Here is a 141,413-nt window from a genome sequence, read left to right as displayed (position 1 = left end):
ACAGAAATCTGAGTCCAGGACTAACTCTTCCCGGCAAGAGGCCCCATGCCCCTTCAATGACTTTTGAGCAGTAACTAGCCCATGCCACTGAAGCCCAACTGTGACTCTCATCACCTTGATGATGGGTCAAGGAAGGATGTAGATTAACTGAGGATCACCTTTCTGTGGTTGGATTTACCTCTACAATGTGGGAGGAGAGAAGCAGAGGAAACTACCATTTTTGTGTACTAAGTGTCAAGCCATGCTCTAAGACAGCTAAAGACACTGATACTTACATCTATTTAGCAAACACACTTAGAAATACCCAGAGAACAGCTTTTTCCAAGCTTCCTCAGGGGTCTTTCTGGGGCATTCCCAAACCCTTTCAGCTTTGCCCTTGATGGGTCAATTATATTTCACCGTCGCCAAATGTCCAAGTCCCATCCCCGGCCCCACCCCTCCTGGCAAAGTACTTAGAAAGATCACCTGGGAGGGAAGGGCTGAATGGGGCAGAAAGAGGTGTCTCTCTCTTGCATATTGCATTTCTAGTGATTAGTCTTTCTTGGTAATTTCCACCTTAAGGGAAAAGGACTTTATTTACCCATCACAGAATAAACAGAACTGTAACTGGGGTTTCACAATATTTACTGCTGAGTCTTGCCTAAATGCTATCTTCTCAACGAAGCCTTTCTTGACCACCTTATCTAGCCATTTCTGACATTTGCATATTTCCTTCATGTCACTTTTTTATTTTTTTTTATTTTTTTTTTTTTAGATTTTATTTATTTCTTTTGACAGAGAGAGACATAGTGAGAGAGGGAACACAAGCAGGGGGAGTGGGAGAGGGAGAGAGAGAAGCAGGCGTCCTGCAGAGCAGGGAGCCCGACGCGGGGCTCGATCCCAGGACCCCGGGACCATGACCTGAGCTGAAGGCAGACGACTTAACGACTGAGCCACCCAGGCGCCCCTCATGTCACTTTTTTAAAGCGTGAAATTATTTCATCTACTTATTTGTTGTTTTTTTTCTTTGTTTTGCCCATCTTGTTTACCATTACATTCTCTCCACCTAAAATAGTACCTGGTGCATAATAGGTGTTCAGTAACTCTTTGTTGAATGAAAAAAAAAAAAAATGGATTTCACCTACTGACTGGCATTGCTAACGTTGCAGCTGAATTCCTAACAACTTTCTCTCCTTCTGGGGTGAGGGGAATATCGGGAGTTGAGGTGTGTTAATGATGGGAGGCGTATGGTGGCCCAGGGGTCACAGGTCCCCTTGTCACTGCCCTTCATCTGATGGTCTTGTTTCTCTCTCCATTGTCCCATCCCCACATCCCTCTCTTCCTCCAGCCCTGGGATCCCACCTGTTATCTCTAGCATCTGCTATCTTCAGCACTCCTTGGGGCCACTCCCAAAGCCTGCCCCATCTCCATCTGAGACTTGGCTGCTGAATCAAAAGACAAATATGGGCAGTCAGCTATGGGCTAGGCTGAGGTTCTAGGACGCCTGTTCCCTAGTCCAGCCTGAAAGGGCCCTGATCCATCTGAGATGGCTCCATGCCCCTGACATTCCACTATATAACCTTAGCAAAGACCTCAGATTCCTCTTCTACTCTGCAATGTTTCCTCCCAACAGGAAAACAAAGATGTGTGGGGCCTCTGGAACATGTCACTCTGCCATCAGGCCCCGTGTTCTCACTTCACTTATAAACGAAAATGTGCCTTTTAACATCATTCCTCCCCACTAGTTAGTGGGCAAAGCTGGACTCCCCAAGCCTTTGGCAGCATGGGCAAATGCCAGGGCTCCTAGGGCAGATACCTGACACCCACCTTCTCCCTACTGCAGGGCATCCCTGGTTGGACCTGCTCCGCCCCAGTTTCTGGGCACTAGGCACAGGGAGCACCACCCTAACTCACTCTCACCTTTTTTTTTTTTTTTTTTTGCCTCTCAGTCTGTAAAACCTCATATAACCTTCCTGGGGTTCTTCCTACTGAGCATCCAGTGGCCCTTCATCGGCAACCCCCTCAACCACTGTCTCTGGCTCCGGACCTGTGCCTACATGTCCTACAGATTTCACTGAGCCTGCCAGGGAAGAGGGAGGTTTTCACACTGACTGAGTCACAAACACTCCTCCGAAAATCCACGGTGAGGGGGTCTTCAATATATATCATATTCAATACATACCTATATTATCAGGATGCTGCATAGCCCTGCTGGTCCAGGGGAGCAGCTAGCAGCCTCCTTTGGCCTAGCAGGACTCTGAGAACATATACTGGATGGGATTTTTCAGCTTAGCCTCTTTTTTCCCCACACAGCACTGGTTCCCTTCACAGCACCCCGGGTGCTATCCAGAAGAGTGATTTGTGGCACTTTTTCACTACTGTTTCCTAATTCTCTTTTCTACCCTAAGGGGTCTTAGGTAGCATTATAGGAGCCTTCCCCTGCCCTCCCTGCTCCCCAACCTCCCCATCATGCCCTCCCCATGCCCCTGCCCATCTCCCCTGGCCCACCTTCACAGGGACTAGACAAGCAGCGTGTCTGCACAAGCAGGCAGTTCTGTTGAAGTTCAAGTTCTGAGCAGGAGCTAAGAGGTGGAGTTTGGGAACCGAGGCTGTGGCTATGTTGGCCATTCTGGTGTCCGTCACAGGGCACAAGGCAACTCTTCTCAGGGGACCCACACTCAGCCCAGCAAGGCTGGCCTTGCTTCTCTGCTCACTTGAGGCGGCCATTTCTGCTTCTCCAGAGTCCCTCCCAGCTTTCTGGCCTGGGCTGAGAAAGTGCTTGTCCATACTTGGTCCTGAGCGCCCCCTGGAGGCCACAGGGTTCAGTGCACACCCACCCTTCAACCAGAGGCCAGAGGCTCAGAAACTGGCTCTCCATAGCCTTCTTGCCTCACTCCTCTCAGCCTGGCTACGGGGCCTTAGCGGTACCCCTTCCTCTGCAAACCTCTGCTGCCCAGAACAGGTTTGCGGGAACCTCAGTCTCTTGCTTGATTTCCTGGGGAATTCAAACCCAGAAAAAGCCAACCATCCCTTTTCCTTGTGGTCTTCCCAATCCTATCCAGCAACTCCCTGAAGGGAGTCTGAATGTGGGCCTGCAAATGTCTTCATGGGCAGAGCTTCCTCTTGCATTGCACGGGCTACATTTAAACTGGACACTGACCCACTGTCCCTTGGAATGACTGTGTCCAGCCTGCCCCACCCCTGGTCTGAGTTTCTGATCTCAGTCATTTCTCCTGGGGCCCACTGAGGGCTGCATGTGCTGGGCCTGCAGCCTGTGGCTGTATTCTCCCAGGAGCAGAGCCTGGATTCCTTTTCTGTGACTTAGAGGGCTTGGGATAAAGCTCCAGGCACCAAAAAGAGCTAGCTGCTCCCACTGACTCCTCCAACCATGCACGTCTGCTCTTGTTCTGGCTATAATGGGCCTCCCTGCATAGTCCATTCTTGCTTCTCTATGAATAAATATACTCATAATTTGCCTATATTTCTTGGGCACATGTATGTGCCTGGCACTGTGCTTCATATGGATTATTTCATTAAATCATAAATATGAGATATATATATAAAATCTCATATATATATATATGATACTATCTGTCCCATTTTACAAATGAGGGAACTGATATGAGGTATCATAGCCAAATCCCATTGTTAGCAAGTGGTAGAGCTACGTGAAGTTCTGGCTGCCGGACTTCTCAGGCTGTGCTCGTTACTCTATCAAAGGAGGTGCTGATACATGTGTAACAGCCAGCTCTCCAGCAGGGAGAAAGCCCTGATTTGTAGCATGTGCTAATTTCTGTGGGTAAATCTCCTATTATGGCCATCGTCAAGCTACAAATAAGACATTACCAAAGTGGAATTAAGAAGAAGTGCACAGTAATGTACTACTTACTATATGGTGTTTCCACCGGGCAGATAAAATAGGTGTAAATAACCTGGAGAACACAGGTAAGAGTAAAATGCAGTAAAATAATTAGGAAGTGATGAGTTTTGAGTATTATATTGGACTTCAAATTTACATAACTTAATTTTTAATAATGGCTGGGTTTCAACAACCAGCTGTCAAAATTCCTGAAAATTGAACCATGAGTCCTGTGAGCCGGTATGAACCAGCTCCAGCACCCCACTGCCCACCAGACTGCCTTAGTGGACAGGACAAAGATGTCATCTGCTTTATTCGCCACTATTTCTTCAGTTCTTAGAGCAGGGCCTGAAATGCTGTATGTGTTAGTATTGAATTCTATTGTTCCTACTTTCTGGTCAGACCTAAAATTTATCCACTTCTCTCTGCCTCCCTCAAAATGCAAACACCATCATCTCTTGTTTGACCACTGAAATAGCCCCTTCCTCCCTGCTTCTCCTGCCCCTCTAGGGTATATTCTTCATAGCAAGCACAGTCTTCAAAAACATGCCTAAAAACACCTTAATGCTCCTGCTTAAAAGTTTTGTTCTTCCTTGAAGACAAAAATCAACTTTAATTCTACTAATCAGAGAACACCACTATGAACATTTTATCTAGTCTAGCCTTTCTCTATTCTTCCAACATCCCTTCTGAAACAAAGATGTAATTTTATAAAAGCTTTTTCTTCCTTAGTGTACCTCAGACATTGGCATTTTTAAAAGGATGCGTATAATTCCACTATATATTTAAGCAAAACTTTATATAGCTATTCCCAGCTGAGGGACACTTCAGTATTTCTAGGATTATTTTTTTCCTATTATAAGTAAAGCTGTGATAAACATTGGTGCTCACACCTCTTTGTGCCTTTCCCAATTTTTTCTTAGAAAACATCTGCAGAACTGGAAGACTCTAGATGATTGTAAGGTATCTATGGTCTTCAAGGGGAGCAGCTTAGAGAGGTTGAATTTTGTTCTGTTTTTTATTCTCACTTTTCTTTCCACCTCACGGAATCGCTGTCCAGCTACCTGTTCATCCCATAAGGCATCCTCTCATCTCTGGCACTTAAACCTTTCTGTGCTTTACTAGGATACTCCAGATCAAATCCCAACTCTATCTGACTTAAATAATCCAACACAGGCCTGACTCTCCAAACTTGTTCCTTTCCTCTCTTCCTCCACTTCACCCAGGCCTCCTTTCAGGTCCTTCAATACACCGAGATCTTGACCCCTCGGGACATTTGTACCTGCTCTTCCTTTGTCTGGAAATCTCTACCTTCTCTTCTTAACACAGGTGGTTCCTTACCCAACCCCCACCCCAGCCTGCAGGTCACTGCAGGCCTTCCTTGCCCACCCGATTTAGCATCGTATTCTTCTAGGTATTGCATTCTATTCATTTCCATCACAGCTTTAACAGGCTGCCATTACACATTCACACCCTTGTGTTTACTTGTTTGCCTGCCTTCCCCAATTAACTATAAGCTCTGTAAGGGCAAAGAACATTTCTGTCTGTATTCCCAGGGCCCACCATTCTGACCAATAGCAAGTGCACAGAAGTGCTTGTTGAATGAATAAATGAACCCGCTGGCCATATATGGCCAGAGGGCTGTTCTGATGACCTGATTGCCCTATATAAGACAGGTGTGATACCTCGTGGGACCACAAAATAACTTTCTGACCTGGCCCAGCGGGGGCTCTGCTGCAATCCCCAAGTCTGTAAAGATTATTTAAGATTTATGCCAACTAAGTCAAGGCTTTGCCTCTACTGCCAGGCACTACTTCCAGCTACTTCTGGGCCCAAGGCCTAAATTGGGAGGGGGGGGGAATGCCCACTGTGATCAGGTCAAGAGGAAGTGAGTAACCCCACCTTGAGATACTGTCTGCATGACTTAGGCAGACAACCCACATTGGTATCTATGGAAATCAGCCCCAGCAGCCTGTTCTCCGTCTGGTAGGAAAGCCATCTGGGGCTTCCCACCCAAGGAAGTTCATTTTTATTGCCATTTTATCCCCCTGCTTTTAGATGTCAAGAATGTGAGTGTGTGAGAAGTTTGGGAACTTTGAGCTTGCATCCTCAGTGCCACCGTTGGTGCTTTGTCACAAAAGGGGTACATACACCTGAAACTAGTGTAACATTCTGTGTCAGCCATACTTCAGAAGGGAGTGCAGGGGAGGAATAGACTATCCACCTGTGAACTCCCAGGGAAGACCCCACCGGCGCTGAGTGACCTATAATTGAGCACACCCATCACTGCTGGCCAGGGCATGGGTTCAGGCAATCCTACTCATAACTGGAGCCAGAAATGCAGGCCTTATAAGACCACCTGCCCCAGGACTTCAGGGAGTTCACCTGTCCCTATACCTGCCTACCAGGTCCCAACCAGTGGAGACAAAGAGGATCAGGAAGGTGAAGATAACCAGGACTTCCATGTGGTTCACGTGGTGCCCCCTTGATCTTGGCAAAGTCCCCATGGTCTGCCACAGGTCCCTGGACAGGCCCTCCCATCCTAGCTCCAGGAATCAAGCCACAGAAGGACAATGTCTTGAGCTTTCCTAGGACCTCTCATAACTAACCTATCCAGATCCATCATTCCCCAAATCTTGTTGAGTGCCTTCTCTGGCAGTTATCATGCCAGATGCAAGGGGCATAATGAGTAAGGTGCTGCTTTCAGGTTAGGAGTATGACAGCTGTAGATTTAAGTCCAGGCTCTGCTCTTCATCAGTCATATGCCGTACTCCTCTGAGCCTCAGCCTTTTGTAGAGGGAGAAGTCATAGTCCCTCATAGTCCCTGCCTCCCGAATCGTTGAGTGCTGGTTATAATTATCTCTGGAACTGGCAGCCAAACCCTGGCCCACGAGAGCTCAGGATGCTAGGATGCCCACTCCACCGGGGAGAAGGGGCAACAACCATAGGATGGAGAACAAGCAGGACTCCAGGCCTTCAGCACTGAGCTCTAAGATTGGCTCTGGAGTCTCTCACCTGCTGCTTCCACATGGGCTCAGCCCCAAGGTCCAGGTGGGCCCGGGCTTCCAGGATTACTAGCATGGCCTCAAACCCTTCTCCCTGCAGCTGCTGGCTGTATTCTGGTCAAGGGTCATTTTTTCCCAGGCTCCTTCTCAGCTGTAGGGCAGACAGCCAAAGGACTTACTATTTCTGCAGGAGATGCGGGCCTAGGGACAGGGACTTGGCAGGTGGCTAAGAGCCCCACGGGCTCACCCTCTCTTGTGCTCCACTCCCGAAACTTTAAAATATCAGGGTTCTTTGGGAATCTGGATCCTCTGCCTAACCTGCTTGCCCATCCTTTAGTTCAGAACGAGTCCCAACCTCCTGTACCCTCACAGCCCCACCCCACAAGAAAGCAACAAAACCATCTTGGTGAACACATTTACTTAATATGGGGGGTGGGGTATTGCTGTCTCTGTCAGTGTGTACAGGGTGGTAGGGAGACAACCAGAGGGGCTTCTGCCCTGGAGTAAGAGGCTGTTTTGGCCCCAGGCTGGGGGGTGGGGAGCAGACTGAGGGGACAGGGCAGGTGTGTAAGGGGTGGAAGGTAGGGTGAAGCTCTGCACACATCCTTGGGACCACGGTCCAGGCCCACCCAGTCACCAAAGCAAGAACCGAATAAATAAAGTGCAACCGTGGGGTTGGGAGACGGGGAGAGGGAGGGCACCGGGCGCACCCACGCCCACAGCCCACATTCAGTGCTGCCAGGTCCGGCCCACCTCCTGGCCAGACCCTCTTGTCCAATTCCCCCCATGACTGTCCCTCCACGAGCCAGGCAGGGCCCCTCTGCAGCTACTGGAGGTAGCGATAAGCTTTAAAGCAGTGGTTGCCAGCATCAGCCACCACCACGTGTCCATCTGAGGTCAGTGCCAGGCCCTGTGGGCCATACAGTGGCTCTGCAGACGTGTTGATGTAGGACAGGAAGGAGCCAGAGCTGTCGAATACCTGGGGAATGAGTGGACAACGGAGGGAGAGGTGAGAGCAGGCAGGTGGGAGGCATTTGCAGGGGGATGGGGAGGGGTGCATGGAGCACAGCAGGAAGCCTCACCCCCATGCCATCCCCAGGCCTCACCTGGATGCGGCTGTTGCCCCAGTCAGCCACAATGATGTTTCCGTTGGAGTCCACCGCTACTCCTGTGGGAGCGTTGAACTGCCCATTGCCCTCGCCGTGGGAGCCAAACTTGAAGAGGAACTCGCCGTCGGCACTGTACACCTGGCAGGGGAAAGGGCTGGGGGCTGGGGACCTGGCCTCAGGCAGAGGGCAGAGCCTTAGAGGAGGTGGGGTGAAGCCCCAGGGCTGAGGACCCCCAGGTCTGCAGCTCCAGCCCAGTTCTTCTTCCCACATTTCACAGCCATGCTTCCCACTGCCTACTGACTATCTCCAGCTAGTGTCCCTCGGGCATATCAAATCCAACAGCTCAACTTCCCCGTGCTCTCTTTCTCAGGGAATGGCAACACCCCTTTGGCCAGCAGTCATTCTCAACTCCACCTTCTCCTCTGCTTGACAACCAGGGAATTCACACAATGGGCTGATTCTATCTCAAATATGCACCCTAGTGTATATATTGCTACTATGGTGGTCCTCAACATTTCTCATCTAGATTACTACAAAAGACTGATCTTCCTGACACTTGTCTCACCCCAGCCAGAGTGATCTTTCTAAGATCACTTGCCCTGTGGCCCGCAAGCCTTCCGTGACTCCCCACAGCTCTTGGGAACAGAGCACGCGAGACTCGTCGGTACTTGAACCACTCCCCTCTTCACACTCAGCCTGAACTACTTGTGGTGCTCTGAGCACACTGAAGGGTTCCTGCCTCCAGTTCTTGGCTCCTCCTGTCCCCTTTGCCTCAAATCGTCTCCTCCTTCTCTCCCTCCTGGTTAATTCCCCTGCTGCTTTAGGTGGTTCTCTGTCTCACCTGAATCAAATGCTTCTGCTATGCCCTCACACAGTTCCCTGCACTTCCCTACCACATAACTGTAACATAATAATACACGGTCATATGCTGCTTTACCTCTTCCCTACTAGACCATTACCAAGAAGACAGAGCGCATTTCCCTTGCTCATCACTGTATCCCCAGCTTCTCGCATAGTGCCCGGGACAAAGTAGCCATGCCATAAATGTTTATTGTTCAAAGAAATGATCTCAAGGTGGTGGTGGCGGGGGTGGGGAGGTGAGGGAGAGAGTGGTCTTGTGAAAGAGGAAAGGATGTTGGGACAGCGGTCATAGAGGGCGGGAGGACACTGACCTTCACTGAATGGTTATGGAAATCCGTCACTACAATCTCATTCTTGTTGTTCACAGCCACAAAATGGGGCCCTGAAAATACAAAGTGGTTTCTAGGGCAGGGAGCCGGGATCCTGAGTGGGATGAATAAGGGCATCTGGGATGGCAAAGCTGGGCTGCGGGAAAAGGGCGGTGCCTCAGAGGCCGACAGGCGCTTTGGGATGGTGGTACTAGGGTACAGTCAAGGGAGGGGGAGTCCTCTAAGGCCAAGGTATAGGAGGAGGGGTGGTTAAATCTGGGGTAACCAGGGTGGTTCTCTGGTGCTGGGGTATCAGAATTGTTCTCCAATACCTGCAAAGTGGCGATCAGTGGCCCCACGGCCCCCAAAACGGCCAACCAGCTTGCCATTGGGCTGGAAGGTAAAGACGCAGCAAGACTTGTTGTCAACCACAATGATATGTCCGTTCCGGTCTACGGCCACTCCTTTGGGGCCCATGAGACGGCCAGCTCCAATCTTGGTCTGGAGGAAGGGGATACCATTAGGGGCTTTATCCTGCCTTATGGGGAGAGTAGTCCCAGCCCAACACTAAAGGAAAACCTTGGGCTGGGGATGGACCATTCCAGGCCCTGACCACCAGGAGGCACTAGAATGGTCACCTCAGCCGGCCATCAGAAGTGCAGAACACCGTGACAGTAGGCCTCTTACCTTGAATTTGCCCTCAGGGGAGAAGATGCTGACCCAACGGTTGTCATAGTCTGCCACAATAATGTCTCCATTGGTGTCCACTGCCACACCTGTGGGGCGCTGCAGCTGCCCAGGGGAGCGCCCTCGGACCCCAAAGCGGAATTTGAACTGGCCTTCGTTGGAGAAAACCTGGAGCAGAGGAGCAAGGGAAGGAGCGGGGAGGAGGGGAGAGACTGTGGGCACAGAGGGAAGGGAGCGAGATCCTGAGGGAGGAGACCCCCCCATTCATTCAGCCATTCAACAAGCACTTACACCATGCTGGGGGGCACAGAGAAGAATCAGACATAGCTGCAGACCTGAGGTGACACACAGCACAGGGATGAATGAGAGAAACTGTAGGAATATGGGGGGGGGAGGGGAGGGATGGCCAGGAAAGGCTCTGAGAGAGAGCTATCTGAATTAATAGCCTAATAAGGATGCCAAGAGACAAACCACGCTGGCCAGTAAAGGAGGAGGAAAGGCATTTAAGCAGAGTGAACAGTGTGTAAAAGGCATAGGGTCCAGTATGGGCACTGCTCGCCCAGGGGAGCTGGATTGCAGGGAGCACTCCCATGAACAGCAAAAAGAGTAAGGTTTGATCCTGGGTGTAATGAGGATTCACTGAAAATTTCTGGGCAGGGGAGTGACAAGATGAGATTTGCTTTTGTGGTATAATAAGAAATATCCTTGGTCTTTGTCCCCAGTGCCTGGTGCAGAGCTCCTCAAACCCTTGGAATTTCCTGATTAATAGGGGTGTCTTTTGTCATTCACAAGGAGCCCCTTTTGAGCGTATACTGATGAGGTGACTTAGGATGGGGCTGGACACCAGAAAGACCAAATCATTAAAGGGCTGGAACTTTCAGTCCTACCCACCAACCTCTGGGAAGAAGAGGGGAAGGTACAGATTTGATGTGCTCCCAAGTTGGTGCTGGGAGGGTGGCGTGCCCCAGTTCTACAGGGACCAAAGTTCCCACACTAGAAACTCTTCTTGACCTTGCCCTATGAACTTCTCCATCTGGCTGTTCATCTGTATCCTTTACAGTAAACTGGTAGACCTAATTAAATGTTCCTCTGAATTCTATGAGTGACTGTAGCAAATTCATTGAACCTGAAAAGGGGGTTGTATGACCCTCCAATTTATAGCTGGTCAGTCAGAAGCATAAGTAACAACCGGGACATGTGACTGGCACCTGACATGGGGACAGTCTTAATAGGAAGTGATGGTATCTCTGGGTAAATAGTGTCAAAATTCAGTTACATTTGCAGGACACCTGGTCAGGGTCCACTGAGAGTTGCTTGCTGGTGTTGGAAAAAACACATGGGAGCTTTGAAGAAAGAGTACTCTGGCTGCAGGCAGGAGTCCAAAGTGGGTGCTCGCTGGGCAGTCAGAGAGGTGCTACACTAGTCCAGGGGAGGAGGGATGATGGCTTGTTCCAGGGTATTTGCTAGAGCAAAGATGGACTCAGGACACATGGGAGAGAAGACAGTAAGACTTGGTAGCGACAAGAAAGGGTGGGGTGGTGAACAAGGATGAGCATGTCCAAGCAAAGAGGCTGGCAAAGTAACCTTCCTCCTGGACAGAGTGACCCTTCCAACCTTTTCCCCTCTCCTACCTCCTCCCTTAGCTGCCCAACATGCTTAGGTCTCCCCATCCTAAAAACACCTCCTTTAATGCTCTTTCCCTTTACAGCCAAGCCTTCTTGTTTCTCCTTCACAGCAAAAACATCACTCACTACACAAGTCCCACATGCTCTGCTTTGTTACGGGTTCTAGGGACACAAGATGAGTCAGAGCCAGAAGCAGCCTCAGGGAACTCAAGTTCTAGGTCTTGGCCTTGCTCTTCCATCCAGACATGCTCCCTCCTTAGTGGACTAGGCCCCTGCCCCTGCCCCATCCCCATCTCTTGGGCCTGCAGGGCTGTTTGAACTGGTCCCACCAGCAGACATCCATCCCTTCTGATGTGGACTTCCAGCATGCCCTCAGCTGGCTGGCCAACCCAGCGGCTGGGATCTGCCCTGGTCCCCTGTGGCAGGCCAGCACAAGCCAGCATGAGAAGGAGGCACCCTGAGCAGAAGAGCTGATGTCAGAGGGACTAAAACTTCCTGCCAGATCAGCAGTGAGGCTGTGTGGCTGCCCCCCACCCACCCACCCCTAGTCTGAGCAGCTCAGTTTCCAGCTCCATACTGAGACTTTGGGGCAGGGGGTGTCTCGCTCTTCCCTTCCTATCCTATCCCACCTCCGACACCTGGCAACTCCATCTTGTGATTCTCAGAAAAGTCCAGGTCACTTTTTCAAAGAAGTTTTTCAGGACCAACTCCAGCCCCTGAATCAATACACACACATAAAGGCAGGCCTCCATGACCTATGCTTTACAGTTCTCCCGCTAACAACTGTCACTCCTGTAACTAACTGCTAAACACCCTCATCTCCTAAGAAAGGTAAGCGTCAGGTGGCAAAGAGTCTGCCTGCCTGGTTTGCCGCTGCATTTGCACTGCTGGCACGGCAATGGGCACATGGCAGGCAGTCAACAAATGCATGAATTCCTCCGCTCAAGCTCACACAGAACGGGTCACCTCCACTCGGCTGCCGCACAGCCGTCGCATGCTCAACATGTGCAGAAGGGAATTCATCAACTGATACCCAGGCCTGTTCCTGAACAGTAGCACCAGCGACCCAATGCCCCAAGTCCTGCCATTCTTGATCCCTCCTTCTCCCTTGACCTCTGAAGGCTCAGCAAAACCTACCATATTTGCTTTCTTAACATCTCTAGAATCTGCTGGTGCCTTTCTTTGGTCCTTAACACCTCTCTCCCATACCATGGTAGCACTAAGTAACTTCAGGATCTGAGTCCACTGGGGGGTGGGGGGAGCAGAGAGACTAAAAAAAAAATAATACAATAAACCAGTGATTCTGATAAAGAATGAAGAGTGCTATAGCAAAGGCTGAGGGAACTCAGAGAAGAATGTGATTAATATTCTGCCTGAAGGAAATAAGGAAGTTTTCACAGAACAGCTGATAAAATTTCTGGACTAAGACTATTATGCAAGATATAATATATACAAATCAAATTCTTCATTCAAAATCAAAATGTTTTTTCTCTTCTGTCAGCTGATGCTGATTCGGCACAACAAAGGGATTTGCCTCAGCTGTTATCATAGACAGTCCAAAGGAGGAAAAGTTCACAAGGTCAGCAAACCTCATGAACAGGGTGGGGAGGCAACATCTATCTGGGAGCCTGGCCCATATCAAACTGGAGGACCCCAAAATAAGAGAAGCAGAAACTCAGCTCTGGAATCCAAGAGCCCAGCTCCTAGCAGTTATGAAATTAGGATGCAGGTGGAGTAGGAGCAAGAAGGAGGGCTGCTGTAGGAGCAGCAGGTATCTGGAGAGGACAGGGGGCTGCCCCAGGCCCTCCCTCTCAATTCCCCAGTCCCTCATCTGGCAGACAAAGCAGCATACATCTTTGTGTGCATGTGAGCACCCGTGTGTGTGCACACCAGGGACAGTTTCCCAAATCTCAGCTTTTGGGCCAGAAGGCATCCCTGGCATAAGAAGAAGAAAAGGAGTTGGAAGGTGGAGGGTGGGACTGAGTAGGGCCTCGGCGCCACCCTCTCTCACCTGATCCCTCCCTCACTGTCTAGGCTGGACCCAAATGCTTCCATGTGCTGCCCTACGCCTCTCCATTTCTCTGCCCTTAGGAATAGGCTAGGAGTAAAAGCAGGCTGGACAGGACCAGGAATACGGCCATGGAAGAGTTCCTGGCACCTTCAGCCTGCTAACATGGAAAGCAGGGGGTGGGGGCAGCTGACATCGAGGGGACAGACCTGTGGCAGGGGTACTCAGGTAGGGTCAGGAAGAACTTTATAGGTGTTGTAAAGTAAGGATCTTCAAGAAAAGTTTTGTAACCTGATAAAATGTTTCCAAGAACTGAAGTGCATGGTAGTTAGAAACAATCCTGCACAGGATAAAATCAAAATTCCACAGCATCCTCTCCAAAACTGTTTACAATGTGCCCTCAGCTACTCGGTTCCTAATAGTAATCTACCTCCTCCAGCTGGCTGGGATCCTTCCAGTTCCCTGAACAACCCCCTCCAGCACTTTCCTACCTCCTGGCTTTTGTTTACAGTCTCCACCTGGACAATGATATTTTTAACAATACCTAACATTAGAAGGTTCACCAGGTGTCAGGCACAGTGCATTATGTCATTTTAATGCTCCCAGCAATTCCATGAGGTATTCTTTTCCTAATTTTACACATGAGTTAACTAAAGCTCAGAGAGGTCACATGACTTGTCAGTAAGTGGCAGAGCTAGGATTCAAGCCCAGGTGTCTGGTTTCAGAGCCTGAGCTTTTAACTGTGATACTTTTACTTTTAACTGCTGGTGCCTGTCACTAGGCTCTGGGCTCGCTACAAGAGAAACAGAAAGAAAAGCATGCTTCCTGGCTTTAAGGAGCTCAAAGTGCAGTGAGGCCACGTCCGTTTGTGTTACGTGCCAGATGCTTCCATCAGGTGTGTGAGAGGGGCACCTGGGTGGCTCAGCCCTTGTGCGTCTGCCTTCGGCTGGGGTCATGATCCCGGGATCCTGGGATCGGGCCCCGCATCGGGCTCCCTGCTCTGCGGGAAGCCTGCTTCTCTCTCTCCCACTCCCCCTGCTTGTGTTCCCTCTCTCGCTGCCTCTCTCTCTCTGTCAAATAAGTAAATAAAATCTTTAAAAAAAATCGGGTGTGTGAGGGACCGGGAGCACCAGAGCAGGACCACCTGTGAGGTTGCACTATATATAGTTTAGCCTCTGGAAGACACCTCTTTTCCCAAGCTACCCCCACTTGACTGTCTAGGCAGCCAGAGGTTTGCAGAGACCAGCACCAACAAGATAGTGAGAGCCAGATACTCTGGAGCCAGGCTGGTATGATGAGAGAAAGCAGGGGAGCCTGCATCCTAACCATGTGGCGACAGGGGAGAAAGGAAGCCAGTCAGGTGGAGGCTCAGAGAGAGAAAGGCATGAAGAGTGAACCAGATCTTTGGGGTCCAGGAGCTCGCGTGGCCTGAGGCCCAGCCTGGGAGGTAGAGGCTGCAAGCACAGTAAGACCCCAGTGCCTAACTGTGAAGGTGCAGGAGAGTGTCGCCGCCAGTGGGAGTGGATGGCAAGTAGGTGGATGAGGGATGGTGTTATGATTCATTGCTCTTTAAGGACTGGTACTATCTTCAAGGACTGGTTCATCTTTCAAGAGGTGACCTGTACACGCTTGTTTTTTCAGGAGGCTGTAGTTTGAGGACCTTTATCGGCGTCACGGGAGAACAGGAAAGGCGCTCACCTGGATACATTGGTTGTTACTGTCTGCTACCACTATGCGGCCGCTGCTAGCTGCCGACACTCCCTGTAAATTGGTGAATTCGCCCTTCTCCCTTCCTCGGCTGCCTGTGGGGAAGGCAGGGGAGGAAAACAAAACAATTCGCTGAGGTCTTTTGGAGCCGCCCTCCCGATCCGCCCTGCCCACGGCCTGAGCCCGTCCCCCTCTGGCTCGGCCCTCAGCCATCTGTACCGACGCGGAAGACAAGCTCATCCTCGATGGGGTTGTCCTTCCGTTTGCCGCCTGTGCTGTACATGGAGCTGGGCCTACGCACTGCCTTCTGGCGCACGTGGCTGCCCGGGCCGCCGGGGGACTTGACACGGCGCTTGACGTCATCTGGGGAAGGTGGCAGGTCCCCAGGACGCAGGGCACGCACGCGGAAGGGGCTGCCGCGCACCGGCTGTCCGTAGAGCAGCACTGAGAGGAGCAGCTCGCCTTCCGTGCGCGCCGTGTACACTAGCTCGTACGTGCCGTTCTTGTGGTCCACCACCGGCACAGGAAGGCGCGTGCCGTCGGGGCCGGTGATCTCGGCGCGCAGCTCGGCGCTGCCCGTGCGCACCAGCCTCCCATCCTTGTCTTTGGTAGTGACTGTGAGCGAGGCGGGCTGGCCCACAAGCGCCTGGCGCAGGCCCTCGCCTGTAGCCACGGTCTCATGTGCGGTGGCGCTCGTGGTGAGCAGCGCGCCGAGATTGAGCACCGATCGCCGCAGCCCGTCGACCTCGAGGACCAGTTCCAGCTGCGCGTTCTCGTGTGGCCGCTCCGGGAAGGCCTGAGCCGCCAACGCAGCCAGCCGCTCTCGCATGTGCTTGCGCACTAGCAACACCTCCGGGGCCGAGCCCAGGCGCAGCGCCTGCTCCGCGAAGCTGCAGCTGCTGCCGATGTGTTCCTGACCCTGGCGCAGTGTGTCTAACTGGGTCTGCAACACCTGAGGAGGAGGTGGGGGAGGGTTGGGGGCACACACTGGCACAGAAAGGGTCTCTGTGATTGCTTAGGACCTTACGGTACTATAGCATGAAAGAAATGCGAAAGGGTGAGAATGGACAAGGGACACAGATACCGCGGTACCTATGGGGCCAGGTCGGGAGGCAGAAAGTATAGTCTGGGGAAGGGGGTGCCCAGGTATGGGAAAGCAGGAAAAGCATAGTGGCGATAAGGCCATCCCACAATGGACGGTGGTAGGCAAGGGTGAACAGACGCACCTTCTGCTTGGCCCCACAAATGGCCTCCAGGTCGCTGACCAGAGCCTGCTTGCGCTGCTGCAGCGCTTGCTCCAGGTCCTCGAACGCCGCGCTGATCTGGGCCAGGGCCTCGGCTTTGCGCTCCTGCAGCTGCTGGCTGATGCCGCCCACTAAGGCGATAGCTGCGGACAGCTGTGGCAGGCTGGGGGGGGGGGGGAAGGGGGGACATTGCATACCGGGGTCGCCTGAGGATGCCTTCACCAAACCACTCCTTCTCAGGGGGGAATCTACTGTGCCCCCTAGGAGGTCCCCTACCTGAGACCTCCCTGCCCTCCCGAAGAATTTTATTTCTAGCCTCCCCAAGGTCCCTCCACTGCCCGTCACTCTCCCTGACGGCCCCACCAGCCCAGGTTCCCACTGGGCTCCTACCGGCCGCGCACCGCCTCGAGCTGGCGCTGCAGGGCCGCCTTGTGCTGCTCCACCACGTCCCGCAGCAGCACGGTGCCGTGCTCCCGGTGCTCCCCCGCGCGGCACTCGCCGCACATGGCCGTCTCGCAGGCCTCACAGTAGAACTCCATCGTCTGGCGGCATAAGCGCTCCAGTCAGCCAATGGCTAGACACCAAACTTCGTCTCCTCCCCTCCCGCTCTGCCCTCCTGGCCCCTCACCTTCCAGGTGCGCCCCTACCTGGCCCACTTATCCAGAGAAACACCCTCTCACCCGCAGCCACTTGGCCCCTCCCCCAACCGCTCCTCTCCCTCCACCCCCAAGTCCTGGCCTCACTGGGCCTGCTTGGGCCCACCTTGCCTTCATGGTTGGGGCAGGAGAGGGGGCGGCCAGCCACTGCGCTGAGGGGGTGGGGGTCCTCGGGGTCGTGGGCCCCATCCGGTGCCTGCTGCATCGCCTCCATGAGGCTGCTGATGAAGAAGTTGTTCTGCAGTGCTGAGACGCCCTGCTCAGGGAGAATGGACGTCTGCCGACACACCGGACATGACAGCGTCAGGCTCTGGGCAGGGATGTAGTTCTGGAGGCATCTGGCCAGGGAGGAGGGGGAGTCAAAGGAAGGAGGGGTGGGCAAAATCAGTGCACCCCTCCTCACGCCTTGCAGGGATGCCAATTCTTCTCACAGACGTACACTTCATTCTGAAATCTCTCTGGTTGGCACACACGTCTTGTCCTGCCAACAGGTGTAAAAGGCTTCACCTTTCACAACTGAGTAAAACACATCCCTGATCCCTCTCAGAAGAGCAGACAAATCTGCATTCCTCACACTGTGTACAAACACAGGCTCACCTTGCACAGGTGTTTACAAACCGTTCTCATAGAAAATGTGCAACTAGCCCCTCCCCCCATTAACTCATTAAACATTTACTGGCTGTCTACTCTTGCCAAATCTGTGCCAAGCTCTGGCAATAAAGAGATAAACCACAATGCCCATCTCTAAAGTATTTTCAAGTCAACAGAGAAAAAAAGTCACAGAAAGAGTTTATAGAAGTAAAATAATATAATGCTAAGGGCATGGGTCTGGAGTTTGGCTGCTGGGTTCAATTCTGAGGTCAGTCATCGATGTGACCCCTGATAAGTTACATAACTTTTATGAGCCAAGGATCCTTCCTTTGTAAAATGGAGACAGCACAGACTTCGCAGGGTGTTGGAGGGAGGCTTAAATGTGAAGTGCTCACATGCCAACTCACAGCACTATACACTGTAGGGTATTAGTATTATTTATTAAAAACATAAAGAATACTTTTCATGCAATGATAAGGAAATGTGTAGAAAGGGCATCTGGCCCCCTGGGGAGGGGTGCATGGGTGGTGGAGAGAAAAGCCAGAAAAGGCTTCAGAGGATGTAAACTAAATCTTCCTGGATAAATCATTGTTAGCCTAACCAAAGAAAAGTGCAGGGAGAAGAGGAAGGGTGTTCCAGACACAGCATCGTGTAAGTAGGAAGCAGGCTGAGGTGGCTGGAGATCAAGTCCAAGGAAAGAAAGGGTAAAAGAAGTCTGGAGAGAGAGACAGGGGCCAGTCATGGAAGGTCACATGGGCCACACTAGGAGCTTAGGAATTATCCCAGGCGCACCTGGGTGGTTCAGTCGGTTAAGCCATCTGCCTTCGGCTCAGGTCATGATCCCAGCATCTGGATCCTGGGATCGAGCCCTGCTTTGGGCTCCTCTTTGGGCCCTCTCCCTCTGCCTCTGCCCCTTCCCCCGCTCATGCACGTGCTCTCTCTAATAAATAAAATCTTTTAAAAAAAGAAAGAAAAGAAAAAGAAATGATCCCAATAGCAAGAGGGAACACCAGGAGCATGGTACAGCCAGGTTTACATTTTATCCTCTTCATTGCCTCTGTGTGAAGGATGAATTTGAATGTGATGAGGCGGCAGACAGCATCATCATCATCATCATCCAGTTACTGTTTATTAAGTACTATGTGCCAGGGGCTGTGCTTTGCGCTTTATGTTTATGTTAATGGACTCAAAAAGGGAAAGTCGTCCAAGGTAATAAAGCCGGTGAGCACTGGAGCCTGGACTCAAATCCAAGGCAAAACATGTGCTTAGCCAAGATATTCTCACAATAGTCTTGTAAAAGATCTTGCAGTAGATGAGAAAAACCCAGAATTAGGCAGTAGCAATGTAGACTATGAGCTGGAACAAATTTGAGAAGTATTTAAGAAGTACAGCAGTGGGCGGTGTTAGGTCTGGGTAGATATGGGGAGTGAGAGATGAGTCTTGGTTGACTCCCAGATTCCTAGCTTAGATGACTGAGTGGATGGTGGTGACAGTCACTAAGATGAGAAACACAGAAAGAGGAGTGGTTCATAAAGGCGTTCAACTTCGATCTGGCTGAGTTTACTGGAACAGTGGGACATCCGGGTAGTGGGGCACAGGAGACAGCTGGGGAAAAAGCAGAGAGAGATGGGATGCCATCGACATCGAGGTAGCCTCCATAGCCACGGAAGAGGATGAGATGAGCCCACAAGGTGTAGTCAGTGACGAGCAGAACAGCAAATACTGAATGAGAACAGAGAGGAACCAGCAGAGAGGTAGGAGGGGAGACACTGACAAGGCAGTGAGGTGGGTAGTGCATTTCCAGAAGCGAAGGAGCAGTGATCAGTGTCAAAAGTGGCTGAGGAGTCAGGGGAGGTAAGGACTGAAAAAGGCCCCCTGAATTTGGCCACTGTGAGGGTGCTTTCGTCTGTCAGAAAAATGAGGCGGGGGGGAGGTGGGGGGGTGGGGAGGGAGTGCCAGGAAAAGGAAACGAGGGGAGGGTGGGAGTTTGAGAAAGAAGGGGCTTGAGGGACTGCATGGCAGCTAGCTGGGGCATAAAGGGACAGAGAAGAGTTCTTACCTGTTTGGAGCACATTTATGAGTCGCAGAGCCAGGAGAGAAGGGGATGTAGAAGAGACAAGAGAAGCATGGACAGGTCTCTGGGAGGGGGTAATGGCTCCGGGTGGCCCGAGAAGGTGGGGGAGTGGGGGGGAAGGGGAAAGAGAGAGTGCAGGGGTGAAGTTAGAGAGGATGCCTCACTTGCCTCAGGCAAGATCAGCTGCTGAGAGCGAAGGAGGGGTTCAGGAGACTGGTGAGGGCTGGGATTAGTCACCGAAGGGAGGAGGGCAGGAAGCTTTCTAGAAACACAGCCTCGGGCTGTGCTTGGAGACCAGGCATCCGTGGAGGGAAGATCTGCATGGTGCACACTTTCCCATAGCCCCCCAGTCTCTTCTCTTAATGTTCTCTACACCTCTGGATCTGCATGAATTAATTTTTATTTACTTAATAAACACTATGTGCCAGGCACAATTCTAAAGTGCTCCACAAATATTAATTTGTGACCTAGTTTTCCCAGCAGTCGTCTGCAGTAGAGAGTGGTTTTGTCTCATACTCCACATTCCTTAGGGCCAGAAGGTGGGGTTGAGTCCTCCCCACCGGCCCTGCAGCTGGAACATTTCGATTCTTCTTCAGCTCCTTGGAAGCTCATGCCTTCTGTCTATACCACCTTCCCGTGATTATCTCCACTTGCCCCGATGGCTAAGTCTTTCTTCCAGCTCGCTCTCTTCTGTTACTGCTGCCCCCCCCCCATATACACACACTCCTGCCATCACTCTCAGGGGCTCTGACATCCACGAGGTGACCCATCCAGCATCAGGATCGCAATTCCTTGACCTCCTCACACCCAGTGATCTCTTCCTCCATTTCACCTCCGCTGTCCCCTCTCATACTTCCCCCACTTCCCATTTCTCATCGCCAGTCACTGCATCAACCCTGAAATCTGAATTTCAGCCATTAAAATCTGTCCCCCTGCAGTTCTCTGCCCTGCTCACTGAATCTGGGGTTTCCCCTGCAAAATTCCTGTGAACTCATCAAGACCTCATTCCTACGTGTTGAGCATACCTGGCTTACACTACCTTCCTAACTGATTACCTCTTTCCATTCTTGCTTCTCTGTAATCCATTCTCCACACAGCAGGCAGAGGGAACTTTAAAACCTAATTTATGTCACGTTAATTCCCAGCCTAAAACAAAAAAAGAAAAACAAAAAACCTCCTCCAATGGTTTCCCATTGCATTTAGAATAAAATCTAAACACTTTCCTAAAACCACCAAGTTCCTCCATGAACTGTCCCAGTGCTTTTGGACCTCACTTCATTCTCCTCATTCAGCCACACTCGCTTCTTTTGATCTCTGAACGTGCCCAGTCTACCGCTTTCTGAAGGCCTTGGCATGGGTTCTTCTCATTGCCTGGAACAATCTGCAAGTCGGCCTCCTCATCCTCGGGCCTCAGGTCAAATGTCACCTCCTCAGGGAAGCTTTCCCTGATGACTCTATGCAGCATAGGCCCTGACCCAACCACCCCCACTCAATCCTTGTTTATTTCCTGCAAAGCACTTTAGCACAGGCTGCGACGACTGTTCGACTGTTCGATTATTTGCTTGCTTACTGTCAGTCACCCCCTACTAGAGCATAAGCTCTTGGAGAGCAGGGACCAAGGGATAAATGAATGAGTAGTAGTTAACAGTGAAGGCCCTGCAGTCAAACCTGGATTCAGATCTCAGCTATTTACTTACTGTGGAGCCTCAGAAACAGTTCTTAATTACTCAGTGACTCTGAGCCCTAGTTCACTCCCCTCTAAAATGGGGATAATAAAGTATCTATTGTGAGGATTAAGTAATTCAACACATGTATATCACTTGGCCAGTCCCTGGCAAATAGTAAGCAATCGATACATTGTAGCTAATGGTATCATAATTTCTCGGGCACTGATTTTCTCCAGGACTGCTCAGTGATCTGGGCGGAGGAGGAGGTGCAGAGATGTCCAATTACAGCTGTGATCCAGGGTTGAGCATCTGCTGCACAGGTTTAGAAAAGAACCAAGACCTGAGGGAACCGTGGCACCCAGTCAGATGCTCAGCCATGGGGTCTGGCACAGGGAGCAAAGGATGGAGCTGGAGGCTGGACGTCTATACCTAGTCAAAGCTGGTAGAGTGGGAATGGGGTGATGGGAGCCAGGAACAGGATACCCGAGTTTACGACCACAGAAGTGATATTGGGTGATGGGTGATGGCAAGATCCAGGCATCTGGAGGTGGTATGGAGGACGTTCCTGGAGAAACAGTTGAGAACCAAGAGGCCTAAGTGAGTAGTGAAGTCACTCAGGTTGATGAAAGAGCTTGGGATAGGCCAGAAGGCTGAGACTGTTTCCAGCTGATGACAGGGTGAGAGAAGCAGAGCTGACCTCTTAAAGAGCGATGGGATTGGAAGGAAAGCATGTCCCCATAGCTGACGCAGCTTTCTGTGAAGGCAGGAGGCAGCGGGAAGGCTTGGGTGGACACAATGGTGAGAGGACCCAGGGACCAAAGGCTTCCTGGGGCGCTCAGGGTAAAGGCAACAGTCTCTAACAGGTCTACAAAGCCCCCTGTGGTGTGGGCCCCACCTGCCTCTCTAGCCTCACCCCCACCTCTGCTCCCGCCTCACCAGGCTTCCTCCAGGTCCCCTTACCCGACACACTCCCTCAGGCCACATGCCTTTCCCCATGTTCTTCCTTCTGCCTAGAATGCTCCTACCACTCCCTTCGCTAGTTAACTCACTAACTTCACTTAGTGCATCCTCCGAGTCGCCCCTCAGGGAAGCCATTCCCTCTCCAAACTGTTAACAGATCCTAGCTAAACTCTTGTCACTTAGCACTTTATTTGCAGCCTTATGAAGGGGGTAATATTTTTCTGTAGTCTGGCTATATGATCATTTGATTACTATCTTCCTCCTTTAACCACACTGAAAGCTCTTTAAGAGCAAGTATTAGATCTGTCTGCTTATCATACATACCCCATGCCTGGGATAGTCTGGCACATAGTAGATGCTCAATAAATGAGTATTTGTTGAATGAATAAATAATGGATAAAAGCCTAAAGGCTGGAAGTGGTTGCCTTTCACTCAGTGCCTCAGGACAACCATGAAGAAAAGCAGGGAAGGACAGATCTTCAACCATCCTCCCACTGGTGACAAACTCTTCTAGTACCACCGCTCGTGGAGAGTCTCAGTTCTGTCTGATGTCTCTGGCGGTGTTGAAAGCTGCCTTGAGGTTTGGGAAGGGGCAGGGACCATGACCCAGTGTTAGCAGCTTCTGGTCCTTTCACACATTCTTGCACCAAAATGTCATCGCCTGCAGGTTGGGGTACATCTGCTGCCCTCTGTGTGTCTACATTTCCCTCCCCTCCTACAGGTTTACACATGCCACCCCCGTCTCAGGGGGGCCTGCAAGCTCCTCATCCCTCCCTGGTACACACACACCCTCACCTCTCACAAAAGGTATGCAGGCAAGGCAGAACCTTGGGGCACCGGTACCGATCCAGGCAGATGCTGCACACCAGGAACTGCTTGTCCATCGGCTGGACCTCTGGGCCAGGGCTGTCCTCCCTCTTCGCCATAGTGCCCACGGATGGTTCCCGCCACTCACACCAGCCTGTGTACAGAGAGATGGTCAGCCCCAGGAAAGCCCACACTCCCTCTCCCTACCTGAGCCCCACCACTCAAATCCCCTGCAGAGAACTAACCCCATTTCTTCCCTGCCCGAGGCAGGACAGGCAGTGACTGGGGAGGGAGCACAGCGAAGTTAGGTGGGCTGAGGGACCTCTGAGCACGGTGCTCCAGTTAACCACAGACTTAGGGTTAGACTGGGTTTCAAACCCAGCTCAGCCTCTTACCAGGTACGTGACCTCAGACAATTCATATGACCTCTCTGAGCCTCAGTTTCCTAATTTGCAATTATGGGAATAATCCATACCTCGAATGGATGTTTTGAGAATTTGCGATAGTGCATGTTGAGTGCACAGTAGAGGGATGCTCACTTTCAGTGAAACACCCATCCTTCACTTCCTCTGCCGTCCCCAAATCCTCCTCCAGGCGACCCTCTTCATGGAGGGTCTCTCCTGACTATCTATGCTCTGATCCACCTCTCAGCACACCTGTCTGGGATCATACTCAGTCAGTATCCACATCTGGTCAGTATCAGGTCTGGTGGAACCTGCCTCCCAAATATCTTCTCCCCTCTTCTCCAAGCACACAGCTACGGCCCTCGGTTCAGGTTGCCACCATGTCTCTCCTGTGAAACAGCAGCAGCCTCCTAATTGGTATCCTTGTCTCCTCCCTTGTGCCTCTCATCCACCACCCTCCCAGCTAGACTGACGCTCCTAAAACACAGGTTCCATCTTGTCACCTACTCCCCATTAAAATCCTTCAATGGTTCTCCACTGTCCAGAGGACAAAGTCCAAACTCCTTAGCGTGGCCAACAAGGCTTAGCTTTGTCTGGCCCATACCTCCCTCTACTACCTCATGTCCCATGATTCTATGATCAGTCACATTGTTTTCTCTTCAGTTCCTGGAAAACTCCTTGTTCTCTTTCACTTCTGGGTAGTCACACATTCTGTTCTCTTTGCCTGAGATCCTCTCCCAAGTCCCCCTTTGCCTGGCTGGTTCCCACTTATCTTTCAGGTCTCCACACAAATGTCACTTCCTCCAGAAGGCCCTCCCTGATTTCCTGAAGTCTGGGTTAGGTATTCCACCCTTAGGTCCCTCCATGCCCTGTATTTCCTCCATTCTAGCCTGGATATGCTATACTGTAATTTTCTTGTACTTCTCTGCTTCCTCCACTGCATGCAGAGTTCTTAAAGGCAGGCATTATATCTTTTTTTTTATTATTATTCCTAACACTTAGCACAGAGCCTGACATAAGGACTGATCTATATTTATTGAATTAATTCAGTAATTCAACAAATATTTATTAAGTGCCTACTTTGCGCAGGCACTGGGGACAGAGTGATAAACAAAACAGATATGGTCACTGTCCTTGTGATGGGGAGTGGTGACATATATTTTATTTTATTGTTTATTTATTTATTTAAAGATTTAATTATCTTAGAGCATGTGCACCAGCAGGAGGGGCAGAGGGAGAGGAGAGAGAGAATTCCAAGCAGACTCCATTCTGAATGAGGAGCCAGATGTGGGGCTCGATCCCACGACCATGAGATCACAACCTGAGCTGAAACCAAGTATCAGATGCTTAACTGACTGTGCCACCCAGGTACCCTGACATATATTTTTAAAGTAAATAGACAAATATATACTTACAAATTGTGGGGGAGGAGAGTGCTATAAAGAAGAAAGGGTCCTATAAGAAAGAACACTTTTTTTTTTTTTTGAAAGAACACTTTTTTGTTTGGGTGATCAGAGAGGGCCTCTCCAAACAGGCAACTTTTAAGCTAAGCTCTGAAGAATGGAAGGAAAATGGTAGGGATGAGGGTGGGGGCATCAAAGAGTGAGGGATGGAAGGGCGCCTGCGTGGCTCAGTCGTTAAGCATCTGCCTTTGGCTCAAGTCATGATCCCAGGATTCTGGGATTGAGCCCCACATCGGGCTCCCTGCTCCATGGGAAGCCTGCTTCTCCCTCTCCCACTCCCCCTGCTTGTGTTCCCTCTCTCACTGTGTCTCTCTCTGTCAAATAAATAAAATCTTTAAAAAGAAAAAAAAGAGTGAGGGATGGAAATCATTCTGGGCTGACGGAACAGCAGGAATGAAAGTTCTTAGGCAGAAGGCTCACTGAGAACCTGAAAGGACCATGTGGTCAGTGCAAAGTGAACAAAAGGCAAGAAATGAGTCTGGGAAGGTAGGATGAAATGAGATCACCAAGAACCTTGATGTTAAGAATTGGGATTTTATCCTAATTGGGGGTGGGGAGAAAGGATGGTGTAATTTATAAAAAAATAAAAATAAATTAAAAAGCTCTTCTGGTAGTTATGGGGATTGAGGAAGAACCAGAGTGGAGGCAGGAAGACCAGTTAGGAAGCTACTTCAGTTCTTCCCGTCAGATGATGTTGGGTATTAGCACAGATATAGGCAAAAAGGTAGACTGATTCGAGAAATACTCATGAGGCTGAATCAAAAAGACATCACAATGGATTGGGTGTGAGAGGGAAAAGGGAATGCCGATAATGACTCCCAGGTTCCTCACCTGAGGACATGTGGGCCATGCCAGAGACCGTGAAAGCTGAGGAACCGATGTGGGGCATTCCGTTTTCGGCAAGCAAAGTTTGAGGCACTGTAGGATATCCAGGTAGAGATTCATGTAAGGAATAGAATATAAGCTGGGTAGAATAGAATCTGGCTGGTTACCGACTTGGAAGCACTGGCCTATTAATGGCACTTAAAGCACTGAGAATGGATGAGACCCCCTAGGGACAGAGAGTGCAGAGTGAAGGAGAACCCAAAGGGGTGGAAGAAAACCAAGAGACCGTGGAACCAAATAAACCCAAGGAAGACAGTGATTCAAGAAAGAAGGGCTGATGAAGGCAGATGAAGACTGGAACGCCCACCAGGTTTGGTGGTGGTGGTACAGCAGGGGCAGCAGCCGGGGCTAGAGTGGCTGAGTGATGAATGGAGGTGAAGACATTCACAATAGTGGCTGTAGACAGTTCGTGAGAGAAATGAGGCCATGAAGGGAGGCAGAAAGACAGCTGGACTACTTCAAAACAGGTAGTGGCTAGAATCAGGTAACCACTATCTGTGCCCAGCCAGATGCGTCACAGGTTCTATAGAGAATGAATGAGTGAATGAACGAATGAATGAAGGCATGCACGCACGCACGCCATGGGGGCCAGTCCAGAACCCTCTCCAGGTTTGGGCTGAACTGCATGTGTCTCATCTTTGTGTAAGAGTGGGCGTGAGTAGGGGCGCCTGGGTGGCTCAGATGGTTAAGCGTCTGCCTTCGGCTCAGGTCATGATCCCAGAGTCCTGGGATCGAGTCCTGCATCAGGCTCCCTGCTCTGCGGGGAGCCTGCTTCTCCCTCTGCCTCTCTCTCTCTCTCTCTCTCTCTCTCTCTGACTCTCAAGAGTGGGCGTGAGTAGGAATAGGATAGGAAGGGCATCCCTGAGAGCATCCTCTCCTGATGCGGGCACTGGGATCCTGAGGTTCTCTCTCCAGAGAGACCTAACACCAGGACACCATAGCAGGAGGAGGACAGACTGAGGGTTGGTGGAAGGAACAGGAGGCGGAAGCCAAGCTGAAGCTTCTATCTGGTGAAGGGGAGGGCTTGGAAGGAAGAGTAGGAGTGGTCTACTGGGCCCTGCAGGGGCCGCTGGACATCAGGCTCCGCCTCTCTCCAAGCCCAGGGGCGGGGACTGGGCTACATCCAAGGACGGACAGCTCCTCCCTCCCTTCCCCTTCCTGCTTCAGTTCCCCACCCAGACTTGCTGGGCATGCAACCGCTGAGTCCATCCCCCAGCCTGAATCACCAAGATTCCCTTCTTCTCTTGGGCTCCTACTGCCACCTCTCCCATCCCACCATGTCCTAGAGGTCTGCCTCCAAGGTCCTATAGGTGATAGTTTAGGTGGACTGATTTTCACAGCAGAAATTTGGAGGATCTTGAACTCAGAGCTGACAGTTCACCTCCTTCCTCAGGCTGCCCACTGCCTTCCCCACATCCCTTATCCCACCCATGTTTTATGGCTCAGTTCTAAAGGCAACTCATTTCCTCATGCAGCATTCACTCAACACCTCTGCTCGCACTGGGAATACAAAGATAAACGGTCATAGTGCGGTCCTCATGGTTCCACAATCTAATAAATAGATTACTGCAATGCACCATGGAAGGCTCTGTGGGGAAGCACGAGTTGCTACAGAGCACAGAGGTCATCTAACCTAGAGCTGGGGCAGGGGAAGGTACTGAAGATTGGTGGTCAAGAGAGTTCTCCTGGGGTGCCTGGGTGGCTCAGTTGGTTAAGCGCCTGCCTTCGGCTCAGGTCATGATCCCGAAGTCCCAGGATCGAGTCCCACATCGGGCTCCCTGCTCAACAGGAAACTGCTTCTCCCTCTGACCCTCCTCCCCCTCGTGCTCTCTATCTCTCATTCTCTCTCTCAAATAAATAAATGAAATCTTTAAAAAAAAAGAGTTCTCCTGAAGAAAGTGCCATTCACACTGAGAGTTACAGAGCATGGTACCTTCTGCACCAGGAGATTGGATCACACACTGTGCCAGGAGGGCTAAGAAATGAAATGGAGTGATGGGCAGGAGCTAGATCACACAATGCTTTGTTGGCCTTATTAAGGAGTTTAGACTTTACTCTTCCCTGCCTGGGGATTAAGGCTTTATCCAAAGAGCATGGGAAACCTTGGGGTGGGGGGTGGGAGGGTAGGGGAGTGGAGGCAGGTGGGTAGAGAGGGTTTAAGTATAATCTAATAGAGCCCCAAGAGTCACTTTTTGACAGCTGTGTGAAAAATAGAAGGGTCACCAGGGGGAAGGTGAGACTGCATGATATTCCACAGGAGGGGTGATGGTGGCCTTGACTAGGGGAGTAGCAAAGGGGAGGCAGAGAGAAGTAGATTTCATAGGGAAGAATCAACAGAACTTGATGACTGGTTGGTGGGATGTCAAGAGTAGACAGAGAAGAAAGAATTGGAGATGATCCCTTGTTTTCTGGCTTGGAAACTCCGGAAGAGGAGCAGCTGGATGAAACGATGGAAAGTTCAGTGTTTTCCTAAGACAAATCTGAGGTGCCTATGGGACATGTGAATGGAGAGGTCCGGCTGGCAGTGGGAAAGATAGGCCATAGGCCGGAGCCTTGGAAAGAGGTCGGCCTGGAGGCAGGGATTTGGGAGTCATTGGTGTAGAGATGGTGCCTGAAGCCATGGAATTGGCTGACATCACTCAGACAGAGTATAAGGAGAGAAAGGAGAGCCTGTGACTGTGCCCCGAGGAACCTCAACATTTAAGGGATAGGCCAGGAAACAAAGCTTGCTTGTAAAGAAATTGAAAAGGTGTGGCCTGAGAGGCAGGAGAAACCAGGAAGGAGAGACATTGTGAAGACCAAGGGAGAAGAAGCTTCATGAATAAGGGAACAACCTTCATTGTGAAATGGGACAGGGAGGCCCTAGGATCTAAAGCCAAAAAGAAGCTGTCATTAGCTTTAGGGAGTATGGTTTCCAGAGGCTGGAAGACAGGAAGCCAGATCCAGAGGGCTGAGAAGGAAGTTGATTGTGAGCAAATGAAGAAAGCCAGTGCTGACTCCATTAGATCCTTGGCATCTGCAAGGCTTTTCAGTTTCTCCAAATTCTCAAACAGCTTCCAATTTCCCCCACAACTTCCTTCTACAACCTCACGAGAGTCCCAGGACACATGATTTACACAGCTGTGGCTAGAGGTAGGTGACCAAGGCATTGTTAAAAAATGATGCAAGAGGTCAGCGAGGCTCACTTGCTTCTTAAAATGACTCACTCCTGTACAGTAACCCGCAAGTGCATTTGATCATTTGAGACCTCAGCAAAATGACAATGATTGCAGGTTACAGTTTTGGGGGGTTTCTCTGGAACAGAAAAATCCCTGGAGGAAGTAAAGTCCTGAAAGCCCAGGAATCCTTTCAGTAAGACTGACAGGGAAGAAAAGTGATGAAATTCACAGGGCCATCTCCCCCACCACTGCCAGACTGAGCAGGTAGATAAAGCATCCAATCAGCTGATCAACCTAGCAATCAGACTGCCCTGGGCACACTCTGGACCAGGCTCTTAACCTGAGAACTGGAGACACAAAGTTGAAACTGATGCACTCCCTGACCCTCACAAGTTCTCAGACTAGTGTGTGAAAGAGACATGGAAATACATAACTATAATGTGCTAAGTGTCGTGAAACTGACATATTCAAACTGTTGTGGCTGAAACAAGGAGGAAGTCTCTAACTCTGAAGGTGGTGGAGGAGAATAAAGAAGGCTTCCAGAGGAAGGGATATATAAGCTGAGTCTTGCAGGAGCTTGATAGGTACATTGGGAAAACAGTGCGTAAAGGAACAGAAGCATGAAAAATTAAGAAACATGGACCAGTTGGGGCAAGAGAGCAAGACTCAAAAGGGCAGAGGTTGCACTAGATGTTTTCATGATCCGCTTGATATGGATTCTCCACCTGCCTCTCTGGCTGTGCCTTCACTGCCCATTCCTTAAACGTCTAACTCCCCAGGGCTTTATACTCTGCAAGCTTTCATACTCTGCCTGGGAAATCTCATCATCTCCCATGGTTTCAGTTACCATCCACTTGACTCCCAAAGCCTTATTTCCTGTGCAGAAAACTTTCTTGAACACCAGGCCCCTATACCCAACCATATCTTGGACATCTCTACATGGATGATGTATAGATCTTGGACATTTCTACATGGATGATGTATAGAGATTAGTCTAAAACTGAATTCATTTTCCCTTAACCTACTCTTCCTGCTGGTGTTTCTCATCTCAATAAAAGGTACCACCATCCACCTGGCCACACGAGCCAGAACCCTGGGAATCTTCTCAATTCTTCCTGTTCTTTTACCTTTCAGATACTAGCTACGACTATATCCTTGATTCTGCCTCTAAAATGTAACCAAGTTAAAAGGAGCTAGTCTTGACTCTGTCACTAATCTCACTAAGGCAAGGTAAGACTCTGGGCAAGTTTCTACTCCATCCTCTTACTTGCAAATTGGGATTGGAAGGGGGTCTTTTTGTTCCCCAAATCTGTGATTCCCAAGGTTCTCTTTCCAGACAAAGGTCCCTACGGACTGTATTTGTGCCATGATTAAATCCCACCTTAAGGATTTGATTGCTGGTTTCCACAGTAAGGCTAGGTGTGTTAGAGGGTGTTTGCAGTTGCCCCCACCTCCCTTCCTAAATAAATGTTTGCTAAGTTTAGGGCACCCATGACACTCCCTCTGGGCACCCTTTACTCTAGCCATATGGTTTTGCTCTGTTTTTCTGAACACGGGCTGTACTATCACAACTATGGGCCTTTGCTCAAGCTCTTCTCTCAGCAAGAATGCCATTGTCCCCTAAGTGGCTGAGGCAGCACCTGGCACACAGAGGGTGCTCAGTATATGCTGGTGACAGGAGGGCCATGTTTAAATCACTGCAGTTCCCTCTCACCAGACAGAGAGGCAAAAGCACGGGCAATAACAAGACAAGTAAACAAAGTTCCAAGGAAAAAGACCTCTACTTAACATAAAAAAGCTCTTCCAAAGCAGAAAGTAGTAAGTGCTCTGTCACTGGAGGCATGCAAGCCAAGAGAGGCAGGGCTCCTGTCAGGCCTGCAGCTCTGATTCCAATTCTGCAGCAAATCAGAGCCCTACTTAGGGGATGAATGGGCATTGGTGAGCAGGACAGACAAACAGGGAAAGATCTGTGAAAAAGACCTCTGCACCCACTCCAACCTCCCAGATCTCATCTTCCTACTGGGGCTAGTCCTGGGTTTATGCTGTCCATATCAGAGACCCCCACACCAGGAAAAAGCCCAGGACCTGCCTTCAGTCAGACCGACCGCCCTGGGGTGCAGCCTGCCCCTCCAACCTGCAACCATCTGTCCCTGCAGGTTTGCAGCCCAGGATCTGAAGCCAAGTCCAGAAGGGAGGAGGCTAGAACCAGGGAGGGGCCTGGGGTCTTCCACGCGGGGCCGAGGCTGGAGGGGAATCGGAGGGGTCCTTTCCTACAACAAGCAGCCTCCGGATGAGGCTCCCTGTCCAGGGAGCAGGGCTTGAGGAGGAAAAGAGTGTCCCCCACCCTGGCTGGTGGGTTTCTGGGTGCCTGAGGAGGATGGAGGGGGGAGCCAGGGGTGGAAGTGTCTGCACCAGGGAGAAAGGAACCCTTCAGACAAGCTGGGCCACAAGATTCCAGAGTCCCATTCAGCAACCCCACCCGCCACACCACCACCACCCTCGGCCGCAGCGTTCGACACCCTCCGCCTACATACACAAGCTCCCAAACCCCGCGCTCCTCCAAGGAACCATCACCCATCCACCCGCGCCTCCCCCCTCAAACATGGACCTCACGTGAGCAGCCACAGCCCGAAGAATCCCCCCACAGCTCTCACGGACACGGACACGCCTCACGTGGACAGAGACAGACACAGCTTTTGAAAAGCATCTGTGCCCCCACCCACAGACACTCAGACAGACACACCGCCGTTCGGACTTGGACCCGGAGCCGGGCAGACAGGGACACAAATGCACCCATGGGGGCCGCCCGTCGCACTCACCGCGGCGGAGCAGGATGGGAGCACCAAGGCCCAGACTGCGGCCACTCGGAGCGGCCCGCGGCGCTGCCCCCGCTGCCAGCGCCCGTCCGCCCGGCCCTGCCCGCGGCGCCGCCCCACGTCCCGCGCCTCCGCCTGTCCCCGCGCCGGCGCCGCCGCCGGACCAGCCGCACAGGCCGGAGGGAGGGGCCGGGGCGGGGCTGCGGACCAGCCGCGGGAGGGGGTGGCTCGGGTGCTGGAGACCCACCCACGCCCCGCCCACCGCCGCGGAGGCCCCGCCCGCCTCTACCCCACCCGCCCGGCTCCCCCAACCCCCCTGGAGGCTCCTGCGGGAGTTGCCTCCGCCGGCCGGCCGGGCAACCGCGTAAACCGGATCCCGGGTCCCGATTCCTGCCAGGGGTTTCTGGCTCCCGACCGCTCTGGGGCGGGGCGGCGTAGTAGGTCTCAGGGACTGGGCTGAGGCTCCGTCAAGAAAACGCGGCTGGGCAGCAGAGATTTCGGACTCTGCGAGCCGGTCCGGGCCCTCCAGGAGGTGCACCTCCCGTCCTTCTTGGGGGGCACCTTCGGAATATGCTAGTGTGCTCTCTACTGCGCAGGGGGACACGGGTATAGTCTGTACCTCGGCACGGATCCCTGGGCGACGTAAGTCCCCCCAGGTGGAAAGGCAGTACCCAGAGCGCTAGCAGAAGGGGCGGACCGGGTGAAAGGTTGGGGGGACTGGATTTGGCTGTGTGTGCCTGACCCTCCCTCAGGCGTCCCCTCGCGAGGAGATTATGGTTCGGACCATCCAGTGATTCCCTTCCACACTCCAAAAACCAGAGCAATTCAGAATCATTGCATTGTGGAAAAGAAGCCCCAGTGGAAAATGATAAAAATTATACTAACAGTTAACAGGGACAGAATGCTTATTATGTGCCAGAAACATAACGAATCACTTTACATATATTGTCTCCTTTAATACTCATAATCGTAATAGGCATCTTCTCTTATTAGCTGTGTTTTACAGGGGAAGAAACTGAGGGCCCTCGGCTCAGTTTGAGCTCGCTTTAGAGCCTGCCTCCAGTCACCTGGAGATTCAGTACCGTGTTTCATGTTGGAAGTCCCCAGTGGCCCACAAAGTGGGGCTTTGTATGTGAAGCACCCAACCTAATAATCAAGCTCCAGTCAGATGGCTGCAGGCTGCCTGGGAGCTGCAGTATCTGTGGCAAAGAACAAAATCAGGCTGCATGGATCTCAGTGCTGTGAGAACCCGCTGACTGGGTTGTCTTCTTCCTTCAGTTCTCCAGAGAGGTAGTGGACAATGTCGAAAAACTCTGGAGCTCTCCTTGGTCAAGGAGCACAGAAGTGATAGTACCTGGGCGCTGACTGAATCAAAGTGCCATTGGGGAGATTTCTTGCCTCAAACAAAGTTGATATGGGCTCAACACCTGGGTGCACCCTCAACCTCTCATCCACATGTTGACTTCTGGCACCCAGCACAGGTGCTCCAATGCTTGTGAACGAGCCTCAGCATTCATGCTTGCTTTTGGGTTTGGGGCCAGGGTTACTAGACCACCCAGTGTGAGGGGGCTTGGGTCTGTATAACACTATTTCAAGCCTCATGAGGACTACTTCCCTCAACTTTAGATTTCTCCCATGTCATCAAACTCGTGCTTGAAAAAGCTTTACAGCTCCCTTTCTCCTAAGGGCAAAAGTCCTTATCATTAAGCCTGAACAGGCCCAGTGTGACCCCTCACTGCCTCACCTCTGTAGTCCTTCTCTAGCCACTCCCCTTCCACTTTTCATTCCAAACTGAATTCCTCCCAAGTCCTATCCGGGCCTTCACATATGCTGGCCTCTTTGCTGAGGTTGCTCTTCTATTCTTTGCCTGTGTCTACTTGCCCTTCAGGTTTTGTTTTTAAGGTGACAGCCCATCTCCACTCCAGTCTCGGCTAGATGCCCCTCCTCTGCACTCCCACAGCTCCCTGAACTTCTGTATCCTGGTACTCATCACTGCATTGTAGTTGCTTGGTTACATGTCTCTATCCCCCACTAGGCCTTAAGCAATGTGGGAAGGGACTGTGTTTTATTCACTGATGTATCCCCAGGGTCTAGAGCAGTGCCTGGCAAATAAAAGCACTCAGTAAATATTTGCTCTATGAATGAATGGCTGATGAAGGTCAGCGGGCCCAACCCCCTCTAGGCCCTGTGTCTTAAGACCATAGCTATCTCAGTGCTGGTCTGAAGAGCAAATAAAACTTTGGCTCCAGCTGGGGCTGGGGGAGGAGTAGGCTCTCAGACTGTTCCTGAAACCTGTGACTTCCAGCTATCTGGCCTCTGCTCTTCTGGCTTGACAGGATTTTGGTGTATGATTAGACTGAGCATTTCTCCACCCAGCCCACCCTCCTAGAGTCCCCCCACAAATTGACCTCACTGGGCCTGCTTTTATGAAAGGTTTATTCCTAGTGCTAGGTCCCAATCTTCCAGGGCTCTAAGCACAATTAAACTGGGTGGGTAGGTGAGGGGAAGCCCATTCAGATGCAGGGCCAGAAATGGGGCTCCCCATTATCCCCACCCCTTTGGTCCCAGTCCCCTTCTCTGCAATGGGGGACGCACAGAGGAGGGACAAAGGGTACTGGAGGCAACATCATGGCCCAGGGGAGCCCAAGAAGAGCTGCCATTGGCTGACAGGGCCTTTTGAGGCTCTGCCATTGGTCAGGGGGCACACCCCAGGATCTGGGGACAGGCCTGAGGAATAATGCGCCATTGGCCAGGGAGTGGTTCTGTCATAGCCTTTGGCTGTGGAGTGGAAGGAAAAGATCTGGGAATGAAGCCCAGTGGCCAGGAAGATAAAGGACAGGGCAGCAGCTGCTGGGCCTGCAAGCCCCCTCCCTACCCACAGCAGTGTGGGCAAAACTGGTGTCAGGCCCCAGCCAGGGAAAGGGAGCCCAAGCCAGAGGGCAGGTGGCAAGGGATGTCCCATGTCCAATCTCCCCCACCCTGGGACTGCCTCTCCCAATGTCCTTCTTGATAGCCAGGTTTGGTTAGGAGCAGCTCACTGCTCCTCTAGCCAGGAGGGCTTCTCAGCTCCTGGAGGCCGCAGCTTGATGTTGAACTGCTGCAGGGTCTGCTCCAGCTGTTTCTGGTTCCCAGCAAAGTAGGCTGACACGGCATTGTGGAAAAGCAGCAGCTGCTTGTGCATCACCTTGATCTGGGGGTCCAGCAGGGTCAGCTGAGACTGGACTCAGATGCCCTTCTTGAGCCTGAGCCCAGACCAGGGGTACATGGATTCTGCTCTGATGGTGCTTTTAGGGTGGGGGCTGACCTCCACTAAGGGAGTCAAAGGATAAGGGTCAGTCTGATGGGAGAAACCTGACTTGATTTGCTGGGATTGGGGGTTCTGGTACCCCAGCTCAGGGAATGATTTTTCCCAGTTATGTTCCTGGGATCAGCAGCCAAATCCTCCAATAAAAAAGGGCCAGGGATTGGAGGGCGGGTGACTAGGAAGGTCCAGGGGAAGATCCCACCCCTTAGCCAGGCTGTATTTCTCGCATCCAGTACTGGGGAGGGTCGTAGGGATAGAAGGTCAATGTTACAGATGGGAAGGTGGGCTGGGGTTAAAGGGGTGGGGTTGGCACCTTGTTTTCTTCCAGGAACTTGAGCTTGATGGCCACATCTCCCCGCAGCTTCTCATATTTGTCCCGATGGGCCTGGAAAGTGGCCTGGGCACTCTCGAGTCGACCACGCGTCCCTGCATCCCGGGGGCCTAGGCTCAGCTCCTCTAAGTCTGTTCGGTAGGCATCATATTCCAGCCTGGGGAAGGGGTGATACAGGCTGGTCTCCACCCCAGTGTCCTCCACACATACTCTCCTTTCTTTCCTCAGTTCTTATGACCCCAAAGCTCAAACTTCTACCCATGCCAGCCAACTCCCAGAACTCTAGGCCCTACTGGTGCCCACACCTGGCAGCCTCATACTGTTTGACAGTCATGAGCGTGTCTTCCATGGTCTTGGTGACCAATGTGTTGATGCTAGAGACAAAGAAGTTCACAGCCCCTAGCAGTGTCTCTCCATTCTTGCACAGCAGCTTCTGTGTTTCTGCATTGTAGCCAAATTCCTCCTGAGGGCGGAAGGGAGGACAGGCCTTGAGCAACAGTTCCTACCTGACTAAAGCTATAGGGCCCTCATTCCCCTCCTCCCCAGGGAGGAAACAGCCATGGAAACTGGCAAAGGCTCTCTTAGCCAGAAGTTAGTGGGGCCACCCCAGGGATGGCTGGGGTAGGAATGTGGGAGTGGGGTTCTCAGATAAGTTCACAGGACTAGAACAGGGAAAGCTAGTGCAGCAGGCAAGGGAGGGGCTCTGATTAGGCCGAGCACCAATGCAGAGAAGGGTTACTTGTGAGGCATCTAGTGTGCCACCTCCCCCACCCCTCCAACTTCTGAACCTCTGTACAAACCCTTAGGCTGCCTCCACGGGTGAGTGCTGCTGGGGGTAGGGCTGGGCCTACCCTGGAGGGGTTCTCCCTCTGGGCTGCAGGAGGGAGGGAGGGAGGGAGGCTGAGGGCTGACTGCCTGGGAGGGCCCGGGCCCAGTCCCCCCACCCTCTTTGGCCTGACCAAGGCACCTGAAGCTCTGGGGACTTCTGGCTGAGGTCAGCAAAGGCGTCACCTAGTGCATGCTGGGTCTGCAGCAGGCTGTAGAGGTGGGCTGTCAGTGCCCGGCCCAGCTGCAGGACACTCTCATACTTGCGCTTCGTCTCACGCAGCAACTCAATCTGCAGCTCTAGCTCCAGGTCCACAGTCCGGGAGCCTCGGCCAAATCGCTCTGATAACAGCTGCTTTGTGCACTGATTGGGAAGTGGGGGAATAGGTCAGAGACCCTAGCACCCTGCCCCCCCAACAGGTATCGACCCTAGCATCCCCACACTCCTAGTCTCAGCCATAGATGGGATAGTGGCATCTGGAAGATGGGAAAAGGTACCCAGGGGAAGTTTGGGGGAAGGGAAAAGTGCTTAAATCCCACCTTATATGTGTTGATGCCCCATTTCTTGACGATGTCAAACTTTTCTCCAGCGATGCCCCGAGCCACCTCATCTCCGGGGCCAGCAGGAGTGGTACTGTGAGATGGATGGCGGCCAGACCCTAAAGAACCAAGTTCTCTGACACCAGCCTCTCTCAGATAGAACCAGACATCTCTGTGGCTCCACCCATACCTCCCACCCAGCATATGAAAATGACTTCCCTGAAGTAGCAGAAACTAGAGACAATGAGATTCTCCTACTCACTAGGAAGAACTCATACGTTGTGCCCTGACACCCAAATCCCAATATACATCTGGCCTCCTTCTGAGGTGGTGATGGGGTCTGGAGTGGGGGGAGGGAGTTGCTGGTGTACAGGGGCAGAGAAAATGGAAGAAAATATGCTGAGAATGGGGTGGCAGGTCAAGGATGGTGGGTCCTGATAACAGGAAACCTCATTGACATTCTCATTTGGAATCCTAGTCAGTGTGAGATTCAAAGATATTTGCTTCTCTAAACTTTAGAGTCTAAAGCAAAACTCTGAGAAGTCTCAGAGTTCCAAATCAGTCTCAAGCTCCAGAGCAGGGAGAACTTCTTTGAAACAGAGTTCTTCATGTGATTCGAGTGGTAGCAGCAGAGAAAGGACAAATGGTTACATCTCAGGGGCTAAATGGCAAGTGGGAGCAGTTGGACAACCCTGCTCATACTAGCAGAAGTTCCCAAGATCTCCAGACATAATTCAAGCTATCTTAGACATATCCTATACTCCCCAGAACCATTCCCCTCCCTCTCTCCACTCAAGCTTTCTGTCCTGTTCTGATCATTCATACCTGTGGGGATGAGTCCATCACCAGAGCCCCCATAGCCACCAGACACAATGCTGGTTTCATTGAGGTTGGGTCCTGACACCATCACCTGCTGGAGGTCCTATAGGCCAGAGAAGAGGGGGGCTTCAGGAACATTGGGGCAGCTGAAGCATTTGGGGGGTGAGAACAAGCTTGGATTGAAGCATCACAGAGAGAGCACACAAGGGAAGTCTGCATAGAATCAGAATGAAGATTTGTAAAAAGATTGGAGGGAGTTAGACAAGTTAGGGGAAAACTAATGGAATGGGGTGAGAGCCCAGGGCTTATGATTTAGGATTCCTAAATTGAAACAATATGGAGAAGAATCAAACAGAAGCACCTGCTCCAGCCCATCATCCTCAGGAAGCTGCCCAGCTTCACCGTTCCCATGGATGGGGATCTCCATTGTGGCTGCCTTCCCTAGAATCCCGTCCGTCATGGCTAGGGAAGGGACTGGAGTCAAAGTCTCCACCCCAGCGCCCTGCAAAGCCCAACACAGACAGTTCTGGAAACTGGCCAGTACTCCAGAAAGAAAGGTCTCCCCCACCATTTCAGAGATTTTAGAGGTTGTCCCAAGACTTGAGTATTCTGGGGTTGGGACACCACTCCTCTTCTCATGGATATGTATTTCTCCCCTCCAAGGTGCATCTTTCCACATGCACACCCAGGCCCCAGATGTCTTCTCATGAACCCCCAACCCCACCAGGATTCAGGTGATCACTCATGCATTCAATCATTCATTTAATAAGTGCCTACTATGTGTCATGCATTATTTGAGGTCACAGTAGTGACCAAGACAGATAAGGTCTGTGCTGTCTTGGAACTTATCCCCATGCAGCTGTTTCCCCCCATCAGATTTAACCCCTTTCCAAGGCTCAGGAGCCTACTCCTCCAATTCAGGTATGTTCTCCATTGCTTGGCCTTTCCACACTCCCTTAGTGTTTCTTCCCCTTTCCTTCAGGTGGTCTCCCCCTCCTCCATCCCATGCACCTCCTCTTCCTCGGGCCCTCCCCCCCCAGGCCTTAGTTGAATCAGTTGGTGTATGTTATCGGCCTCTGGGAAAAGCCTCTTTTTCCCACAACATAGTGATCCCTTCCAAAGTCAGTTATGTCCCCCAGGTGTGTTAGTCCCCGCCCCCCCCATACACCTGGGCATCAGGTGTGTCCTCATCCTTCCCCAGGGCTCAGTGACATCTTTCCCTCAGGGCAGATTCGTGCGTTCAACTTCCCCTCACCCAAATATGTCCTTCTCACCTCGGGCCGGGCCGCTCTTCCCCTCAGGGCGCCAGGCCCGGGCCGCGCGGGGACCTCAGGCTCCAGTTCCCGTCGCGATCCTAGCAGCAGGTCAGGGACTCGGCGGAAGTGACGTCCCCTCCCGGGCAGAAGAAGCCGGCCACGTCGCAGATTATAAGGGCGGAAATGACGTTTTGCCGGGGGCCGGGCCATCCTTGAGCCAACCCCTCAGTCCCTGGGGAGCGAGGAGCGAGTACTTCCGGGGCGTTACCAAGACGCTGTAGGGAAGTGACGTACTGTGCGCGGTGTTGCGATGGAGCCCCAGGCGCAGCAGCCGCAGCAGCAGCAGCCGCAGCAGCAGCAGCAGCTGAGAAACGTGAGTGAGTGCTAAGTCGCTGCAGGGCCATAAGTTCAGCTAGCACCCTTGTCCATTTGGCTGGATATCCGAGGGCTGGGAACGTCGGGTTGTGGCGTGCGGTCCTGGGAAACCTCGAGCGACGCGGCCTCGAGGTGCCCCTGTATCGCTGAGTTCTTTGTCCCCTTTTCTCCTAGTTGCGGGACTTCCTGTTGGTCTACAATCGGATGACGGAACTCTGCTTCCAGCGCTGCGTGCCCAGCTTGCACCACCGAGCTCTGGATGCTGAGGAGGTTAGGTGGGGAACTCTGTAGGGAGGTTCACCGTAGACTGTTCCCCACCCCGACTTCCCCTGCCTCTGGCCCTGGCCTTTCCACCACCCTCGCCCCTAGGCTGGGGATGGGAAGGAAGGAGACGGACCCGACAGGACACCTTTGGCCTCTGCTTCACCCTGTCATCCTTCTAGGAAGCCTGTTTGCACAGCTGTGCTGGGAAGCTGATCCATTCCAACCACCGCCTCATGGCCGCTTATGTGCAGCTCATGCCTGCTCTGGTACAGCGCCGCATCGCAGACTACGAGGCTGCCTCAGCTGGGCCAGGTGTTGCTGCTGAACAGTCCGGAACCTCACCATCAGGCAGCTAGCCCTTCCCAGCCCCAGGAAGGGAGGCACTGGATGGACCCTCAAATTGAAGGAGCCAGTGGACCTTGGGCTGGATGCAGCCTGTATATAGAGCGAGGGGTTTCCTGAGAGCTGGGTACTATTGCTCCTTTTCCTGGAGCCAATAAACCCGCTTTTACTCTCTTTGGTTTATGTTCTGGGCGGGGAAGCTTTGCCCACTGTATTGGCACCATCCTTTATTCGGTCAGTTAGTGCCTATCTGTTGGCTTCAGCCCTGGCAGTGGAGAAATTGCCTTCTCTGTGTAGAAGGAAAACCTTAACATTCCCAGGCACCTGGTTAAAGCAAGGTCTGTGGGTACAATTTTAATGTTAGTAACGTCAACAGGAAGTTGATTCCTGCCCAAATGGCAGAGAAAAATGAGACCTTTTTCTAAATCTGTCCTTCACTTAAATCTGTCTGACTTAAATGGCTTATTTGTGAGTCAGGTGTACATTCATTCATAACTCTTTTTCTGGACTCTAAGGAATTCTGCTAGATGTAGGTAAAGGAGATAACCAAGGACAGCAGATCAAGAAATCAGACAAAAAAAAAAAAAATCATGGACAGGGTATTTAGGCAGTGCCTCCTGGGAAGTCAGTAGCCCCAGAACAGAGATGAAACCTCTAAGAATTTTGGGGTGTTCTGGGACTTCAATCATTTCCCAAGTTGTTACTTTCTTATTACTTTCTGCCTACCCCAGGATGAGTGGTAAAGCCTTTACACCAAGGTCTATGTGCTTGTCTTCAGGAGCAGTCAGAAAGGGGAAACTTGGGGGACCATATTCTGCAATATAGCCAGACCTAAGGGACAGAAGCCCAAGGGAGAAGTACACGATGGTGGTTATGGGGAAAAAAGGGGATAAAGCAAATCCTTGGGACCGCTTTATCATTGCCTGCATGTCTATAATTTCAGCTCTTCCATCCTCTACCCTACATTGTTCCCACTGTTCCTGTTATTTCCATATTGAGCCTCTCCATTTTTCTCTCATTTATTCCCCTCCTTGTGAAATTTACTTCTGTATTCAGCAGTCTGAATGGCCTATCGCTCCATCACCACATTTTCTTGCCTCCCTATGTCCTTTTTGTATCATTCCAGCTGTTTTATCTTTTCTGTTCCTCCATTCAGACTGCTAGAGAAAGACACAGCTGTGTAATGAACGGCACTAAATATTCAAGGTCTCCAATTTCAACCAAGCCCTCACTACCAACAAGCAACCCTTTGTGGCTTCCTGGTGTATTTCATCTCCTAATCACCATGGCAATTATTTTACACCTTCACTGTTCTCCTTATCCCCCACTTCACGTCCAACTTTCCCCATCAGGTGACCATGTTTCATTTTTTACAGAGGAAATGGAAGCTCTTAGACACTGGTTCCCACAATAATAAAAAAACTCTTTACAGCCACCCACAGAGCATTTTTCCCCCCTGTATGGATCAGGAAGTTGAAATTCTCTAGTAGCAGACCCTTATAGATACAGATCTGACTTTAAAATCCATGTACATTTTACTACACCAGGCTGCCTCTCAAAATATCCATTGAGCCACCCAATTTGTATGGGTTCTGATACTGATAAATGTCTTGCTTTAATCTTTATAGCAAAACCACAAGTAAGATATTACCTCCACTTAATGGATGAGGAAGCAAGAATCCAGAATGTACCAGAACGCTGTCTTATACATAGTTAACCTCTTGAGAAAAGTGGCTCCAAACAGCTTTTTGCCTCCTTAGCTCCCGTATCTTGAATAGAAGGTTTTGCTAGGAACATGTAAGTTGCTGACCAGAAACTTCCCTACTGAGTAGCTTTGTGTCTACCCAATAAAGTTCTCTCCTTGGAAAGTATAACTGCAGCTAAAACAGCTTGTGAACTTAACCAATCCAAGATGGTAATGGGGACCTGGAATACTGTGGTGCTGGTGGGAGGACTCTTCCACATGGACATTTGTGTGTATCCTTGCAGTAAATTTCCATTGCGAATTGTCTGTGTTTCCATGTCACATAATTACTACTTGCTGGAGAAGGGCTAAGAAAAAGAACTGTCTTGACTCTAGAAGCTATGTTCTTTGAATTTTAAGAGTTCATCTGTGCTTGTTCACCTGCACCCAGGCTGTCCCTAGGCTTGGAAAAACAAGTATCCCTCAATGTAATCCATTAGTTAATCCCTTAAGTTTTTAACTTCTTCTTTTCTCTCTGTTTATAAACATGTTCAGTACTTAGGAGAAGAACCCTACTCCTGTTACCCGTCTGTTAACAATCACTGACCTCTCCCTCGGGTCTTGCCATAAAGTGATATCATTGGTGTAATGAGAGCAGTGTGATGTTTTAAGCACAACACAAGAATAAATGTTAACAAAGCTCTCTTATCACAAATACGTATTGGAGACAGTTGGTATTGTCATTGTGGCTTCAGAACTTGACTGCCTACTTCGTAAAGTCTGATTCCTTTGAGCCTGTTCAACTGTACCACCCTCTCTCATTACTTGTCCTTAGTAACCACAGCTCTCCTACTTTCCTCAAAATAGCCCTTGCTCTTCCTATAACCCCTTGACACTGTAATGTTACCAGACAGTCCATTCAGTATTTTGGTTTAATTCCTTGCCTCAGTCTCCCAACGATTTCCACTCTTGTCTTAGCCACCCACTCCCTTAGTTATGTCCTGGCCATTGCCATTACCCCAAACTGCTCCATCTTTAAAACACTATTACTAGCCTCTTCCTTACTGACTGTATTCCTTCTACTTTGTTTATTGATATATTCCTTTACTCTTGTTCTTTGATTTCACTGGAGCTTTCAAGCCATTGATTCTACTTTCCATTAACATCTTCTGTCTTTAGATTCCTGTCTAGCTGAAATACCAGTTATTCTCTTGGAACAGACTAAATTTCTTTGTCATCTCTTTGTTGGGACTCAGATAAAATGAGACATTTGTCTGTCTCTGCATTTGGACAGCTAAAAGCCCAAGGAAATGACTACAGAGCAGATTTGTATCACTATGAATTCATGGTTACCAGCGTCAAATGGAGACTCAACCCCTATAATCCCACTAGGTTTTTCCAGTCACTGCTGCTCCCTGCGATGAATACTTTCAAATCAGTATTCTTAAGCCTCTTACTACCCTCACTATTCTCTTCAGTGTTCTGCAAGTAACCTTATTTTTTAATTCATAGGTAAAAGTAGAAGCTCTCAGAGGAGTTCCCACAAAATCTCACAACACAACGTCACGCACCTATACCTGCATCATTCTCTCTTTCCTTCCATCTAAATAGGGCAAACATGCCTCAAAGCCAGTGCCTCTTCCTGCTCTGAATCCTAGTCCTTTCCATGGGGATCTCTGACTTTTTCTATTTTACTATATTCTCACCATTGCTAAAGACTGTCCTGTTAAACCACTACCTTATTTCCCCTCCAGCTATCATCCTATTGTTCTCCACTTTACAGCTTAACTTCTTAAAACATTTGGATACTGTGGCTCTCTCCATTCCCATTCCTCCACCCAGTCTATTTTGACTTCTACAATCTTTATTCTATTGAAATTGTTCTTGATGAGGTCACCCTGGCCTACCAAATGACTCATATCCCTGATTTCCCAGGCCTCAGTTTACTTCACTTCTCAGGAGCATCTGGTACTGTTGACTAGTTCCTCATCATTGGCAGTCTTTCATTGGTGTCTGTGACCCCACTAGTGGTTCTACTACTACTTTCACCATGCTTTATAGCCCCCTTTGAGGCTCACCTGCTTCCAGCCTTTACATCTAAAGGTTTCTCTAGGGCCTCTCCTTTCTCAGACATTTTTCTAGGATTGTGTCCTCTCCGTTCAGCTTCAGTTACTGGTGCCTCCTAGATCTCTCCTCTGAGCTACTTGATTGACATTCCCACTTAGGTGTCTCAAAAATATCCCCAACTCAGCATGTTTTCCTCATCAGCTTTCGTATACCTGGTACTCCTCCAGTTGCAGAAGCTAGAAACCTCACTCAGTTGCCAAATCCCATCTGTTTACGTTTTACATTTCTAAATATCCCTTGATTCTGTCTGCTTCTCCCCATTTTTACAATCTTCCAACAGTGTTACTGCAATTGCTATTTTACCTCCTATCTACTTCTGCATCCCTCCAATCTCTTCTCCATTGATAGGCCAGAAAATAAACTGAGGCTTAAAACCTCACAATAGCGTCCCATTCTTAGGATAAAAACGCATTCTACATGTGACCTCAGACCGTGCATGATTCCGTCCCTGCCCACCTCAGCTTTATCTTATCATGGACTATCAAACACTGGACTGTCAGTACTGTTTGTTGAACTGAATTGAGCCGCAACTCACTTGCTGCCTCTCTGTGCTCTCACCACACTGCCATCTCCATTCTTCTAACCTATCAGGTACCATTCCATCTCGGGGCCTTTGCACCATTTCCTGACTTGCAGTGCTTTCCCCTCACTTTACCTACTCATTCTTGAGTACTTAGTGTGAATGCTATTTCCTCACATAACTCTTCCCAGACTCCAGCTCCCATAATTCCTCATGTTTGTGGCATGTAGCACTTCTAACTGTTGGTAATTACATACCCCATGAGATCACAGTCCACGGCTGTATTGCTCACCATTGTACCCTTATCACAGTGCCTGGCACATAATACGTGCTTGGTAAATATCTGTTGAATGAACATTTTGTAGTTTCCTCCCAGCTCAGTCTACTATTTACATAGGAAGAGAAAGGCTGAATGTCGGAAGAGACAGAAATGAGTCTGCATTTAACTTTTGACGTTTTGCCAATGATTTAGAGGTGTTTTTCATGCCTAATCTCACTGGTTGGTCTCTTCTGCCCTTAATATTCACAGATCGGTCAACACCTGAAAGCTTCCATCTGGAGCAAATCAGTCATTCTAGTTTCCACTCAGTTCCTAAGCTTTATAATTCTGCTTAAATAATTCTTGAAACCTTTCTTTTCTCTCCATGTCCTTTGTCACTACCTTGATCGAACTTTCATCAGCTCTTGTATAGATTACAGCAGCAGTCACCTAACAGCTTATTCCTTGAGCTTGGACCCCTTTGATTAGTTAACATTTAGCTAAGGTATATGTAACAGAGACTAAAAATGACAGTGGCTTACAAACTTTTCTCTTTCAAGTAAAAATCTAATCCAAGACTGGTGTGACATCACAGTCATCCGAGAACCAAGCTACTCCTAAGCTTTCTGCTTGTTGTATCAAAGGTATGACTCTCAATCATGTGACCCAGGATGGAGCTTTACTTTGCACACAAACATTCCAAGGGGCAGAATGGAGCAGGGAGTGGGTGGAGGGGCATATCCTCCTCCCTTTAAGACACATCCGAAAAGTTGTACATCAGAAATTTGTCATGTGGTCAGGCCTTGTTACAAGGGAGGCTGAAATGTCACTTTATTCTTACCAGTCATTTTTTTACCCAGTTAAAAATTGGGAGTTCTGTTACTAAGGAAGAGGAGGAGTATGGCTATTAGGAGACACCTACCAGTCCATTTTCCATACTGGTTGAGAGTGATTCTTGCAAAATACAAAAATAATGGTACTCATCTACCTAACACCTTCCGTCACCTTCAGACTGTAACGTCACAACTGAAGCTTTCTGTGATCATGTCCCAGAAGATCTCTTTGGCCTCATCTTCAACCCCCTTTCCTCAGTTTTTGATTCTCATACCCTTGGTATAAAAGGATCAATTTATTTGTGGTGCTCAGACACATCATGCTAATTCTGGACTCTGTTTTTCCTTTTTTGAGTATGTCCCACTTTCGTCCATATAGTAAGTACTTCACAAATATCCGAGTGAGTGTATTTACCAACACTGTTAAGCCCTGCAGATGCAGAGGTGAATGAAAAAGATGCAGTCCTTGTTCTCTTGGAACTTAACACAGATATGGTGGAGGTGAATATAGAACAAGTAATCACAACTGTGGTGAATGTTACAAAGAAGAAATATGTGTTGCACTGGGAACATACAGTAGTACTAACCTGTGTGGGGGATGAAGGAGAGCTTCCCAGAGGAGTGATTTGGAACCTGAGATCTGAAGGATGAAATAGAATTTACCAAGCAAAAGACAGGGGGATGGGCTACCCTCCTTTCCTTCATGTCTTTGCTTAGATGTCTCCTTTTTATTAAGGCTTGTTCTGATTATGCCATTTAAAATTGCAACCTATCCTCCCTCAGACACTCCTGATCCTCTTTATTCTGCTGTTTTTTCCATAGCACTGTCATTTCTCACATACTATATAGTTAACTTATTTTGTTTTGTCTTTTTAATTCTGGATCAAGATTCTGATAAAATTTGTTCTATATACTACCATGATTATACAAAATTATTTATATTGGCATTGTGCCCTGCAGTGTTTTACACACATTACCGTATTTTTTTTTCTTTCCTGCAAGACTATTTTAGACTGTTATCACCCGTAAACAGTAAATAGTGTGGACTTTTGGAATAGGCCTGTTTTATCATCTAATCTAAACAGGTAATTTTGCAGGTAATTCTCTTCCTTCAGATTCAAGATATTATTTTCTTTCCCAAGATTAGTGATTTAAATTCTCTAAATGTGATTCTACTGAAGAGGTTGAAGATTAAGATCACTAATATTTCTATGGAAATTGAGGCTTTTAAATCATATCCTATGTGTTTGTTGGCCAGTCCATGATTCATAATTATAATCTGCCTAGGTTCTATTTATTTTTATTTTTATTTACCTTTGGGTCCCCTTCACCCATTGGTGAAATGGGTAAAGGGACTCATTTTTATTATTTATTACTTGTAACTCCCACTAGAATTTATGTTCTCTAAGTCATAAATCAGGAATTTTGTCAATGTTATTGCTCTGTACACTGATATAACCAAACATCTAAAATAGTGCCCAAAACACAGCTGATGCTCAATAAATATTTGTTGAGTAAGTGAAGGCAGGAGAGAGTTCCAGAGCAAAAGTCTAGAGCTTGGCTTTAGAGAGAGCAGGAACATCTCTTATTGGTAACAGGAAGGATGGAGGAATGGATAAGGCAGATCTAAGTTTTTTTATTGGTATTGAGAGATTGAGAGAGTTTCTTTTCAATGTCATGTGTGATGGTTAGTGTTGTGTGTCAGCTTGGCTAGGTTATAGTACCGTTATTTAATCAAACACTAATCTAGGTGTTGCAGTGAAGGTATTTGGTAGATGTGGTTAACATCTACAATTAGTTAACTTTAAGTAACAAAACTACTCTTACTAATGAGGGTGGGATTCATTCAACCAGTTGAAGACCATAAGAGCAGAAAGTGAGATTTCTCAAAGAAGAAATTCTGCCTCAAGACTGCAGCAGTAATTCCTGCCTGAGTTTCCAGCAACCTATCCTACAGATTTTGGACTTACTAGCCCCCACAATCATGTGAGCCAGTTTTTTAAAATCAATCTATCTACCTACCTACCTACCTATCTATCTATATATTATGTGTGTATCCTTTTGTTTCTGTTTCATCTAATTTTTTTTAATAGGAGCTGAAGTTATCATTGGAGAGTAAAATAAAAAAATGGAAGATGAGGGAGTACAGGTTTGAAATAGTATTTGCACAGAATGGAAGAGTAGACTGATGCAAAAAATATAATTCAATTTTTAGGTGGTGTTGAGGGCTCAGTAAAGGCTACTGAACAGATTCCCTTCTGTCCTTGTCCATCTAGAGAACCGTTGTTTTAGGGCCATAAACTTCAAGACCTGCTGTGACTCTTCTTTGCCCTTTCCAGAAAGGGCTGCCCTTATTCCTGCCCTCACTGAGCACTACTATTCACTGAGCACTTGTTCACCTTTATGTAAACAGCACTTGGTAGGGTGCCACAAACAGCAAAAACACATAGCTTACACATATCAACTATATCAAGTGTTTATTATCGATCAGGCTCTATTCTAAGCATTTTATATGCATTAACTCATTTAATCCTTACAGCAACCCTGCAAGGTAGATATTATTACTTTCATTTTACAAAAGAAGAAAGAAAGAAAGAAGAAAGAAAAAAAGAAAAAGAAAGAAAGAAAGAAAGAAAGGAAGAAAGAAAGAAAAGAAAGAAAAAGAGAAAGAAAGAAAGAGAAAAAGAAAGAAACTGAGGCAAAATACCCTGCAACTAGTGAGTGGTGGAGTCAGGTTTTCAATCCAGACAGTCTGACTCCAGAGGTGATCCCCTTTCTCATCAGTGAAGATTGCTATACATTTATGCATTTGTTCCACAAATATTTTCTGATTACCTACTCTTGGTGCCAGCACTAGGGGATGGGGATAGAGCAGAGAGCAATCAGAATCTCTGCCACTATGGAGCTTATGTTTCTAGTCAGGGGAAACAGACAATAAGCAAATAAATATTTATATGAGATGGCGTTAAGTGCTGTGGAGAAAAATAATGCGGGTAGCAAGGATGAGGAAGGTGAGAACAGTGTTGTTATTTTATGCTGGATAGTCAGAGAAGTCATTTATGAGGCCTTTTTGAGCAGAGACTTGAAATGAGGGAATAAGGCTTGTGGACGTCTGGAAGAAGAGTGTTTGCTGTGGTATAAGCCTCTAGTCCCTCAGTATCCATTGTTCCCTTCTTCCCTTACTAATAGAACCCCTTACTTTTATCTGGCCACATGGCCACTGAAAATAAAGATTCGATTTTGCAGCTTTCCTTTCAGCTAGGTGTGTATGTGTGATTGAATAATGTGTGCATTGCCAGATTGTGTCCTTAAGAGTAAGGGTGTGCTTCCCCCCTTCTTTCCTCCACTGGCTGGGATGGGACCTAGCAGACATGATGGTGAACTCTTTTGGACGTTGAAGATAGGGACCACTTCCTTGGAGAAGGCAGAACAACTAAAAGGCTGCCATATTAGCCCTCAGGTATTTCTACTTGGACAGTTATGTAAGAGGAAAAAAACTTCTATCAGGTTCTAACCACTGTATTTTGGGATCCTGTTGTTATTACAACATATGTGGTAGGCAGAATTTTAAGATGGTCCTGAATTTCTCACTCCCTGTGTGCACATCCTACATAATCCCTAGGACTATGAGTATGATAGATTTTACTTATGTGATCAGCTTATATTATATGGCATACCTGACTATAAGAAAGGGATATTATCTGGGTGGGTCTGACCTAACCACATGCACTTTTTAAAAGCAGGGAGATTTCTCTGGCTGGATGCAGAAAGATTCCAAGCTTGAGAAGGGTTTGAAGCACTGTTGCTGGCCTGAAGATGAATGGGCCATAAGGCAAGGAAGGTGGGTAACTTCTAGGACCTGAGCATGGCCCCCAGCTGATGGCCAGGAAGGAAACCAGGACCTAGTCCTACAATTGCAATGATCTGAATCCTGTCAACAAGAATGAGCTTGGAAGGGGATTTGTCCCCAGAGCCTCCAGATGAGAACTCAACCCAGCCAACATCTTTATTTCAGGTTTATGATACCCTGGAGCAGAGAACCCAGCCAAGCCATGCTGGACATTGATCTACAGAACTGTGACATACTAAATGGGTGTTTGTCTTTAAGCTGCTTAGTTTATGGTAATTTGTTACACATGCACAGAAAACTTGTACATGTTCTAATCGGTACACAGTAGAGATGTACATATGCCCTGGGGTGGGAGCATGCTTGGTGTGATCCAAGCACAGCTCAAGTGGAGTGAATAATGAGAGAGTAGAAGAGAAGGTCCCAAAGGTAACAGGCAGCTGATCACATAGCAACTTGGACCATGTAGGGCTTTGGCTTTCACCTGAGGGAATGAGATAAGGCATTAGTGAGTTTTGAGCAGAAAAAGGGTCACTGGCTGCTCTGGAAAGAACAGATAGTAGGGGCAAGGGTGGAAGGAGGGAGTCCCATTAAGAAGGCTATGGAATAATCCAGGTGAGAAGAGATAGTGACATAGGCTAAGGGTGTAGCCCTTAAGGTGGTGAGAAATAGTTGGATTCTGGATAGATTTTGAAGCTATAGCCAACAGAATTTGCTAAAGGATTTAACAAGGGATGTAGAGTGAAGTGGGAAGGGAGGGAGGGAGAGAGAAAAATCAAAGGTGACTCCAAGGTTTTGACCCAAGTAACTGGAAAAAATGGACGTCATTTTGGGGAAGGCAGTGAAAAGAGCAGGTTTCTTTTGTCCTTGGGAGAGGGGTGGTAGTTAGGAGGCTGGTTTGGACATTTTAAGATTTTAAGTTTGAGATATTTATCAGATATCTAAGTAGAGCCAATAACTAAGAAGATGGATGTACAAACTGGATTGCAAAACAGAGGTGGGACTCTATCATATGCTGAATTTTCTTTCCCTTCCTCTCTTTCTTCATTCTTTTCTTTCTTTTTTTTTCTCCCTTTCTCTTTCTTCCTTCCTTCCTTCCTTCCTTCCTTCCTTCCTTCCTTCCTTCCTCCCTTCCTCCCTTCCTCCCTTCCTCCCTTCCTCCCTTCCTCCCTTCCTCCCTTCCTCCCTTCCTTTTCTTTCTTTCTTTCTCTTTCTCTCTTTCCCTCGCTCTCTCTTTTTCATCATTCAGAAATTCCCATCCTCGATTTTGGGCTTGCTATGATCAAAGACTTTGTCTTATTATGGGTTTTCTTGAGGAGGTCGGTGAGGTGGGGTTGGTGGATAGACGGATGGTATTCGGGTAGGGTCCCAAAGACATAGCTTTTTGGTACCTGGGCGCTAGTTTAGACGCTCAGTGAATGGATAGGCACACGGATTACACCTTCCCACGATTCCCTCGGGGTTGCTACTTCCCCAAATCAACCGTGTCATTCGTTTTCATATCCAGCCAGGCTGATGGCCTATTCCCAAGGTATGTGGGCATAAAGCAGGTTAGACCTGGGCCGAAGGAAGCCCTTCCCTGCCTTGCTCCTAGCCCCTCGCCCCGCGCTTGTGCGACCCTGGCCCAACACGGAGGCCGACCCCTCCCCTTTCCGGCTCCTCGGCTGTTCCGCCGGCGTTCTGGGGTGGAGGCTCAGGCCTCTTGGGACCGCGTAACCGTTTAACAGCTGGAAAGGGATGGAGCTGCGGGTGAGGCCACAGCTTGCTACGCTTCCCTTTGCCCCTAGACCACCCTCTCCACCGCCCCCAGGAAGATCCCCTCCTCCCGCACTCCCATGGACCTCCCCACTCCCCTTCCCCCTCTCCTCCTTCCCTTCCCTTTCTTCCTCCTCCCTTTCCTCCTTCCATTCCTCCTACCCTTCCTCCTCCTCCTCCTCCGCGCTTGGTCCTTTGCCACTTTTTCCTCTCCACAATCCCCCCAACCTCTCCCGACCAAGTAGTTCTCTGTGCTTTTTGCCCTCAACAGCCCCCGACAGCCCATGGGCAGATGGGACTGGGGCTTTGCGGCCTCTGAGTGACGACCTGTCTCTCCCTTTCAGGCCATTGCCAGGCTCCACTCCCAGTGACGGGTCCTTGCTGTTACCACGGTTCGGAGTGAGCCCTCTACGGGTGTGTGTCAGTTTGCCTCTGCAAGTGATCACTCCTGTGTGTGCCCGTCTCTCTGTGTGGGCAGCTGTGAGTAGCGTGAGCCTGTGCTTGGGACCCAAGTCCTGGTTCACCAGTTTCTCCAACAGGCAATTGGGATGGAACCTCACCAGCACATCAGTCTCTCTTCCCTTCCATTGCTTTCTGCACCCCTTAGGCCAGGTGAGGGGGACTGTACCCTGGATGGTGAGAAGGAACTCTCGTGTAAAGAGGGCCCCCACCTGTCTTGGGCCTGCTTCTTACCAGAGGCTTTGGGGAAGCTGTAGGGAGAGTTGTCTTCTGCTGTTCTGGCTCTGCCTGCAGCTCCATCCATTTCCCTGTCCTAACTCCCTCCCTTTCCCCTACCCCAGCCCCTTAGACCCTGACCATCCCTGGCCCAGAGCCTAAGGCCCCTTCTCTTGCTCCTCTCCTGGGCTGGGCCAAGCAGGTGAGACCCAGCAGCCAGGAGCCTGGAACTGGCAATCAGAGCCTGAACAGTGGGCGAGGTCAGTTCGACAGCAGTTGAATGCCCAGCTCCTCTTGGTCTCAGAGCGGAAGGCAGGTCCGTCTCCTGAAGACGCGGCATCTGAAGACCATGAATCCCAGCACTCCGTCTGTGTTCCAGAAGCAGAAGAGCAGCCCCAGGACCATCAGAGGAAGCAGAGGATGTTCCTGAAGGCAGTGAGCCAGTCACAGCAGCCCACGGTGCTGGAGCTCCTGGTGGCGGAGCTCCAAACTCTGTTCTCAGCTGTGCTGCAAGACGGCAGCCCCGCAGCTTGGCACTACCTGCATGCTGTGCTGCGTCTGCTGCCTCCATATCGTGCACTGCTTGTTGGTCGCCTTGATCTGCTGCCCTTCCTGGAGCAGCTGTCCCACTGGGCCCCCTGGGTCCAATCCCAGTTACAGCTGGACCTGCTAGATGCCATTGAGCAGGCCATCCCCCCAGATACCTCTTTGTTAGAGGGTGCCTCCCATATTGAGTGCTGTCCCCAGAAGCAGAAGTTCCATCATGGACCCCCACGCCCAGCCTGCCCTTTTGTGCAGGCCCGGTGGGGTGGGCAGCAAGTAGGGGAGGAGTTGGCTACATGGCTGCGACCATTGACACTGCCTGAGCTACAGCACAGCCTGGGTATTGTTGGTGCTCAGGTGGCCCTGAAAGAGGCCTGGTGGCTAGATGGCCTTAGCCTCCTGCCCTTGGCACTGGCGACAGACATCCCTATACAGTATGAATGCAGGGGCACTGACAACACAGTGGAGGAACCTGTTGGAAGAACAGAGACTAAGTAAGTGAGGGACCCAGACTGGGGCTTTGAGTGGACGGGAAAAAGAAGCCAGTTTATGGGTTCCTCTAGGGTCACTTGGATGTCTAGAGCCAGATCACTATTGATTTTAGGCATTAGCCTGACCCCAAGCCATGCTGGTCGAAGCTGCTTCTCTCTTCCTTTTTGTCTGCAGATAAACTGAGTGGTCTTACTGTTCATCCCCATTGGGCAATGCAGAAATTCATGAAAATCAAAAGTCAGCTATAAGGAAGCCAAAGCTTCAGAAAACAGCTTGAGTTTCCAGAGTGTCCATTCTTTCTCAGATGGTGCTAGAAGCTTCCTTAGTTCTTTTTCTTACTCATTCATGATCCCTGAACCTTGCCTCTGGGCCTACCCAGGGCTGGGTGCTGGATGTTGGGTACAGGTCCTTCCCTCAGGGTGTTCCTAGGTGAGTGTGTGTCTGAGGGACCTTCCCATTCATGTCTATGTGAGCTAAGGCAGTCCCAGAGCAGATTAGAGTTGGCAGCACTGCCAAACGGGACTTTCATTCTGACCCTTCCAGAGTCTCTTCCTGCCCTGCCAGTGTGGGTATCCTGGCCCCTTGAGTGCTGATTGTCCCCCCCCCCCCCGCCCCATCTGGTTCTCATTGCTTCTTTCAGGAGTTCACAATACCTACAGAGACCTCCTCTTCTGAGAGTTCTCTAACTCTAGTCTAAGAATTTCCCCCCATCCTCTGGCCTGATTTTCTGAGTGCTTTGCAGCTTGTCTAGGACCTAGTCGCTGTGTGGGAAGAATAGTAGCTTTACCTTTAATCTAGGTTGGCTTCCTCAGTTTTTGCTGTAAGTTTATGGCTGGGTCAAAGTTTTTCCTAAAAACTTAGAACCGTATGGTGGATGGATAGATAGGCTCCTGGGGCCCTGATGGAAGGGGCCAGTGCCAACAATTTATGTCTTCAATACTCCTGGCAGACTCTTTTTCAAAGACCTGCCCTGTGCTCTGAGTAGGTTTCCTTTCCTGGGAAATGTAATGGAAGTGAGAATGGGCTGAGATGTTGGGAAGGGGTCAAGTTCCTGGTGATAAACCTCTGAGGCCTAGCTAACATAGCTTAATTTGCATGAAGTTCTCCAGGCCTGTTGCCCTAGGCATCCATTCATTCAATAAGTATTATTGGATATCCAAAATGTATCAGGAACTGCTAGATGCTGGAGATACAGAAGTGAACAAAACAGACTCAAATCTCTTTCTTTGGGGTTTTACAGTTAGGGGAATAGGTATTTAATAAGTTGATACCAGTAAAATATAATTACAAATTGTGATAAGTGCTAAAAAATCAGAGAATACTGATTTTTTCTCCTGGCTGTTCCTCTCTCTCTCTCTCTCTCTCTCTCTCTCTCTCTCTCTGTGTGTGTGTGTGTGTGTGTGTGTGTGTGTGTATACGGGTAGGGGAAAGCACATCAGAGGGGTTTGGGTTTAGATTGGAGTTATTAACAAAATATCTTGCAGGTTATAAGGGGAAATAAGGGGAGAGTTTCAATGAGGAGAAAGCAGTTAGTAGATTTAAATGCTACTGAGGCAAGTAAGAAAAATCTGAAAAATGTTCATTGGTTTTAGTAACAAGGAGGAAGTTGGTGAGAGTGATTTATTTCAGGAGAGTTTTGTGAGGAGGAAGCCAGATTTTAGTGCATTCAGGAGCAAATGGGAGATGAGAAAGTAGAAATCATTTTACTATTCTTTCATAAAGCTTGGTTTGAAAGGGAGAGAGAAATAATAGGACAGAGGGAAATAAAAGTATCTGGATAGGACTCTTAAAAAAAAAAGATGGAGAGATGTTCATAGTCCTTCAGGCAGTGCTTGAGAAGTGGACATTTAATAACTATTTGTACAGTGAATGAGTAAATAGAGGCTAACAGTAAGAAAAGGAAGAGCCTGAAGATACGTCAGGAGGAGGCCATCAGGGATCCATAGCACAAATGGAGGAATTAGTCTTGCAGAGAAGAAAGGACATTGCTTCCTCTCAAGTTGATTAGGATGGGATTAGGATGGAAGTCTGTGCAGATAAATGTGTGAGAAGGCAGCTGAACTAGAGGAAGTTAGTTCGTGGCCGAGAGCCCCAGTTTTCTCTGGGCAGAGAAGGAGGCAGAGAAGGGGATGGGATGGGGGCCTGGCAGGGCTGGGTATGGGGGTGGGTGGAGGCCTGTGGAATAGCAGCTGAAGAGTCTGAAAGAGAGAGCCGCCTGAGGGCTTGTATGAACATATCAAAGCAGAGTGAGCCCATAGTTGAGATTAGATAGAAGGAATCCATAGAAAAGCTGATATTCCTGGTTCTTGCAGTCTCCTGACCCGCTTTAGATCCGGTAGGACTTTAATTGTTGAGGAAATGAAGCTTTAATAGCTGTTACACCATTAAGATGTCCTGATCCAACATCAAAGTTACAAACCTTATTGTTGATACGAATTTTAGAATAGGATTGCACTGTTATCCCTGGGGTACCTTGGTTTATCTAGGTTTGGGTCAATTAATTATGTTGGTATACTTGACAGATTAAGTCTAAGTTTAATTATTCAGATTTTTTGTTTGTTTGTCTCGTGCTCTGAGGTCACTCCAACTAGAATTATTAGTCCAGGTGATTAGTTTTTGGTGTCCTGGATAATTAATTTTCATATCAATTTTGTTGGCTGGTGTTCTGGAAAGGTGAGAAGATTGAGAGCACAGGTGCAGGCTTGAGGGGGACGAAGGATGCACCACTGGATCCTGACTGGAAAGGAAAGGCTGTGAAACTAGACATTGGGTGGTGATGGGGAAAGAGCAAGAGTCACAGGCAAGGAGATCATGCAGAGCTGAAAAGCAGGCATAATGAGGGCAAAGATAGATCTAGAACCTTAGGAAGGTTCCCATGGAGGAGAAATCCAGGACTGTGGGCTTGCAAGGTGATGAGTTGGGAAAACAAAGTATTCCCATTACTTTTATTCGGTATTCTGTAATACTGACTTCATAGTAATCACAATAAGTCCAGAATGGTTATTCATGTATCAGAAAGGGAGGGGTTGTTCATACACAGGTCTGTGTGAATATAACTGTTTGACTATATCTGCTCAGTATGTGAGTACTGTGGGTATAGGTGGTAGACAGGCTCTGGCAAGACCACATCATGCCCTCCTAGGCACCTGATCTAGCTCCTCCTTTCACTGGCTAACAGTGCCAACCAACCTCCTGCTCGGTCTCTTTTCTCCTGATTTTTTATTGTATAGGCCTCAGCTTGATTCAGAAGTTCCTGGCAAGAAGACCTTCCAGAAGAGAAGCACTAGCTTCTCACCTCAGACTTCCCTCCTGGGTAGCCAGGTGAAGACCATTCTGAAGACAGAGAGATACCTGAAGGAGATCCACTTCCTCTATCTCAATGTAGCTCCCAGCCGGTACTTTAGGTCAGAGCGTGCATCCTGACCCCTTCTACTCTGGCCACACCCTGGTTTCCGCCCCTGCTGTCTCCTGTCCTTCCTCCTCTCTGGCTGCCTCTCCCTCTCTCTTCGCTTCTCAGCCTCCTCCTTTCCATTCTGCACCTCTGCTTTGCTCCCATTTGCTCTCACAACCTTTGGTTTTAGTTGTCCTCTTCTACTTTTGGTTCTGTCTTCTTTATTCTGTTCTAAGAGGATAGAAACATTTGATCATAGCCTCAGAAGGGAATTTAATGGTTCTCCCAACTCCAGTGCAGGAATCAGGTGTTTGAATCTTTACAGTGAGGGGAAGCTTTGATTTTGCCAGGGTATCCTGTTCCTTAGACTGAACCAAAATCTGCTTTCTTTTAACTTCTACCTTCTGGTACTAGTTTTATCCCTGGGGCTATAAAAACAAGTCTCTCCTCCTTCCACGTGACTCAGGAGGCATTCATTTTCTTCTATTAGCTCTAAAGTTTACATATTTTTTAAAGCCTAATTCAAGTCCCATCTCTTCCCAGAAATAATAATAATAATTACCATTAATTAAGTTTTTCCAGGCATTGTGCTAATAATAATAAGCACATAAGTAACACGTGTTACTTAACCTTCACCTACCAGGTAGGTGCTATTATTATTTCCATATATGAGATGAGTGCCCTGATGCATAAAGGGGTTAAGTAACTTGTCACATAGTAAGTGGTAGAAACAGACAAACCTAGGACTGTCTTAACTCAGAAGTGCATGCTCTTAAGTCGTACGTCATATATCGTCCTGGAAAGCCTTATTTCCTGCATACACTGCTCTCTTTCCCCTGAGTTTATGTAGCCCTACTGATCTGTATCATCCATGCATTCATTGATCAGTTCGTTAACATATTTTCACTGAGAGCATTGTGCCAGTTGTTAAGCAATTGTCTTTTGGCTCTAACTTTCCTCTCCTCTCCCTGCTTCGAGATACTGGGACTGAGACTCTGCAAATTTTATTCCTCCTTTTTCAGCTGGCCACCTGTTGGGTTTGATTAATAGGGGGTGCTAGAAGGAGACTGGACAGCAAGATAAGAGAAGGGTATTTCTCTTTCCCTTGCTTGCTCTTTCTGTCAGTACCGGTCCTTCACCCTGGTGACAGTAGGTACTTCTGAATTAGCTTCTTCATGATTCTGAGCTGGGGGGCACCTTCCCATCAGAGTTCTGCATCTTGACTGCACGGCCCCTCCTCCAAACTCCTTCGGTACCAGTAGCAGCCCAGCAGCATCTCCTTAGAAATTCAGGCCCCAACTCCACAAGCCCCTCCTCCAGGCCCAGAGCTTCTGCGAATCCAGTTCCTTCCCTTCATTCCTCTAGTTCTAGGGTTGGCACCCATTCCTGTCCAGTTCCTTCCCTTCGTTCCTCTAGTTCTAGGGTTGGCACCCATTCCTGTCCAGTTCCTTCCCTTCGTTCCTCTAGTTCTAGGGTTGGCACCCATTCCTGCCCAGTTCCTTCCCTTCGTTCCTCTAGTTCTAGGGTTGGCACCCATTCCTGTGGTTATTGTATCTGTGTCGTCTCAGGGTTCCCTTTTTGCTTTTCATTTCTTCAACACATTAAAAAAAAAAAAAGGCTCTCTGTTAAATTCACTTTATTGAAATGCCCAGTTTGGTTTCTGTTTTCCTGATTGGACCCTTACTGATCTCATGAAAGGAAATGAACCTCAAATATGGAATTCTGAGATTGGTTTCTGAATGTCCTTTACCTTGAACAGTACTGAGCTCCGTGCTAATGGGATATAGGATACTAGGAATCCATGACATGTAGTGACATCAAGACTAATTAAATTATCACTTGTGGCTGAATGTGATGAACTACCTACTGATACCCAGTGGCCACCACACTTGACCGACTGGAGGTAATGGTAGTAATGGTGTCAGTGTGGGATGGGGTGCTTACTGGCTGTGGCAGAGAGCTTACACAAGAGAAAATTACAAGCTTAGAACTTGAAATTATCAGCTCCATCATAATCAGAGAAGCAGCACCATCAAAGATAATTAGACACATAGACAAGAAACCATGAGCAAGAGAACTAAAAAGGCAGTGGATAATTATAGGACCAACATCTGCCAAAGAAGGAAACCCAATGAAGTGACTTTAGCGTTTGGTGGTGCTTTTCCCCAAACAGAAATGCCTGTCGATTCTGGTATCAGCAATTGTGTGTCAGTTTTACTATCTGTTACTGAAAGCCTGAGAAGAGGAGCTGAGCTTTGCACAGGCACAGACAGCAAAGATCAGAGGCTACCGCTTGGGGCCCACACCCAGGAGGGACGTGTTTTCTGCTTCAACCTATAATGTCACCAGGGTCCCAACCCAGAGCCCAGGGCATTTAGCTTCGAGTTCTCTGTTGTGTTCATACAGATGATTTTCATATTTTATTCACTTATTTTGCCTTTTTCTAGTTGTTCTCAAGTGAGGGTGTTAGTTCCAAATTTCTAGTTGCACCATCAGTAAAAGCAGAACCTTGGCATTTATTGTTTTGTTTTATTTGTCGAGTAACCGGGTTTTTTTCAATGTTTGAATTTGCCCAATTTTTCTTGTATTTGCCCTAGATTTTTTATTACATTTATTTTTTTATTTTTATTTTTATTTTTTTTAAATATTTATTTATTTTGAGAGAGTGAGAATGAGAGAGAGAGAGTACATGAGAGGGGGGAAGGTTAGAGGGAGAAGCAGGCTCCTCACTGAGCAGGGAGCCCAATGTGGGACTCGATCACAGGACTCCAGGATCATGACCTGAGCTGAAGGCAGTCGCTTAACCAACTGAGCCACCCAGGCGCCCTACATTTTTTATTTTAATTCTAATATATTTAAGATTCAGTGTTATATTGGTATTTGTCCTAGATATTGATTCATATTCAGAAAGGAATTTATTCCTTTACTTCCTTAGAGCCTTTGCTCAACTGTCCTGTCTTCACCCTCCACCCTCCCCTGGCACTGCCAACCTCCTTTGCCTGTGCTTTTCTTCCCCTGTCATTTATTATATTTATCATTTTTCTTCTTCCCTATAATGAGAGCTCTATCAGGGCAGGGATTTTTGTTTGTTGTGTTTAACAATGTATCCTGAGTTTAGAACAGTTTGGCATAGAGTAGAGACTCAATAACATTTGTTGAATGAATGAATGAATGAATGAATGATCCAGAGTAGGAACAGATTTAGAGGCAGTAAATGATGAGTTCTGTATAGAACTTGAGGATTCTCTCCCTTTCCCTTTGCCCCTCCTCTGGTTCATGCTCTCTCATGCACTCTCTCTCTCAAAATAAATAAATAAAATCTTAAAAATTAAGGCATAGAGTTTGCAATGTTTTGGAAGCAGGTGAATACTCTCTAGCATCGCTTAATACTCTAACAGATCTGAGCCCTTAGAGGGCAAGGACTATGTAGGAGTTATTTCTGTGTCCTCATCTCCAACACAGTGCTTGGACAGAAGGGAAACTTGATAAATGGTTTAACTAAACTCTATAAAGTCATAAGTAAGAAGAAGAGGAAAAAAGCAACTTTAAAAAAGGAAAAAAAAAGAGTAGTGTTCATTAAGAAGGTCATAGGGGAAGGATCCCTTGGGAGAGCCTGGGATCAGTTGGGATGGGAGGCTATCCTGTGGGAATCTAAGCAGCCCAGTGGTTAAGAGGGGTGGCTTGAGTCAGGTGGATTTAGTTTGAAGTCCTATATTTTCCCCTTAACTATCTTGGACAAAGTTCTAACTCCTCTTTACTTCAGAAGAAATAATTTGGGGGAAAGAGCACTTGGGAAAATCTAGTCACTTTGTCAGAAAGGAAACAAAGCTTTTATATGACTTGATTTAGTGAGTTCATTCTGGTATCTATCTAAATGCTCTTTTTCTTTTTTAAAGATTTTATTTATTTATTTTGAGAGAGAGAGTGCACGAGAGACCATGAGCCGGAGGAGGGGCAAAGGGAAAGGGAGAGAATCCTCAGGCAGACTCCCCGCAAAGCTGGGAGCCTGGCGCAGGGCTCAATCTCACAACCCTGCGTGAGATCATGACCTGAGTCGAAATCAAGAGTCGGACACTTAACTGACTGAGCCACCTAGGCGCCTCTCTATCTAAATTCTCTTAAGTCATTTGCTTAATAATGTATTCTAGAAAGTTGAGAGAAGAGATAGAGGAGGGCCATTTTATCTCTTAGGCATTATAGGCGTAGGACCTGAGACATAATAGCTTTTAAAGGGCTCTAAAATATACTTAATACTTAAAAATATTATCGGTTCCAAGTTATGAAAATAAAACTGCAAAATAAAAATTGATAAATTTGCTTTATTGAATCTACCCAAACATAGCATTATGCTAGTCTCCTGCAACTAGATACTATTGTATAGCTGCATATAAATGCCACTTAGTGTGGGATGTAGGTGCATTGTGCCGAAGTAAGAGAACTTAGTGGGATTTTAAGATGGCTCTGGAGGCCCTTGTCTGGCTTTCCAGGGTGCCGTTTTCCTCTTGATTTGTGTGTGTCTAGCCTTCTAGTCACTCCCTGCTTTTCCTCATTCTCAGTTACTCCAAAGAGCACCCCCTAATGATCTCTGTGTGTCATTTCAGTACCTAGAGATATACATATTTTATCATTTCTAAGATGTACTTTTTCTCACATTTTAAGATCTCTGAAATTGTGATGCATCTTACAGATTGATGGAGTATCACGTTGGCAGCATTTTAAATTTTAGTGTTTCATTAAAAAAGAATGCTGCAGCTTACAACTGATGGCATCTTAGATTTGATAAGATGTGAAGTATCTGGATCTGGAGATACGAACTCCTTAGAACTGGCTAGGTGCCTTTTTCTTTTTTCTCCTCTATCTTTGGCTTCCACTTATTCTTTTTTTTTTTTTTTTAAGACTTATTCATTTGAGAGAGAGAGAGAGGAAGAGAAAGCATGCACACGTGTGTGACTGCGCAGGGGCTGGGGCAGAGGGAGAGAGAGAGAAACTCAAGCAGACTACACTGAGCAAGAAGCCCACCCTACGGCTCAACACCAGGGCTCAACACCAGGGCTCAACACCCGGGCTCAGTGTCACGACCTGGAGATCACGACCTGAGCTGAAACCAAGAATCAGGCGCTTAACTGACTGTGCCATCCAGGTACCCCTGGCTTCCATTTATTCTTAGTAATATTTGTTTCCTCAGGCGCCTGGGTGGCTCAGTCGGTTAAGCAGCTGCCTTTGGCTCAGGTCATGACCCCAGGACCAGGCTCCCTGCTTGGCGGGGAGTCTGCTTCTCCCTCTGCCTCTACCCCTGTTCTTGCTCTCTCTCGTGCGTGCACTCTCTCTCTCAAATAAATAAATAAAATCTTTTTAAAAATATCTGTTTCCTTTTTTTAGTTTGAACATCATTCTGCTCTTTCCCCTCTTAAACTCTCCTCTGCCTTCACCCCTTCCTCCATGTTTCCGCTCTCTCTTCTTTGGTCCCTTCCCGAAGCCTGCACAAGTTCCCAGGGCGCCTGCTGATCAGAGCTCTTTTTTTAAAGGCCCTATAGCCTGATGGTGGTGCCACCAAAGAAGGTGAACCCTGAGCACTACATCTTCTCTCCCTTTGGGATCCTGCATGTGCATCCTTTGGAGGGCAGCGAGACAATGACGCTGGGCACCTGGCACCGCCACTCTGTCCTCTGGCAGCAGCTCCAGTCCATTCCATTCTTCAAATATTGCCTCTTATACAAGGCCTTGGCCCGGTAGGTGGTGCTGGTATGGGGTTTGGGGACAAGGGCTGCAGGGAGCAATAGCATGTCACTGCCCTCTGATCTGTAGTTGGAAGAAGAGCGTGACGTTACGGGGGCTGCACCGGTGCCGGACTTTCCTCGGGAAGCACCTGCTCTTGGCTGTGCCCCACTTTGGAGCTGGGCTTCTGCATATTAGCAGGTAAGGTCTTCAAAACGCACTGCCAATGGATGTTTTAAAATTATTTTACAAAAAGTATTAACGTGTTCCTTGTAGAAATTTTGGAAAACACAAAAAAGCACGAAGGAAAAAAATCTTTAATCTTAACCACACGTAACTAACCATGACAGACATTTTGTTGCAAATCCTTCTAGTCTTTTTTCTATCACCTATACAAATGTGGTCATACTTGACTTATTGTTAAGTAACCAGGTTTTTTTTTTTCTCAATAATGTATTCTGAGCATATCTTCTTGTAATTGTGTATTCCCTACATCAACTTGCCCCAGATCACACAATTATTAACTATTGGATCTGGGGATATACCTTAGGTGTTTGAATCTAAAGTCTCTACTTTTTCCATGGTATCTTTTGGATTCTTTTTTTGGGGGGGGTGGGGGACTTAGTTATTTCTATTTTTGTACTTTTTTTTTACTTTTCCTGCACTCCTCAGCCACTTCTAATTATCTTCTGTGACAGAAGATGCAAACTCAAATGTCTATGGGGCCTGTGCAGGAGCTATGGAAGAAATGCAGTGGGTTAGGTGCAGTACATTAGGGACTGTGGGGAATGCAGTCTGGAGGCTGCATCTAAGTAGGACAGTCACTACTTAATTCCAGCTGACTGTTACCACTGGGAAAATGGGTACAGCTTGCCAGCTGCCTTATTTTTTTTTCAGGATTTCCTAGAAATACGCATTTTGTTTTAAAGTGCTTTAATTTTACCTAATTAACTCAAATTTTTATTAAAACAGTGGGCTGGCCAACTCTTAGTGGAACATATGAAAACATTTTCAGTCTGAATTTGACCCACAACCTACCAGTTTGCAACCTTTGCTCTACGGATCCTCCAGTCTAGTCTAATCATCATGGTATAATTAAAGGCATAAGGGCTTGGAGGCTGGACAGATCTGAATTTAAATCCTGAATACTAGCAAGGGATTTTGTTCTTTGAGCCTCATTTCCTGATATGAAAACTAGGGATGAAAATTTCTACTACACAGTGATGGTGAGAATTAAGTGAGATTGTAAATATAAAATACCATGTTCAACGCCTCTTAATAGGTACTGAATAAAATTACACCTATTATGATCATCCTCTGCTTATTGGGGGTCTTTCATCTTCTTCAGGTATTTTTAGAGATGTAGAGTTCTGGGAGAGGGTGGGGGGGTAGTGGATAACAGGAGCAGATTTTCTTAGGGATAGCCCATGGAGAAGTTGGAGGTTCATCACCTTTGATCCTAAAACTCATCTGTCCATCTAGACTTTTAGGACCCTTAGCTTCCCCTATTCCAAGGAAGAAGCCTGTGTAGTCTCTCCTTCTAAGTCAGACTTTGGGATCATTTGACCCTCTCCTAACAGAAAGGTCACTTGGTATTAACATTTGCACATACCCCAGGCCTTTCCCAAAGAATTCCCCAGCCAGCAACTTCCTCAGCTTGAATTCTTCCAAAGAGCTCTCCAAGAGGAAGCTGTCACTGGAGGTCACTAGGAATATTATAACCCTTCTAGACCTTTGCTTATTCTAAGGTGAGCTGGGCTAGAAAGAGGTCAAAGGTATTCAAGGAAAGAAGGCTGAGATGCCGGCTCTGACCAGCTTAGCCCTTGATCCCAGGCTTCTGCAGGAGCTGCGCTCTGTATCCTGGCTTCCCCAAGAGCCGGATCGATGCTACGAGCTGCTGGACCTGCAGCGGGCTCTAGCCAAGGAGAACCACAAGGCTCTGCAGCTGCTCAGTCGCTGCCTGCACCTCTGCACATCCATCCTGCAACTGGTAAGACGCTCCAGCTTATCGTGACCCTTTTCTGCAAGGTGAGCTTGCCAGAATTTCAGCATCCTCTTGGCTTAAGCTTCTCCTGGGATCCCCTGTGTGGCCTGGATGCTGCAGTTGGCTCACAGCCAGGGTCCTGCGCAGCGACAGCAGTCTCTATTGTGCGGTGGATGCATCAATTATACATGGGCGAAGGCTTGGACTCAACCTTTTCCCTAAGGGTTGGTTGTGGCCTTGAGCAGGGAGGAGAAGAAACATAACAATACTTTTTCTTCAGTTGTTTGTGCCAAGGGCATTAGGGAATTTGAAAGTTGGAATCTGGATCTCTTATGCTGCTGGGCTTATCTTTGAACCTATCTTGAACCTTTGGCAGGCCACTGTGGCTGGTAGAAGCATCCAGTGATGGTGTCCTTCCTAATTATGCCTACTTTGCATCTGTAGTACATGCCCCCTGCCTAGGGTTCCTGGAGGCCCTGCTGCTTGTTTGTTTCTGTCGCTATTGTTTGTTGTCTGTCCGGTGGGGCTGGATATTTATACAGTTGTCTGGCTGATCACCATCTGCAGGTGGTCTAGTTCCGAGAGAGGAGACCCATCCAGATTTTGTGAACATGAGAAATAATATAGAAGAGGCTCCTTGTGGCTCCTTTAGCCTTCAGACAGTAATAGCTGGACCTGCCATTGCACTGAGCTAAACAGGGCAGAAGGTGGGGGCGAGCTCTTCCATTACTCTGGTCTGTCACCATAGATTTATTTAGTCTGATTTTGAATTTCATATAAATGGAATCAGCATGTCTGGCCTTTTTTTCCCCACTCAACATAATGTTAATGAGATTTATCCATAATCTTCTAAGTAGTGATGGTTCACTTTTTTGTATGCTATGTAGTATTTCCCTCTATGAATGTACCACAATTTATTTATTCTCCTATTCAGGGACATTTGAGTTTGTTTCAGTTTTTGCTATTATGAATAATGCTGATATGAACATTCCTGTACATGTCTTTTGGTGGACATAAACACTCATTTGTTTCGAGTATATGTTCCAGGATTGAAATTGCTGGAATAGGGTATATGTATATTTTGCAGTGCCAAACAGTTTTCTAGAGTGGTTGTACCAGGTTTATATTACCCTAGCAATGTAGGAGATTTCCTGTTGCCCTATGTTCTCACCAACACTTGTATTGTCAGGGTTTTTAATTTTAGCCAAACTGGTATACAGTGGTATCTCATTATCATTTTAATTTGTGTTTCTGTGATCACCAAGGTTTTTGAGCATCTTTTCATATGTTTATTGGCTGTTTTGGTATCCTCTTCTGTGAAATGTTTTACTCTCGCTCATTTTTAACTGGGTCGTCTGTTTTTTTCCTATTAATATGTAGGAGTTCTTTATATATTCTAGTATGAGTCCTATATCAAATATATGTATTATAGATATTTTCTCCCAGTCTGTGGTTTACCCTTTTACTATTTTAATGGGTAAAATTTTACCATTTTTACTATCCTTTTACTATTTTATTTTGATGGTGTCTTTTGATTAACAGTTCTTAATTTTCTTCAAGTTCATTTTATCAATCTTTTCTGGTTGGTGCCTTTTGAGTCCTGCTTTAAGAAACCTTTGCTTATCCCAAAGTCATGTAGATGTTTTCCAGTTTTCTTCTAGAACTTTTATTACTTTTTCTTTCATATTTAGGTCTATGGTACATTTCAGATTAATTTTTATGTATGGTGTGAGGTAAGAGTCAAGTATTATTTTTCCTATTTATTGAAAAAAACTATCTTTTCCCCACTTAATTACAGTGTCTTTTTTCTTAAATCAGATGACTATATATGTGTGGATCTGTTTCTGGACTCTCTTCTGTCCCATTAGTCTATTTATCTGTCTTTTTAAAAAAATTTTAGTTAAATTCAATTTAGTTAACATAAACTGTATTATTAGTTTCAGGGGTAGAATTTAGCGATTCATCTGTTGCATATAATGTTACAGTGCTCATCACATCAAGTGCCCTCCTTAATGCCCATCACCCAGTTACCCCATCCTCCCACCCATCTCCCCTCCAGCAACCCTCAGTTTGTTTCCTATAGTTAAGAGTGTCTTATGGTTTGCCTCCCTCTCTGTTTTCATTTTATTTTATTTTTCCTTCCCTTCCCCTATGCTCGTCTATTTTGTTTCTTAAAGTCCACATATGAGTGAAATCAAATGGTATTTGTCTTTCTCTGTCTGACTTATTTCGCTTAGCATAATACATTCTAGTTCCATCCACATTGTTGCAAGTGTCTTTTTTTTTTTTAAATGTTTTATTTATTTATTCATGAAAGTCAGAGAGAGAGAGAGAGAGGCAGAGGCAGAGGGAGAAGCAGGCTCCCCGCCTAGCAGGGAGCCTGATGCGGGACTCGATCCCAGGACCCTGGGATCATGACCTGAGCCGAAGGCAGATGCTTAACCATCTGAGCCACCCAGGCGCCCTGCAAGTGTCTTTTTGTCAGTGTTACATCATCTTACTTATAGTAGCTTTATGGTATGTCTTGATATCTGGTATTATAAGTCCTATAACTTTTTATTATACAAGCTTTTTATTATACATTTATTATACAACCTATGCTAGGTTCTTTGAATTTCCATATAAGGTTTAGAATCAGCTTGTTAATTTCCACAAAATAATTTTACTGGGATTTTTTTATTGGCTTGCTTTAAATTTGTAGATCAATTTGAAGGAGCATTGATATCTTAATAATATTTCACTTTCTAATTCATAAACATGGATCTCTTCATTTATTTTGATTTCTTTAGTTTCTCCTACTCAGGTTTTATAGGTTTCCTGTAGAGGTCTTGAATCTATTTCATTAGATTTATTACTAGATGTTTGATATTTTTTTGTTGCTATTATAAATGATATTTTAAAATGTTATTGTTTTCTAAATTTTTTTAAGATTTTATTTAGTTATTTATTTGACAGAGACACAGCGAGAGAGGGAACACAAGCAGGGGGAGTGGGAGAGGGAGAAGCAAGCTTCCCAAGGAGCAGGGAGCCCAATGCGGGACTCAATCTCAGGACCCTGGGATCATGACCTGAGCTGAAGGCAGACACTTAACAACTGAGCCACCCAGGTGCCCTAAAATGTTACTGTTTTCTAATAGTTGCTATACCCTCTACAAATATTAGTTCATGGTGGATAAAAGACATAAATGTGAAAAGAAAATCCAAAAAGCTTCCAGAAGACAATGTAGCATTTTTATTATCTCAAGGTTTCTTAAGCAAAATACAAAAATGTAAACCATAAAAAAATCAAGACATTTATCCATATTACAATTAACTTTTTAAAAAGCACCACAGAGTGAAAAGACAAGCAAAGGCAATAAGTAGAGCCACTTTCTGTGCTGTTGTGTGGTAAGGAATGGAACTTGTCCCTGTTGGCAGTCACCCCAGAAGTTGGGGGTGATGTAGGGGAAGGAGAGGATCGGTCATCATCCCACCTGGTAACTGAATTGTTACAGAACCAAGTTTGTACTCTGTGCTCAATACAAGCTGCCCATTAAATTGTAGCATTACTAAATAACTAAAATAGATTTGAAACATTAAATAAATAATGATATAAAAATGTGAGCATTTGGTAGATAACCTCTATCAATTTTTAAGGCTATTTCCATCAATTCTTAGTTTGCTAAGAGGTTTTATCATGAATGAGTGTTGAAATTTGTCCAGTGATTTATTTTCTGCTTCTATTTAAATGATTATGAGAATTTTTCTCCTTTAATCTAATATGGTGAACTGTCAGTGTTAGACCACTTTTGCATTACTGGGATAAACCCATTTTCTTTCTTTCTTGTATAACTTTTTATTTCATATAAGTTCAGATTTATTAGGAGAGTTGCAAGGATAGTATAATAAATTCTCATCTACCTTTTACCCAGATAGTTCATTTGTCTCCTTTATCATTCATGCTTATTCTTTATGTATGTATACATTATTTTCCTGAACCATTTGAAAGGTTTAAGTTGCAGATATTAAATTCATTTACCCTTAAATATGCCAGTGTGTTTCTCTTAAGAACAAGGGCATTTTCTTCCATAACTCTAGTATAATTATCAAAAATTAGGAAATATCACTTTGATACAATTTTTATCTAACTCACAGTCCTTATTAAAAATTTGCAAGTTATTCCAAGAATGTCCTTTATTTCTCTGTTTTTTTCTTGTTTCAGGATCCAGTCCAGAATCCTGCATTGCATTTAGTGGTCACTTCTCCTTATTCCCTTTCCTGTGTCACAGTTCCTCTGCCTTCTTTTTGGTTCCTTGTTTCATCATGGGACAGCTCTACAATAGGGTCTTCATTTCAAGGCCACCTCTCCCACCACATCAGACCAAGAACAGCCTTAGCTGACCTCTTGCTTGTCAATTTCCCCTTTCCTGTTTTGCTTCCTGCTCTCCCTTAGAGGCTTGTTTCCTGAAGACCATGCCTTCAGTAAATCAAATTGCCCCAAATTTGTGGGGAATTCATCTAAGAAAATTATATTAGACGAAGTTCATTCATTGTTTTATGCAAATATTCTATGGCCACAGTACCTTTTTTTTATATATTTTTTTAAACTGGGTATTTTTTTTATTTAAATTCAATTAACATATAATGTATTATTTGTTTCAGGGGTAGAGGTCTGTGATTCTTCAGTCTTATATAATACCCAGTGCTCATTACAACACATGCCCTCCCCAATGTCCATCACCCAGTTACCCCATCCCTCCACCCCTCTCCCCTCCAGCAATCCTCAGTTTGTTTCCTGAGATTAAGAGTCTCTTATGGTTTGTCTCCCTCTCTAGTTTTGTCTTGTTTCATTTTTTCCTCTCTTCCCCTGTGATAACTTTTCTTATCCACTTTATCTTTCAGTTTCTGAGAGATATATGTTAAAAAGCCCCTCTTTTAATGATAGATTTATTAATTTTTCCTTGATGTTCTTTCATTTTGCAACATGTATTTAAAAAAATCATGTGTGTATCCTCAATGGTGAGCCAGGTTATCATAGGTGATAAAGAGTCAATTACCTTTGGAACAGTTTCAGAAGAATAGGTAGTAATTCTTCTTTAAATGTTTGGTCGAATTCCCCTGGGAAGCCATCTGGCCCTGGGCTTTTGTTTGTTGGGAGATTTTTGATGACTGCTTCAATGCTTCAATTTCCTTAGTGGTTATAGGTCTGTTCAGGTTTTCTATTTCTTCCTGGTACAGTTTTGGTCATTGATACATCTCTAGGAATGCATCCATTTCTTCCAGATTATCTAATTTGCAGGCATATAGTTGCTCATAATATGTTCTTATAATTGTCTATTTCTTTGGTGTTGGTTGTGATCTCTCCTCTTTCACGCATGATTTTGTTGATTTGGGTCACTTCTCTTTTCTTTTTGATAAGTCTGGCCAGGGGTTTATCAGTCTTGTTAATTCTTTCGAAGAACCAGCTCCTAGTTTCGTTGATCTGTTCTACTGTTCTGGTTTCTCTTTCATTGGTTTCTGCTCTGATCTTTATTATTTCTCTTCTCCCGCTGGGTTTAGGCTTTATTTGCTCTTCTTTCTCCAGCTCCTTTAGGTGTAGGGTTAGGTTGTGTATTTGAGACCTTTCTTGTTTCTTGAGAAAGGCTTGTATTGCTATATTCTTTCCTCTTAGGACTGCCCTTGCTGCATCCCAAAGATTTTGAAGAGTGTGTTTTTTCATTGGTTTCCATGAATTTTTTTAAATTCTTCTTTAATTTCCTGGTTGACCCATTCATTCTTTAGTAGGATGCTCTTTAGCCTCCATGTATTTGAGTTCTTTCCGACTTTCCTCTTGTGACTGAGTTCTAGTTTCAAAGCATTGTGGTCTGAAAATATTCAGGGAATGATCCCACTCTTTTGGTACTGGTTGAGACCTGATTTGTGACCTAATATGTGATCTATTCTGGAGAATGTTCCATGGGCACTAAAGAAGAATGTGCATTCTGTTGCTTTGGGATGGAATGTTCTGAATATATCTGTGAAGTCCATTTGGTCCAGTGTGTCATTTAAAGTCTTTATTTCCTTGTTGATCTTTTGCTTAGGTGATCTGTCCATTTCAGTGAGGGGGGTGTTAAAGTCCCCCACTATTATTGTATTGTTGTCAATGTGTTTCTTTGCTTTTGTTATTAATTGCCTTATATAATTGGCTGCTCCCATGTTAGGGGCATAGATATTTACAATTGTTAGATCTTCTTGTTGGATAGACTCTTTAAGTAGGTTATAGTGTCCTTCCTCATCTCTTATTACAGTCTTTAGTTTACAATCTAGTTTGTCTGATATAAGGATTGCCACCCCACCTTTCTTTTGGTGTCCATTAGCATGGTAAATGGCTTTTCACCCCCTCACTTTCAATGTGGGGGTGTCTTTGGGTCTAAAATGAGTCTCTTGCAGACAGCATATCGATGGGTCTTGTTTTTTAATCCAATCTGATAGCCTGTGTCTTTTGATTGGGGCATTTAACCCATTTACATTCAGGGTAACTATTGAAAGATATGAATTTAGTGCCATTGTATTGCCTGTAAGGTGACTGGTGTTCCTTTCTGGTCTATGTTGCTTTTAGGCTCTCTCTTTGCTTAGAGGACCCCTTTCAATGTTTCTTCTAGGGCTGTTTTTGTGTTTGCAAATTCCTTTAGTTTTTGTTTGTCCTGGAAGCTTTTTATCTCTCCTTCTATTTTCAATAACAGCCTAACTGGATATAGTATTCTTGGCTGCATATTTTTCTCACTTAATGCTCTGAAGATATCATGCCAGTCCTTTCTGGCCTGCCAGGTCTCTGTGGATAGGTCTGTTGCCAATCTAATGTTTCTACCATCGTAGGTTAAATATCTCTTCTCCTGAGCTGCTTTCAGAATCTTCTCTTTGTCTCTGAGACTCGTAAGTTTTACTATTAGATGTCAGCGTGTTGACCTATTTTTATTGATTCTGAGAGGGGTTCTCTGTGCCTCCTGGATTTTGATGCCTGTTTCCTTCCACAATTTAGGGAAGTTATCTGCTATAATTTGCTCCAATATGCCTTCTGTCCCTCTCTCTCTTTCTTCTTCTTATGGGATCCCAATTATTCTAATGGTTTATCTTATGGTATGACTTATCTCTTGAATTCTGCCCTCATGATCCAGTAGTTGTTTATCTCTCTTTTTCTCAGCTTCTTTATTTTCCATCATTTCATCTTCTATATCACTAATTCTCTCTTCTGCCTCATTTATCCTAGCAGTTAGGGCCTCCATTTTTTATTGCACCTCATTAATAGCCTTTTTGATTTTGACTTGGTTAGATTTTGACTTAGTTAAATTTAGTTTCTCCAGAAAAGTTTTCTCTAATAACTTCCATACTTTTTTCAAGCCCAGCTAGTATCTTTAAAATCATCATTCTGAACTCTAGTTCTGACATCTTACTAATGTCCATATTGATTAGGTCCCTGGCAGTCGGTACTGCCTCTTGTTCTTTTTGTTGAGGTGATCTTTTCCAACTTGTCATTTTGTCCAGAGGAGAATAGATGAATGAGAGAACAAAATGCTAACAGGATAACAACGACCCCAGGAAATATACACTGAACAAATCAGAAAAGACCTGAAACTGGGGGAAAAGAAAGGGAAAGAAAGAAAAAAGAAAAAGATAAAAACAAAACAAAACAAAAATAGAATATGATCAAATATGATCAGGCTGGTGCATAGATCAGTGCCACACACTAGATTTGGGGTGTATTTTGGTCTGTTAGAAGAAAGTGCCTCCCAAAATTTTAAAGAAAGAAAAACATATATGTACAAAAATAAGGGTTAATATGATGAAGGGATGGAATATGACTGTAAAGATGAAAATCATAAAAGATTTTATAAAAGGAATTGATAAGAAGTTGGTTGAAAAAAGAAAGAAGAGGATTTAAAAAAAAAAAGGGAGAGAATGTGATCAGGCAGGAGACTAGAACAAAGCCATACACTAGAGATTTAAGGTATATTTTGACCTTTAGAAGAAACTGTATCCCAAAATTTTAAAGAGAGAACAACTTATATATATATATATATATATATATATATATATATATATACACACCAAAAATAAGGTTAACTACTATGAAGGGATAGAATGTGACTCTAAAAATGAAAAATAGAAAAAATTTTAAAAAAGGGATTGATAAGATGTTTGAAAAAGGGAATAAGAAAAGTTCAAAATAAAACAAAGAAAAAGAAAGAAAAGAAAATTAAAAAAATTAACTTTGAAAGACTAAGGAATCGGGGGAAAAAAGCGATGAATTCTATGTGCAGTAGTCCCCTAGTGCTGGAGTTCTGCCATTCTCATTGATCGGTAAACTTGGTCTTGGCTGGCGGTTCTCGCTGATCTTCTGGGGGAGGGGCCTGTTGCCGTGGTTCCCAAAAGTCTTTGCCGGAGGCGGAATTGCCCTGCCCTTGTTGGTCAGGGCTAAGTAATCTGCTTGGGTTTGCTCTCGGGAGCTTTTGTTCCCTGCAAGCTTTCGGTACAGCTTTGGAGGATGAGAGTGAAAATGGCGGCCTCCCAATCTCCACCTTGGAGGAGCTGAGAACTCGGGGCCCGGCTCCTCAGTGTGCCCCCAGTGAAAAGCAGTCAGTCACTCCCGTGTCCCCGGTCTCCGGCCACATTCCATGCTCACCCGGCCTGTGACCGAGTGTTTCTATCTCTGGCACCCAACCCCGTGTGGAGTCTCCAAACCCAGCAGATCCCTGAGGTGTCCTCCCGCACCCCTCCTTTCAGGGGAGGAAGGGGAGTCTCCCTGGATCTGCCGCTTATTGGGTCCCTGCTGGAGGAGCAGTGGCCTGACTGTGTCACCGATCACAGTTTATGGCAACCCCGAGCTGAGAGCCCGCGCCTCCGCTCCATCTCTGCAGCCGGCTTCCCCACTCCGATACCTGGGAGCTCTGCCGCACTCAGGCAACCCCGGTCTTTCTGTGACCCCGAGGGTCCTGAGACCACACTGTCCTGCGAGGGTTCCACCCCCGCTTAGCCACTGGAGTGACGTCCTTCAGCGGAGCCGACTTCTAAAAGTTCCGATTTTGTGCTCCGCGGCTCTATCACTTGCCAGAAGCGGCCGCCGGACGCCCCCTCCCCCGCTGTCTATCCTCCCGAATATCGCTTCGGATTCACTTCTCCGCACGTCCTACCTTCCAGAAAGTGGTTGCTTTTCTGTTCAAAGAGTTGCTGCTATTCTTTTCTTCGATCTCCTGTTGAGTTCGTAGGTGTTCAGAATGGTTTGATCCCTGTCCAGCTGAATTCCTGGGACCAGACGAAATCCAGGTCTCCTACTCCTCCGCCATCTTGCTCTTCCCCCCTCCCCGTTCCACTTACATTTTTATAACAATGTCTCTTTCATATCTTTTTCTAAAAGCCCTTAATTGCAAACCCACACTATCACCAGCATCCCTGATCTCTCTTTCCCTACTCTGTTTTCTTTTCATAGCCCTTATCACCTTTTTACATGTAATATAAATTACTTATTCATTATGTTTATTGTATCTTTCCCCCTGCCTCCAAAAGGGTGGGGATTTTTATTTGTTTCATTCACTCCTATACCTCTGGTGCTCCTCATAGGTTATGCCATAGAGTAGTAGGTGCTCAGTGAGTGTTTTGACTGAATGAATGTCAAGTGTGGCTTTGTATCCACGTCTTTCTCCCAAGCACATTAAGAACCTTAGTGCTCTTCTGGTTTCCTTTCTCACCTCTCATCCTCTCCTCACCCCCCACGCTTCCTAGTATGCTTATGTTAAGATTCCCTGGAATTTAATTCCGGATTGTTGTGAGGATTCTTGTTTTGCAGCCTACTCATTTAGACTTGACAATATGTTTTACAAATGTCTTTGCTCATCAAAGCTTCTTGTAGCTCTTGTATTCATTTTCCTCTCTCAGAAATATACTCTTCTTTATTTTTTTCAGAGAGAATCTGTGGATGGTAAATTTTGGGGTCTTTGTATATCTAGAAATGTCTTTATTCATCTCCAAACTTCAGTGATACTATGGCTACATACAGAATTCCAGGTTTAAAAAAATTTCCATAGAACTTTGAAGGTATTGAAGATGTTACCCCTCAGTGGTGAGGTTTTAAAAATGTATACTAATTATGATCTGGTGTAGTAATTATTGTTGTTGTTTGTGTGGTTTTATCCTAATTGGCGCTCAATAAGCCCTTTCAGTGTGAGTGCTACATTCTTTTTATAGTAACTTTGGAAGTAGCTGTGCCAGGCACTGGGTTAAGCAAAGAGAAATGAAATAAAATGTGATGAAGGCCTCTTCCTCGAAGAATTTGCAGTGTAGTGGACAAATCACATGAGTAACTAGATAGTGGTGATGCACTGGACTAAGGGCTACGAAGTGGGAAGCACTTAGTACAGAAGGTATTTCTAGAGCACGGAAGAGAACATCTCGCCAGCTCAGAGGGCACGTTTGTGCATGAGGTGTAGCTTAGGCCTCGAGTGCCTTATGTCTGGGTCTCCGAAGACTGGGATTTGAACTCAGGGTGAGTGTAGAATATAATCCACACACACCAGTTAGTTCTAATCACAGGCTCTACCAGACATCAAAAAGGACAGGAGAGTGTCAGGGACAGTAGGTCCACCTGGCCAAGCATATCTTGCTGGTGTCTCCCCTCTGTCCAGAGAGGTGACAACTGTCAGTGCCTGTGTAGGCCAAGAAACCTCCCAGATGTGAGAAACACCCACAAAGAGGCTCTTAGACTTTTACCCCACATTCCCCACCCCCGGCGGAAAGTCTCAGGAGCCAGAGACCCCTTCCACTGTCACATAAAGGAGCGTTATGCTAGTCAGCAGGCCACATCTCCCAGGCCATGTGATTGGAATCCATGTCCTGGAATTACTGCTGAGCCTTACTTATCCAGTCTTTCTCCCTCTCTGTGTAATCTGTGCTTTGTGAACCTCTTTGTTTACACATGCACAAATTTTCTATTTGAGGTCTACCCCGGGGGCTTTTAGTAGACAGCCCTGGCCTATCAAATTAGCAGTGTGACCTCTTAATGTATGTTCTTCATTTTGCATCTTTTCTGGTCACTGAAAGATTTTGGGGGCTAATCTCTACTAAAAAGCAGCCCTCCCTGTGACTGTGTAGGTGCTAGGTTTCAGGCTCTGACACCTGAGAGTTTTGCAGAGGCCAGTGTGTCGTTTGTCCTCCAGTTAGTTGCCCACTCTCTACGCTGACAGGTTCACGAGGATACATATCACATGCAACAGGGCCTGCAGGAGCGAGTGAAAAACTGCAAGATGATCAGGACGGACCAAGCCTCCGTATACCTTCAGAGGGGAGAGTGCCAGCAGCTGGAGCAGAAGCTGAAGCAGGCAGAGGCCTGGCTGCTGCAGCTGGGACAGCTGGCTCGCCTAGTAGCCTACATGATTTGCCAGAGCCTCGTGTCTGTCGTAGAGGAGGAGATAACCTCCTTTGTGTCCAACATGCTGCAAGTGAGGTGGTGGGTAGCATGTGGGGAGGTGGGCAGAGGCAGGCAGCAGACACTGACATGTAGCCCCCTGACCTCTCCTGGCCCTTCCTTACAGGCCCCAAGGAAGAAACCTTTTCTCTCAGCCCAGCTGGTCTTTGACAATCATGGCCAGCTGTCTCATGAGCCGTGTATTGAAAATATGGTCCAGATTCTAAATGTGGGCCTGCAGTCTGTCAAGGCCTCTGTCCTGAAGGTATTCTGGATTGGGCAGGGGGCTGGCTGTGGGAATTCCCAATTCCTATCCTCTGTGTAATTAGAAGCTCTCAGCCTGGTCTGAACCCTCACTGGTTTCCATTTCTACCCCCTCTACGTACCTTGGCATGAAGGTAATGCAATCTCCAGACCTGAAGACCCCCTGCGACTCCTTGTATTCTGAAGGTATTTAAGTAAGGAGACTTAGGCAGGGGGTAGGGAGGGTGGAAGGAGGGGGACAGGCACATGCACAGTATCAAGGGCATGGCCATAGAATCAGGCCTGGGGTGTGGATGGAGCAGCTGTATCTGGGTAGTGCACACAGGTGTTGGGGGCGGGGGGTTAGAGGGTGGGGTGTGTCTTTGCTCACTCAGGCGTGTGCTTGTGTGTATTTGTGTGCATGCAGTCGAGTGGAATGAGAGGTGTATGAAAGAATGTGAGTGAGTACATTGTCCTTCCTCTGGTTCATCCAAAGTCTGTGAGGCTTTTCTCTAATGTTGTAATGGCATTTTGTTTCCTGTTAAATTTGATTGCTAAGTTAATTTGTACTTACTTGAAGAACTCTGCTTGTTCAATATTTGCTTTATTTCATACAGCTCTTTTTCATTTCATATAGGATAATCCATTAATATTACTGAGCCACTATGGTTACCAGTTATTACTGGTTATCGGTCCTCAAACTTGTGAACCACCAGGGAGGAAATACATCTTCACACTTCCTTTATTTGGAATACTAACCCAGTTACAAATAAAATCATTACAGGCATTCAGTCACATCTGACATGTAGGCGCTCCCCCCCCCTTAATTCAACTAGTATGTTTTCATGAAGATGACTTAAAGACATAAGGTTAATTTTAGGAAATAGGTGACAAGGGAGGAAAAGGTTCATTGAAAGGAGCCCATGTCTTTTACAGATGACACCAATTGGGGCACATTATTTTCTCAAGTGAATCTAGGTTAATGGGTAGAGACAACTGATGTTTGTTTACATGGTACAGTGGGACCAAACATGTTAGTTTACTAACCTGTAACATGGGAATAACAAGAATACCTAACTTGCAGGATTAAAAGAGGTAATATGTCTAGTGTAGTGCTCAGCACGTAGTGATACATGCTACAGATAGTAATTTCTTACTGTTACTAGTATTAAAGATAGAAATAAACCAGATATTTCACATTATTCTCCCATTTAATACTAATTCATATTTTGGCGTACTGTAGTAATTTTCTTTGAATGGCAAAACAGATAAAAACCTTAAAACTTTTATTCTAAGTTCTAAGGAAAGTGAAAATGTTTACTTGCAGTGTCTTGGATTACCCCTTCTACTTTTTTTTCTTGGTGGGTAGCAAAGCAAAGTTTATTGGGCAGTAGTCCAAAGCTCCCAAAGAGGGAGGGGACCCGAGAGGGTTGCCCACCCCTCCTACTTTTAAAAGAACACCATAGACTGATGTATTTAGGGGTGAAATGTCCTGATGCTTGTTATCTTATGTTCACATGTTTTAGGGGAAAGAGAGGAGGAAAAACAAACAAAGCAATGTGGCAAAATGTTAATAACTGTTGAATCAAAGTGGATGGATAAAGGGATTTGTAGTACCTTTAAACTTCTCTACATATTTGAGATTTTTCAGAATCAAAATTTGAAGGAAAAAAAACATCAGCATGGAAAATGAAAGTAATATCATGGAGGAACCAGAACCAAAGTTCTGATTTAGGGATCTTCTTAAGTTCTTTATGAAAATTGGAGTAGCACTTAATAAAAGTAAATACTGAGCAGTTAAAACACAACTAGTAATCTTTAAGAAATGTACATCTATCTGAGAAATCTTTTACTTAAATGAGGCAAAATTTGCACAGCATTTTAACCAAATTACAAAATGATTTTGGTGCCTCTACGTATATTTTCAAAAATATGAAAAATCAGCCCCTTACAATAGGAACTTACACACTGACTAGATTCTGGTCCCTAGAAGAAGACCCAGCCTATTACTAATAAAACAGGTGCAGCATATCCTGCAGTCTTAGGCTGCATTCTCCAACATTTTCCAGAGAACAGTCTTAGTACTGGAACATTTTGCAACCACAAAGAGATGATCAATATTGTTATCTGATGTCCATACAATCTTATCAGGAATTTTCTGCAGTTTAAAACTGGGAAATTTCAGTTGGATAATGATTTTTCTCATCTGGCAGGTGTCACGTTCAGGAACTTAAAGTTTTTACATTAACTTTACCAAGATCAGTGTATCTTTTTGATATTTTATGATAAACTCTTTTATATATGTTTTGGTTGGGATGGCTTTGAAGTTAGCTGAGAGATATAATGCAAAGAATGAACCGGTCATTATGTATTTTTTTGCCAGGGGGCTGCATGTGGCGGGTGGGGCAGGGCGCGTGTCTTGGGAGTGTGAGGTATGAACAGTATGACCAGCAAGAGAAAGAATAGAGGTAAGCAGTGGAGCAGTGAGTGGATTGATTGTAGAAAGAGAAGAGAGACTTTTTTCTTGCCACTCTGTGACTAAGAAATTCTGAAGAGTTGAAGAATTGTATAAAATATGCTTGACAAGCTGCTTTGCTGCTGTGTGTAAAATGTCTGAGTGACTCATTCAAAGAAACCTACAGTGAACGTCTATATTATTTGGTTTTTCACAATTGGATTGATATTTTAAAATGCAGCTCCATGTTGACTTTTATGTTTCTTTGATTTAGTTGATACCAGACTTCTTATCATAAGCAAGCTTTATTTTACTCTTATGTTGGCTATGAAGTAAGTTATTAGTGATTTCCGTTTTGTTTTGTTGGGATATTGCAGTCACCAAGTTGTGTTAAAAATACAGTAGCTTTTCTTTCCATTGCTCATAATCACACATGGATCGACTATATTGCACCATATTGCTTGAGCACTCTCGTGGGTCTTAGCACCTTGAATCACAGTTCTTCAACCTCATCTTGTGTTTTGGAGCTCACAAAACAGAAAGTGACCAAATTCAAAGACAGAAAAGCTGTAGCAGCCCCACGCTTCACAGAAATGGAAAAACTAGGTTGTCAGGAAGAGAGCCCTGTCTCTCAAGTTGCTGCTTATACGTTCATCTCTACTTCTCTCTGTGCTTCTTCCCAGTTCCCCTGACTCTCCCCTAAAACTAGCTGTCTCTGCCTCCTTTGAACTTTCTGCTCCCTTATAACTTGCTTCCAAATGACTTGGGCTTTCCTATTGGAACCAACCCCATCCTTGACTCGATAATGGTCTTTCAGTTTTCCTGTATGTGTGACTGACGTATTTCAAATTTTCAAGACCAGGAATATGATTGATTCACCCTATCCTCTAGAGAGAACCACATATCCATAAGCTCTGGCAAAGGGGAATTGGGTTATGGTACAAATTAATTGGTTTTAGCTGTAGGGAAAAGCAGATCCTCTAAGAAGGGTGTGTTTGGTGGAGGCTCCAATCTTCAGCTATGCTTGTAAATTGGCTATAAACATTCATTATGTAGGCCTAAATGTGCATGTTGGTTTTGAATAACGTACTTCTAACTTAGAACTCAGTAAGCAAAAAGGGGAATTTATTGACTCCCATAACTAAGAAATACCTGGATGCAGCTAAATTCAGGCTCAGCTGGATTCAAGGCCCAGGCAATGTCATCAAGGCTTTATTTCTCTTTCTTTGTCTTTTGACTTTGCTTGTGTGTTTGAATTCTGAGTCACTGAGAATGCTTTCAGTGGAAGTAACAGAAGACCTAAGAGTAGCCTAACAATAACAACAATTATCTCACATAGCAAGAAGTCTCCAGGTAGATGCTCCCAGGGTTGGTTCAGTGGCTCAAAGATGTCATCAAGACTCAGGCTCCTTATATCCTTCCCCTACTCCTTTCTGAGTTCAGCTATAGGTAAGGGCAAATTCTCTTAGAGGGGTGTGTGTGGCAGGGGAGGCTGAATTAGAAACGTTTTCATCATAGTTGCAAGACAAACTCCAGCTCCAAGCATCCCATTCTTATGCAAGATCAGGGGGAAAAGAGAGGGACATTGGAGGGAGATCTCTCTTTGCCTGACCCTCACATTTTATCAGGAAAGGAAATCTTCCAGAAACTCCCCAGCAGACTCACTTTTATATCTCATGGTAAAAATCTAGGTCAAGGTCATGTGGCTACCTCCAGCAGCAAGAAGGGCTGGGAAATCAAATGGCTGACATTTCTAGTTTCTCACAGAAGATGGGCTCTTCCACCACAGAAGAAGGGAGAAGGGAGTAGCTCTTGGGTAGTCAGCCAGTATGCCTTCCAAGGTTCCATTCTTCCATTCTCAAAACCTGGCAAGCAAGAGAATTACCAGCATTCTCTACAGCATCATTTCATGCTATATTACTTCCCTCCTAATAATTTATATTTAATAAAACCTTATTTAATTTTAGTTCTACAAGTAACAATATATTTAAGCTAACCAGCAGTCTTTATGTTGATCGGTCTCTCAGTAGTTGTGTGAAGCTCATTCTCTATTTAGATTCCTTAGGAAGGGTTTGTGGGAGCAAAAATTTATTTCCCTTTTTTCCTGGCTACCTGAGACATTTTTTTTTTTCTTGAAATGCAGTAATTTTAGTAGAATATGTCTTGTTATTGAACATTCTGAGGCAGTATCCTCAGGTATGCTCTTTCAAAATGTAGTTTTTGCTTTTGTTTTTTATAGATTTATTTATTTGAGAGAGAGAGTACTGTGCATCTAATTTCTGAACATTTCGATGCTTTTTCCCCCTTTTTGCACAAAGTTTTAACACAAATACTGAAATTGTCAATTAACCAGTTTCTAAGGAGCTAAAGGGGAAGCCAGGCCCAAGGATATTCCTTAAGACAGATACTAAGGACAGCCATGTTCAACAGCTTTGCTGCCTCCTCCTCTGTTCTACAGAGGCTGGCGTTCTACGAACTACATTTCCCAGATCTCCTTGCAGCGAGGTGTTGTATGTGATTTAGATGTGCATGGGACTTCAGTTCAGACAGAACTGAGGTAAGAATGGGAGAGAGGCAGCGCCTATGCCTTCCATTCTGCTGGCGGCGATCGTAACAGAGGTAGTGTGCTTCTGCGGCTGGTGGTGTGGCAGTGACATCCCAATTGGCCAGGCAGCACTGAGCCATAGATGCTCAGCCTAGAGTGTTTGTTTTTCAGTTCTTCCAACTATTTGCAAACTGAGAGACTATAATAATTCACTTACTGCTTATATTAAATAAATTCTGTTTTCCAAACCTGAACCCTAAATAATAAATTCCCTCAGTGGGTCTGTGTTTGTGATATAGATGTATGTGTAAACTCACTCAGGAGCAAGGAGTGTGTATGTGTGTGTGTGTGTGTAATGTATACACCCAGGGAGAGAGAGAGGTTGTGTGGGGGCCCTGCAGGGTACTCAATGGACAATTATGGCATGTGCCCCACTAGAAGAAGATGAAGAGGAAGATTCGAACACAGAATTCGTGATGCCCAAGCTCCACGGCCAGCCCAGCGATGCTGTGCACATCTTCTGTGGCCCGAATATAGGGTTGGTGTGGCCCTGGAAATCTCACACGATTACTGAAGCCCTAGAGGTCCGTGGGTACCGGCTGCGGGGCCAGTACTTGCCCCCCAATTATAAGCAGCTGCAAGAGGATCTGGACAACAATCCTCGGATCCAGCAGGCACTGACTATGCAACAGGCCTTGCTGGAGGTGAGAAAAGAGGTTTAAGGAGGGGGGTGATGCCCACAAATTCCCATCATAAGCACCTTGTCTGTGCCTAGGGCATGCTGTGGGAGGTGAAGGAATTCTGCAGGGAACATCACTGGATGACAGGCATTCATCAGTTCCTGCAAGCCTGGGGGCCTCAGAAGCTGGAGTCCATGAGAGGTTGTCCTATGAAGAACTACGTGATGCTGGTGAGCTGCCTGAACATTTGGCAGGCCCGTGTCTCCAATATACCTGACAAGTTGGTCACAAAAGGCAGATTGATGCTGCTGAGCTGCCATCACATACGGTCAGAGATGGGTGAGTGCTGCTGATCCTCTTTCCTTTCCTTCCGCCTTCCTTGGCCCTCCTCCGGCCTGGAATGTCCTCCAAGGACTTTTGGTGAAGGCCCCTCATTGGACCTGTAGAGCCTCCCAAAGGCCCAGGTCCCGGGCCCTTCCCTTTGCAATTAAAGGTGTGACCATTACAGAGGATAGCCTGTCTATCTGTTTTGGCTCTGCTCACTCCCCATACTCTTCAGGAGTCATGTTTCTGTCACCTGACACTTTCTGTTTTTCTGACCTGGAAGTAGTTTAAACCAAATGTGACTGAGAAAAATCTTAACCTACTCCTTAGGCTCGTGAGCTCAGTTTCTTTGCAGATATTCTCGGGAATCAAGAGTGCCCCTCCCCACATGCAGTGGAATCAAAATTGACAGTATAATTTGCATGTATAAAAAGTTATTCTCTTTAACTGTTACGGTCTTACTCTGTAGTCGTAACTTCTGCAGATGCTGAGAGAATGTATTCCAACTGAAAGTGAAAGCACTTTTCATTAAAAGCAGCACTTAGGGTCTAATTCAGGCTATTTTGGGTATATGATCAATTCAAAATTCATTCTACAGTTCTGGGTTGTTTTTATTCTCAAGTGCCCTCTGCTCTCCTTCCCCCACATGGTGGCATCTGGCATTGGAGAGGGCTGCTGGGCTGTGTGCTCTTCTTTGCTGGCTTCTGTCTGCCCTCACCAAGTGTAATACATCCCTGCCTGGTCTCCGCCCTCCTTCTAACATTGCTGCTTCTGGTCCTTGGGATTTTGGTGAACACTTCATCTAGTCTTCGTCTTAGGCTGGCTAGCCCCATAGCTTCTGCTTCAGGGTCCCTCACCCCCCTGCATAGGAACCCATCCAGTCCCACTGGTTATTAACTTTCCATTGTCTTCTGTATCCCCTGCCATCTGGGACTTGTGGGGGACTCGGGAGCAATGTATTTGGCCCTCTTTTTGCCACAAGGCATCACACTGTGCTTTCTAGCCTGACATGACTATCTCATGTTAGCACATGGGTACTCTGCAGTGGTATCTTCCCAAAGTTCCACATGGAAAGCGGAGCTCAAGCCTACTGTGTCATCTGTTTCCTCTTCAACCCATCTGAGTTTCCTTCTTGTCTTGGTTTCCCTCTTGTCCCCCTACTAGGCCAAGGCCCAGCTGTTGGGTCTCCCTGGGTCTCTGAGAAATCCTCTTTAAGGCTTCATTTTGTTCCTGTTTTTTCCCTCCCTTCCAACAGGAAGGATGTCTCATGCTGTTGTTTACTAGCTAAAGTGTCTCTGCCTCGAAGCTGATCTTAGAAAGGCTCACAGTGGGATAGACTGGGAAGCCATTGATTTGTTCTTCTGGGGAACAGGAGGTGGTTCTGTTTTCTCACCTAGCTCCCAATAACCAATAGTGTCTGCTTCCTGCAAAGAGTAGATACTGTAGGACCCATGGCCTGCAGGCTTGCTTTCTTTATGAAGGTGGGTGGCCTTGGGGGGCCCTGAAAGAGCTTGCTTGAAAATGCTTGCCTGCCTTGCCCTTTGTCTTTGCTCTTCAACAGATGAAAACGCATGCCTAATTATGCATCTTTTGGGCCACAAAAACTCCCCACTCTTCCCTCCCTCCACCCCACCTAAATGTACAGGGGGTTCAGGCTGGCATGGCAGGAACAGGGAGGACCTGTGGCTGGCCTGCTTTGTTTCTGACCCTGTTTTGGGCAGGCTTTGCTCCAGTGTTGTTCGGGAAGTCTCTGTTCTTCCTCGTTTGTTACATTCTTGGTCCTTAGTCCAAGATCAACTGGCCTCTTCAAGAAGAACAGATGGAGAGAGAAAAACATGGGGTTCAGAATCCTGGACCTGCTTTTCACTGGTTTGTGTGACCTCAGGTCCCTGGGCTTCATTCAGTTCATTTGTTTGTAACATGGACATAATAATGCAGTCACTCACAGGGTTCTGACAAGGAAGAGTAAATGAGATATTATTTGCAATGTTTCTAGCGTTGAGACAGGCATGCAGTAGGTGCTTAATTTTTTCGCTTAACCTTATCCCCTTCTGTCTACCCTTATCCTTCTTGTGATCTAGTTTTGTCTGCTTATCCTCCAACTCTGTTCCTCTTCTGACTGGGCTTCCTTGAACTGTGAATAACGTAGTCACTCTTGTGAGTTAGCGCCCATCCTTTATTCTTCCCTCTCCCAGACTCCACCACATCCAGCCTGTCACCAAATCCCTCCCATTTTCTGCCTGCTAAATTTCTCTCAAGTCTGTTTCCCATCCGTCTCCAATTTCTAACCCCCAGCGGCCCTGGTATGTCCGGTCTATCGCTGATTTAGACCGTCCGATGTCGCTGTTGGGCTCCTCTCTGCCCTCACCTGCCTGCCACTGTGCCTCTAAAAAGCAGCACCAGACCAGCTACTGTGATGGGCCCCAGGGATCGTTTGAAAAGGATAAGTTCTCTTCTTGGTGTTCTCTTCAACCTCACGTGCCCCTCCAGGTGTCCCCTCTCTCTCCGTTTTCTCAGTCTCAGTTCTTGGTATTGAGTGCCATTGGTTACTTCCTTCAAAGCTCCAGAGGGTCATACCCAGTGCATTTCAATTCTCTGTCCCTGGAACTCACTATCTCACTCTCCAGTTGTGGATGCTCATAGAGGATAAGTCAGTTTATTTTCACCCCTCACAACATAGAACAGAGTGGAGCTAGGCTACCCGAGTTTGAATCTTTGCTCTGCCACTGTGTGGTATTTTTTTTTAAGTTTTATTTAAATTCCAGTCAGTTAACATACAGCATAATGTTAGTTTCAAGTGTACAATATAGTGACTCAACACTTCCATACAACACCCAGTGCTCATCACAGCAAGTGCCCCGCTTAGTCCCCATCACCTCTTTCACCCATCCCTCCACCCACCTCCCCTCTGGTAACCATCAGATTGTTCTCTACAGCTAAGAGTCTGTTTTTTGGTTTGCACCCCCCTCTCTTTTTTCCCCTTTGCTCATTTGTTTTGTTTCTTAAATTCTAAATATGAATGAAAGCATATGGTATTTGTCTTTCTTAGACTGACTTATTTTGCTTAGCCTAATACTCTCCAGCTCCATCCATGTTGTTGCAAATGACAAGATTTTATTCTTTTTATGGCTGAATAATATTCCATTGTGTATATATACCACATCTTCTTTATCCATTCATTAATCGATGGATACCTGGGCTGCTTCTGTAATTTGGCTATTATACATAATGCTGCTATAAACATCTGGGTCCATGTATCCCTCTGAATTAGTATTTTTGTATTCTATGGGTAGGTACCTGGTAGTGCAATTGCTAGATCATAGGGTAGTTCTATTTTTAACTTTTTGAGGACTCTCCATGCTTTTCTCCAGAGTGGCTGTACCCAGTCTGCATTCCCACCAACAATGTAAGAGGGTTCCTCTTTCTCTGCATCCTTGCCAACACCGTTGTTTCTTGGGCACCTGGGTGGCTCAGTCGGTGAAGCGTCTGCCTTCAGTTCAGGTCATGATCCCAGGGTCCTGGGATGGAGTTCTGTATCCGGCTCCCTGTTCAGCGGGGAGTCGGCTTCTCCCTCTACCCCTCCCCCCTGCTCGTGATCTTTCTCTCTCTCTCACTCTCTCTCTCTCAAATAAATAAATAAAATCTTAAAAAAAAAGAAATTTAGAAAAAAAAAGACTTGTTGTTTCTTGTGGTATTAATTTTAGTCATTCTGACAGGTGTGAGGTGATATCTTATTGTGGTTTCGATTTGCATTTCCCTGATGCTGAGTGATGTTGAGCATCTTTTCATCTGTCTGTTGGCCATCTATCTGTATGTCTTATTTGGAAACATGTCTCTTCATACCTGCTGCCCATTTCTTAATTGGATTATTCATTTTTGGAGTGGTGTTGAGTTTTATAAGTTCTTTATATATTTTGGATACTAACCCTTTATCAGATATACCACTTGCAAATATTTTCTTCCATTCTATAGGTTGCCATTTAGTTTTGTTGATTTTTCCTTTGCTGTGCAGAAGTTTTTTATTTTGATGAAGTCCCAGTAGTTCATTTTTGCTTTTGTTTTTCTTGCCTCAGGAGTCATATCTAGTAAGAAGTTGCTCTGGCCCATGTCAGAGAGGTTATTGCCTGGGTTCTCACCTAGGATTTTGATGGTTTTCTGTCTCACATTTAGGTCTTTAATCCATTTTGAATTTATTTTGTGTGTGGTGTAAAAAGTGGTCCACTTTCATTCTTTTGCACATAGATTTCCAGTTTTCCCAATACCACTTGTTGAAGAGACAGTCTTTTTCCCATTGGATATTCTTTTCTGCTTTGCTGAAGATTAATTGACCATGTAATTGTGAGCGTGTATCTGTTTTATTGTGCCAGTGCCATACTATCTTGATTGCTATAGCTTTGTAGTGTAACTTGAAGTCTGGAATTGAGATGCCTCCAGCTTTTTGTTTCTTTGTCAAGATTGCTTTGGCTATTCAGGGCCTTTTGTGGTTCCATACAAATTTTAGGATTGTTTGTTTTAGCTCTGTGAAAAATGCTGTTGGTGTTTTCATAGGGATTGCATTAAATGTGTAGATTGCTTTGGGTAGTATAGACATTTTAACAATATTTGTTCTTCCAATCCATGAGCATGGAATGTCTTTCCATTTCTTTGTGTCCTTTTTAATTTCTTTCATCAGTGTTTTATAGTTTTCAAGAGTACAGGTCTTTCACGTCTTAGGTTAAATCTATTCCTAGGTGTCTTTTTGTTCTTGGTGCAGTTGTAAATGGGATTCATTCCTTAATTTCTCTATCTGCTGTTTCATTATTGGTGTAGAGAAATGCAACAGATTTCTGCACATTTATTTTGTATCCTGCAACTTTACTGAATTTGTTTATTAGTTCTAGCAGTTTTTTGGTGGTCTTTTGGGTTTTCTATATATAGTATCATGTCATCTGCAAATAATGAATGTTTTACTTCTTCCTTGCTGATCTGGATGCCTTTTATTTATTTTTGTTGTCTAATTACTGAGGCTAGGACTTCCAGTACTATCTTTTTCTCTTTTTTTTTTTTTGAGATTTTATTTATTTGAGGGAGAGTGCACAAGGAGGGGGAAGGACAGAGAGAGAAGCAGACTCCCCATTGAGTGGAGAGCCCAGTGCAGGGCTCAATCCCAGGATGCTGGGATCATGACCTGAGACGAAGGCAGATGCTTAACCGACTGAGCCACCCAGGTGTCCCTCCAGTACTATCTTGAATACAAATGGTGAGAGTGGACATCCCTGTCTTGTTCCTGACTGTAGTGGAAAGGTCTCAGTATTTTCCCCATTTAGGATAATATTAGTTGTGGGTTTTTCACAAATGGCCCTTATTATGTTGAAGTATGTTCCCTCTAAACCTACTTTGTTGAGGGTTTTTACCATGAATGGATGTTGTACTTTGTCAAGTGCTTTTTCTGCATCCACTGAAAAGATCATGATTCTTATCCTTTCTTTTATTAATGTGATGTAGCACATTGATTCATTTGCAAATATTGAACCATCTTGCAGCCCAGGAATAAATCCCACTTGATCATGGTGAATGATTATTTTAATGTATTTTTGGTTTCGGTTTGCTAGTATTTTATTGAGAATTTTTGCATCTGTGTTCATCAGGGATATTGGCCTGAAGTTCACAGGCCAAACATCACAGTTTGGCTATCGTGGACATTGCTGCTATAAACATCAGGGTGCACGTACCCCTTCAGATCACTACATTTGTATCTTTGGGGTAAATACCCAGTAGTACAATTGCTGGGTCGTATGATAGCTCTATTTTCAACTTTTTGAGGAACCTCCATACTGTTTTCCAAAGTGGCTGCACCAGCTTGCTCGCGTACTGAATGGAGCACTGGGTGTTATACGCAAACAATGAATCATGGAACACTGCATCAAAAACTAATGATGTAATGTATGGTGATTAACATAACATAATAAAATTTTTTAAAAAAGAACAAGGCATTTGTACTCTGCAAAAATAAATAAATAAACAAATAAATGTTTGGTAGAATTTGCCTGTGAAGCCATGTGGTCCTGGACTTTTGTTGCCATTATGTGATATTGATAATGTTGTTGAACCCCTCTGAGGCTCAGTTTGTTTATCTGTAAAACAGGGACAATAATATTATCTACTTTAAAGGGTTTTTGTGAGGATTTAAAGGTTTAATACAGGTAAAGTAGTTGATATTGTATATGACATGTAGTAAGCAAGCACTCTATGCTGTATTTTGTGGTATACTGCATTTCATATTTCTTTTTTCTTTGTCTTTTCCTCCTCCTCCTCCTTCTTCCTTCTTCTTCTTCTTCTTCTTTCTTCTTCTTCTTCTTCTTCTTCTTCTTCTTCTTCTTCTTCTTCTTCTTCTTCGTCTTCTTCTTCTTCTTCTTCTTCTTTTCTTCTTTCTTCTCCTTCTCCTTCTTTCTTCTTTCTTCTTTCTTCTTTCTTCTTCTTTCTTCTTCTTTTGTAAGTAGGCTCCATGTCCAGTGTGGAGCCCAGTGTAGGGCTTGAATTCATGACCCTGAGATCAAGACCTGAGCTGAGATCAAGAATCAGATGCTTAACTGACTGAGCCACCGAGGCGCCCCTGCATATCATATTTCTATATTGTATTTTGCTCTCCTGCGCATATTTTAACATCTCTGAACTTAAGAGGTGTATTATAAGTGATGGAATGTCAGATTTTAAATGGCATCGATTTTTTCTTTTTGCGTGGTATATAAAATAAATGGTGTTTCTTATAATCAGTGGTATCTTGGTGGTGTCAGTGATTTGGTGAGGCCTCATGCCGATGTTACTCCTGCCCTTGGAAACAGTGGAGTTGTTCATATCACCAAAGGCAGCCTCTAAGATTACCTTCTAGCCCCATATCCACCCGACAGCTTCTTTCTTTTAATCCTTAAAAACAAGGGGCAGATTACACATTCTTCTTGGTACCTCTTCTACTGGAGCAAAGCCACTATGGCTCCCCAAACAGAAAGCTTTCATTGCAATAGGGCATTCTGCTATTCATGAACGTGTCATTCCCGTGCCTTTGCACGTGCTATTTCATCTGCTTGGCGTGGCTTTGCTCTTTGGAGCATTAGCTACTCAACACATTCAGCTCCAGTGTTCCCTCCCAGGGGAGGCCTTTCCCAGCCTCTGCAGGCCTCCTCTCCTTTCACTATGTCAGGCTCAGGACTTGCAGAGCATTTATCACACTGGTTTTTGATTGTCCATGTGTTTGTCTCTGCCACCATACTGTGAACTTCTGAGGGTGGGAACACTTTCTGTCTCACCCAGTCACTCTGGTTTCCTGGTGCCTGGCATAGCCTTTAGTAGCTGTGGATAGCTTGGATAGCACCAGTGAAGAGCTGCTGACCGGACACTGGGCAGGGGTCCAGTAAGTTTTCACTGAGTGAAGGAATGAATTCATGGTCTGGCCTCCCCATTACTCCTTCCCCCCTCTGCACCCACAGCACTTCCCCAGCACCCCTTCTCTTTCATATAGCCCCCTACCATCTGACCCTCTCCTGTCTTCAGAATCCAAGCTGGATAGCATCAGGAAGGACATTCTTACACATGTGCAGAATGAGTGCTGGACCCTCAGTCAGCAACTAATAACAGAGCTCACGGACTTCATAGAGGTCTTCCAAACCATCAACTCAGACATTCATACTATTGCACGGTGCTCCCAGAAGGTAAGCTCTTCCCGCCTTTCCTTCCCAGCTTATCCAGGGGCCTATCTTGCTTACATGCTCAGCACATTCTTCTTCAGGTCTCTGGTGAGTTCCCAGTGGGGCTTGATGCTTTTAAACTAGGCTCACGTATGTGATCTGCCCTTACTAACTCTCACCCTGTTCTCATGGCCCTCAGTTTCCTCATGTCAGTAAGAGACCGTGGCAAGATGAGAGCCAAGGTCCTGCTTTCAGAGACAGTTCTGCTCTCTGTGACAGTCAGCTAGGGATCTATTGCCCTGTCAACAGGGTCATGATTTGGTGGGGGCGGAGCTGTGCTGTCTTCACAGAGACCTGGGTCAGATGGGATCTGATCCCATGGTACCCCTGATCCCAGTTGGGTTAATGGTGGCTGCTGGGGTCTGGAGCCTCTAGAAGGTGGGAGTGCCCCTCAGGGATGAGCCCAGACTGGTGCGCAGGGTTGTGGGGGTGCTGATTTCATGCTGTGACCCCTGCAGTTGAACGAGGCCAATGAGCAGTACAACACGCTGGAGGAGCGAATGGAATACATACGGTCACTCCATGAACTCATCTGGAACCACTTTAGCCTCTTTAGTGCTGAGAACGAGGCACTGGACATCTCGGTGAGAAGGCAATTCCCAAAGTCACGCATGCCTCCTGGCCCCCCTCCCTGCCACGCGCTTCTGCTTGACCATGCTCTGTCCCACAGCTCCTGGATGTGTGGGAAGCATTTCAATTTGAGAAAAGCCAGGCCTCAGAGTTCCTGCTCAGCAAGCAGCATGCCATCGTGCCCAAGCTACAGCAGCTGATAGATGCATCACTGGTGGAGCTGGAAGGCCTGATTGGCAAGGCCCTCTCTGGCCCCTTCATGGACCCTGCGCAAGAGCAGAGGAGCACTGAGCGCCAGCTCATATCCCTGGAGCGTCAGTTCCAGAACACAGCCAGCCACCTCAGTGAGCTGCACCATGCCTATGCCACCTTCACTGGTACTGAGGATCCCTGCCCACCACACCATCCTGTGATAGACCCTGCAACTGAGATAAGGGTCCTGTGTCCTGAGTGTCCCTAAGCAAGTCTCGGGAATCACATAGCTTCCTTTTAGTCTCTTTTATAAATGAAAATGGCAGGATAAAATCTTGCATTGGCTATGTCAAGGGTTGTGCTCAGGGTGGGGAGACAGGGGGCTCACAGGAAGTCACAGGAAAGCAAATAGGTGAATGTTCCATTAGTATGCGTTGGGATTAGAGGGCTGAAAGCCTGTGCAGGAGAAATGTAAAGGTGCCCTCCTTGTAATTCTTAGCCTATTCAAACCAGTTCCAGGCTGCGGGGCCCAGATAAAAACAGGTCTTGATAAGCCATAGCCACTGCTCCCAGCCAATGTGGTGTAGACGGGCAGCTGCTGTGGGTCTCCCTGACCTGTAGGCTGAGACCAGCAGAACTATTGAGCCCTCTGTACAATGGTGCAGCTAGGCTGGTTCCCTTCTGCACATAAAGAACTTTGTGGGCTCAAGTTTCTTTTCTCAGGTGCAGTCACTTCTATTGGTTACTTTTATCCCCTGGAAGGTCACATTGCTTCTGAGTTGCCTCTTGGCCAACTACCAACTATTACCAATTCTGCCTGTGGGCATCCCCAGTCCCAGGGCCATTGGGCCAGATGTAAGGTGGAGGACACCCTGGATCTTCCTCAACCAAGAACTTTTTCTTTGGCCAAGTATGGAGAGACCCTTGTCCCATACTCTAACTAACATAGACCACAGAGTTTGAACTTTCCTCTAGGGATTGGGGATGTTTGTGGAAAAGAGAGTGGGGACCCATGCCCTGTGATGCTAGGCCAAAGAAACCCCACAGCACTGCTTTTAGCTCCTTCTTCCATCCCTGGCTCTTCACCAGACTCCCAGTGTTTGTTAAAAGAATCCAGGATCTTAGAGCTAGATTATTAATACTATTCTTTATTGTTCATTACATATCTTATATTTTACTCAATACTTTTGACATTTGCTTGGTTTTATAACCACGTTAACAACTATTTTGACATCTAAGGTTTACTGGTTTTGTTTACCCACTACCATTTCTTTTTTAAGACTTTATTTATTTGACAGAGACACAGCGAGAAAGGGAACACAAGCAGGAGGAGTGGGGGAGGGAGAAGCAGACTTCCCGCGGAGCAGGGAGCCTGATGTGGGGCTCGATGCGGGGCTCAATCCCAGGACCCTGGGATCATGACCTGAGCCAAAGGCGACACTTAACGACTGAGCTACCCACTACCATTTTATTTAAATTGAAGTATAGTCGACAACGAATGTTACAGTAGTTTCAGATGTATACATAGTGATTCGACAAATGATTCCATATATTCTACTGTGTGGACCACAAGTGTAGCTACCATCTGTCCCCATATAATTCTATTACAGTACTGTTGACTATACCCCTATGCTGTCTGTTTCATCCCAGTGACTTCTTCATTCCATAACGAGAGCTATGTCCCCCTCCCCTTCACCCATTGTGCCCAATCCCCACCCCCCCCCTGGCAAATCTGCGTTCTCTGTATTTAGGGGTCTGTTTCTGCTTTTTGTTTATTCTTTTTTTTTTTTTTTTTTTTAGATTCCATATATAAGTGAAATTGTATGGAATTTGTCTTTGTCTGACTTATTTCACTTAGCATAATACCCTCTAGGTCCATCCGTGTTGTCACACTACCATTTTTAGAAATACTACATCTTTTCATTATTTTCATTCTTTCCTTAAATGGCTATAATACTTCTTTGAGTACTTTGAGTATTTATTTTTTCTAAGAAGGGAGTTAGAGATGTTGAAATTTCTAAGCTCTTTATACCTAGAATGACTTTATAATGTCCTTACATCACAGCTTGGCTAAATACTGAATTCTGAATCCACAAAATTTTTTCCCCAAACTTAGGCTATTGCATCACTGCCTTCTGATAGTTGGCATTGTGGGCAAATTTGATACCAATCTAATTTTTTTTCCTGGATAGGTAATCTGTTTGTCAGTTATTTGATAATGGCTCTTATATTTGCTCTGGTCTCCTTTCAGAATTCATACTTATATTTTGGATTTTCTGGACCCCTTCTCCATTTCTTTTATCTTCCTCATGAGTCATTCCTTCATACTGAATCCTGGAGAAATACCATGAGCTTGTCTTATAAACTTCCACTCTCTGTAATTTCCATTGCATTTTAAAATGCGCACACATATTGTATGTGTATGCATGCTTATGTGCACATATATACGTATGCAAGTATATGTGTATATAAACCTGAGTATTTCTTGGTTGCTAAGATCATTCCCTACCAGGGCTCCTCAGAGAGTGGATGATTCCAGGGCTATCACAGAGTAGGTACAAGATGAGCCTAGAATATTTTTTTAACCCAGAAAGTAAGAGAGTAATAAATTCCTTTAATAAGTGATGGCAGCATGTCACAAGGACACAGAAGGGATGCCACTGGCCAAAACTGGGACAATCTGAGCACCAAAGTACAAAGTAAACTATTGGAAAAATAGGAATTGATTATCCACACTAATAATAAATAGATAAATAAATCAGTGAGGGAGAAATGAGGACTTGCACTTATAGTAGAATGCCAAGAGTCAACTGGAGAAAATCTGGAGGGAAAAATCATCATTTTGCAAACATTCTAATAAATATTGGATCAGGTAAGGATCATTAGTGGATGTCAAATCTGGGGGCAAATTTGATGAGGAGTAGAACATTTGCACAGTCTTAGAGATTCTCCTACAGAGATTACTTATTAATTGCAAGGGAGGGAAAAAAAACACCTTAGCAATTATTTAGTAGAGAAATTGGGCAACATTTTGACCAGGTGATCAAAGATTAACATCACCAATGAGGGACAGATGGACATCATGTACCTCCAGACATGGTACCCAGAGGACACAATACCTATTCAGTAGTCCAGCTGAAAATGAATAACTTCAGTCATGAAAGTCATACAAACACAACATGAACTTTCTGTTAACAAAAAATGGGAGAAGGGGTCAGGATACTTCAAAAATGTCTGTTAGAATAAAGGCTGTGAGGAATGTTCTAGATTAAAAGAAGTTAAAGGGACATGACAAGTAAATGTGGTACTTGATCCTGGGCTGGATGCTGTACTTGAGGGGGAAAAATGCTATATAGGACATTATTAGGTCAACTGACAACACTGGAACACAGACAGTAGATTAAAGAATTCTATCAATGTAATATATGAAGTTGATCACTGTACTATAGTTATAAAAGAGAATATCCCTGTTCTTAGGAGATACACATTTGAGTTTGGGGATAATAAGGCCATGAAATAGGTAATTTGCCCTTCAATAGTTCAGAAAAGAATTATGTGCTTGTGTCTACATATGCCCATACGCACACAGAGCGTGGAAAAACAACTGATAAAGAAAACACATAAAATGTTAACAAAAAGTGAATCTCAAGAAATGGTATATAGATATTCTTGTTACCGCTTTTGCTTGCAATTTTAAAAGATTTGAAATCACAGGGCGCCTGAGTAGCTCAGTTGGTTAAGGGTCCAACTCTTGATTTTGGCTTGGGTCGTGATCTCTGGGTTATTGAGATTGACCCCCTCATCGGCCTCTGCACTCAGTGTGGAGTTTGCTTATGATTCTCTCCCTCTCCCACTCCCCCTCCCCATCTCCGCCTGCGTGTGTGCTCTCTCTTAAAAAAAAAAAACCAAAAACGTGAAATCACTTCCAAATAAAGTTTTAAAATGCAGTGGAATTAACTGAGTAGATACCACAGCAAATGTCTGTCAGAGGATATTTGCTGTTAATCCTCAAGTTTGTCTTTCTCTTCTCATGTGTCTGGAGATATAATGCCTGTTCTTTCTTAGAGAGGAAGTTCCTCATTTGTCCAATATTTGATGTTGAGACAACTGCTACCAAAGATTATATGAGTCTGTAGCCAGATCTTTTGAGTTCAGACAAAGAAAGATTGGAAGAGTTTAAATTCACTATCATTTTTTGGGGGGGCGAGATCAGATGAGAGCTCTGATAGCCTGATAGTGATTCTAAGCCTTTCAGTATTCTGCTCTCCATGATGGATGATGTTTACACATGTAAGATGCCTAATTCCCAGCATCTGGGCTTTATTTTATCACTTTTTCTCTCACTCAAGAAAGTAAACTGGAATTCAAATGAATGAGAATGACAATTTTACTGCAATATCCTTAAATCTGGTCTGATAGCTTTTAATTGCAAATCTCAGGACTATAATAATATTTATTATTTTTAAAGATTTATTTATTTGAGAGAGGGACCATGCACACACGCATGCGTAGCAGGGAGGGGCTGGGGGAGAGAAACCTCAAGCAGACTCCCCACTGAGCATGGAGCTGATGTGGGGCTCTCTCTCACTACCCATGAGATCATGACCTGAGCTGAAACCAAGAGTTGGACAACCAACTGAGCCACCCAGGTGCCCCCTCAGTACTATAATTAATATTAATTGCAAATTACTTTTGCCACCTATCTCGCAACCGAATATAAATTATTGGTCAAGAACTAATGCAGCAGGGGGCGCCTGGGTGGCTCAGTCGTTAAGCTTCTGCCTTCAGCTCAGGTCATGATCCTAGGGTCCTGGGATCCAGCCCTGCATAGGGCTCCCTGCTCAGTGGGAAACCTGCTTCTCCCTCTCCCACTCCCCCCTACTTGTGTTCCCTCTCTTGCTGTGTCTCTCTCTGGCAAATAAATAAAATAAAATCTTTAAAAAAAAAAAAAAGAACTAATGCAGCAGCTTATGAGATGAAGGGAGGGAATGATGACCAGAAGTACACGAAATAGGAAGCATCCCCATTTACATTTTACGGCCTTCTCTATGGGCCCGATCTTTATCATATGCATCTCAGTGGATTTGTCCATCTGTCTAACAGATATTTGTTGAGTGCCTATACTGTGCATGGGGCTTGCAGTATATCAGTGGACAAATCACAGACCTCCTGCCCTCACAGGCCCAATATTGTAGCTGGGAGAGAAAGACAACAAATTATAAACATAAAATATAACCAAATTATGGAGTATTTTAGAAAGTGAGAAGTGGCCCAGGGAAAAGAAGAGAGCAGGTAAGTAAGAGGTGTCGGGGACGGCAGAGAGGGTAGCAGTTTGTAACAGCTCAGGCTACATGGGCCTTGTGCAGAAGGACCTGAATTTGGTGAGGGAGTGAGGTATATGGTTCTCTGAGGGGAGAGAGTTCCGGAAGAATGACCGCCAGTCAGAAGCCCTCAGCAGGAGAGAGCATGCCTGGTGCATCCGAGCAACAGGAAAAACTGTCCCTTGGATGGTCCCCACCTACATCGTACTGAACAGTTTTGGCTCCCCCAGCCCTGGCACTTTCAGACCTTTGTTTCTGCCATTACGGGCTCTTGACTGACCATTCCCCACCACGCCCCTCCCTGCTCCCCGCCCCAAGCCCAGGCCTCATCCTGCTCTATCCCACAGGGGACGAGAGTCCTGTGCCCTTGCCAGTCTGCGGGACCCGTCCGATTGTGCTGCAGCAGCGCATCTGGCACCTGTACCGGGTCATCTCTGAGAACATCAGCGAATGGAAGTGCATAGCTTTTGCCAAGGTTCTGACACCCTCCCTCGGAGCTCCTGCCTGAGTGTGGAGAGTCTGCCGGGCGTGGGGGAAGGGTCTCCAGCTGACGATGAACCTTTGTCGCTCCAGTTCAGCATGACTATGGCGCAGGAGAAGACAGACGGCTGGCTGACCGAGGCAGCCCGGATGAGTACAAGCCTGGGGCTGCACAGCCCAGTCCTGCAGTGCTGCGTGCGCATCCTGGAGGAGTTTCGCAGCTACCTGCCATTACTGACCAAGATGGGCAGCCTCCCGCTGCAGAGCTTCCAAGCCCTTCTCAGAGGTGTGTTTCGGGTAGAGTCGGGGGAGGGGAAGGAAAGGGCATGGGGATTAGAACGATGTGACAACTCGGTTCCCTGCTACTCCTACAGGCAACACCTTTCCTCCCTGGGTTGCTCCCTGCCTTGCTCCCACAGGGACCAACATTTCTAACCTCCTGCACCATCATGTGGGTCCTCTCTGCTGACTTGGGCTAGACTTAGGCTCGAGTCTTAGCTGTGGGCTCTGTGCTGTGCTCTGGACCCTATGTTCTGAGTTCTTGGTCTGTGTTGTGCTTTCAGATCTGCTCTCTGGGGGCTGGGCTGGGCTGGGCTCAGGGCTGCAGATCTGGGGCTCTGGGATATGGGCCGGGCTCTGCCGTACACTGGGTGTGGCTCCTTGTCCCCTCTACCTCCAGCCTTAGGGCTAGACAGTCTCCACAACATGGAACTCCTAACACTGGGCCAGCTGCTCACTTGTCCGCTGCTGGATTTTGCAGATCGAATCAATCAGGTGGGGCCCTCCAGAGAGAAGGAGTTGGTCCAAACCCAGGACCTATTTGCTAAGCTGCAATAGATCCAGTTAAGTCCCAGCAACCCCTCACAACAGGGGGTCGTAGATACTGGCTTGTGGGTGGGAAGGTGGGAAGTTGAGTTTGCTGTCCTGCCTGGAGGGTGTGGGGGTCTGATGGGTGGTTTCAGACTCCGAGAGTATGCCCCACTCCCAAAGTTGTGAGCACACAAGATAGCAGATGTCCCTCAACACCTGCCCCGTTCCAACATGAACTGATTAAGGTAGTGTCCTCAGCTGAAACCTTGCAAAAGAGTGGGTTTCAAGGCAGCAGTTTTAGGTCAGTCTGAGCCAAATGGTTCTACTCTCGATCTCTGACACTTCCACTCCCCTGAGCCCTGGCCCTCGGGTCCCAGCTTCAAGGGTATCCCCTGAGCCGTCACCCAGTGCTGGTCCCTGAGACCCAGCTGTTCCAGATCTGGCAGGGTGAAAACGAACGAATCCATGCCCAAGAAACCCTACGGCGGCTGCATCGGGTCTGGGAGGCACGCCAGCTTCGCCTCATCAACTTCATCCTGCATGTGCCCTATGAGCCCCCAGCCTTGGAGCGCTCCAAGAAGCAAGTGATCCGCAGCCCCCAGTGGGAGGTGGTGGCCAAGGATAGCGGAACCTTCATCCTTTCAGGTGAGACCCAGCCCTTGCAGCCCAGTGATAGGCCGCTGCCAGGGGCCACATTCGTCCACCATGTCCACCAAGCCCTGTGGGATCCAGCTTCTCCAGCCAGGGCCCCATCCTTACTGGACAGGAGGAGACATCAGTCTGTCCTGAGACAGTGTCTTTCATGTAGCTCCTATTAAGTCTTAATCTTGGGAGCTCCCTCCTCCTGCCCAGTGCCTGCCTCTTCAGCAAAGGTCCTTCCCTTTCTGGGTGTACTAAGAAATCCCTCACAGTCATGTCTCTCCATTTTCCAGTGCTCTTTCCTCTAGATTGCATCCTGCTGTCTGATCTTTTGCCCCACTCATTTCCTCTTTTGTCGTTCCTACATCAAAGCTACCTGCCTTCTCTGAGCCAAACACAGGAGACGTGGGGGTTCACAGACAGAAGTCCTGTCCCTCAGGAGCTCCCAGTCCAGTGAGAGAGGACAGTAGAATAGAGATGAGTGCATGGTGGAGAACCTAACTGAGGGCAGTAGAATCTCAGAAAGAGGACCAGCTTCAAAGGACGGGGGAGAGTCAGAGGAATCTTCTCTTCTTATAGGCAAAGGCCTCCTGCTGACCCCTGAAGGAGTAGGAGTTTGCCAAACTTACAGGGAGAGAAGAGCATGTCAGGCAGAGGGAACAGCATGTGTATAGGCCCTGAGATGGCTTAGTTAGGGAATTGCCAGTAGGAGAGAAATTCTCTTATCTAACCCACTTGAAACCCAACTGGCAAACTCAAAGTTAGTTAAATAGGAAGATCATAAAATATGATGAATATATGGCTTAAGATTTTTACTTAGCTTAAAACATATAAACATACATTGATTTACTAACCTTTTAGCCAAAGGACAAGAGCTTTACTTTGATTTGTCGTTGACTGATAGAAGTTCCTCATCACCTTTCCTGCATTAATGCATTGTCCGCCGTTTCCGCTTTCAATTTCTGTAAAGTTGGGCAGTGACATGAAGACGCTTGTGAAGTTGCTGGAGTCCAGAATTTTTCTAGATTTTTATTATAATTTCCCAAGTTCTAAAAATTGACTGGCCTATACCTAATTTAATGTCATGTTTTTATCAACTCATCTTTACTGAAGGCTTTCTATAGTTTCTGTAGAACCAGCAACTCTTTCCCCACCCATATTTCAGTGGTTAACATAATATTAGATCAAATTCTGTACTTAAGATTATAACCCACATGAACAGGCTTGCAGACACATTCTGACTATAGGTGAGCATACTTTTCACCTAGTGGAAGAAGACATGTTTGGGTCTTCTAGAGAATAGCTTGAGAACTGTGTGTTTCAGTGTAATTTGGGTAATAGTCATCCCTGCCCTTGCCCCATCTGACTGCCAGCTCAGCTGAGCTGGAACCCACTCTTCCTTAGATTACAGCAGCCTGCAGGATTCTATCCAGGAAAGTCTTCAGGTGTTGTTCAAGATCCTGGCCATCCAAAAGTCAGGAGACTTAAACAAAGTAGCTTTGGAGTGGGTAACCGTCATGCATAGCCTAAGTGAGTGCCAGCTTCTAGCTGGGTGAATGGGTGGGACCTGAGGTGGGACGGCCTGGAGGGATGGGGTAAGAGGTGGGGTTGGGGTTGGGGGGAAGATCAGAAGGACAGAGTGAGGACCCCCTTCAGAGCCACTTCTTGGGCTGAGGTGACCAAGTGAAAGTTTACTCACAGCGAAAGTTTGCTGTCTTCCAAGCAAGATCCCTGGGTCCTGCGGAGTGTTTTGGAGTGGGGCACCCTGAGAGGTCAGGACCAGCTGGACCCCCTCATAGAAGCTAAAACCCTAGTCTCCATCCAGTGTTCCTCTGGCTGCTCACACAGGTGCCCTGCTAGAGGTGTGGGTGACTTTCCAGCAGCAGTGGATTTTTCTGAATAAAGTTCTGCACGAGATGAAGATCGAGTTTCCTAGTCCTGACCTGGTAGGAAAAAAGGGTGAGGCAGGTGGACAAGGGCTACCGTGCTGTGGGGCTCAGGTGGGGAGGGAGAGCTGCCCTCACTTTTACCCCCTCTCTCACCGCAGAACTCCCGGTTCAAGGCCATGGATGATCAGTATCGGACCCTGATGCAGATCTCTGTAGATGACCCCCTGGTTCTGTCACTTATAGTGCCCAGTGTCAAGCGGAGCCCTCATTTCCAAGGCCAGCAGCTGCAGCAGCTGCTGCAAGCAGCCTCCGTGGAGCTGGAGGGCATCACTATGGCTCTGAAGAGCGTGCTCTATAGGGTGTGTGTTCATTTCCCCCGCCTCTTCTTCCTCAGCGATAGTGAGCTGGTGGCCCTGCTGGCTGCCCCACTGGAGTCCTGTGAGGCCCAGCTGTGGGTACGACGCTGCTTTCCTCATGTGCACTCTGTGAGATTCATGTCCAGCCCACCTGACGAACGCATGGATGACCGGGAGGCAAGCCCCAACACATCGACTCAGGTGGAGGCCCTGGCAGTGCTGGGGGCAGGCGGGGAGGAGGTGAAGCTGCAGAGGTCTGTTCCCCTGCATCCAGATCTCCCCAAGTGGCTGGCCTCCCTGGAGAAGTGCTTGCGTTTGTCACTGGTGCACAAGTTGCAGGGCTGTGTGGCTTCCCGCCTTGCTCTGGGCCCATCGCTGGATGAGGCCTTCAAGCAGCTGCCCCAGAAAGACCAGCTTCCCCCACAGCTGTTTGCACACCACTGGCTCCACCTAGTCCAGGCCTTCCCATGGCAGTGTGTGCTGGTGGCTGAGGAGGTGGTGTGGCGGGCGGAGGTGGAGGAGGCTTTGCTTGGGGGGAGGACCTCAGCCATGGTTCCCGTGCATGTGTGCAAGCTCGAGACACTGGTGCATTTTATACAGGCCCAGAGGGCCTCCCAGGGCAAGCAGCCCCTGGCTTCTGTCCGCCAGACCAGCCTGCTCAGTGCCCTGCTGGTCATGGCAGTGACTCACCGGGATATAGCACAGCTGCTGCAGGAGCACCAGGTCAGCGATCTGACAGATTTCCACTGGGCTCGCCAACTCAAATACCACCTGGGTTCACCTCACATCATCCCCCAAAGCCCCCTGCAGAGTCTCAAGACGACTGCATCCGCTGCGACTTCTCCGTCGCCAGCTGCATGCTGGGTAGATGTGCTAGGCCGGTCCTTCCTGTACAATTATGAGTACCTGGGTCCCAGACTGGGGTCTCTGCCCAGCCTGCTGCCTGAGCGGCCAGCCCTGGTACTGCTGCTGGCCCTGGAGGAGGTGGCCTGTGGGACTCTGCTGGGCCCGGAGGGAGTAGGCAAGGCAGCCACAGTGAAGAGCCTGGCACGGGCCCTGGGGCGCCAGCTGGTGACGATGCCTTGCCTGCCTCAGATAGAGGCCCAGAGCCTAAGCAACTACCTGCATGGAGCCTTGCAGGGCGGTGCCTGGTTGCTGTTGGAAGCCGCCCAGCGCCTGCCCCCTGGCTTGCTCTCCGCCCTGGGCCGGCGCCTGGCCGACCTGCACCACCTCTACGCCCCGCTGTACCAGGAGGCCTCCCGCAGCACCAGCACCATGGACCCCACGCAACCCCAGCTCCTCGGCAGTGGCTTCTTTGAGAAACAACACGTATACATGCGCCTTGGCTATGGCTCTCTCCTGACGCTGCGCTCCCTGAGCCCTGCCGTGCCTGCCAACCTGCGCTTGCTGCTGCGGCCTGTGGCCTTGACGCTGCCTGACCTGCAGCAAGTGGCAGAGCTGACGCTGCTGGGTGCAGGGATGCGGGATGCCGTCCGCATGGCTTCCTGCCTATCGAGATTCTTCGCCCTGGAGCTCGAGCTGGTGTCTGCGCCCCTGCCCTGCCGCTTGGCCCTGCTCCAGCACGTACTGGAAGACATGATACAGGATTTAAATGAGACCAAGGAGGAGCCCAAGTCCCAGCAGCCCCACAGCCTGGCTGTGACCGAAGAGGCTGCCCTACTGCGTGCCCTGCTACGCTCACCGCTGTTCAGCATCCTCACTGGTATCCGCCTGCACAACCTCCAAGAGCTGCTCTGTGGGCTCTTCCCTAATGCCAGGCAGGTGTTGGCACAGCCTGTGGCCCACGCACCGAGGAAGCCACTGCTGGTGGAGGAACTGCAGCAGATGGGCATCCATCCCAGCCCTGACAGTTTGGGATCCCTGGAGCAGCTGAGCCAGGCTCTGGGCCGGGCTCTGGGTGTTTTGCTCCTGGGCCCTGCCGGCAGTGGCAAGACCACTTGTTGGCACAGCTTATTTAAGATCCAGAATCGGCTGGCGGCCAGGGAGGACGCCTCAACCCAGGGCTGCCAGCCGGTGGAGATCACGCACCTGTACCCCAATGTCCTCAGCCCCCAGGAGTTCCTGGGATGGTTAGAGGGCCCCTGCTGGCACCACGGCGTCTTCCCTAGGCTGCTGCGTGCAGCCAGTCCGGGTAAGAGTGTGGTCCCAAAGCGGCCACCACAGGAATCAGTGGGGACCCAGCACTGGATAATATGTGATGGAGTCGCCAGTGCGGCTTGGCTGGACTCCATCACCTGCCTCCTGAAAGACGCCCCCCAGCTCAGCCTCCCCAACGGTCAGCAGATAGCACGACCCCCAGGTACTTTTCTCCTGATGGAGGTGGGAGATGCAACAGGCATGTCCCCCACAGTGGTGAGCCAGTGTGCCCTGGTCTGGTGTGGTGGGGAGCAGACGTGGCAGGGGATGCTTAGTGTCCTGATGGCAGCCCTGCCCCACGAGTACCGCCTACAGCAACACACGGTCACCGAGCTCAACCACCTGGCCAAAGTGCTGGTGCCGGCGACATTCCAGTTCCTCACCCGCCAGGGCGCCAGATCTCTGCTGCACGTACACGGGCAGCAGGCCGCTTGCCCAGGTGTGGCTGAAGTCACCAGCCTGGCCCGTATCTTACGCTGTCTGCTGGACCCCTACCTGCGCATAGATGAGGGGCAGAAGGCACATATCTCAGGTGAAGGGAAGGGAAAGGGAAGGGATGGTTTGGAGATGAGGGGCCTTGAGGAGAGCTGACAGAGAGCTGGTGCCTGGAGCATGGGTTCTTCGGTGGGCTTGGGCCAGGGACCGAAAGTGGACCGTGACAGCCAATCTCTACTCTCTCCCCACCCCACCCCCCACTTTTTCCTACCCGGGCTCCTATTCTGGCCATGGGGACCTTTGTAGAAGACCTCAGCTTTAGCGATCCTGTGGCCCAAAGCTTCAAGTCCTCAAAAAGCAGCTCTCTGAACCGGTCCCAGGTTGACAGTGATGATGTACCTAATCAGTGCAAGGAACATTTGCTGGCTGTCAGCAGCTTTCTTTTTGCATTGATCTGGGGCTTTGGAGCCCACCTTCCCTCCAGGTATCTGCAGGGGCAGGGCTGGGGGGGTGATGCAGAGGGCTGAGATGGACTGGCGCATGGAAGTTAAAAACCCAGGTGACATCACTGTCGGTGGTGGTTGGGGGTGGAATGTGTGTCACAAATGGTACTGTTGTAACCATCTGACGCTTTTGCCCGTACACCCATCTGAACAGGCTCTGGCCCCTCTTTGATACCTTCTTGAGGGGTTCTATTAGTTGCCTCTCCAACTATCCTGAGCCACCGCCTTCAGCCTTGGTGTTTGATCTACATGTATGCCCTGATAATGGGACACTGGTCCCCTTCACTGGCCATTACCTGGGCAGCTGCATCAGGGGAACTCTGGGCAACTTCCACCCTTCTCCTCAGGTGTGAGGACAGTGGGGCAGCAGCTGGGGTTGGGGCTCAAGGAGATATCCTGGGGGAGTCCACGTTCTCGGCCCAGCTAAGGCCCACTTGCTCCCGTTCTTTGATACGTTCTTACAATCAGGGGAATATGTGAAGTGTTCTGCGAGTGCAGCTCTAAGCCGAGACCCCTAGACTTTGCTTTCAGCTAAATTACTCTCCTAAACTGGCGCTGCCCCAGTAAAGCCCTGCTCCTGTCCCACAGACTGAACGGCTCTTGTATGTGGTGGACCTGCTTCTGTCAGAGGGACACCCAGTGCTGCTGGCTGGAGAGGCGGCAACCGGGAAGTCCACCTTTGTGGAGGTGCTCGTGGAGCCCCAGCATCCGTATGTGTGCAGCCCCATCCACCCTGCCTTCACTCCCATCCACCTTCGCCAGCTGCTGTGTCGAGGGGTCCAGGGCCAAGCACAAGCTGCCCCGTGGCCTGGGCAGCACCTGGATTCTAAAGGCTCCCTCCTTTTCCTGCTGGAGGATCTGCACCTGGCCGCTTCTGGTAAGGAGCTGGGTGTAGGGAAGGAAGGAGTCATTGTGATCTCTTAAGGCTGTAAAATCCCTAATAATATTTACTGACTCCCAATTAGACACCTACAGACCAAATCTCAGCATCCCATTCTTCATATCTGCTCATATCTGCTCATTGTACATATGCTCCCCGAACAATCCCACCCTCTCTGTGTTTGCTGCTAAATCTTCATCCCTAGGTCAGGCTTTTCTTCTAAGCCCTGTTTATCCAACTCCTTACTGTGTATCTCTACCTTGTTGTCCCATTGGCACTTCAGACTCAACTCATCATCTTACTGCTAAAACCTGCTCCTGTCCTCTAAGTAACTAGTACAACCATCCATCCAGTCACTTAAGCTAGAAATCATGTTGGCATCTCCCCCTTTCTTACCAAAGTCCATTCACTGTGTCTCTCAATTTGGCATTCTAAATATCTCTCAAATCTTTCCCCTTATTTCCATTCCATCTTCCCTGGTTCAGACAGTCATTACCCGGACCGTTGGGAATGCTCTTGCAAGGCCCCTCGCGGTGAGGCTTTCTTCTCCAGGTTCTTACACTCTGCACTCTAACTGGACTCAACTATGTACAGGCATTCAATAAGTCAAGCTTCCTCTAGCCTCTGGGATTGCTGTCCTCTCTGCCTTCCCTACTCTATTTATCTGGCTAAGTCCTTGTTCTTTACAAATAATCTTAGTCAATATCTTCTTCAGGAAACCCGAGTCTCCTGGCTAGGTTAGATACTCACCTCATGTTCTGTACAAAAGTCTGTGACAACCATGGTTTTATGATTATATGTTCACTTGTTGATCCTTCCACTACACTCTGAGCTTCATGAGAAGAGAGATTTGTCTTACTCATTTTGATAGACTCAACAGGAAGCAAGTGCTCAGTAAGAGTTAGTAGAAGCAAAGATTAGAAAGGAAAGGAGGATTTGTGGTAAAAGTTTGGAATATTGAAGTTTAAAGTTTCTAAAGTGGTGTGCTTCTAGATGGTGACAGGTTTGAATATGGCCATGGAAATGGGCAGAAATGGAGTCAGGGAAGTCAGTGGACTAAAGCATTAGCTGGATTGTCCAGTTAGACATTGAAGTCTTTTATGGGATGTAGAAAACTGGAATCAGGTGGTATACAATTTATTGAGGGCTATGTTCTGCACGTTTTATCTAGGTCATCTTTAGTGTTTATAAGAGCCCATTAAGGTGGAGATTTGTTGGGGTACCTAGGTGGCTCAGATGGTTAAGCGTCTGCTTTTGGCTCAGGTCCTGATCTCTAGGTCCTAGGATCGAGCCCCCATGGGGCTCCCTGGTCGGCGGGGAGTCTGCATTTCCCTCTCCCTCTGCCTTTCCCCTTGCTCGTGCTCTATCTCTCTCTCAAATGAATAAATAAAATCTTAAAAAAAGATGAAGATTTGTTATGATCATTTTAAAGATGAAGAAACTGAAAGATTTTATAACTTGCCCAAGATACTCTAGCCAGTAAGTGTCAGAACCAAGATTAAAATTTAAGTCTGTGTAGCACCAAAACCTGTAATTTTCTACAACTCTATTATTTGGGCCTTTCAGTGAATTTGCACAAGTAATTTGTATTGTCAGTGGAGAATAGAAAGAGTAAATTCAGATCTGTGAATAGCAACTGAGAAGAGATTTCAACAGGAAGGTTGAAAACATTGCAAGTAGTGTTGTGGAGTGAAGTGTATTACAGCCGGCGGCATAAAAGATATCCCAGGGTGACAGCCACTAAACATCTAGTATAAAATAAAAAATTAATAAATGTACAATAAAACAAAAAACTGTGACCCACTATCTAGAAAAAACAGTCAATAAAAACTGACCTTGAAATGGTCTAGAAGTTGAATCTAGCAAATATTTATAGCAGCTATTATAGCTATTATAAAAGTCCTCAGGTACTTAAAGGAAAATATGACCTGAACGAATGAACACATAGGTAATCTCTGCAAAGAAATGGAAACTTCTAAAAATAACTAAACAGAAATTTTAGAAGTGGAAAATACAGTAACCGACATGAAAAATTCACTGTATGGCTTAATAGCAGATTGGAGCTAGCAAAAGAAAGTCAGTGAATCCTGAAGAACAAAAAAATATTGAATATGAATAGAGCTACACACACACACACACACACACACACACACACACACACACACACACACAACTGGAGTTCCATAAGGAAAGGAGAGAGAATAGGGCAGAAAAAAAAACCTGTGAGGAAATAATGATCAGAACTTCCCCAAATTTCTTGGAAAATATTGACTTTTCAGATATAGAAAGCTCAGTTATCCCCAAGTAAAATAATAAAAAGAAAACCATACCTAGGCACATCATAGTCAAACAGCTGAAAATCAAAGAAAGAAAAATCTTGAAAGTGGTCAGAGAAAAGATGAAACATGTTATGTACAGATGAACAGTGTTAAGAGTGATGGTTAACTTCCCCTCAGAAATGACAGAATCCAGAGGATGGTGGAACAACATCTTTAAAGGACTAAAAGGTGGCGATGGGGGAACCTGTCATCTTAGAATTCTCTATAAAGATACCCTTCATAAATGAGGATGAAATAAAAGTATTTCAGATGCATGAAAGCTGAGAAGATTTACTGTCACTAGAAGTGCTCTGTAAGAAATGCTAAAAGGGGGGTGCCTGGGTGGCTCAGTCGTTAAGCGTCTGCCTTGGCTCAGGTCATGGTCCCAGGGTCCTGGGATCGATTCCCGCATCAGGCTCCCTGCTCAGCGGGAAGCCTGCTTCTCCCTCTCCCACTCCCCCTGCTTGTGTTCCTGCTCTATTTCTCTCTCTGTCAAATAAATAAATGAAATCTTTAGGAAAAAAACAGAAATGCTAAAAGGGATACCTGGGCGGCTCAGTCAGTTAAACGGCCGACTCTTGATTTCGGCTCAGGTCATGATCTCAGGCTCTTGTAAGATCAAGGCCTGCGATGGGCTCCACGCTGGGCAGGGAACCTGCTTAAGATTCTCTCTCTCCCTCTGAACTGCATGCCCACCCCCCTACCCTGGCTCCCTGCCCCTCGTGCTCTCTCTCTCTCTTAAAAAAAAAAAAAAAAATGCCTAGGGCGCCTGGGTGGCTCAGTTGGTTGGGCGACTTCCTTCCACTCAGGTCATGATCCTGGAGTCCCGGGATCGAGTTCCGCATCGGGCTCCCTGCTCAGCGAGGAGCCTGCTTCTCCCTCTGACTCTTTTCCCTCTCGTGATCTCTCTCTCTCATTCTCTCAAATAAATAAATAAAATCTTTAAAAAAAATGCCTAAAAGATGTTCTTCAGGTAGAAGGGAAATAGTATCATATGGAAACTCAGATCTACAGAAAAGAATGAAGAGCACCAGAAATGGTAAATATGTGGGTGCATATAAATAACTATCCTTTTCATCTCTTAATTTCCTTAAAACAAAGTCAACAGTTTAAAAATAAAGTAATAACATTTTTTTCCAAATTTTTATTTAAATTCCAGTTAGTTAACTTACAGTGCAATATTGGTTTCAGGAGTAAAATTCAGTGATCCATTACTTACATACAACACCTAGTGCGCAACACAAGTGCCCTCCTCAATACCCATCACCCATCTAGCCCATCCCCCACCCACCTCCCTCCATCAATGCTCAGGTCTTTATCTTGAAGAGTCTCTTATGGTTTGCTTCCCTTTCTTTCCCCCTCCCCATATGTTCATCTGTTATTTGCAATTATGTGGATGGAGCTAGAATGTACTGTGCTAAGCAAAATACATCAGAGAAAAACAATATCATATGATTTTACTCATATGTGAAATTTAAGTAATAACATTTCTAGATGGAGTTGGTAATGTAGACAGAGGTAGAAAATAAATTGGGACACTAGTAAAAGGATAGGGTAGGGAGCAGGGAGTAAAAATTATACTATTGTAAGGTTCTTACATTCGTGCAATATGAAATAGGAAGTGGGAAAGGTCAGGTATGAAGTGTGAAGTGGCATGATATTACTTAAAAGTATTGAATCATTAGGGAGGCATAATATTACCCTGGAAAAATCACTAAATAGGGGCGCCTGGGTGGCTCAGTCTTTTAAGTGTCTGCCTTCGGCTCAGGTCATGATCCCAGGGTCCTGGGATCGAGCCCCGCATTGAGCTCCCTGCTCTTTGGGAAGCCTGCTTCTCCCTCTCCCACTCCCTCTGCTTGTATTCCCTCTCTCACTGTGTCTCTCTCTGTCAAATAAATAAATAAAATCTTTTAAAAAATCACTAAATAATAATAGCAAAGAATATAATTTAAAATATATAATATTTTAAATATAAAAATACTTAGGTTTTATAAAAGGAAGCAGAAAATGAGCAATAGAGAAATTAAAAATAAAATAAATAGAGAAATTAAAAATAAAAGAGAAAATTAGAAGACAAATGATAGTATGATGGACTTTAAACCAACAATATGAATAATGACATTAAATGTAAAGTCCTAAGCACTCCAAAAAGTCCTTCAAGACAAAGGGTATTACCAGAGATAGAGAACTGGACATCTCCTACTTAAAAGATTTAATTAATCAAAAAGACATCGAAGTTCTAAATGCGAACGCATCTGAAACAGCTTCAAAATATACAAAGAATAAAGTGGATAGAAATGAGAAAGAAATAGCAGGTACAAAAATCATAGTAGGAGATTTAACACTCCTCTCAATAATTGCTAGAACAGGAGAGAGGAAATAAGGATATAGATCTACATAACACTATCAACTGTATGTACATTTACAGAACGTCGTACCCACCAACTGCAAAATGCATTTTCCTTTCAAGAGTACATGGAACATTCTCCAAGATAGATGATATGCTGGGCTATAAAATAAGTCTCAACAAATTTCAAAGGATTAAAATTTATAGAATATTTTCTCTGACTACAACAATAAAACTCAGTAACATTAATATACCTAGAAAATTCTCAAATTCTTTGAAATTAAACAACACACTTCTAGGGGTGCCTGGGTGCCATAGTCAGCTAAGCGTCTGGTTCTTGATTTCGGCTCAGGTCATGATCTCAGGGTCATGAGATCGAGCCCCGCGTCAGGCTCTGTGCTGGGCATGGAGCCTGCTTAAGATCCTCTCTCTCCCTCTTCCTCTGCCCCTCCTCACCCCCCACTCTCACACTCTCTAAAAAATAAAATAAAATAAAGTAAAATAAAATAAAATAATTAAATTAAATTAAAAACACACTTCTAAATAACTCATGCAATCCAAGAAATCACAGGGTAAATTAGAAAATATTTTGAACTGAATAATAATGAAAAAAAAAACGTTATCAAAATCTGTGGGAGGGTGCGCCTGGTGGCTCAGTGGGTGAAGCTTCTGTCTTCGGCTCAGGTCACGATCCCAGGGTCCTGGGATCGAGTCCCGCATTGGGCTCCTTGCTCAGCGGGGAGCCTGCTTCTCCCTCTGCCTGCCACTCCCCCTCTCGGGCTCACTTTCTGTCAAATACATAAATAAAATCTTAAAAAAAAAAATCTGTGGGATGTAGCTTAAGCAGTATATCCCCAGAATGCAAAGGTGACTCAACATTCAAAAATCAGTGTAATTCATGACGTTAACAGAATGAGAAAAAGTTTAAGATCATCACAATAGATAAAGCACTTGAAAAAATTCAACTCTGTTCATGGTAACACTCAGCAAACTAGGAATAGAAGGGAACTTTCACAGTTTGATGAAAGGCATCTATTAAAACCTATAGCTAACTATATACTTAATGGTGAAATATCGAACACTTTCAAAGATCAGTCACAAGGCAACAATGTCCACTTTCACTGCTTCTATTCAATATTCCACCAGAGACCCACATCAGTGCAATAAGAAAAAGAAATAAAGCCTTTAAAATTGGAAAAGACAAAGTAATACTGTCTCTGCTGACATATAATATGATTTTCTACCTAGAGAATCCTAAGGAATCCACAACAACAACAACAACAAACAAACCCTACAAAACTGCTAGAATAAATAAGTGAATTTAATTTAGCAGGGTCGGGGTGCCTGGGTGGTTCAGTCAATTAAGCGTCTGCCTTCGGCTCAGGTCATGATCCCGGGGTCCTGGGATCAAGCCCCGTGTAGGGCTTCCCTGTTCAGCAGAGAGTCTGCTCTTTTCCCTCTGCCTCTCCCCTTCACTTGTGTGCTCTCTCTCTTTCTCAAATAAATAAAATCTTTAAAAAAAAATTTAGCAGGGTCGTAGGATACATAGTCAATCTATTGAAATCGTTAGTATTTCTATATCCTAGTAACGAGCAAAAGTTTTAAATATAGTTAAAATATCATCTGAAAGCTTAAAATATATTTAGGAATAAACTTAATTAGAGATGTACACTGAAAATTACTACATATTGCTGAGATAAAGGAAATTTAAATTAATGGAGAGATATACTATGTTCATGGGTCAAAGGAGTCAATATCATTAAGGTGCTCATTCTTCCCAAATTGATCTGTAGATTTAATGCAATGCCAATCTAAATCTGAGCACACTTTTTTTTTTTGTAGAAAATGACAGGATTGATAAACTCATTCTGAGACTTAACGGAAACGCAAAAGGTCTAGAAGAGCCAAAACGACTTTTAAAAGAAGAACAAAGTGGAAGGGCTTACACTAGTTATTTCAAGGCTTCCTATACAGCTATAGTAATCAAGAGAGTAGGGTACTGGTATAAGGACATGGATACAGACAGACTAATGGAACAAAATAGAGCATCTGATATATGATCATATATGGTCAATTGGTTTTCAACAATTGTGCCAAGATAATTCAAAAGGGGAAAGGATAGTCCTTTCAAGGAATGGAGTTGAAACAACTACACATCTGTGTGGCGGAAAAGGGAACCGTAAATCCTACCCCATGACATACACAAAAATTAATTATAAATCAATTCAAGACCTAAATGTAAAAGCTAAAACTATAAAACTTTACAAAAAAATGTTAGAGAAAAATCTGTGTGACCTTGGTTAGATGCAATGATTTCTTAAATAGGACACAAAAGTTGGATTTTAGGAAAATTAAGAACCTATGCCCTTCAAAAGACACTGTTAAGAAAATGAAAAAAATGGGCCATACACAGAAATATGATACACATATCTGACAAAGGACTTATGCCCAGAATACATAAAAAAGCTCTTACAACTCAATAAGAAAACAAACTCCATTTTTTAAAAAATGGATAAAAGAATAGATACTTCACAAAGGAAAGATTTGTGAGTGGCCAGAGCACATGTAGCAGTATTATTCTGCAGAGTCAAAACCTGGAAACAACCTAAATGCCCATCAGTGTGTCAGTGGATCTACAGTTCTGGTATTTTTATACTGGAATACTACTCTTCCAATAAAATGCAACACATTGATGCACACAAAATATGGGTGAATCCCAGAATCATGCTGAGTAAGAGAAGCCAGAAATGGCAAACTACATACTATATGATTCCCTAAAAGCTCTAGAACAGGCAAAGCTATGGGGCACCTGGGTGGCTCAGCATCCAACTCTTGGTTTCGGCCCGGGGCGTGGTCTTGGGGTCATGGGATCGAGCCCCACGTCAGGCTCTGGGCTCAGCTTGGCGCAGAGTTGGCTTGGGATTCTCCCTCTCCCTCTGCTCCAACCCCCGCTTGTGCTCACTCTCTAAAATAAGTAAAATCTTAAAAAAAAAAAAAAGAACATTCAAAGCTAATCGATAGTGATAGAAATCAGATCAGATGGAAGTTCCTGGGACAATGTGGTAGGGGGACTGACTGCAAAGGATCATGAGGGAACTTTCTGAGATGATGAAAATGTTCTAAATATCACTGGGGTAGCAGTTACATAGGTGTATACATTCGTCAAAACTCACTGAACTAAATGTGTACATTTTATTTTATATAAGTCATATCTTAACATTGACTTTACAGAAAAGCACATGTGTTAACTCCTCTCTCTGTGTGATGGTTGCGCTTTCCCCCTCTTGTGGTCAGATCAGGTTTCCATCCATCTCAGCTTCCAAACCTTCCTACTGTTAACGAATAATTGGTCACAGAGGTGGGATTTGCGGGGAGAAGAAAGAAGAAATTATTTACGTGTAGGGAGAGTGTGGGGGAGAGAGATCAATTTACTCAGACATGACCGAGTCCCAACGCATCAGGTGTACAAAATTCCTTTAGAACCCTGTGTGCGCCAGAAGTAAAGCCAGTGATGCAGGGACAGGAAGAAGAGAGTGATACTGTCATGTGCACCCCTGCATGTCCTCACTGTTGGTCTTCACGTCCCACAGACCCAGAGAAGAGCTGCCAGCCAGTGTTGGAGACTCTGCGCCAGGCCATAGATGGCACGGTGTACTCCCACAGCACCTTGGAATTGCAGACGCTGCAGCCTGTGGTCAACTTCCTGGCCACGGCCACAGTACCAGGCTTCTGTGAGCGCCCAATGTGCCCACGCCTCTTTCGACTCTTCACAGTGCTGGCCCTGGGGAGTGTGACCCAGGCCATGCTGCTGAGCAGGCACACACCGAGCATCCAGGCCTGGCTTGAGCGCTTTCCCTCTGTGGAACGGGCGGGGGTTCTAGCAAAAGCCCTGGTCCGGGCTTCGGTGGAGGCCTGGGAGGCCGTGGGCAACTGCTTTCTGCCTTCCCCCCTCCACCCACATTACCGCTTCTCCCTGCACTCTGTGAGCCAACTACTGGGCAGCTTGCAGCTGCTGCCCACCAGGATGGGCTCCCGGGGCTTTTTGGACTGTCCTAGCCATCAGGAGCACTTACGCCGGGTGTCAGGCTTGCGTGGCACCCGCCTGACAATTATGGTGGCCATGCGCAACATGGTGCGTCTCTGGTTGCACGAGGCTCAGAGAACCTTTTGTGACCGGCTGGACAGCCCTAGGGAACGCTCTTACTGTGCCAAGCTGCTCCTAGAAGTAGCTCAGAGTGTCTTCTGCTGTGGGCCAGCACCCCAGAATGGGGGCAAGGGCTCTGAGGGGGAGGAGGAGGGGGAGGAGGAGAGGGTGCCTGAAGTGGAATCCGAAGGGGAGCTGGCCCAGTGGGAGGACTTAAGCAACAGCGGCAGTGAGACAGAGGAGGAGGAGGACCCTTATGGCCTGCAGGTCACCACCAGCTCACCCGCCCGTGATTCGGGTCTAGCACCTTCCATAGCACCAGTAAGGAGGGAAACCATAGAAAGCCTAAGTCCGAACATAAGCCAGGAAGAGGGCACAAAGGCTTCTGGCTACAAACTCCAGTTAAACAGAAGCAAGAATAGGTGGCAGAAAACCTCCCGGATGGACATGGCCTCACCCCTTCTGCTACCAGTGCTACTACTCCGCCCCCAGGAAAAGCCCTCAGACCTGGTCTTCAGTCAGGAGCTGATACTGGGGTCCAACTCTGAGAGCCCCAGCCTGTACCTGGAACGGCAGTGGGAGAGCCTGGAGGAGCAGCTGTCCACCGCAGCTGCTCAGCTAAAGCTGAGCGCCCACCTTGCCCGGTGCCACTCCATGGCCAAGCACGTGGCCCGCCTGGTCCGGGTGCTGGCCAGGCCCCGGCAGCATGGCCTGTTGCTCTCAAGGGCTCTGGGTACTGGGCGCCGTACGGCCATCACTCTGGCAGCTAGCATCTGCCAGGCCCGCCTCTTCCATCTGCCGTCTGGTGAAGAGGACGCCGTCCTCCGGTGCCTACGGGAGGCCAGTTGGCATGCTGGCGTGTTAGGCCAGCCGGTGGCCCTGCTGGTGCCCAAGGGTGTGGGTCTTACCACCCTTCGTCGTCTGCTGGCCCTGGCAACCTTGGGCAGTTTCCCTGACCAGTATACAGAGGCAGATCTGGACAGCATTGAAGAACATCTCCCCAGGGAGAACCTTAGTGTCAAGCAGAACAGCAAGAAGGAAACGCTGTTGCAGAGGTGAGGCCAAGAGCCCCATGGGAGGGGCTGCTCTGCTCTTGCTCTATGCTGGCCAAGAGGCCAAAAAGAAATCTAAGCGCTGCTGTGAGGGTTCAGAAGATGAGGGCTAAGGGGTCAGGTTTGGGACTAGGGCCTAGATGGGCAAACAGGGATCAAGGGGAGGATGGTATCTGAGCCCCTGGCCCGCAGGTTCTATCAGCAAGTCTGCAACCACCTGCATATGTTCATCCTGCTCGGAGATGACCAGACCCACAGACAGCTGCCCTCCACCCTTTTCCTGAGGCTTCTTCAACTGGCCATTGCTAGCATTGACCGCTATGAACCCTGGGACCAAGACTCCCTGATCAGTGTGGTCCGGTACTACCTGGAAAGTGCTCAGAATCCATCCATTGATGATGGTGAGCCCTTTCTACCTGTTCTCACTACTCCTCTCAACCAGGTGTTAGTGAGGACTCAGGTCAGTCTCTCTCTCTCTCTCTTTCTCTCCCTAGAACCTAGTGATCCCCTTCACCTTTTCTGCCTTCCTTCCTGAATCAGAAGAGGGTCCCTTTTCTTTCCCATTCTCCTATAAACTCACAAGCTAAAGTCATGCCCATTTCAGACTCCTTGAAGTGCCCAGACCTCCAGGCGTCAATTCCCAGGGTGGCCAAAGCCATGGCTCTCATTCACCTTTCGGCTGTCAGCTACTATGGACACCTATGCCCTGAGTTACCACTCGTCACCCCCAAGACTTTCCTAGACTTTCTGGATGCCTTCATGCTGCTGCAGCAACAGATAACTCTGCAGATTAAGAACAAGTTCCAGCGGTGAGTGCTCCCATTTCCTGCACTGCACCTCCTTCTGCTTCCTTGGGCCCACTTTATTGGTACATCGTATCTCCAGGATCCAGAATGCCTTAGAAAATCTGAGAATGCTGATCGAGAAGCACAATGCCTACACCAACTTTGTCTTCAACTTGGAACAGCTGCTGAAAGTCTCCCGCAAGGTAAAGGGGGAGAAGATTATGAGGTATGCACAGTAGGGCAAAGCAGGAGCCCACAGGGGGCTTTGGAGGAACCAACCAGAGTGAACCTTAGTTCTTATCTCCGGAGAATACCCCTTTCCCCAGGGGATCTCTTTAATCCCTGCTGCCTCCTCCTCTAGAGTTCAGGCTCAAAGTTCCCCATGGCACAGCTGAGACCAGGCTGATTCTTCTAAACACAGGAAACCCCAGTGTCTGCTTCTGCTGTCCTTAGTATGTACTTCGACTATGGGAAGTCCAGTATACTGTCCAAGATCTGAATAGATTCCCATCAGGGATGAGGCAGAGATTATATTCTCACGGTTGCTTCTACTCTTACCCCTTCTTCTGGATTCTCTATCCTGGCTCATTGGCACACCTCTTACGGCCATCCTCCTTTCCCACACAGCTTTGTCCCTGTACCCTCTTCCTTCCACAAAAGCACCAACTACACAAGGCTCACATGTACACTGGGGAAATGTGGATGGGTGATGGCAGCAGGGCAATTTACATTTTTAGACCAGAACCAGAAAGAGATTGGAATGGTACACTAGACCTAACTGTTCTGAACTTCTTTAGTCACCCTCCTCTACAGGGTATCTCCCAGTCACCAGCTCTTCTCCTCACCTCTCCCGGTGCCCACTTCATAGTGTTATTCAGTGCTCCATCTTTCCTTTAGAGCTCGTCCAATATAATTCTCATGTAACAGGAGAGAATTTTTCTAGTCCAAATCTAAATTCCATTTTGTTTTTAATAAGAGGAATTCTGAAATAGCTTTTCTTTTTCTTCCTGCTACACAAGGCTTTGGTGAAGGTTCAGGGATAACTTCAGAGAAGTAAACTAGTGGTCAACCCACACACAGACAAATGCTTCCCCTCTACTGGGCTCTCAGGCCATAAGCTCCCAATGCCTAGCCTGTCTCTTTTGATGGGTGCCTCAGGGCTATCACCCAGTGCTGCACAACTCTAGTAGGAGTATGTATTCCATTGTAGCTACATGCATGGTTGTCACCATGTTCTCTGTAAATGATGCTCCCTAGAGTTCTCACAGTACTGATGCCCTCCTACCATCCACCACCAAGGATCACTAGCTTAGATGAAACCTCAAGACTCATTGAGATTTAAAAAAAAAGTTCACAGAGGGACAGGAATGGCCTCTCCCATGTTTTCCAAACTCCAGTTTCTTGTCTTGGGTCCTGCCATTTCCCAAGATTATTAATACCAGGAATTATTAATCTGGTTTAAAGGTGCTATTATTCTTTGGTTCCTGAGTCAGTTATAACAAAGGACAACATAAGAAGCCCAAAATCTGGATAAGAGATATTCATAGTGGAGGCGCCTGGTTGGCTCAGTCTGAAGAGCATGTGACTCTTGATCTCAGGGTTGTCAGTTCAAGCCCTGTGCTGGGTGTAGAGATTACTTAAAAATAAAGTCTTAAAAAAAGAGACAGAGAGAGAGAGATGTTCACAGTGTCAGAGGCATTCAGTGTCAGATCTCTTGGCCATTCATTCAACAACCATAATAGTGTGTACTTCTTTCAGAGTTCCCCACCCCAGGAAATGGCATCACCATCCACTTAGTTAAGCCAAATCCCAGGAGTCATTCTGGAGCCCTCTGTCTCTCTTCTCTCTCATATTCAGCTGGTTCATTTATTCATTACTGTACTCTACAAAAATTAATTGAACTCCACTCTTTTTGTCCACCCACTCATTAATATTTATGTCCATGTCTACATCTATGTCTACATCTAGATCTAGGTCAATGGAATCCTTGTTACAACTTTTTGAGGCGGCTGTCCTTCTTCCCATCTTACAGATGAGAAAACTAAGATCCAGAGAAGTTAGGATGAGGATTAAATAAGATCGCACATGGACAGCATTTGAAAGTCCTGGTACATAGTAAGAGCTCAATAAATGATAGCTCCTCCGAATAAGAAAGATAAGGTACCATCCTTGCCCTCCATGGTGCCTAGTTTACTGGAACATATAGACTCATCCAGGCAATTACAAGACAGTGTGTTATGACAGAGAAAGTCCATGGTGCTCTGAAGTATCAAGACTTTTCTAGAGAAAGCAAAGTGCCACAATGAGTTATTGTGTAGAACATGGCAAGCACTAAAAAACATTCCTTAAATATGGAAACGAATGAAGTGTACAACGTTGATACCTGGAGGTTAGCTAAGATCTGGGTGGGGAGGGTGTCACAGGCTGAAGTAAAAGCATGGGCAGAGGCCCAGAGGCGAGAGAATGTGTGCCACGTTGGAGGAGCTGAAAGTCAGGAATGGCTGGAGAGTGGGGTGCTGGGGGAGGAGAGATATGAGGTTGGAAAGTGGAGTCGAGGCCTCCTGGGCACGGAGGGCTCATAAACCAACTGGGAGAGTGGGGAGTGTTTGGGAACATGAGGATGATGGTCTTTGGCTGCAGCAAGGAGAGCGGAGTAGAGCAAACTGAGACAGCAGTGAGGAAGCATGGGCCCAGGCAGGGGAGCACAGAGGACAGACAGGTAGGAGCCAGACCTGAACAACCTTAAAGACGGGTGGGGGTCGGGGGAATAGGAGAGATGGAGTCAGGGGAACAATGAGGTTTTCTTCCTTAGGAAACTTGGGTGTGTTCTGCCACAGTTCTCTGAGAAACAGAACAGGTGAGGAGGCAAGTAAGATTGCAAGAGACCTGATGGGGCGTAGCCAACACATTGTTCCTTTGGGGGCATGTGGAGTCCGAGGAGCCTACAAGGCATCCAAGAGGAGACTGCCACTAGGCAGATGGATATGTGGATGTGAAGCTTAGGAAAAAGTCGGGCTTGAGACAGCGATTTGAGAGTTGTTAAAATAGAAGTGGTAATCAAAGCCATGAGATTAGGGAGGACACATAGAAGTGTAGAATGAGAAGATATGGAGGCCCTGAAACATTGCTGAGGAATATTTAAGGGATGGTAGAGGAGGAGACTGAGAAAGAGCAACCAAAGAAGCTGGAGAAAGCCAAAGGATACCATGGGGTCATGAAAGTCAAAGGAAGACAGTGCTTCAAGAGCGAGGGAACTGTCTTCTGTGACAAATGCCACTAATGGGTCAAGTAAGATGAAGAGTGTAGCATAAGCACATAGGCTTTGGAGTCAGACTGCTGGGGCCTGTGTGGCAGATCAGGAGAAGCAATCACCCACTTGGAGCTGCGTTACAAGGTGTGTGACTCACACACCAGTAAGTGACAGTTTCAGGGCACAGTCCAGGGCTCTGGGCCTATATGGAGTTCAACTTGGTCATCCTGACTATCAAGCGAGGAGTATGCTGGAGTCCCAAGCCCACCGGGCTCCCTCTGGGGTATTCCCACCTGGCCCAGGATCTGAAGCTGCAGAGCCTGGATCTCTGTTTGCAGACCGTCAGCATACATCAGCAGCAGCTAGAGAAGGGCAAGCTGCTGTTCAGGCAGCAGCTAGGAGAGTGTCAGCAGCAGGAGAACCTCATCGGGAACCTGACCAAGCAGCGGGATGCCCTGCGGGCTCAGCGCGAGGCTTTCCTGGAGCAGGTGGGCTTTCCTGCTGCCTGCCCTGCACTGGTCCTCTCTTGGGAGGGGACAGCCTTTCACAGGATGCCCAGAGGAGAGAATGGGGTGACTTGTCATGGAGTCTTCAGGGCAAGGGGCAAAGGTAATAGGATGGCTTGAGGAACTGTCCCTCATGAGAACCCCTAGGAAGAAATGATCCCTCCTGGCAGCACCTTGAAGGAAGAGGGCACTCTGGGATCTCACTTCAGGGGTGCATCTCTCCTCATTTAGATGGGCAAGGCCTTCCTGGGACCTCTGAGCCAGCTGCAGGTGGCTGACTTCGAGGAGATACGGAGCTATCGAGCGCCACCAGAATCGGTGGTCCAGGTGACTGATGCACTGTGCGACTTGTTCCACTGTGAAACAGGTTGGGCCAGTGCCAAGCAACTCTTATGCACCGAGGATTTTTATCAGGTGGGGAATGTGGAGCACAATGGAGGAGGAGAGTGGAGGCCTAAGGGGGGGCGGCTGGCAGAGTGAGGTGGTTGGGGCGAGGTCCAGAGCACCTATGTCTGCCCCTACCCCTCTTAACACACTTTCCCAGGAGCTGGTGTTCTTCCCCAAGGAGAAGATGACGGACTCAGAGATGATAAAGTTAACCCAAGCTCTGAAGGCTCCAGGTATGAGTGATGCAGCTCTGCGGGCAGTAAGCATACCCGCAGCAAACCTGGCCGCCTGGCTCTGGGCTGTTCTGCGCTATGGGCTGGCCCAGCGCCGAGGACTGCCCACGGGCCTGCTGCTGCGGCAGATCGAGGCCACGCTGGCTCGGGAGCAGACCCGCCTGGGCCGCTGCCAGTTTCAGGCCCAGGAGACCCTAGAGCACAATTTGGATCTGGCCAAGATGCTGGAAGAGGCCCGGGCTTTGAACAACCACATGATAGAGAAACTCAGTCAGGCTCAGTGTGGCCAATATCACAAGTGGCCCATCAAGGCTGCACTGCTCACACCCATGCACTCCTGGACTACAGAGCTCCAGGTAACCAGCCCCTCCCGGGATTCCCCCCAGAGTTCATTTCTGCACCACTGCCCCCAACCCCTCGGCTCCTCCCTGGGCTCTCCTTGCCATGCTTTCCTGCACCCCCTGCCTCGCTCCCTCTCTGCCTGTACCCTCCTCTGGCCCACATGCCTTCCGCTCTCCCTTCCCATGCCAGAAGTTGAAGGGGCACTGCCTGACTGTGTTCGGAGACGCCCTCCTGTGTTCAGCTGCCATCATCTACCTGGGTCCTTTCCCGCCAGTGCGGCGCCAGGAGCTACTAGACAAGTGGCTGGCTCTGTGTAGGGGCTTTCAGGAGACCCTGGGCCCAGATGATGTGGCACAAGCCCTGAAGCAGAAGCAGAAATCTGTCGTCGTGCCACCAAAGAACCCCCTGCTCTCTGTACGCTCTCCCTTCAGCCTTCTGTCCTTGCTGAGCTCTGAATCCGAACAGTTCCAGTGGGACCGAGACCTGAAGCCCCAGGTGAAGTCAGCCCGCCTGGCAGGCCTGCTTCTGCGAAGCAACATCCACTACTCCAGTTGCCGTTGGCCTCTGGTGCTTGACCCCAGCAACCAGGCCCTCATCTGGCTGAATCCACTGCCTCTGCAAGAGACTAGATGCTTGGCCCCAGGCCCCACAGAGTGCAGAGGTAAAGCCAGGGATGAGGAACATAACGCTTCTCGGGTATCTGAACTGCCAACACTCTCAGCCACATGTGGTCTTCCCTTTCATAATGAAGACACTAAATTTTTGTGGCCAGGGTATCCTAGACTTCATCAGTCCATATGATATTAATCAACTAGTCACATTTACATCTTGGGGCCAACATTGCAATGATTCTGAATCTACATGGCTGACCAGTCCATGATCTTCTACTTCCCTGGTCTGCCCAGCATTCTTAGAAACTTGGCCTACAACTCAGAGCCTTCCTTACTATCCAAGTTTATCCCATGTTCAGGAATTCTGGGGAAATATTTCTATTAGCTCTGCTTGGAGCAGAGACCCATCTGGGTGGAGTGTCAGAAGGAGGTGCTTTCCAGGGGAAGGAAGCAAGGGTGTTGTGTAGGGGAAGGAAAAAAGGGTGTTTACTTTCCAGAAGAAAGGGTTGGGAATTGCACTGGGGAGAATAATAGACATCTACAATGGACGAGGTATGTAATCAAGCGGTCTGTAACATAGGCTCTGTAATCAGACTGGGTCAAATATCTGTTCTTTACTAGCTGTGCAAATAGGGCAAGGGACTTCATCGCGCTAAGCCTAAATTTATTTGCCAATAAAATGAGCATCTTAATTATACCCATCTCATAAAATGTTGTGTTAAGTAAGAGAATTCATGTAAAAGGGGTTCACACAGTGCCTAAAAATAATAAGTTCCCAAAAATGTTAGTATCACCACTAATGTATTACAACTACCATTGTTCCACTCCATCCCTTGGCTGTCCAGCACAACCTTCCATTGTGCCCATACCCCATCACAAAAATGCCCATGACACAATTATCTCATGTGTAACTATAAGTGAATTTACCCCCCTCTAGTAAGAGACACCCTGAAGAAACCTCCAGCTGCAGCATCCAATTCTGAGTCCTCGAACTGTGAACGATGTTCACTGTTCTTGATCAGACCTAGATGTAGCTCTTTGTGATTCTATAACCTATGATAGAGTACAAGCTAAATCTCACCCTAGTAACACACCTGATAAGCAGAGTGAAGCAAAATCAAATCAAGATAACTACAGTAAACTTCCTGTTTAGAAACCGGGTAAGGGTAAGAAACACACACATGTATATTAGTCTTCATCATGTGCTGCGTGACGCCAAACAGGGATAGTAAGGCGAATGATTAGCATCACTTCACTGGCTATAGAGTGAGTTCTTGGACAGCCACTTTGGCTGTCCTGGGTTCTGATGAAAAGTATAATATTCCTTGTCCATGGTCCCCACGGCTATCTATGAAAGGAACATTGGGCAAGAGTCCCCTGTTTGTAGCTGTTCTGCCTTACATATCCACTTCGTATTAGAATGGGATGGGGGCTTAGGATTTGTCTTAAAATTAAGCAAACACTGATCACTTGTTACCAGACAGGGGACTTCCTAGGTAATTCCTTTAAATCTCTCATCTTTTCCCTGCAGATTTCATTTGTAAGGACTCTATTAGCTATTAACCAATGCCAGAAATCTTGGTATATTCTCATTCTTGAATTTAAACCCTGTTTTTTTTTTTTTTTTTTGTCTTCTCTCTTAACATTGGTTCTGGGGCTCTAGCAATCCCACTCAGCCTTAATGTAATTGTCATCCATCTGAACCTTGGCCTTCACCTCAGAGCTGTAGTAATAAAATAGTCTGAGTAGTGAGGTTAGGCTAATCGGCCGTGAAATGTAGCCCCTATTACTTGGGGCTGTATCCAAATCAAAAGCGGGAGGGAGACTATTACGTTTGTCAAGCAGGGAATGCTTAAAGAGAAGTGCTTGGGATGGACCTGGAGAATTAGACTTCTCTGATTTTCTAGGCTCTTCCAATAGCGAATAATTTCCTATTCCATGCAACATTAGGTAGAAAATCATTTTTACAAATCAACAAGATGCATGAATATCTGATCATCTGTGGTCTGAAATTGCTTGATATGAGCAGAAAGGAATTTTCTTTAAGTTTTTTTCGGGAAGTTGTTCCTCTTATCTAAGTAAAGAAGTAGCCAGCGTGCCTTCTGCTAAATCCACTGAAGTTCAGTGAGCATATGGTCCAAGTCCCATGAGATAAACCAACTTCTTACCTACCACATAACCTAGGAGGGAAAACAAAAATCCTCATTGCCCCTCCCCACCACTAACCCCCTGTATCAGCTAGGAATGCTATCATGATCAGTAACAAAAGCCCAACTTATCATGGCTTAAGAAATAAGGATTTAGGGCACCTGGGTGGCTCAGTTGGTTAAGAGACTGCCTTCGGCTCGGGTCATGATCCTGGAGTCCCGGGATCAAGTCCCACATCGGGCTCCCTGCTCAGCGGGCAGTCTGCTTCTCCCTCTGACCCTCTCTCCTCTCATGCTCTCTCTCTCACTCTCTCTCTCAAATAAATAAATAAAAGGGCAAGGGACTTGCCCTTTTATTTATTTATAAAAAAAAAAGAAATAAGGATTTACTGGGGCACCTGGATGGCTCAGTTGGCTAAGGGGTCGACTCTTGCTTGACTTCAGCTCAGGCTTGGATCTCAGGGTCGTGAGTTCAGGCCCTGCATGGGGTTCCATGCTGGGTGTGGAGCCTACTTAAAAAAAGAGAGAGAGAGAAAGGATAGAAAGAAGGATTTATTTATCTCACACTATAAGAAGTACTGAGATTAGCAGGCACAGGGCTTCGGTATTGACTTCAAATACCCAGATTCTTCTATCTTTCTGCTCGATGATCCTTAGCATGTTGGCTTATCACATTATAGTGGGTTGAATCCTAACCCACAGAACCTATTCATATGAACTTATTTGGAAAAAGAGTCTTGTAGGTATAATTAAGCTAAGGACCTTCAAATGAGATCACCCTAGATTATCTGGGTTGGCCCTAAATCCAATGACAATTGTCCTTATAAGAGAAAAAAGAGAAGGCATAGGTATGCTGAGGGAAGGCTTCAGGAAGATGGAGACAGATAGTGTTGTTAGGTAGCCACAAGCCAAGGAACTCCTGGAACCAACAGAAGCTGGAGAAGGCAAGGAAGGAGTCTCTCTTAAAGCCTTCAGAGGGAGTGCAGCTTTCCCAGCACCTTGATTTTGGACTTCTGGCCTCTAGAACTACAAGGAAATAAGTTCTTGGGTTGGTTTCTTTTCCCCAGCCACCATATTTGTGGTAATTTGTTACCATATTGGCTGCTATCCCCCCAAAGCATCATGTCAGAGTTGCTGCTTGCCATTTCTGTCCCTTTTATCAGGAAAACAAAAGATCTTCCAGAAGTCTGAATAGCCAAATGTGGTAGGCAGAGTTTTGGCCCCCATCACCTCTGTCCTCCATTGTTACTTCATATAACTATGTTCCATGGCAGGAAAGACTCTGCAGATGTAATTAAGATTACTAACCAATTGACCTCAAGATAGAGATATCCTGGATTATCTGGGTGTGCCCAGTGTAATCACATGTGCCCTTCAAAGAAGTAAGGAGGAAAGAAAAGACAGGAAGATTTGAAACATGAGAAGGATTCAAGAAACTGTTGCTGGCTTGAAGATGGAGTGGGCTACTGGGAAAGTGTGAGGTAGAAATGAATTCTGTCAAAAACCAGTAAGCCTGAAAGAGGACCCTAGCCCCTGATGAGAACTACAGCCCCAGTTGATGCCTGATTAGCACCGTGTAACCCCGAGCGGAGCATCCAGTCATGCTGTGCGGCACTTCTAACCTTCTGAACTCAGACATAATAAATGGGTGTTGTTTTAAGCTGCTAAGTGGTAATTTGTGGTAATTTGTTAAGCAATAGGAAATGAATCCACTAAACTGTGGATTGGGCAACCTCCATTCGCCTACTTCTTAATGCTTAATACTTTTTTAAAAAAGAAAGATTTTATTTATTTATTTCTTTGAGAGAGAGCACAAGCGGGGTAAGAGGCAGAGGGAGAAGGAGAAGCAGACTCCCCACTGAGCAGGGAGCCCGATGCGGGGCTCAATCCCAGGACCCTGGGATCATGACCTGAGCCGAAGGCAGATGCTTAACCAACTGAGTCACCCAGGTGCCCCAGTGCTTAATACTTTAAAAAAATTCTTAAAATACTTAAATTTCTTAATACTTAAAAAAATATATTATTTCTCTTTTCCAGTTCCTGCAGTAGAGGTGGCAAAGGAGAAGGGGACTAGGGAGGGAGGCATCAGGGTCCACCATATACCCCAAGACTTGGCTAATTCCAGTTTATGGCCTTTCACTTACAAGTTGCTACTTCCAGGCACTGATTTCTATATTAGCAACAATTTGTTTCATTGTAATGGAAAATTAGCTTAGGCAAAAAGAGAAATACAGGGACTCTTCTAACCAGTCTGGTGAAAGGCAGAAATGGAGCTGATTTCAGGGATACCTAGAACCCCTCCCTGGAGTTTTAGAGAAATAGTAATGGCAGCTACCATTTGTGGAGTGCTTCCTGGGTCCAGCAGAGTGCTTTCTATATTATCATTTCATGTCTTCTGCACCTTGTAACCCCGGGAGGTACCCACTGATGACAACCCCATGTTGCAGATGAGTTGCAGATAAGGAAATTGAGTCGGAAGGAGCTTAAGTGACTCCTAAGGTGTCTTCCTGTGGGCCTTCCCTCATGAGATGGAGCCCTTGGGTGAACGATGCTCCCTAAGAGCCTGGCTCATCCTCTGAGAGGAGTTCCTCTGCATCTTTCTGCCACAGAGAAGGGCTTTGTGAGAAATCAAGAAGACGAAGAGGAAGACGACAGTAGTGAAGAGTGTGAGAAGGCTAAGGACAAGACAAAAGAGCAGAAGACAGAGGACAGGGAAAGTGAGGAGGAGGAGGAGGGCGGAAAGGAAGAGGAGCAAGAACACGAGGAGGAGGAGGAGGAGGAGGAGACAGAGAGGCAGGCGTCAAGGCCAGCCTCTGAGACTGGGCCTCTGCCCCCTCCCTGCCTTCGTGTGCTCTCAGGCGCTGACCCAGAGCTGGGTCCTCGGCTCCGGGAGGCAGCTGCCAGTGGTGAGAATGGGTCACCATCCACCGTGTCCCCTTTCTGTGGCCCCACAAGCCTCTCACCCCCAGCCTGACTTCAGCTCCCATCCTTAAGCCCGGCCCTACCCGCGTGGAAGAGCCCTGAGGGCATCCTCCCATTAGCCAGTGGGGAGCTGGTCAGAGCCAGACTTTGGGGGGGCGCGCGGTGCTGGCATGGTGGGTAGGGTGCCCTTGTCGCCCCCTCATAGGCCTGCCCGTGCTACTGACCAACATGGAGCTGGGCCTAGGGTGCCAAGAACTGCAGTGGCTACTAAAGCGGGAGGAGCTGAGCCCTCCCCAGGTGCAGCCGGGCTTCTGTCTCTATCTGAGCACTAGTCTCCCCCTCAGTGCCTTGGAAAAAGGTGAGCCCCAGTGGGTAAGTTGCCACCACAGCTTTGTGGACACACTAGCCCCCCGCTTCACTCAGTCTGGCCCTGAGCAGGCTCAGCACTGTGGTTGGGAGCCATGTGCCCGGTGTACCCCAGCCACTGGCTCTGCCAAGGGGAAAGGGTTAAGCATCTCCCATGTGACCCCAAGTGCTAGGTTATGAACTGCTGAAGGGGCTGAATGTGCTGGATCTGAGCCTGAACATGGATATCCTGGAAGACCAGATGCTGCATGAAATCTTGGGCATAGAGTGTCCCGAGCTCAAGAGCCGTTGGCAGGACCTAAAGACCAGAGCCCTGGACAGCTGTGCAGCTATGGAGGCTGCTGAGGTGCCTGGGGGTCCTGGCAGTGGGTGGGGGTGAGCTTTGGAGAGGCCCGGGTGTGGGGGCAGAGGTGGGTGTGGATGGCTGAGGACTGTATGGGAAAGAATCAGACCCACAGAACGGGTGGCTGTTTGCAGGAGCGGCTGCTGCTGATGCTGCTCCAGAACCCAAAACATCAGAAACCAGCTAAATTCCTACGGGACATGGTGAGGGCGCAGGCAGAGCTATGTCAGCTGCGTGCTCAATTCGAGGATCTAGCAGAGCTGAAACTGCAGGAGGTGGCATTGTGGGCACCCTATCGGCGTGTGGTCTGGCACGCGATGGCCATAATAAAGGCCCTTAGCCCGCTGCAGAACCTGGTGCCCCTTTTCCGCATGAGCCCCAACGATTGGCTAGCGGCCACCAAGCGGGCTCTGAACAGCATGAAGCAGCGTGAGATTCATCAAGGGGAGGACCTGCCCAGCCATCTGCTGCATCTGAGAACACAGCTGACCCGCCAGCTACTGGGCAGCACTGTGGCTGCCCTGGGCCCGACCCAAGTACCATTGGTGGGGGCCTTGGGTGCTTTGGCGCTGCTGCGAGTGGCAAGGAAAGCACCAGAGCTGGAGAGGCTAGCCTTCGTGCCTGGCCTGGCAGCCTCCCCTAGCACGGGCTACAGCAAGCCAGGGGTGGCTCGGCCGGCCTGGCTGGGGCTGAGAGCCTGGCATGAATGTGGCCTGTTGGAGATGCTGCCCCCATTTGCGGGGCTATGTGCATCTCTGGCAGGCCACTCCAGTGTTTGGCAGGCTTACCTGTCACTGTCATCCACAGTGCTGGGTCCTGCACCTGGGCCTGGGCCTGGGCCCGATCCACTCAGCCTCTTCCAGAAGCTGATTCTGTGGCGTGTGCTGCGACCTGAGTGCCTGGCAGGTGCCCTGGCAGACTTTACCACCAGCCTCCTGGGCCGGCCCCTGGACGAAAACCTGGGTCGCTCTACCATACCCTTCGAACACAGCCAGGCTACTCAGCCTGTGCTGATCTTGTTGCCACCACCTGGTCACCCCACAGCCACCATGCATCCTCTGACTGTCATCCAGAAACTGGCTGCCAGGCATGAGCAGGTTTGAGCCTAGTCCCTTGGCCACAGAGACACCAGACCCCTGTGAGCCAAGATGGGGTGTGGTGGCCCTCTCCCAGTATTCTTATAGATCTTTCTGGATAACTCAGGGATTTCTGGGGTCATTTGTGGCATTCCTTTGGGTCCCTTGGGTCACCCCAGGATCACTTTGAGTTCTCTGCCACTTCTCTGTTGGTCTTCAGGGGCAGAAGCATCTGGAGGTGATCGCCCTAGGCTCTGAAGCCTGGGACCCAGTCTCAGCAGTGGTCAGCACACTATGCCAGGCTATGCACAGAGGGCACTGGCTGGTGTTGGAGAACTGTCATCTGATGCCTCGCTGGCCAAAGGAGCTGCTACAGCCCTTGCTGGGGCTGTTGGATGGAGCCAGGGGTGTGTCTGCTACCTAATCCAGTACTGGGCCTGAGCTTGATCCCCTCACCCCTGGATCTCACTCCTGACCCCAGAGCCTCAAGTCTGACCCCTAAACTTGTGTCTGACCCTTCACCCAGTGATTGATCTCAGCCCCATATCTGACCCCTAGTGGTCTCGGACCTGGAGTTAGAACCGCTTCTAGCCCAACCCACAAGCAGGAGTGTGACGACTGTCCACAGAGATTTCCGTCTTTGGCTTATTTTGTCTGCAGAGGCTATTGCTTCCTTACCAGGTGAGGAGTCCCCGCTATAGGCTCTCAGATTGAAGGAGGAGGGTAACTGTGCTGTTCTGACCCAGCACTCTCCTTCTGCCCCAGCTGTGCTGACTCAGTACTCCATGCCTGTTTTCTGGGACCAGTCTCTGGAGCTGGGCCACGTCTTGATGGACAGCTTGGAGCTAGCCCAGCAAGAACTCTCTGTGCAACCCCCAGCAAGGGTGCTGCCTCTGCTTCTCTTACATGGCCTCCTGCTACACCGGCAGCAATATGGAATGAAGCTGCAGGCACACAGGGGGCGCTGGTGAGGGACCCCCGTCCATCTTGCTCAGTCATTCAGCAAACACTGAGCATTTTCCATATCCCTGAGGAGTACGACTAATTCCTGCCTGGGCAGCACCAAAGTGTGAGGGCAAGGGCAAGTCAAGAACGGCTCCTCCAAGAACTTTGAAATCTTGCTTTGAATTGAGTCTTGGAAGCAGAGGCAGATCAGGTGGAGATGGGGATTTTCTGCGCAGAGGGAACTAAGCTCAGCAGGAGGAAAAATATTTCAATGTGGCTAAGATGGACATACTGGGGGTTGAGTGGGGAGAGGCGAGGCTTATGGTAAAGGGCCTATAAGACCATGGCAAGGGGCCTGATTTTATCCCGAGGATAGTGGGAAGCCACTGGAGAGTTTTAAGTAGAAGAAATGTGATCCTAATTATCTGCTGGAAAGATCACTCTGGCTGCAGTGTGGAGAATGGACCGGATGGGACAGGGCTGGAGGCAAGCAGAGCGGTTTTAGGAGGCTCTGGCAGTCTGAAAGGACAAGACCATGGTATGGGTGGTAGGGACTAGGGTAGTCCCAGCACGGATAGAAAGTAAATATGGAGTGAGGAAGAAAGAGGAGTCAAGGGTGGCTCCCAGATTTCTGCCTAGGACAACTGGGGGCTGGTATAGGAGGAAATGATGATTTCAGTTGAAAGCAAGTTGAATTTGAAGTGCTAGGTGGCAATGACTAGTGAACCGTCGTGAGTCTGGAGCTTGGGAGCTTGGGCTAGAAAGACCAGAGTCCTCAGCATATAGATGGTTCTGAAAGCCTACTTCCTGCTCCCCTCCCCCAGGAGTCCAGTGACCCTGATGCAGGTCCTTCAGATCCAAGAGCAGCTGTGGGCCCGCCTTAGCAATCCCAGTGCTGCCAAGCAGGAGCTAGCGGGTGAGGCCCTTCCTGTCCCCATGTGGTCATCAGCCCCCAGGACAGCCCTGAAAGGCGAGGGAGTGGAAGTACTGGGATGGGGGCATGATTCCCAACTTTAGTTTTGGTTTGGGAGGTAGTGGAAACTGCAGGGGCTAGAACTGAGGGGCTCTGACCTTATTCTCAGCTTCGGTTTTCTACGGGGGTCCTGTGGGAGACAAGAAGGACAGGGAAGCCCTGATTAGCCTAACACAGGCCTGCCTGAGCCCCAACAGCCGGAGCTGGGCTCAACCACACACACCCCAGTATCTGCTGTCTACTCTGTTGCCCAGCCCAGGTAAGCTGCAGCCAGGTACCTGTGTTGGGGTGGGGCACAGTCTGTGTAATGCCCTCCTCTCAGGAATGTGAACCGCGGTACCATCAAAGGTGTAGGATGGGGCAATATTCACAGTTATGGGATGGTGACTTAAAGTGTCACCCCTCCCCTTCACCTCCAAGAGCTAGGGGAGCTGGATGCTTTGGCAGAGTGCAAGGCCCAGATGCACCTCTTGCCCACACCTCCTGAACCCCAGAGCTGCGGACTGAGCGCTGGCCCCCAGGCCTGGCTGTTACGACGCCAGAGTCGTGCTCTGTGGAGCGCGCTGCAGCGGAGTTTACCCACTTGGGTTCCGGCGAATCGAGGAGGCTCCCGACGCGCTGAAAGGCGGCTGCGGCAGCGCCTAGTGCAGGCCAAGCGGAGGCTGGAGTCGCTGCAGGCTCTGCTGGCGGAGACCGCCCGCCAGGAAGAGTCTGGCGCCGGGTGGCTGGCGCTGAGACTGAGCTCGCAGCGGCCTCTGCAGGCCTTCCTCCAGACAGAGGTGCTGGAGCTGAGCCAGCTGGCGGGCGCGCTGCTGCGGGACCTGGATTGCCTGTTGCAGCAGCTGCAGGGCGCGCCCCCGTGCGCCTCCCCGCGCTGTGCCGCGGTGGCCCACGCTCTCTGGACTGGCCGCCTACCCCCGCCTTGGCGTCTCCATGCGCCTGCCGGCCCCCAGCCACCCTGGCACTGGCTGCGACAGCTGTCGCGCCGCGGGCAGCTGTTGGTTCGCTACCTGGGCGTGGACACCAAAGTACCAGAGCGCATCTTTCACCTCTCAGCCTTTCGCCACCCACGCCGCCTGCTGCTGTCACTGCGTTGGGAGGCTACCTTTGCTACAACCGCCCTGAACCAGCGTGCGCCTAGCTCGAATTTCTCTGGTTGCCAAGGCTCCAGCTCCAGTAGGCTCCCCCATAAACATCAGGAGCTGAACAGCAACGCTTTGCACCTACAGGTATCTTCATGCCGCCCCTCAAATCCCTGATTACATCTTACAATTACCCCACCTTGCCTCTTGGTGATCATGCCTCCTCAGTAGCCCCATATGCACTGATACCCCTCCACTAGGAACCTTCAGCTTCCTAGCCTTGCCTGATCAAATTCTGGCGCCTCTAGGTGGTGAATAGTCCAAATCCTACCGTTCCAGAGATGGGGCTGCTGCTGATTGGGCTCCAGCTCCGGAATGCCGAGTGGGACCCGTTAGCAGGGGCTCTGCAGGACAGCACCTGCAGCCAGCCCAGCCCTCTGCCTCCGGTCAGCGTCAGTGCCCAGGCCCAGGGCCCCAGTGACTTGCCACCCCCAGGTGGCCTGGCTGTGTATTCCTGTCCTGTGTACCTGGAAGGGCCCTTAGGTATCACTAGGCTGCACAGCAGGCACATTCTGATGCACCTGCCCCTGCCCACGAAGCTCAGCCCCGCCACCTGTGACCAACGGAGGGTCCATGTGTGTAGCCCACCCTTGCTGTGAGCCCTCAAACAAAATAAAGTTGGGGTGATTCAGTGAAGGATTTCTGAGATTTAGCAGTGCAGGGGGTCTGCACACGGAGAATTGCCCTGCTGAGGGGAAGACCCAGTGTGTACAACTGAGAGGGGAATGTTGGTATCCTGTGGGAGATGGGCCTGGTGTTGGTCATGCATCCCAGGGGCTTGGCAGATGGGGATGGCTAATACACAGGATCCCGCGTCCTTGCCCAGCTTTCTACTGGGGTCTGAGTACTTATGTTAAATCCACAAGAGATATATTTTTTTTTCACAAGCGATATTTTTGAAGAGATAACATTAGAACTGAAAATGATTTTTTTAAAGCTTTCGTTGTATTATCGAGAATGCCTCAATCTTTCCCTACCAGTCATCAACCTCCGCTGTGATGGATTCTCCAAGTGTCATATACATAAAAAACAAAAGCCAAATAAGATACAAGGTTTTATGTGCATTCAACAATTATTTTTTTTAAAGATTTATTTTTTGAGAGAGAGAGAGAGAGAGAGCGCATGCAGGAGAGCGCTCAGGCTAGTGGGGGGAGGGGCAGAGGGAGAAAGACTCTCAAACAGACTCCCCACTGAGCAGGGAGCCCCAGGCTGGGCTTGATCTCATGACCCTGAGATCATGACCTGAGCTGAAATCAAGAGTCAGATGCTTAACTGACTGAGCCCCTCAACAATTATTTATTGAGCATTCCTCTGAACCAGATGCTCTTCCTGGCACTGACGAGGTTGTTCCAGAGCAGGGAGACAGACAAATAAAGGTCAATGTATAGGTAAGTTAAATGTGATCTGTATGTGCTATAAAGAAAATAAAGGAGGCTGATGTGTTAGAGCACGACTAGAATGGAGCAGTTAGTATCGTTTAGGTGGTCAGGCGATGCTTCCTGAATATGAGAAAGAGAGCTATTTGAAGATGTTGGAGGAGTGTTTCTGGGTAGAGCCCTCAGTAGGCGCAAAGGTCTTGAGGCAGGACAGAACACGTAGCTGGAGTATGGTGAATGAGGGGTAGGGTGATTAAAAATGATGGAAAGATATAGACAGGGGTAGATCACATAGAGTCTTTTCATGATAATCACCTTGTATTTTATTTTTAAAAGCATAAGGAGGAATCTAGAGCAGAGTATAAGGTATGAGAGGACATGATGCAAAGATCACTCTGGCTGTTCTCTGTGGCGGATGGATGGAAGAAAATCCAGAGTAACAAGGAACATTTGTTTGGAGGCTTGAAGTAATTCTAGTGGGAGATGCTGGAGTTTGGATAAGGTCCCAATAGCAGGAATGGAGAATTGATGGATTTAGGAAATACTTCGGAGGCAAAGCCAGCAGGACTTGCTGATGGGTTGTATGTGAAGGGTGAACAAAGAGGACAAATCTAGGATGACTCCGAGATTTTAGGCTTGAGCAACTGAGTGGATCATGGTGTCATTAACTGAGATGAGAAATTTGAGGGAGGGACTTGCTGGGGGTAGGGAATCAAGAGTTCTGCCTTGATATGCTCAGTTATTATTAGGTGTTTGCATGCTATCCCAGGACAAACTTCTCTGACAAAAGTTGGGTTAGCGTGTAACTGAGCTAAAAGGCCTACATGGGCTCCTCTCCTTACCCCTAAGCACCAAAACTTACTAGGTACAACTTACTTCCCCCGCTGCATGGCTAGGTGTGAGCTATGTGGTGGGAGGTAATGCAAAGGGCAGTGTATACCGAGCGCTGACACACAACCTCTTCAGCCACCCCCCTCACCAGTGAATGCGGTGTAACCGATGTCCTTTAACAAAAGGCTGAGCAGAGGGGCAAAAAGTTCTACTTTCCTCAGAAACTCTTTCCTTTTCTTTTCCACGGTCAATCAGGGACAGGGCTGTTCCTTTAGGAGATGAGATAAGCAGCTTATTAAAGAAGTCCGTTTGGATAAATGAACCATACACTCTATCCACATATACCACTGCTACCACCTATCCTCCAGGGGAAGCAGGGAGCAACAGTGCGGTACCTGTAAAACCACCGAAAACTGGTTAGGACAGAACATTTTCTACAAATCCACACCATTTTCTAGATCGAAATTCATTCTTTTTCTCTTTTATGTAGGATTTTCTTCTTTTATCTTTGTAATTTCAGCTTTATTGAGGTATTAAACTTTTAATCAATCAGAGACTATAAAATAAGTACCATATGACTACCTAGCTCAAATACAATGACTGCCATGTGAAAATATTACAGACCAATTTCACTATTGTCTATCAGATAAATTAAAATCTCATAAAAGTCCCAAACAATGAAAGGAAGGAAGAAGTAAGACACATGACAAAAGGGAGCAACAGGTCCCATCCTGTCCTGATGGATGGGGGTAAATAAAGTAGAGACAAGAGGGACAAGTATGACAAAATCAACCTCATCTGGGACTTGGGATGCAGCAGTAAACTGAGGTACTGTGGAGAAAATGCTTTTGCCCTTTTCCCTACTAAGACTTTAAAAGGAAACTGCTCTGCAGCATGGACCTACTGTGGCCCCAAGAGCATTAAGAGGGCAGACTGGCACGGCCAGGAAGAAGTGTCCCTTGACCCCTTTATGGTATGGATACTGAGCAGAGACCCTTTTGGCCTGATGGATATGAGGCAGAGAATCACTGGGGTCTGCAGTACCAAACAGGGTTGTTGAGAGGAGGCCAAATTGACAGGAAGGGCACAAGGGCCTGACAGTGGAGAGAGACAAGACCACCAATTTATTAGCTTTAGAAGCAAATGTTGGTAGAATGCCTAGGTATGGGACGGGGCCAGCCATGCCCAGAAGATTCCAGCTTTTGCACACCCAAGAACCAGTAGTGAGCCAGGCAACCCCTTCCTTCTGATATCAAAATGCCACAGAAGTCCTCCTGTCTATACCCAGATACCACTTTGGAGAGGAGCAAAGGTAGAATGCTCAGAATTTTCTGAGCATTTATTTTAAAAAGAATACATGAAACCTGAAGAGATTGAACTGAATTTATTTCTAGACTCTACTACTACCCAGTGGAGTGGAAGAGGGAGTGAGACTTGTGAGGAAAATCAGACCAGTAATTGAGAAAGGAGCTAAATTATATTTGCATATCCAAATTTGTAAGGAAATTTGTGATCCTGCTCTGTATACTGCATGTACTAATAATCCCAAGACCAAAAATCTCATTGACTTCCGCTCTGTAACTCACCTGAAACTCATTTATTTTTGTAGCTTTTCAGTCTAATTTGAAATCCTCACTCAGAAATAGGATAAACAGGGGGAGGGGGAAATGTCTGAAATAGAAAAAAAAAAAGTGCCAGTTTCACCCACTAATGCCTAAGAAGCTCTGGTATCTAAAAGATACTGTTACCATTCCATTTTACATATTCAATAAATTATCCAAGGTCACAAAGTCAGAAAATGGTAGAGCCAGTTTTGGAATCCAGACATTTGTCCCCAGAATCCGTTCTCCTTATGGCTTTCTATTGTCTCTTCCCTACCAAATGTTGAGGATATAGTGGAAAACAAGCATTCTCATGCACTGTTGGTAGGTGGTTATCCTGGTATAGTTATTCTGGGGAGCAATCTGGCAGCACTTGGTGAGATTAATTAAATATACTATGTTCTAAGGGAAACAAAGGCAAAAATAAACTATTGGGACTACATCAAAATAAAAAGCTTCTGTCGAGTGAAGGAAACAACAAAACTAAAAGACAACCTTTGGAATGGGAGAAGATATATGCAAATGACATGTGATAAAGGTTTAGCAACCAAAATATATAAAGAATTTATAAAACTCAACAGCCCCCAAAAAAATCCAATTAAAAAATGGGCAAAAGACATGAACAGACATTTCTCCAAAGAAGACCTACAGATGGCCAACAGACACATGAAAAGATGCTCATCATGACTTATCAGGGACATGCAAATCAAAACTACAATGAGGTATCACCTCATACCTGTCAGAATGGCTAAAATCAGCAACACAAGTAACAAGACTTGGTGAGGATGTGGAGAAAAAGGAACCCTCTTGCACTGTTGGTGGGAATGCAAAGTGGTGCAGCCACTGTGGAAAACAGCATGGAGATTCCTCAAAAAGTTAAAAATAGAACTACCCTATGACCCAGCAATTGCATTATGAGATATTCACTCAAAGAATACAAAAACATTAATACAATGGGATACATGCATCCTGATGTTTATAACAGTGTTATCTACAACAGCCAAATTATGGAAGCAGCCCAAGTGTCCACTGATACATAAATGGATAAAGAAAAGGTGGATTGTGTAAGACTGATGAATCATAGACCTATACTACTGAAACAAAAAATACTTTATATGTTTAAAAAAAAAAAAAAAAAGCCTGGGTGGCTCAGTTGGTTAAGTGGCTGCCTTTGGCTCAGGTCATGATCCTGGAGTCCTGGGATCGAGTCCTGCATCGGGCTCCCTGCTCAGCGGGGAGTCTGCTTCACCCTCTGACCCTCCCCCACCATGCTCTCTCTATCTCATTCTCTCTCTCAAATAAATAAATAAAATCTTAAAAAAAAAAAGAAGGTAGTAGGAAGGGAAAAATGAAGAGGGGGAAATCAGAGGGGGAGATGAACCATGAGAGACTATGGACTCTGAGAAACAAACTGAGGGTTCTAGAGGGGAGGGGGGTGGGGGGATGGGTTAGCCTGGTGATGGGTATTAAAGAGGGCACGTTCTGCGTGGAGCACTGGGTGTTATACACAAACAATGGATCATGGAACACTACATCAAAAACTAATGATATAATGTATGGTGATTAGCATAACATAATAAAATAAAAAAAGGTGGGATATATATATGTATACACACACACACACACACACACACACACACACATATGCAATGGAATATTCAGCCATAAAAAAGAATGAAATCTTGCCATTTGCAATAACATGGATCAATCTAGAGGGTATAATGCTAAGCAAAAGAAGTCAGAGAAAGACAAATACCATACGATTTTACTCATATGTGAAATTTAAAAAACAAACAAGCAAAGGGAAAAAAAGAGAAAGATAAACCAAGAAACAGACTCTTAACTATAGAGAACAAACTGATGGTTACCAGAGGGGAGGTGGGTGGGTGGATGGATTAAATAGGCGATGAGGATAAAGGAGTGCACTTGACATGATGAATGCTGGGTGATTAAAATAAAAATGTAAAAAAATATATTCACTATGTTCTAGCAATTCTGCTCCCAGGTTTATGTCTTAGTGGGTCACACACAAAGTGAGTTGGGACGTGTTCTCTCCTACTCTACTTTCTAAAAGAATTTGTGTTGGATTGACATTTATTTCTTCCTTAAATGATTCATAGAATTTGCCAGTAAAACCATCTGGGTCTAGAGTTTTTAGTTTTGTTTTTGTGGGGGAAGTCTTAAATTACATATTCAATTTCTTTAGTAGATTTAAGGCTAGGTTTTTTACTCATGAATTTTGAGAGTTCTTTATATATTCTAGCTACTAATCCTTTGTCAGATATGTAGTTGGCAAATATTTACTCCCAGTCTGAAGTATTTTCTTAACCGGATCTTTCAAAGAGCAAAGGTTTTTAGGTTTGATGAAGTCCAGTTTATCAGTTTTCTTTTATGGATCATGCTTTTGATGTCATGTTTAAAACTCTTTGCCTCAGACGCCTGGGTGGCTCAGTCGGTTAAGCCACTGCCTTCAGCTCAGGTCATGATCCTGGAGTCCCGGGATCGAGTCCCGCATCGGGCTCCCTGCTCGGCAGAGAGTCTGCTTCTTCCTCTGACCCTCCCCTCTCTCATGTTCTCTCTCTCTATCTCATTCTCTCTCTCAAATAAATAAATCTTTAAAAAAAATAAATAAAAAAAATAAAACTCTTTGCCTCACTATTGATACTAAAGATTTTTCTTCTGTTTCTTTTCTAAAGTTCTTTTATTGTTTTGTACTTTACATTTAAGTCCATGATCTATTTTGAGTTAATTTTTGTCTAAGGTGTGAGACTAGGTCAAGGTTCGTTTTTTTTGTTTGTTTGTTTGTTTTTTTTTGCCTAAGGATGTCCAAGGTCTCCAGCTCCATTTGTTGAAAAGGCTTTCTCCCACCCAGTTATTTTTGCACCTTTGTCAAAAATCAGTTGGGCATAGTTGTGTGGGTCTCTCCTGGGTTTTCTATTCTGTTCTACTGATTTATGTATCTATCCCTCCCTCCACCAATACCACTATAGTCTTGATTATTGTAGCTGTATAGTAAGTCTTGAAACTGGGCAGATTGATTCCTTCTACTTTATTATTTTTTCAAAACTGTCTTCCTATTCTAGTTCCCTTGCCTTTCCATACAAATTTTAGAATGATCTTGCCTATATCTACATAAAATCATCTGGGATTTTGACAGGAATTATTAAGCCCTCTGTGGTTTACATGTGTACACAAATGACATCTTTACCATGTTGTTTTGCAATCTGTGAACATGGTATGTTTCTACCTTTACTTAGATCTTTGATTACTTTCATCAGCATTGTATAGTTGTTTACAAGTCCTACAAATGTATTTTAGGTTTGCAACTAAGTATTTCTTTGTGAGCAAGTATAAATGGTATTTTTAATTTCAGTGTCTACATGTTCATCTTTAGTGTACAAAACCATGGGTTTTTTTATGTTTATTCTGTACCTCGTAACCCTGCTGAACTCACTTATTCTAGGAAATTTTTGTAGATCCTTTGGGATTTTCTATATAGACAAACATGTCAACTGTAAATAGCAACAGTAGCAACAGTTTGAGTCTTCTTTTCTGATCTGTATGCCTTTTATTTCCTTTTCTTCCATACCACATTAGCTAGAACTTCTAGCACTATTCTGAATAAGAATGGAAATCCTTGCATTCTTTTCAAATTTAGGAAGAAAACATGCAATATTTTCACCATTAAGTGTAATGTTAGCTATAGATTTTTAAGAGATTTTCTTTCTGAAGTTGAGGAAATTCCTCTCTATTCCTAGTTTTCTGAGTTTTTATCATGAATGGGTACTGAATTTTGTCAAATGTCTTTTCTAATCAATTGATGTAATCCTGTGACTTGTTTTCTTTAGCCTTTAAACATGGTGAATTACATTAATTTTCTACTATTGAACCAGTCTTTGTATTCCCAGAATGAATTTCATCTTGCCATAGCATATAATTCTTTTTTATATATTGCTGGATTCTATTTGCTAATATTTTGTTAAAGATTTTTGTGCCTATATTCATCAGGGATATTGGTCTGTAGTTTTCTTTGTTTATACCATCTCTTCCTGGTTTTGATATGAGTAATATTAGCTTCATAAACTGAATTGGGAAGTGTTCCTATTTTCTGAAAAAGGTTGTGTAGAATTAGTGTTATTCTTTAAACAGTCGGTATAATTCCTCAGTCAGACAGATAATCGGGGCCTAGAAATTTCTTTCTTGGGAGTTTTAAAATTGTAAGTTTAATTTCCTTAATAGTTTATAGGGTTAGTTATTTATTTCATATTGCATGAGTTGTAATACTTTTTTTTTTTTTTGGAGGAATTGTTCCATCCTAACTACGCTGTCAAATATATGTCTATCCAGCTATTTGTAGTATTACTTTATATAGTATGTCTGCAAGATCTGTAGTAATATTTTACTCCTGATGTTGATAATTTGTGTCTTTTCTGTTGTCTTGTTAGAGGTTTGTAATTCTTTCCATCTTTTCAAAGAAATGGCCCTTTGTTTCATTGGTTTGTTCCATTGTTTTTCTATCATCAATTTCATGGATTTCTGCTCTTACCTTTATTATTTCCTTTCTTCTGTTTGCTTCAGATTTATTTTGCTCTTTTTCACCCCTAGATTATCAAGGTGGGAGTTTTGATTATTCATTTGAGACTCTCTTTTCTAATGTATGCGTTTAGTGCTATAAACTTCCCTCTCAGCATCGCTTTAGCCACACAAATTTTGATATACTGTATTTTCATTTTCATTACATGCAATCTAACTTTTAATTTCCCTGTCTCTTTGACCCATGGATTATTTGTAAGTATATTGTTTAGCTTCTGAACGTTTGGAGATTTTCCTCTTACTGATTTCTAGTTTGATTTTGTTGTGGCCAGAGAACACACTCTATATGATTTCAATTCTTCTAAATTTTTCAAAATTTATTTTATGGCCCAAGATATAGCCTTTCTTGGTATATGTTCCATGAGTACTTGAAAATAATGTGTATTTTCTTGGGTGGAGTATTCTATAAATGTCAATTAGATCATACTGGTGGAAAAAGTGTTGTTGAGTTCTTCTATATAGTTGTTGATTTTCTGTCTTAGTTGTTTTACCAATTTTTGAAAGGGGTGTTGAAGTCCCCAACTGCAATTGTGGTTTGATTTTATTTCTCCTTTCTGGTCTATCAGTTTTACTTCACATATTTTGCACAATATTATTTGGTATACACATTTATATTGTTGTCTTATGAATGCATTGATACATTTATATAATGTCCCTCCCTGTCTTTGTCAAATTTTTCTTCTCTACTTTATCTGATATTAATATAGCTACTCCTGCTTTAATTAATTTTTGCATAAGTTGTTTTCACCCTTTCTGTTCAAATAACTTTATTCCAATAAAGAATAACCAAATGAAGGATAACCAAAAGAATGGTTATTCTTTTAGGGTAGGTCTGCTGGTGACAAATTCTCCTACATCTGAGAATGTACAAATTTCCCCTTCATTCCTGAAGAGTATTTTCACTGGGTATAATATTCTGAGTTAATAGTTCTTTTCTTTCAAAACCTGAAAAATACCATACTACTCCCTATAGTTTCCATGGTTCATGAGAAATCTACTGTCATTCAAATTGTTTTCTTTTAGGTGTCATTTTTTTAAGCCACTTTCAATATTTTTTTTTTAGTTTTCAGAAGCTTAATTACATGTTTGATACTGATTTTTTTCATGTTTATCGTTTGGGGTTCACTCTGTCTCTTGTCAAAATTTGGGGAATTTTCAGCTATTTTTCATCAGGTGCTTTCTCAGCTCCTTCTGGGATTTTGATGACACAATGTTAGATCTTTTGTTATAATCCCACAGGTTCCAAAGGCCCTGACCATTTCTTTCAGTCTATCTTCTTTGTTATTCAAATTGAGTGATTGATATTGTTCTTCTCTTACCCCCTTTTAGTTATTTATACTTTTCAGGTCTAGAATTTCCATATGGTTCCTTTTTGTAGTTCCTGTCTCTGGCAAGGTTCCCTATCTGTATATTCACTCAAGCCGTACTTTCCTTTAGTTTCTTATACATATTTTCCTTTCATTGCTTGAGCACACTAATAACAGCTACTTTGAAGTGCTAAATCCGGTATCTGAGCCCCCTAGAGTCAATTTCTATTGAGTGTCCTTTACCCTGAGTATAAATTACTGTTTATAATTTCATGTTTTTCTAACAGGGCTATAATTTCGTTTATTTGCATGTCTGGTAATTTTGTTTGAAAGCTGGTTGTTGTGGATAATATGTTGTAGTAAGTTTGTTTTCTCTTATATTCTCAAGATTTATTGGTGGTGTAGTTATAGCAGGCAATCTGGGGTGAGGGTGGGCTTAAATTGCAAATCTTTTATTTCCTGTGTTATGTAACAGTAGATAGTTCTGCTTCTTCCATCTTCTAGCAGCAGTTTTTTTTTTTTTTAAGCCTGGTCTCAGGGCATCTCCCATTTATATAGTTTAGTCACTGGCCCAAGATGTGAGATTTTGGCTCAGATTCTGGGGCTCACTTCCACTACAGTCCTTTTGCTTATGGGGTTTTCCGTTTAAATTTCCAGCTGTTCTCCATTACCAAACCCTGACCTCTGACACCTCAGTTGCTAGCCAAGCTGGACATGAATTGAGGAATGCCCTCAGTCAAAAAAGTAGCAAATTTGCACATCTTGGCCAGTGCACTTCTGTCATTCAAAGGAAGACTCTTCACTGGACTCTGCCAGCTTTATCTGGTAGGTCTCCTGAGTCTCCTCCATGCATGTGTACTTTAGCAGTCACACAAAGACTCAGGCAGAGTTTACGTTCATATTTTGGTTTTATCCCTCATGCCACTCTCTCATTTCCAGGATTTCTGCTCTTAAGTTTCCAGCTGCTTTACTAGCCCTGAACTCTGTTCTCTGCTATTTTGAGCCAGTAAGGCTGTGGTTTTCTGCCTTTGGAACTGGTAGATGGGGTGGGGTTGGGAAGGACCTTTAGGCAAAGACCACAAAATCACATTTTATCCATTGCAGTTGAAGTCTTTTAAGGGTAAATTCTCCTCTAGTTTTAGCCTGCTTTTGTTCACTTTTCAGTGTCTTCAAATAGTTGCTTTTTGGCTTACATTTTGTTTAGATTTTATAGTTGTTAATTTTGTTATATTTTATTTTTATTATTTCTTTAAAGATTTTATTTGACAGAGAGAGACAAAGCGAAAGAAGGAACACAGGTAGGGGGAGTGGGAGAGGGAGAAGCAGGCTTCCCGCTGAGCAGGGAGCCCGATAAGGGGCTCGATCCCAGGACCCTGGGATCATGACCTGAGCCGAAGGCAGATGCCTAATGACTGAGCCACCCAGGTGCCCCAATTTTGTTATATTTTATAAGGGAATAAAGGCCTGACAAATTAACTTGAAATCTGGAAGCAAGACTCACATACATTTTTAAGAGAACATTTATAAGAAAATTCTCTACCCGATTTTTTGTGGTCACAAGATTTGCATAATCTAAATGTCCTTTACTAGGGGTATGGATATGTTAAAAGTTCTAAACAGACACTCTGGAACACTAAACAGACATTGGAGGCAAGTAAGTCCTAGATCCTAGGAGTACAGTACTGAATAAAATAGACCAAGACCCTGCTGCCTTGGAATTTACATTCTAATGTGGAGAAGTACACAATAATCATATAAACAAATGAATGTATAATTTGAAAGATGATGATAAGTTCCTTGAAGAAAAACTAAGCATGGTAAGGCAGTAGAGAGGGGGACTATAAAAACTGACATTTGAACAGAGACCTGAATAAAGTGCATAGTGAGCCATGTAGATATCGTGGAAATAACAATCCACATAGAAGGAATATTAAGTACAATGACCCTGTGGCAGGGGCATGCCTAGCATTTTCAATAAATAGCATGGTGGACCGTGTAGCTGAAAAGACATGAGTAGAGGGAGTATTAGATAACTGGAATCCAGAAAATACAGGGACTTTAAAAAAAAAAAATTTTTTTTTTAAGATTTTATTTATTTGACAGAGAGAGACATAGTGAGAGAGGGAACACAGCTGGGGGAGTGGAAGAGGAAGAAGCAGGCTTCCCACTGAGCAAGGAGTCTGATGTGGGGCTTGATCCCACGACCCTGGGATCATGACCTGAGCCGAAGGCAAACGCTTGATGATTGAGCCACCCAGGCGTCGCAAATACAGGGCCTTTTAGGCCACAGTAAGAACTCTGGACTATGTTATGAGTGAGATGGGAAGCCATTAGAGCATTTGAAGAGGAAAAGTGAGTTAAAGGTACATATAGCAACAATGTATAGCACTTAATTAAAAGCACTGTGTTGAGAAAAAAAAGATTTATAGGAAAATATGTTCACTCATGA

At 46.7% G+C, this 141,413-nt stretch overlaps 4 protein-coding genes across 4 annotated transcripts; 2 read left to right on the top strand and 2 right to left on the bottom strand.

Moving 5' to 3' along the window:
* Positions 1-7,244: 7,244 nt before the first annotated feature.
* TRIM3 (tripartite motif containing 3) lies at positions 7,245-31,957 on the bottom strand. The gene is made up of 12 exons (XM_028116846.1): positions 31,877-31,957; positions 23,136-23,301; positions 17,155-17,386; positions 16,783-16,934; positions 16,375-16,555; positions 15,368-16,100; positions 15,140-15,243; positions 9,809-9,976; positions 9,454-9,622; positions 9,125-9,195; positions 7,950-8,090; positions 7,245-7,822 (listed from the first exon to the last, which is right to left on the bottom strand). Exons 2-12 carry the CDS (start codon positions 23,264-23,266, stop codon positions 7,670-7,672), a joined length of 2,235 nt encoding a protein of 744 aa, XP_027972647.1. The 5' UTR covers positions 23,267-23,301; positions 31,877-31,957; the 3' UTR covers positions 7,245-7,669.
* Positions 31,958-34,292: 2,335 nt separating this feature from the next.
* On the bottom strand, positions 34,293-39,061 carry ARFIP2 (ARF interacting protein 2). Its single transcript, XM_028116844.2, has 8 exons — positions 38,967-39,061; positions 38,054-38,194; positions 37,699-37,795; positions 36,874-36,992; positions 36,476-36,697; positions 35,814-35,971; positions 35,491-35,665; positions 34,293-35,063 (listed from the first exon to the last, which is right to left on the bottom strand). Exons 2-8 carry the CDS (start codon positions 38,150-38,152, stop codon positions 34,908-34,910), a joined length of 1,026 nt encoding a protein of 341 aa, XP_027972645.1. The 5' UTR covers positions 38,153-38,194; positions 38,967-39,061; the 3' UTR covers positions 34,293-34,907.
* Positions 39,062-39,241: 180 nt separating this feature from the next.
* Positions 39,242-42,328, top strand: TIMM10B (translocase of inner mitochondrial membrane 10B). The gene is made up of 3 exons (XM_028116985.2): positions 39,242-39,321; positions 39,498-39,593; positions 39,767-42,328. Exons 1-3 carry the CDS (start codon positions 39,259-39,261, stop codon positions 39,941-39,943), a joined length of 336 nt encoding a protein of 111 aa, XP_027972786.1. The 5' UTR covers positions 39,242-39,258; the 3' UTR covers positions 39,944-42,328.
* A 5,983-nt stretch (positions 42,329-48,311) lies between these two features.
* DNHD1 (dynein heavy chain domain 1) lies at positions 48,312-129,855 on the top strand. Its single transcript, XM_088017501.1, has 43 exons — positions 48,312-48,363; positions 51,832-52,666; positions 55,895-56,068; positions 61,581-61,784; positions 61,861-61,971; positions 63,604-63,760; positions 74,947-75,201; positions 75,295-75,432; positions 75,566-75,617; positions 80,849-81,114; positions 81,186-81,429; positions 88,942-89,099; positions 89,594-89,719; positions 89,806-90,082; positions 95,566-95,693; positions 95,792-95,984; positions 96,378-96,472; positions 96,946-97,153; positions 98,552-98,677; positions 98,996-99,093; positions 99,195-102,081; positions 102,291-102,468; positions 102,642-102,834; positions 103,076-103,364; positions 111,623-113,231; positions 113,421-113,629; positions 113,833-114,037; positions 114,114-114,216; positions 117,602-117,751; positions 118,001-118,183; positions 118,314-118,745; positions 118,921-119,374; positions 124,099-124,395; positions 124,617-124,769; positions 124,945-125,123; positions 125,255-126,217; positions 126,417-126,603; positions 126,755-126,877; positions 126,962-127,163; positions 127,966-128,057; positions 128,224-128,373; positions 128,535-129,343; positions 129,505-129,855. The coding sequence occupies exons 1-43, from the start codon at positions 48,312-48,314 to the stop codon at positions 129,853-129,855; spliced, it is 14,295 nt and encodes a 4,764-aa protein (XP_087873627.1).
* Positions 129,856-141,413: the final 11,558 nt, after the last annotated feature.

Source organism: Eumetopias jubatus, unplaced genomic scaffold, assembly GCF_037043125.1.
Source record: "Eumetopias jubatus isolate StellerSeaLion01/CBP00866 unplaced genomic scaffold, mEumJub1_p1.0 scaffold_13, whole genome shotgun sequence".
Classification (NCBI taxonomy): domain Eukaryota; kingdom Metazoa; phylum Chordata; class Mammalia; order Carnivora; family Otariidae; genus Eumetopias; species Eumetopias jubatus.
This window is presented reverse-complemented; position numbering and strand designations above follow the sequence as displayed.

Coding starts and splice junctions, on each gene's coding strand:
- TRIM3 (XM_028116846.1), bottom strand. CDS start 23,266: ATGGCGAAGAGGGAGGACAGCCCTGGCCCAGAGGTCCAGCCGATGGAC. Junction 9,977..15,139: donor GTAACAACCAATGTATCCAG/GTGAGCGCCTTT, acceptor CCTCTGCTCCAG/GTTTTCTCCAACGAAGGCCA. Junction 9,196..9,453: donor CACTGATCGCCACTTTGCAG/GTATTGGAGAAC, acceptor TTGTATTTTCAG/GGCCCCATTTTGTGGCTGTG.
- ARFIP2 (XM_028116844.2), bottom strand. CDS start 38,152: ATGACGGACGGGATTCTAGGGAAGGCAGCCACAATGGAGATCCCCATC. Junction 37,796..38,053: donor AGGATGATGGGCTGGAGCAG/GTGCTTCTGTTT, acceptor TCTGGCCTATAG/GACCTCCAGCAGGTGATGGT. Junction 35,064..35,490: donor AGTTCCTGGAAGAAAACAAG/GTGCCAACCCCA, acceptor CTGGACCCCCAG/ATCAAGGTGATGCACAAGCA.
- TIMM10B (XM_028116985.2), top strand. CDS start 39,259: ATGGAGCCCCAGGCGCAGCAGCCGCAGCAGCAGCAGCCGCAGCAGCAG. Junction 39,322..39,497: donor AGCAGCAGCAGCTGAGAAAC/GTGAGTGAGTGC, acceptor CTTTTCTCCTAG/TTGCGGGACTTCCTGTTGGT. Junction 39,594..39,766: donor GAGCTCTGGATGCTGAGGAG/GTTAGGTGGGGA, acceptor TCATCCTTCTAG/GAAGCCTGTTTGCACAGCTG.
- DNHD1 (XM_088017501.1), top strand. CDS start 48,312: ATGGCGTTAAGTGCTGTGGAGAAAAATAATGCGGGTAGCAAGGATGAG. Junction 48,364..51,831: donor GGGTAGCAAGGATGAGGAAG/GTGAGAACAGTG, acceptor TGGGCCAAGCAG/GTGAGACCCAGCAGCCAGGA. Junction 124,396..124,616: donor CCGGGAGGCAGCTGCCAGTG/GTGAGAATGGGT, acceptor GCCCCCTCATAG/GCCTGCCCGTGCTACTGACC.